Source organism: Macrobrachium rosenbergii, chromosome 9 (genome assembly GCF_040412425.1).
Source record: "Macrobrachium rosenbergii isolate ZJJX-2024 chromosome 9, ASM4041242v1, whole genome shotgun sequence".
NCBI lineage: Eukaryota > Metazoa > Arthropoda > Malacostraca > Decapoda > Palaemonidae > Macrobrachium > Macrobrachium rosenbergii.
The window spans coordinates 9,726,557-9,870,735 of record NC_089749.1 but is presented as its reverse complement, the minus strand read 5'-3'; the positions used below and the strand labels follow the sequence as shown (position 1 = coordinate 9,870,735).

Sequence of the window (144,179 nt, the reverse complement as noted above, 5' to 3'; positions counted from 1 at the left end):
ATGATGATGATGATGATCCGTTGGATATACAGACGCACGCACATACACACACACACACACACACACACAAACACACTCACGGTGAGGGTGAGGTGAGGGAAGAGTGGGAGAGAGAGAAAGAGAGAGAGAGAGAGGGTGGGGAAGGTGAAAGAGGGAAGAGTTCGGAAGGGATGCATATACGCAGACTCGGATCTCGCTTGAGAGAGAGAGAGAGAAAGAGGGGCGGTCATGGTAGTGTAAATGGAGAGGTTCAGTACCTATCTCTCTCTCTCTCTCTTCTCTCTCTCTCTTTCTCAATGTCTCACCTATGGAGGGGAGAGAACTGAATTGCAAAGATGCACGCACACACACGCATTCATGCACACACAAACACACACGCACACTCACACCTTTACAAAATCACACCCTAGACCTATCAGCACCAACCGAGAGAGGGAGAGAGAGAGAGAGAGAGAGAAAAAGGGCGGTTGGTTGGTCGGGACACGTTTCTCACAGATGATCCCGAACGCAGCAAGCAATTTAAGACCGAGAAAAGCTCGATCTTTTCCCGGGAATTACATTAATATCTGGTGCAAGTGCGATAGAAGAGAGAGAGACAGACAGAGGGAGAAAGAGAGAGAGGAGAAAAAGACTAAACGTGTAAAAAGGTAACGGGCTAGAAACGCTTGGCAAGGATGATGCCGAGTGGGCAGGAGAGAAGCAATCAATACTCGCTCACGCCCCTCGAGCCACCCAGGGGAAAGAATACTATCTCTCTCTCTCTCTCTCTCTCTCTCTCTCTCTCTCTCTCTCTCTCTCTCTCTCAATTCAGAATATTGAATTAATGGATAGTATCTCAATCTTGATTTTTTTGTGTATCTCGTTTTCGGTGTCCATAGACCTACCAAAAGTAATTTTTAGTTTATAATCTTTTTTTCTCTCTTTATAAATGATAACTTGGAGTTCATGGCATAAATCTTTGGCGGTATTGAAAGGCTTTGAAATGTTCCACTTTGGCAATAGATGATAAAGCATAAAATGACGAATATTAAAATAAATTTATGGTAAGTATTCTTTTAGATTAATTTTTCTCAATATTTTGCTGTATTTATCATTATCTTTACTAAGTCAAGGGTAATTTGTCTTGTTCCATGTTTTTATAATAAACTAATTATCCTGAATTAGGAGAAAGGCCTGGCAAGTATTTATAAATTAATAGGCCTACTGAGAGGTATATATATATATATCTCAGTAGGCCTATATATATATATATATATATATATATATATATATATATATATATATCTTCCCTCACATACATTAAACAGGTTCAGTAAAGGCAGTCTAAGACCAATTCTCTGGTAAATTCAAAAGCAAAGTTCTAGACTCATGCCTGCACCATAAATCTAAACTCCCCCCTCATTTGGTTTACATATCGAAAGATAGAGAACTTCTCTCTCTCTCCTCTCTCTCTCTCTCTCTCTCTCTCTCTCTCTCTCTCTCTCTCTCCTCAGTTTCATATTCATTATGTCTTAACACTCCTTGTTAGATTTTTTCGTTTCGTACTCGGCGGCAGAATATTGCTTTCATCCCTTTTACAAAGGTATTAGGCAGACATATGTACATTAACCGGCTTCTGAAAATGCACCATGAAGTTTGGGGATATTTGTGTACATAAGAGAGAGAGAGAGAGAGAGAGAGAGAGAGAGAGAGAGGGGAAACAGAAAGACCTGATGAGAGAGGCATTAGCACTCAAGCGACAGCGGGCATTTGCGTCATAGCCTCTCTGATGACGTAAGCAAAAGATGCCAGATTCCTCTAGACTTTTCCCCTCTCCCCGCACACGCCACCCTCCTTATTTTTCTTTGTTTCCTTCTTTTATTAAACACCAATTTGTTTCTTTTTTGTTGTTTTCTCTTTTGCCTCTTTCTTCGTTCCTTTTGTTTTTACCTCGCCCTCTTCTTTGTTTATGTACTGTGCACCTTTTACAGTCTTGTCGTGACCGATAATTGCACTACGGTAAACCAAACCCAACCGCTTTGCAGAATTGAAAGACAGGGGAAAAAAATCAGTATGAAAAAAAGCCCTCTCTCTCTCTCTCTCTCTCTCTCTCTCTCTCTCTCTCTCTCTCTCTCTCTCTCTCTCTCTCTCTCTCTCTCAAACTGTTAGTGAAAAAAAATCAATTATTCTTTGTCATTCTTCTGAGTAGTTGCCGGCTAGACAATAGCTTCCATATATGAGTCTAATACTCGAAACATGAATTCGAACCCGAGAGAGAGAGAAGAGAGAGAGAGAGAGAGAGAGAGAGAGAGTTTTATAAAAGACCTATTCAGGGGAACCCTATTGGCGCCACGGGCGAAGAAACTATTTATTAGACCTAAGAAACAAAATATGAACAAGCTTCCCTCAACTCTAATGAATATCATATAATTATTTCAACTCGGCTGTTGTTCTGCTTCAATACTGAATAACATAATGTCTCTCTCTCTCTCTCTCTCTCTCTCTCTCTCTCTCTCTCTCTCTCTCTCTCTCCATTTGGATTGACTTTAGTCTTAAGCAGTGCTTCTATCAAACCCCTTTCGATTGATTTCCCTTGTATTCAGTTTTCCTCTCTCTCTCTCTCTCTCTCTCTCTCTCTCTCTCTCTCTCTCTCTCTCTCTCTCGTCTGTTTTCTCTGAGAGAGAGAAGAATTTACTATGGGGAAAACCAACGTTCTTTGGCTTGATTAACATCAATTGAAATTGATTAGAATTATTTACTTACCGCCGTGGTTATACCTCTCCCTCTCTCTCTCTCTCTCTCTCTCTCTCTCTCTCTCTCTCTCTCTATATATATATATATATATATATATAATGACTTAACACATATTAACTCTCTCTCTCTCTATATATATACATATATATATATATATATATATATATATATATATATAGAGAGAAAGAAAGAGAGAGAAAGAAAAGAAAAATACATCTAAACAAGAGGGTTACAATATGCACGCTATGTCATTACATACCTGTGTGCTTTCACGTGCGCGCAAGCGCGTGCCTTTACACTCACCTGTCAGTCACCTGGGCATGTGCTTGCTTCAGACTTCAGTGAGTGTCACTGTACCTCATGAATCAGTAAGTAAACGCTGAACTGCCAGTGTAAACATTTGTGAATTTTTAAGTTATGTGGAATATTCAAGAGGTGAAGATTCCAGTCAAATGAATGAAGACTAAGTTTACAATGATAAATAATAGAATTTATTATTTGTTCTTATATAAGATAGGTTTGAATAACAGGAATTAAGACTAGGTTTGATATGGTAACAAAATTTATTGTTTTTTTTATATGAGATGGGTTTGAATAATTTATTGTTTTTTTCTATATAAGATAGGTTTGAATAAAATGAATTAAGACTAGGTTTCTAATGATAAATTACAGAATTTATTGTTTTTTGCATATAAGATAGGTTTGAATGAAAGGAATTAAGACTAGGTTTGATATGGTAACAGAATTAATTTTTTTTATATGAGATGGGTTTGAATAATTTATTGTTTTTTTTTCTATATAAGATAGGTTTGAATAAAATGAATTAAGACTAGGTTTCTAATGATAAACAACAATTTATTGTTTTTTGCATATAAAAATGAATTAAAATAAAATGATAAATTAAGAACTAGGTTTCTAAGGTTTGAATAAATAAATAAGTTTCTAATGATAAATAACAGAATTTATTGTTTTTTGCATATAAGATAGGTTTGAATAAACTTAATTAAGACTAGGTTAGCAATGATAAATAACAGTTTATTGCTTTGTGAATACAAGATATTTTTCGTTTTTATTTCATGTGGGCATCTTTTTTTTATATCGTATTGTATTTGGCTCCTAGGAATAGGTAATATTTGTCATAATACTTCGTCTGCAATTCTTGTAACTAGGTAGGATATTTTTTTATTTGTTCCTTTCGCAGTTTTTATAAACAGTCATTTTTATTTCGCTCCGAATTTGTTCTTATAAATCGATGGTCCTCTTTTGTTATGGCTCATTTTGGTAATTGTTTGTTTAGACTGTTTTTTTTTTTGTGGTTCTTAATTTACTGTTTTATAGATAGTTCAGCGGCAAGTCATGTGGAAAGGTTGGAATATTTGGTATTGCTTCGTCTTCAGTTCGTTTAAGTGAATTTTACAAGTGTATTCTTATAAACAAAACATAACCATCTTGAGTATCTTGTATATATATATATATATATATATATATATATATATATATATATATATATATATATATATAACAGCAATATATGTATATGTGTATACATACATTATATATATATATATATATATATATATATATATATATATATATACATTTTCTGATTCACGTCAGGATCGACCCCAGGTCTTTCAATTGAAAGACTTGGGTTCGATCTGATGTGAGTCAGAAATTTATTTCTGTTCCGCAAATGATTGTGTGTTGATTATTTATAATGTATATATATATATATTATTTATCTAAATATATATACACTTTTAGGCCTAGTTTTTCTCATATACAATTACGTTGAAAAATTGCCTTAGTAGCATCAATAAGTTTTCTTGGATATATATATATATATATATATATATATATATATATATATATATATATATATATATATTTTATATATATATATATATATATATATATATATATATATAATTATTATATATGTGTTTGTGTCACTGAGTGTTGTGTCACATAAATCATATTCTTCCATACCCACATTGAAAGACCGAAAGTCAAATAAAATAAAACCAAATTCCATACCTGAACAGCATGAAGAACAAGATTACCAAAACTTTAGGCAGAGGCAGCCCTTTCATTCTAAGCCACCGACACACCATCTGATCCGCTGCCACTAATATTTACGGTTATAAGGAAACGCCCCAAGATATTGGCTCGGGCACTTTATACCTTGCATTAGGGGTGCGATAAATCATATATGGGCTACACGGGAACAAGCCTGCCTTGGAGAATTGTAGAACACCAGGGATTACTCAAATAAATATATATATAATTTTGCCATATTTAATAATGAAAGTTTTGCCAACCACATTTTAAATTACAAAGCATTTCAAATTTTTTATGGTAAACACGCCCCGTATCGGGGTAGTATCCGCGAGAGGTGCACTGTAGGCAATACTCGAGATTCTTTCCAGCGGCGTCCCTTCGGCCTCTAGCTGCAGCCCCTTTCGTTCCGTTTACTGTACCTCCATTGATATTCTTTCTTCCATTTTACTTTCCACCGTCTTCTAACAATGTTTCATAGTGCAACTGCGAGGTTTTCCTCCTGTTACACCTTTTAAAACCTTCTTACTGTCAATTTCCCTTTCAGCGCTGAATGACCTCATAGGTCGCAGCGCTTGACTTTCGGCCTAAATTATATATTCTATCTATCTCTCTTTATGGTAAAACGTGTCGTTTAAAAAGGTCGGATACTCCGAGCTGCTTTAATTAACAAGACAAATAACATGAATTAACCAGAAACGTCACGGAATCCAGATTAGATTGGTCGTATTTTTCTATTTTTGTGAATCTTGTTTCGAAGATGCTGAATTTTCCTTATATCGGCGCTTAACCAGAACCTAATAAATTTTTTCTGAAAGGGGGTCGAGGCAGTACCAAAAGCCTAATGCTATTCTGTTTTCCTTGTCCTCCATTGTGCGAGGAAGTATTGAACAACATATACCTCTGTTATTATTCTGTAATAATAATAATAATAATAATGATATACAGTAGATGCTGAAGTAGCTCCAGCGCACGTAGTTAGAAAAGTGATGGACTCCTGAGGAGGCAGGATGCAACCAGGAACCCCACACTATAAAAACCACCCAGTCCAATAGGATGACTGTGATAAAAAAAATAATAAATAATAATAATAATAATAATAATAACAATAATAATAACAATAACGGAGAAACAAATCCACAGTTATGTATGGGTACAAATGTATATAAAGATAAATATGTACAGAGATATATTTTTAAAAATATATTTGTGCCCATACATAACTGTGGATTTTTTCTTCTCCATTTCAACTCCTGCTAATTGTTGCTGTTGTGTGATCAACTTTATTTATTTTCGTTATAAATATAAGTTTCATTTTTACTCTCAGCTAATGTTTTTTGCAGTTTTGTCAGAGAGGAAAATATAATGTTTACTGAAATAAAGCGAAGGCGATTTGGATAATTGTGTCTGAATGTTAAAAGGCATTGCCAGGTAAGCAGCTTACAAAGCTCGTCAAATTAACAAAAATTAGATGTAAAATGCAGTAGTCAGCCTCTCTCTCTCTCTCTCTCTCTCTCTCTCTCTCTCTCTCTCTCTCTCTCTCTCTCTCTCTCTCTCTCTCTCCTGCCCTTCCTACCTGGTCTTGCTTTAAAACTAGCAATTCCTCATGTAAAAGTGAAAGGATCCCCTTTAAAAGTGAAAGTGAAAATCCCTTCTTTAAGAGTGAAAGTGAAAGGCTCCCTTTAAAAGTAAAAGTGAAAACCCCTTCTTTAAGAGTAAAAGTAAAAGACCCTTCTTTAAAAGTGAAAGTGGAAGCTCCCCTTCAAAAGTGAAAGTGAAAACCCCTTCTTTAAGAGTAAAAGTAAAAGACCCTCCTTTAAAAGTGAAATTGAAAACTCCCCTTCAAAAGTGAAAGTGAAAGGGGGGCCCCCCCCTTTAAAAGTGAAAATGAAAACCCCTTCTTTAAGAGTGAAAGGAAAAGATTCGTTTACAACTGAAAGTGAAAGGCCCTTCTTTAAAAGTAAAAGTGTAAAAACTCTTCTTCAGAAAGTGAAAGATTGTTGTCAATCTCTCTCTCTCTCTCTCTCTCTCTCTCTCTCTCTCTCTCTCTCTCTCTCTCTCTCTCTCTCTCTTCCTGCCTTCCTTTAGAAGGTGAAAAATTGTTGTCGTACGCTCTCTCTCTCTCTCTCTCTCTCTCTCTCTCTCTCTCTCTCTCTAGAAGGACCAAACAATAGCATGTCCATCGCAGAGGTACTTCGAACATCCCTCCGTCAGGTCGTAGTAGTTTTGCCTCTTGCACTCTCCACCGTCCAAGGGGTGACAGTGAGTCTTCTTCCAGTACAGACGGACTAGGAGAGACGACCGTCCCATGTCGTAGACGTATCCCTTTACCTGTCAATTAAACAGTTATTAAGCTTCCTGTTAATGAAGAACAAAAGGTCTGATTGAGTTCATTTGAATCTAGAATTTAGGCCAAAGGCCAAGCACTGGGACCCATGAATTCATTCAGCGCTGAAACGGAAATTGACAGTAAAAAGGTTTGAAAGGTGTAACAGGAGAAAAACCTCTCAGTTGCACTAAGTAAGATGGAAGAAAGGGAATATGAAAGGGAGTACAGTAAAAGGAACGAAAGGGGTTGCAGCCAGGGGCCCAAGGAAGGCACCCTGCAAAGAAACATAAGTCGATGCCTACAGTGTACCGCATGAGGTGCACTGACGGCACTTCCCCCTGCTGGGCTAAAGGTCTTATTAAACAGCAAGTGGGTATACCCAGCTTTTCTCTCTTCTGCTGTACTTTAGGGTAATTTCCTGATAGAAAAACAATGATTTTATTAAACAGCAAGTGGGTATGCCCATCTCTTGTCTCCTCTACTGTACTTCAGGGTCTTTGAAATCTGTCTCAGTAACTTAGACTTGACTGAGCAACTGGTTTTATCCTGTCCTAATTGACCTCAAGTTTACACTCACCTGCGGATAGGGAATTTTCGACAGGAGTTCACGTTGGTACTGGATTAGAAGACTCTGGAATGGAGAATTTTTTTTATTTACTGATCGGAAAAATTATTAAAAAAATATTGCTTATAGTTGACCAAGAGACTCTGAAATATTACGTACCCTTTCTGGTATTATTATTATTATTATTATTGTGTGTGTGTGTATTATTATTATTATTATGTGTTATTATTATTATTAAATAGAAACCCAAGATTCCTGTATAACTTGTTTACTTGTAAATATTTACATATTACTTGAATCTCAAAACTTTCCAGGTCCTAACTGTGAAAAAGGGTCATGAGTTAGGACCTGAAAGTCTCGAGATTCAAGTAGTATGTAAATATTTACAAGAAAACAATTTATACAGAATCTTGTGGAATCTTTCCATCTTCAGAAGAAAACTGAAAGAATTTTTTGTTTTATTTTATTATTATTATTATTATTATTGTTATTATTATTATTATTATTATTATTATTATTATTATTATTATTATTATTATTCAGAAGATGAACCTATTCATGAAACAAGCCCGCAAGGGCCATTGACTTAAAATCCAAGAAACTTCGAAAGAATATTATGGAGTTCATTAGGAAGCAAGAGATTGTAAAGGAAAACACAAAAAGAAGAGATCTCGCTTATTAAAAAGAAAAATGAATGAATAAATTAATTATATGCAGGAAAGTAAAAAAAAAAAAAAACATTACAAACTGGAGTATTAAGAACCTAGAGCGACTTAGGAAAATTGCTTCGTCTGGAAAAAATATGAATTTAAAAAATATATAACTATAGAATAAAGCTCTACTGGAGTAACTAATGCGCTTCTATAGTTTTATTCCTCAAATTAAAGATCTTATAATTATTCTTAGCAAAAAATCTTAACGTATAAAACACAAGGCATGTCCATATATAGATGTAATAACAATAGATTTCATCAAAAATTACGGCTGCACCAACAGATTTGACATTGTATTTCACTTTTCTATTTGTCTTATTTAATTTTTTCTGGTCATAATTTATTCAGAAGGGAAACTACAATCGTCTCATCGAAGATATTAACAATACGTAGGTTTGGACACAGTCTTGCTTTTATCTGTTTTAGGAACCCAAGGAAAAAAATAGATACGAGTATATAAATAAATGAAAATAACTGTAGTAAGTAAAACGGGCTGCAGATATCGCGTCCCATTGCAGTAGGTCACGATTGCGGGTCACCAAGGCATTTATGTGACGTTGCAGAGTGGCTAGGTCAAGACCAAGAGAAAGAGAAGGTCTGCTCCCGTCCCCCCAAATCCCCCATGTAGGCGAAGCCTTGTCTACATTCTTATTACGTCAGCAGGTGAATTGCCGTAACGAGCAAGTACCTCTAAGATACGTCATCGCCCACGTGGTTACCCCCGGCGGGAGGCAACTCCACCCAATCGGGTAGACCTTGTCTTGGCCTTGGGCTAGGTGGTCATAGTGACGTCAGCCTGATCCTTGCTGCTGATTGGCTGGGGTGTCTCCCCCGCTCGACACTCCCTGGTTAATGCGAAGGTCAATATTTACGACCAGGATGGGTTATCATTCGTCAACATCGATCAGTCAACAGCAAGGATCTGGATGGGGTTATTGTCACCGACTTACTGTAAGTCAACGCTAAATAAATACATTTTAATATTTACTGGTTGCTCTTGGAGCAAGAGCTCGTGCTGGCATAAGGCCAGCGTAATCTCAGGCATTAAGAGCCACTGATCCATTGTATCCCAGCGTTTAGTGTAATGATTTTCTACAACGATTAGACAAAACGTCAACGGTTTGATTTTGTTACCTTATTGTTTTTCTTACTTTTATCAGTAAACAAAACAAATTACCAGAAAGATATGGTTATTATAGGTCAGTCCTGAATAATACTGGTCCCACAAAAAAATAGAACAATAAAGTAAACTGGAAAAATTTTGTTACATTATTTTTTATTTTTTATTTTTATGTGAGTAAACAAATATAAATACTCCCACAGATAGGGTATGGGGGGGGAAGGTCACTCATGAATAATACTGGTCCCAGAAAAAAGGAACAATAAATTAAAATTTTTAAAAAATACAAAAATGCAGCTATAATTTCTAATGGAATAGAATGAAATAAAGAGTTTAGGGAAAAGGCAAGAACTGGGACCTATGAGGTCATTCAGCGCTGGAAAGGAAATTGAGAGTAGGTAGGTTTGACAGGTGTAACAGGAGGAAAACCTTGCAGTTGCAATATGAAATAATTTTTAGGAGAAGGTTGATAACAAGATGGAAAGATAATGAATGGAGCACAGTAAAAAGGAATGAGGGGGTTGCAGCTAGGGGGCCGAAGGGACTCTGCAAAGAACCTTTACTAATGCCTACAGTGCACCCCGTGAGGTGCACTGACGGCGCTACCCCCTTACGGGGCATATAATGTCTAATGAAACTTTCCCAAAAGAGAGGGCCCTACCAAATAATAATCCTAAATGATTTAAAAACACTCCAACACCAACTCCCCCAGACCTTCACATCGAAGCCCCTGTGGTTCCCTATGACATCTGTGATCTTTCCCCTGTCATCCGAGGTCCCGGTGGCGATGGTCAGGAGGTCAACTCGGGTCATCTTGGCCGCCAGGAGAAGTGTCGAAAGCGGCGCGCATTTCACGTAGACTTTACTTCCGTGATTTATCTCCTGCGAACAGTAAATTCGTCAAAGATACGGGATGGCTCCTGAGGAAAAATGATGCACATGTTACTGCCTAATTTATGTTTCAATGGCTGAGTTGTGGGTCAATCCCTGGTTGACAAAACTAACATAAAACAAACATCTGGTTACTGCTACATTCAGTCTTTTAATGGCTGGAGTTGTGGGTCAATCCCTGGTTGCTAAAACTAGCATAAACAACTGGTTGCTGCTACATTCAGTCTTTCAGTGGCTGAGTTTTGTGTCAATCCTTGGCTGACAAAACTACCACAATATTAGTAGCTTCTTGTGCCCACATAGCAGTTTGTCAAACCCAATGACAAACAATGCTTCTCCAAGCTCTCTGAATGTTACAACCCTACTTTTCTAGTGTGCCATCTATCCAAAGAGTTTTTGGCATTCCCTCGCCTTCTCCTCTTGATCATTTCCGAATTGTATGCTTTTCATTAACCTATCCTCCTCCTTTCTTTCCACATGACCAAACCATCTCAGCACCTTCTGATCCATCATTTCCATAGAATTTTTCATACTTTGTATCTCTTAGTTTTGCAGCATTTAATTTTTTGCTTCAATATATATATATAATATATATATGTATATATATACATATATGTGTGTATATATACATATTAAATATGTTTGTGTGTGCGCGCGCGCGCGACAAAAAATCTTAAAACCCCAAACGCAAGAAAACCTTTCATAATCGGTGACAAACTACAAAAACCCCCATTGCAATCCTTTCTTCTTCTTCTTCTTCTTCTTCTTCTTCTTCTTCTTCTTCTTCTTTCTCTCTCTGGCAACATCGATCACTTTTGCTCTAATTGGTTCATTTTCTCCAATTTGTGATTCGTCGGATCCTATTACATACGCCACGTTTGCCGACGGCGGCGGTCCAAGGCGCCATTATTTCAGTTTGTTTATTGTTTTTTTTTCAGTGTTCTTATTACTTTTTTTTATTGTTTGTGAAATCTTTTAATTTGTGGAAAGTTACATGTTCTATTTCAGTTAATTTTTTCCGTATTTTATTATTCATATTTCTTCCTTTCTTGCTTATTAAGCTGTGGAAACCTGCTGTCTTTATTTAATTGCTGTGTCCTTAAGTTTATTATCAGTGTCGCCAGCTGTTTCAACCAATAACTCACAACCATCATCAGGGCTACAATAGTTCAACAATGAAACTACAGTTCAGCAAATAGGCCTGCAATAGTCAACACAAGATTAATACTTGGGAAACTGAGTCAAAACATTAAAATTAATTCACTGTTTTTTAAGCTCTGGGAAGAAAAGCAACTGAAAATTAATTTTGGAAGTTCATTCTTTAATTTTCAAAATTATTAGCGCAACAGTACTGTCATACATTTCCCCAACTCCTCTTATTGCTGGACGCATTCTCCGCCGTCATTTGTTAGAGACTAAGCATCCCTGAGCATTCTTTGTTTTTAGTTTTCTGAAAAGAAAACTGTTGTGCCGGCTTTGTCTGTCCGTCCGCACTTTTTTCGGTCCGCCCCTTGGTCTTAAAAACTACTGAGGCTAGAGGGCTGCAAATTGGTATGTTGATCATCCACCCTCCAATCATCAAACATACCAAATTGCAGCCCTCTAGCCGCAGTAGTTTTTATTCTATTTAAGGTTAAATTTAGCCATAATCGTGCTTCTGGCAACGCAACAGCACAGGCCACCACGGCCGGCTGAGAGTTTCATGGGCCGCGGATCATACAGCATTATACCGAGACCACCTAAAGATGGATCTGTTTTCGGTGGCCTTGATTATACGCCTTACAGAAAACTCGATTGCGCCGGAGAAACCTCGGCGCATTTTTAACTTGTTTATTTCTTTCCCCTAAAATCAAGAGCTCACGGCTTCACAGCGCGAGACAAATGATGGAATTCGAGAAGAAGATTCGTTCAAGAAAAAAAATTTTTAGAAAAAAAAATTATAAAAATTGTGCCATACAACAAATTAAAATTACACGTAAATTTTCTAATTACTTTGTTTATTAGAGTAAATTATGAAAGTTGTGTCATACAATGTATTAAAGTGATTGTGAAATTTATGAACACGGTTGTATAAGAATAAATTATGAAAGTTGTGCCATACAATAAATTAAAATTACTTGTAAATTTTCTAAGCACTTTTATATTAGAATAAATTACGATAAGATGGATTGTCATGAAATTATGTGAGTGCGGTTGCATTAGAATAAATTATGAAAGTTGTGCCATACGATAGATTGAAATTACTTATAAAATTTCTAAGCACATTTTTATCGAAATAAATTACAAAAATTGTGCCGTGTAATAGATTAAAATTACTGTGAAATTTCTCAGCACATTTTTAGGAAATTAAATTGTTAATTTAATTGATTCCAGAAATATTTAAATTGACTTTTTTTTTTTCTCTTTTTTTGTCAGGTGACAAATTACCTGTATCACGACTTCGTCAGCTAGTCGACTTCTGGCCAGCATAATGGGTTGCAGTTTTGGGGGTAGGTCCTGGTAGATGAGCCAGAATGTTTCAGTATTGAAAACATTGATATTAATAATAATAATAATAATAATAATAATAATAATGAAGTCCAGTTTAACAGACCATTAACCCTTCTAATAATGATAATAATAATAATAAGTAATAATGGTATTATTATTAATTAATATTATTATTATTATTATTATTATTATTATTATTATTATTAGAAGAAGAAGAAGAAGAAGAAAAATAAGAATATAAAGTAAAACTATTATTATATAAGACATAAGAATATGAACTTCATTAAATATAATATATATATATATATATATATATATATATATATATATATATATATATATATATATATATATATATATATATATATATATATATGCACATATATAACTAATATATATATATATATACATACACAAATCAATAACGCATGCGCACCCCGTCACTTCGTTCGCGCTTCCGAGAACGGCGAATCGTAGTGACGATCGCGTTCCTTCGGCTCTCCCGAAGGCGCGCGAAGGACCGGGGGTCGGGTTCCGTCAGCAAACCGGTCCACTGAGGTTGCGTTCGAGCAGCAGCGTCTGCCTCATGAACTCGCCGTCCACGGCGCCGACTTCCACGAAGGTCCCTGGTGGCTGATTAATAATAATAATAATAATAATCACTGAAGAGCTGAGTAGAAATTAACTTCATAGAAATGCGTATAAAGTATTTCCAGTTTGCGCAAAATTCTTTGAAGTTTGCTAGAAATTTTGTCAATTGTTTCCAGTTTGCGCAGAGTTCTTCGAAGTTTGCTAGAAATGTGTAAGGTAGTTCTGTTTCGCGCAAAAATCTTTGAAGTTTGCTACAGATGCGGAAAGTATTTTAATTTTGCTTTGAATTATTTGAAGATTAATGCAGTGTGCTTTTAAGTTCTAAGTCCGTAAAATAATCACTGAAAGACAGAGTATGAAATTAAACTCCTGGAAATGCGTAAAGTATTTCCGATTTGCGCGAAATTCCCTTGAAGTTTGCTAGAAATGCGTAAAGTATGTCTCTTTTGCTTAGAATTATCTCTAAGATTAATGCAATGTGCTTTTAAATTTTACATCCAGAAAAGCATCTTTGAAGGACAGAGTCAGACTTAATTTTCTAGAAGTTTTCTTCAAGTATTTCCAATTCGCTCAAAATTCCTTCTTCAAGTTTTGTTTCTTTACTCTTTTTTTTCATTTTTCCTCTGTGTCCCTAGGCTAGACAAGGATGTTAGTTCGCCTGTTCCATCGGCCTCCCATATTAGTAATAATGAAATATAGTGTAGTAATATTTATTATTATTATTATTATTATTATTATTATTATTATTGGCTCATCAAATATTATTATTATTCCAAAGAATAGTTATTCATTAGGAAGAAACAAGGGAACCAAAGGGGCCAGAAAAATTGATCCCTGAAATTAAAAAGAGAAAAAAAGAACAATAGATAAACAGATAAAATGTCTCAAATGCAAGAAGAATAGTATTAGGGCAGTGGTGTATTGCATTTCGCTTGAACTTGAAGTTCAACAACTGCATCGACATCATCTGGGAAGTTCTTCAGTCCAGCGTGGTATGAGGAATAAAGGACCCTGGAAATGAGAAGTTCGACAGCGAGGCATTTACTGCATATTGGTGCTTCTGCAATATGTGTGTGCATGGAATAAACCATAAAATACCTTTATACCAATAAATCATCTACATAAGTAGAACGAAAAGCTAAACCCCAGTAACGTCTACGAAAATACGGACGAATAAAAATTATCTGCCGAGAGCAACCACATTCGCTGGACAGCAACACCAGTATGCAATAAATGTTTTGCCTCGCTGTCCAACTTCTCCAGAGACCCAGAGGTCCTTTATTCCTCACACCGCTGGACTGTGGAAGTCTCCCTGGGGATGTCGTGCAGTTGGAACTTCAGAAGTTCAAGCGAAGGTGCAATGCATTACTACCCTAATACTATTCTTCTGGCATTTTGATACATTTTTACCTATTTATTAATATATTTTTATCTTTTTTAATAAGTGGTATCTGCTCTTTCTTTCATTTCGCTTTACTTCCTGTTACTTCTTCCTAATGAACACCATATTCTTTGGAAGCTTGAATTTCAAGTCAATGGCCCCCGGGTGCTTATTCCATATGAATAGGTTGCATCTACTGAATAGTAATAATAATAATACAATAATAATAATAATAATAATAATAATAATAATAATAATTAAATCCATAAACTTACAATAAATGAAGGGACAGAGGCAGTGCTTTTACAAAAGAATTTCACCTTTGCTTGGATTCCACAAGCAGGGAGAACCGTTACACTTCAAGGAAGACTGCGCCGCAGTTTGGCAGCAGAGGAGCGAGTGCCCTCTTGTGCTGAGTAATATGACTGAGGCACCTGAACAGGCTGCCAGTCCAATGGGGATGTTATGCGGAAGACGAAGCAGGCTCTAAACACGGTGGTGGAGTTTCCTTATTAAGATATAGCGAGAAATCTTCTCCCTGTTTACCATCTTTCGGAAAAGGAGACCATTTCAGTTTATCATTATTCAGACGAGCCCTATTCATATGGAACAAGCCCACCACAGGGGTCATTGACTTGGAATTCAAGCTTCCAAAGAATATTCTGGTGTTCGTTGGAAAGTAACAGAAGGTAATAGGAAATACAGGAAGAAGGGATCAGTTGTTAGAAAATAAATAATAAAGGAACAAATTAATAAATGAATAGATAAAGCTGTAGGTAAATTATTAAAATACAAGGCGAGTTGTTTTAGGGTAGTAATGCATCGCATCTTCGCTTGAACTTTTCGGGCTTCAATTGCACCGCATCCTCAGGGAGACTGTTCCACAGTCCGACGGTGTGAGGAACAAAGGACCAGTAATTTTATATATAATAAATGTCCCATTGTGCATCGAACATCCGGACAAGGGATCAACACTCCATCGATCTGATAAGTATTTGAACAAAACAGCAGAAGCATGTGGTACTTTACAAGGTCACTTTGATAGATACTGAATGTTTACGAAAGATTCCTAACTTTCTGTTGTTCATTCAAATGCTGTAAAGTAAGATTTTTGGAAGTATGAGGCAACGTTAGCTTTGGAGACGTTTATTAATTTTGTTCGTAATAATAAGCCCACTTACTGCAGCCTCACTTATCAATCCATTCCAAACATCTGGAATATCTAGATTCGGTGAGCAGCTGCACCAATATGCAATAAATGTTCTGCCTCGCTGTCGAACTTCTCAGTGCCATAGGTCCTTTATTCCTTGCACCGTTGGACTGCGGAACAACCTCCCTTCAGAGGATTAGTGCAATTGGAACTTCGGAAGTTCAGGCGAAAGTGAAATGCATTACTACCCTAATACTATTCTTTGCATTTTTATACATTTTTATTTATTTATTATTTTTTTTTCTTTTTAATAAGTGGTATCTCTTCTTTCATGTATTTACCTCTACTTCCTCCTACTTCTTCCTCCTAATGAGTACCATAATATTCTTTTGAAATGTTTTCAGTCACTGGCCCTCGTGGGCTTGCCATTGATGAATGTGTGATCTACTGAATAATAATAATAGTAATGTAAATTGAGAAATACTTAATTACAAATTTCACGAGAAGAAAGACCTCAGTGGGTTACTGTACTTCAGTTTCTCTCTTCATCTCCGTTTTAAAGGACAACTGGCTTTATTCTGTCCCTCCTAACCTGAAGATCCAACGTGAAAAACCTTCGTCTCTATGCATGTGACACCTCATAAATCAGTATGACTTCTGATATAATTTTTTTCTCAGTTGGAGCATGGAAATTGTAAGCAAATGGCATTTGCACTCTTCTGTTCTATTGGTTATTATCTCTGTTTTCCATCATTTATCAGTATTCCCTTTCGTTAGGGAATACTGATGCTTCTGTTTTCAGAATGGCTTAAAATTTAAAGTTTATAGATTTAAATTCAATTTTAATAACAAATAGAGCAGTCTCCTTACTCTCACAATAATAACAACTAGAGCAGTCTCCTTACTCTCATAATAATGCAACGTGAAATAATTAAATTGATATCAGTGAGAGAGAGAGAGAGAGAGACACCGTAACCAGATGCCCGGCCTACAGTATGCGTGGTAGCTAAATATAAATTTATGGTTGATTTTGCGGGCACAGTGTGGTTTACCCACTACCGTCTCTCTCTCTCTCTCTCTCTCTCTCTCTCTCTCTCTCTCTCTCTCTCTCTCTCTCTCTCTCTCTCTCACGTATGAGTGTCAAGTTCATAACACAGAACAAGTAAATGATAAAATCTTATAAAGAAAACGAAGGTAAAAGTATTCTTCATTGTTTCTTACGTACCTTGCTTATTGCACAATTCCTCTACGAATCTCGTTCATTTTTACGAATAAGAAACAAACGCAAATTAAAATGATAAAATTCTAGATTCCTGCGTATTGAAACATGATGCCATCACCGTGAGGATATAATATTTTTTTTCACCGGTAGATGGCAGGAACCAATAATGCATTGTTTACGTTTCGTATGCCAAGGAGTAAGGTATGCGACCAGCGCTTTCGTATATATAGTACTTCGCTGACGTCACTGAACCTAACTCAGCATAGCGTAAATATGATGGCTGATTTGTTTATAATTTTCAGATAACCTCATTCTCCTCAAAATTATTGTGGGGAAACAACATTCAGCAGCTTAAGAATAATTTATTTCTGGCTACGTAGCAGACTGTTTAGGAGAAATGTTTAGTACGCAGTGTCAAGGTATCACAGTTATATGACATTCACATTTCTTGCTCTATGCATGAGCCGTATATTTTTCCCACTGCTTATCTTGTGTATGATATAATTTTGATCGTTATAGTTAAGGTAAACTATTAATTTTTGTGTTTACCCAACCCGAAGACTGACAATTGGGTCAAAAATTTTTGGTTCCATTGACAAGTTCTTTCATTTTTTTTTCCCTTGATATGGAAATTTAACAAAGCAGAATGCATGATGCACCATGACATGCAGAGACTCTACAGACAGTTGATTAAACACCCAGTAAATTTTGTAACTGGTGACGAAGGCACGCGTACAGCCATTTACCAATAGCTCCCGTTATTCATTTTGTGCTGGTTTCCGGTGTGAGATTATTTATCACTAGTCATTTTGCGACATTCGAAATTACCCAGCCTTTCCTTTAACAAATAAATGTGAAAAAACCAAACATTTAATATATCATTACTTGTTTCAGTGAGAAATCCACTACAGATTATGTTTTTATCGTTTCTAATATATAAATCGCAATGACACGAGAGAATTCACAGTTATTTTATGTCGTGACAAAGAAAATGGCGCTTTTCCCTCTTAAGAAAACGATCCATCAAATTGAATGGGTAACTATCGTATAGATACTATTGACTATTTTGCTTCGTGTTTAATTCAAGCAGTAACTTTGATCATTTTCCTGTTTTCTCCGTAATTGTTTCTTAATTTATTTTACGGCACCTTAACAGAAAGAAGCATGTGCTAAGTGCAGTTGCTGGACGTGACCAGGTAATCCCTCCTAGGGAGGAAACGGAACATTCATGATTAGCCTATTTTAAAAAGCCTTGAGGTGAGAGGGCAGACATCGAGATAACGAGATTTAATATAGAGAATATCACAGACCCACGTATACAACAACATAGGACGTAGATGCCATCATTATAAATACTGATTTAATAAGCTAAACCTGATCAGAAAGACAGTTTCGGAAAACCAAAGGCCACGAAAATTCTGAACTGAAACTCGAAGACATTAATCTAACAGGAAACGAACAAAAGAATGGGAGGTAGCAAAGGGTGGGTCTATTCTTTGAATGCGATAAACAAAAGAGAAGCAATACGACACACAACCAGCTACAAGAACTGAACGCTCGCGGACAGGCATAGCCGAAAGCAACTTTGATAAAAGGCAACAGGAGAATTACCAGAATGACGAAAAATATTACAAAAGAAAAAGACATCACAAACAACATTACAAATAAGTAAGAAGGACTTTGTATATTTTTGTGTTTACTTATGTAGACTCACTCTGTCTTTCCAGAGCTCAAGAAGCATCTTCTGCATTCTGGTCCAGTCAGCCAGTTCCCTCCAGGCGAAGGCGCTGACGTCGACGGGAGATGTTTCGGGATTCCTCGGGGGAGGCAAGAGGAAGTTGTTCCGTATGGCCTCGATGAGGTCGGAGTCATTCCAGGTCGGGGCTCCGGAGAGGTGAGTGCTTATGCATTCTGGGAGGGAATTTTAATCCATTATTTATTATTTTGAAAAGTAATAAATAATATATTATAAATTATATATATACATATATATATGTGTGTGTATATATATATATATATATATATATATATGTATATATATATATATATATATATATATATATATATATATTCAGATAACATACAAATAAATTCAATATGAATTGAAAATGTACTCTAAGTATGACTGTCATTTATTACAGAAATGAAAGAATTAATCTTAATTGAACACTAGTACTAAAAAATACGTTCACTTGGTATTCTTGAATTGCATTAGTAATGTAACTGTCAGTCTGGAAGCTGACTTAATCAATAAGAGACATTTTATGAGTTAATTTTTAAATTTCAGACAGGTGTCCCACCAATGCTGAAGTTGCAACATACTGGTTTTCATTTTCAGTTACAAACCACTAGGCAGAATCAAACATTAGCGTCCGAAAGGACAGGGTTCCTGTCTTCTGCGGCTTCGCTCCCTACAAACACAGTTGAGGCACACTACAGTATTCGGTGTGAGTACAGAGCCTTTTTTTTTTTTTTAACTGATATAGTTTTACTTTTATAATTCTCTCTTTGGGTACTGTTTATTTGTTTTTACTTGAATTTTTTGTTTCTTTTTTCTTTTTACGATTTTTAGTTAACATTCCTCCAGAGATATTTCCTCCTTTACCTTTGTGACAGGATGAATCCTGATGCCTTAGACTTCTCCTAAAACGATGATGGCACTGTGAGTCATGTAGCCATAATAAAGCTAGTACTATCAGTCCGCTTGCATTCGGACATCTGTGACACAAGACTGAAAACATTTTAAAAGGTTTAAAAGGTGAGAGGTGATTCCCCTTTGTACGTGAGGACGGGGCACTTGGTAAGTCATAGACTGTCTTTCTTTATGTTCACGTAGAATTTAAAACTAATAACTTTCTCCAGTAAGTTTTGGTGTCGATCGTATGGTCAGTTTTCAGGACGAATTGGCCGAGCGAAACTTATGACTGTCGGTTGTATTTAGTTACTGTGGAATTTTCTTAGATAAGACATATTTCACTGTGTCTTTCATTAGACTAAAACACGCATGAAATTACATAACTATTCTTCCATTTTAGCAGTTGATGCCTGCCCTTCTCACTTAGTGTTGAAAACCACTGCACTGTAATTACAAGACCATTTCGTCCACCTGTCATTGAAAGATAGCCATTCCTAAGTAGATTTTCCTTCTCGAGGTGATATTATCCACTAATCTAAACGAAATGCTTTGTAGTAGCCTATATTCTGTAGCATTTTCATGAAAGAGTATTTTGCTTAACACCACTGCACTGTAATTTCAAGACCATTTCATCCACATGATATTAAAAGATATCCCAAGTAGATTTTCCTTCTCGAGGATGATAATATCCACTAATCTAACGAAATGCTTTGTAGTTACCGATATCCTATAACATAATAAGACTATACCGTGTCTATACAAGGGAAGATTAACTGAACCTTTGCGACGGTAGAAATGACGTTTGCGGAAAACAGCAGTTCAGGATAACTCTCGGTGTTATGTTCAGGAACGTAGCCGCGAATTTTACAAGTTTGGCTTGCTGCAGGTCGATTTCGTGCATAATTATTATTCTGTTTCAAGTGACTTATGTACAAAATTTAGTGTATTAATTTATAATGGGTGTAATTTAACTATAACGAAAGCACTGTCCAAGTTTAGGACGTCACCAAAATATGGTGGTTGTGGTACCAATAATTTTCAAGCATAAGTAGATACGTCATCAGCCCATCGGCCAATGGCATGGTTATTCTCTCTCTCTCTCTCTCTCTCTCTCTCTCTCTCTCTCTCTCTCTCTCATACTGGTGAAGCAGTTGGTGGCGATCTGAAAGTAAATCCACTTTCAGGATTCTTATAAGATTCTTAAATCAACATTGCACTTTATTCAGAGTTTAATTTTCGGCTAAAATACGGGTATTTTATCAACAGAGAATCTCAGGACAGATAAAAAAATCTGCATTGAAAACCTAGAGAAGTTTACAAATTTTATGATATATATATATATAATGTATATATATATATATATATATATATATATATATAATATATACACTATATATATATACTGTATATATATATCAAAATTATAAAACAGAATTTTTATCTTTGCCCTGTAAGTTCTCTGTAGATGAATACCTGTATCTGTATATATATACATACATACTGTACATACATACATATATACATACATTTACTGACCACGAAGAAATTGATAAACACTAAATGAAAGTGAATTCTAACCGAGAGAAATTTTCGCCCTAACCTCAAGAAACCACGAACTCACCATTATATACGTTATAACCGATTAATCATTCTTTAGATTATATGCAAATGAATATTGAAAATGAGAACGACATTCAACTTTTGACAACTTACTATCATTTGCTTTCAGAAGGGAGAAACTAACCTCAAGCAAAATTTTATCACATGACATAAAACAATATTTTCATCAGAGAAACGTGGCTGGCAGACTTGACTCCTCCCACATTTCCTGAAGCGACCAATCACGAAGTTTCTGTCGTCTTTCCGCTTTGAAAGATACACAACCAAAAAGGATTTCAGTCCGCAGTTTTCCTCTTCAGGAGCGACATGTCGTTATCTCGTGCCACCTGGCTGAGTCGGTTGAAAACGTCGGCTGGAGGCGAGTGTTTATGGGTTAGATCATTTTCCTAGTGAACTTTAGGTTCTGTTGATTCCAATCTTACAACAAGATTTGCCCACTTTACGTAGTTGGAAGATGTTCAGCCGAAGAAACATTAGTTTCAGATGAATTAAAAGCGAATATTATTATTGTGAGTTACCTGTAATATTACCGTTAGCGCTTCGCGTTTTCTCGGCGTGTTTCAGTGCATATAGAGGTGTTTGGTTTAAAGGCATTAATAGTTAATCTGTGAACTACGTCATGTCATGAAATCGTACACTTTGCAGAACTGCAAATGTGGTTTGTGGGGGAATCCGTGTGGTTACAATCATCGTGACGTGGTAGACCAGCCACTACAATAACCTCGAGGAAAAGAGTTGAAGATAAAATGTAAGGGGAATTAGGATAAGGTGGTGGGGGAAAGGCGTGGTTTCTGCAATTTATGGGAGGGTACAGGGTCCCATTTAAGTATGTGTATTTTGATACCCAGTTTGACCTATTAACATTTCTATTTACACTTTAGGGATAAACATTTCTATTTACACTAGCGATACGCTTTCCACTGAAAACCTCGTGTCTCAGTGGATAAATAAAGTACTTTTTCCTTTCCTTGGTGAGACTCGAACTCACCAAAGATAGATAGAGCGAAGTAACCATTTAAAAACTCTTAGAGAAGTTGTTTTGAACGGAATAATCTCGGCTTTAATAAATCTGATCTCAGATCTTTTATAATGTTTAAAAAATGTATTTTGGTTTCAGCCATTCTGTTGCAGCAAGATTCTGAACAGGACTTTCAAAAGTTTGAAGGTACACAATGCCAAACCAAAGCAACCTGGTGTTAAACGTCCTCATATTGGTGTTTTCCGTTCTCTTCGTCGTGCGCTACGTCATGAGCCACTATGAAGACATCACGACGTGGGAGGCTTCGAAGTGTGCTGATGGTAAGTCTAGCGTTTTTTTACTGGTTGTCCGGGCAGATGTTGCTGTTGTCTGAAACATGACCTTTTGCCTATTATTATTATTATTATTATTATTATTATTATTATTATTATTATTATTATTATTATTATTATTATTATTCAGAAGATGAACCCTATTCAGATGGAACAAGCCCACTATAGGGGCCACTGACTTGAAATTCAAACTTCCAAAGAATATGGTGTTTATTTGAAAGAAGTTTTACGCCGTTAAAATATACGTTTATGTTCCTTAAATCGAAGGACTGAGAATATTAAGTGATCCCAGCCTTTTTCTGTTTGTCTGGTCACATGTTGGGGTCATCTGACAGATGACTTTTTTGTCCCATGTTAGTTTTAGCAAATTAAAATAAACTTACGTCAAATGTAATAAGTAAGTCCAGTGTTTGTCTGGCAAAAGTTTGTTTGTCTAATAAAATGCCTACATTTGCTCCCATGTTAGTTCTACTTAATTAAAATATGTTTATGTTAGATGTTTAAACTTGAATCAAAGATTTGTAACATTAAAAGCAGATAGCTCCTTCATACACATAATTTGTAAAGTGTCATTTCATCTCGATCCGTACCTGCATGCTAGTTAACCCTGTGGTTTTATACATTGATTATGATTTCGCTGACGTGTCTCTTCTTCTGCTTTTTAAAACTTCAGAATGCTTAGAACTGTACTTTGCTGGGCCTCCGAAGAGCATAAAAGACCCAGAGATTGTAAGCCTGGTGAAGGACCAATATCTAGAGCCACCACCCTCCGATCCGGATAGGACGCCTTACGATATATACCGACCGGTCTGGAGGAAGCTGGTCGACTGGTACAAAAGTCCAAGAGAACCTGAGGGAGATTTGGAAGGACCGGGTAAGGGCGTCCCGGAAGGGAAAGGATATTTCTCAATGGTCCTCCGTTTTTGTCAGGTTATTTAAGGTTGACTCTTAAGCGTTTTATGCCTTGTAGTAAAATTGCATCGTATCTCAAAGGATGTTGTAATTCTTAGCAAATAGCCAATCATTAAAACTCATTCAGTTTATTTAGTACATAGGCTATGTTTATGTGAGTGCTGTTCATAGGATATTTATAGCATATAATGTAGAGAGCTGTTTTTCTCATTCTAGTAAATATGTGTAAACATTGCCTCAGTGCACGTACTTATATAGATACCCGTCATAATCCATGTCATAAAACTTTTTATCAGAATTTTTAGCGATCTGGCATCCTTCCTATTTACCCAAAATTTATCTTTTTCTGTTTCTTAACAGCTCAATCCTTATAGGGTCGCTGTTTTAGATGAACCTTTTCCAGTTTCAAGCTCTCACTTAACGGCGCATTTCATTCGGTTTGGCAGATTTTACAGATTGACACCTTTCCTGACGCCATCCTATACCTACCAGTGCCTGCGAAATTATAGACTAACTTTTATCTATTCCAAAATTTAGACCTAACCTCTCTTAATACATACATCCAGGCACCGGGAACCTTCGTCGAAGTCGGAGCCGCCGACGGCGAATTCATGAGCCAGACGCTGATGCTGGAACGCAACCACGGCTGGGAGGGGCTGCTCATCGAACCGGACCCGAGATCCTACAAGATTCTGAAAGAGCGAAAGCGCAACGCCTGGACTACGCCTCTCTGCGTCCATCTGGATCTGATAAGTAGTGTGAGTTATGGGGCACTGTCGAGTCTCTGCTGCTGTTGTAGTGGTAGTCTCCTGAGACGTTGTTTCTGCTGGTGTTGTTTGGAGAGAGGAAGAACAACAGCTAGATTGTTTTTGTAGATTTGTAGCCTAGTTTTTTGCATAAAGTATAAGGCCTTTGCAGGTAAATAACTTGAAGAATGGTTAATTTAATACTGCATTCGAGAGAGAGAGAGAGAGAGAGAGAGAGAGAGAGAGAGAGAGATACAAAATCTTGATTAAAAAAAAATTGGAAATTTCATTTTTTATATATCCTTTAATTTTTTTATACATGAATATGTAAAATTTGATTTTACACTAAGGTAGACGAAGATCAATAGAAAACATCTCATGCATTGCTTCAAGACGAATTTCAGTGGTTTTACTTGTCATCCTTATAAATTCTTCCAAAGGGACTTGACCTTACTCTTAAACATTCCATATTCCAGATGAAGTTTTGGCTGAGGGACCTCGAAGAGGATTTACCAGAGCATTTCTTGCAGCTTCTGATGGCCAGGAGTAAGCTTGAAACTGAGACACTGACTGGGGTAAGATATAGGCTATAAATACTGATTTGTAGCTCATGAATTTGTCTATCAGAACTGACTGAATCAGTCATACAGACATTCAGATAACCTCTTTATATGAAGCATGATTTATTTTAACATTCCTGCAATATAATACATCAAAGCTCATTATTCCTCATCATCATTTTCGCAAGGACGAGGAGAGAGGACGAACCGTCCGCGTCAAATGCATGGCCCTCTCCCCCATACTCATGGCCGCCAATATGACGTCAATAGACCTACTGGCCATCGCGACAGGCTCAGACGGCGACGAAGTCAGGATAAAAGATGTCCTCCGAAGTAAAGTTCTAGACGTCAAGGTAATATAAGACTTCCTTTAACACCGTCGAACAGAAATAAGTTGACAGCAGATGACGTTATACAGTTTATGTCTTCCTTTGAAGCCAGTTCGTAAGAGAGGAAGTGGCTTCATGTTGAAAAATATCGACCTGTTTGATTAAGCTCACAGCTAACAACATACTAAAACTGATATCCTATTGTATGACTCTTTCAGGGCCTTCTCGTCCATTTCCCGACAGGGCGCCTTTTCAAGGAGCCGTACCCGACATTACCGGGTTACATACTCGACATGGAACATTCGACTCTCATGGTCAAGCTGTACTTCAAGAGAAAACACTGCCACCTCGTAAATTCGCAGACGTGTCGGAAGATTCACTATTTCGACGTGGCCGAAGCATGCAAGGAATATCTCTGCCTCGGTTTCCTGACTGTGTGGTCACTTCAGTGAGAAATTATTATATTTTTGGCCAATATTTCTTATTTTGGGGCTAGGACGGTCTAGGGCTATAAGGCTCTGGGCTACAGGTTTTGCATTGAGTGGGCCAACCTCTAAGAATCATCTCTTTCAAGGTTTACAGTTTCGCATCTTTCATAGTTTTCTGTGTAATGTCTTCTACTCTCTCAAATGTCACAGCAATATTTTCACACATGAATGCTACTAATGTCTTCAAACATAGATATTACACTAGATTTATCTGCTTGTGAAACAGTAATGCCTCGGTTTCCTAATTGTGTAGTCACTTCAGTGAGAATTTATTGCATTTTGGCCTGTGTACAAGGTTTAGGGGATATGACGGTGTAAGGCTCCAGTCTCTGTGCCACAGTGAATTCCATTTTAGTAAATAAGTGGTTATCGTCCTCACACAACGTGAAACTAGCGAACAGTAGGCCTAACATATCGGTATATACTTTTCCTCATTATTCTCAACACGTAGAATCCTGTATTAAGTAGCTGTAGCCGTAGCAACGTTTTGTCTGCTTGGAATATCCTAGTAGCTACATGTCTGTCCTCACTTATCTCTCTCAATTGATATTTGAAGCATGGCCTTGGTTCCTTTTAACAAGGGTTTTGTTGCAAATCAGCTGAAGTTCTTTTGCCCAGAGCCTCGGAACTTTTATCATTTATAAAAGAGTTTTTTTAGCCTCGAAAATAACTATTCAATGAAAAACTTAAATAAGTGGAGATTCGAGGAAGTAAAAACAAGAGTTGGAGACCATGAATATGATGAGTAATCAATAGTGTCCTTTCATTTCATTCCCCTTCATAGTGCAACTGCGAGGTTTTCCTCCTGTTACACCTTTCAAGCCTCTCTGCTCTCAATATCCCTTTCGGATCTGAATGACCTCGTACAGTAGGTCTCAGTGTTTGGCCTTTGGCCTAAATAATAAACATCACTGGTTGTTCGAAACACCTTGCTTTTCTCCATTTACCGGTAAGTATTATCGCTGCTAAAACCAAATGTGTCACAACTGTTTATGCTGGTCAGGCTCTGACAACTTGTGACAATTTTATTCATCGGAAGTACGATGCTGAGCTTTTGAAATGATTTCAGTTTATTTCTGTATATTATGACAGCTTCGGAGTTAAGTTTAGACGTAGCCTATTTACAGCCATGAATTCTTAAATCTTACTACGCAGTATAAAAAAAAATAAAACCAGACGTTTAATGTATTTCTTTTCTAGACTGAGGAAAGCCTTGTATATCACTACATAGTATAAAAATTAACAAAAAAACTCTTGATATATATTGAATTTTTCTTCGACATACATTTATTTCTTTTCTAAATTAAGAAAAAGACATTGCTGGCTCCACCATGGTAAAATTTACTACTTAAAAAGGATTAAAGAAAAACCCATGTTATTAATCCAAGGATTTGTTAAAATTTTCATTTGAAACTTGAAAATGCATCATAATCATTCTGCTGATAGTATATATTTTTTTATTGTAAGTCATTTATACTTTTAAGTCGTATTTTCAATTCGTTTAGAACAACACTAATTCTCTACAACTGAATGAGTTTGTTTACCTTTAGTTCCGGGCAACTTCCGGTTTTTGTGTGTGATACCCATGAAGAGAAAAAATGAAGAAAATACGGTAAGCAGCGAATGGTAACTTGTTCCCAAAATGAGCAGAGAAACTTGAGGAGGTAATAAAAGACTAGGACGTAAGAGATGGCGAGCTTGTTCTTTTTTCTAGTGCCATTTCTGATAGTTAGGCCGAGGCCAATTTGACACGGTAGCTTTAATTGTAAATTAGAAATACTGTATTCGAATAACCTTGACTTACTTAGGATGTTTCTTTTTATGTTTAAAATTTTTTTATGTTTCAAAGTAAGAGCTCTGCACGGTAAATTCTTGATTAGCAACCAAAATAATATACGAAAAATCAATTTCCAAACTAATACCCCATGCTGAGCTATTGCTTAGTTCTACCAATTTTTTAATATGAGGTTAACATATTTCCACGGTTTAATATTGCAAGAGTATGGCACACGTGGTTCTGCAGTACACGATGCCTTCCGCCAGGTCAGGGTACTGTACCCTAGGTTAGGTTAGGCTTAGAATATTTAGGTTAGGATGTAGCCCAGATGAAATTTATGCAGAACCACTTTTAAAATGTCAGCAGCCCACAGAAGAAAATGTGTTATTTTAATATAATGTCAGCACTCAATAATGGCGTTTATAGACAGTGTTCATATGTGTCATTAATATGCTTCATATGATAATCATACAGAAAAAAATTACAGCAATCTTATGGTTATCTAGATGTATGTCATCTTTTTATTTTGTTTGAATATTCATCCCCATAGAGCAGGTATTAAAATATGGTGCTTGTGCAATTCTGGCTGATATAGCCCATTAAAGTAAAAACTTAACGAAAATGTGCGCAAATGTGCACACATTTCAGAGGAATGGAAGAGATGAATGAATTGGCCTCCTGGATAAAAGTAATGATAACAGAGGCATTTTAAGAAATATAGACATAAGGTTATTTAATATACCAGCGAAGTGTATGGCAAGATTTTGATTGAGAGTGTCAAAAAGCAAGCACTGACAGTCGGAGAACAGTATTGAGTTTAGTCAAGGAAGAGGGTGTGTGTGAATCAAGTCTTTGTTATGGAACAGTTGCATGAGAAGTTTGAAAATAAAGGGAAAAAGCTTGGTAATTAAACTATAGCTTAGGCAAGAGAGTGACTGTTATGAATAAATTGTATCTGAGGTAAGGGTTTGTTGCTTGTTATGCTTGGCTGTTCAGTGTTTTTATTTATGCAGTGAGTGAGTGGGTAGTCAGGAAAAAAAGATAGAAGATATAAGGGAAAGTTATGCTGTAAGAAAATGAATTGTGAATAGAGTTTGGACTGGTTGGTGTATGCAGATAATTTTGCTGATTTGGGAACTCGCCACCACCTTCTTGTTCTGCAAGTAATTAGTATGCAGATCATGCTCATGCAGACATGGCGTACTTGGTACTCTTTGAGTCATCCCATTCCTCCTGGGCAGGACTGCCCATGTCCCATTCACCAGGGTTTCTCCTAAAGCACGCATGGTAAAGTCACCACTACCCTCTCAGTTGTCTGCAGACATGGTCCTTGTACCATGAGCATGCTGGAGTTCACATGCTACAGTTTCTTTGTTGTACATTATGTATGGTTACCAGGAAGATCTTGAGTGCATGTGATTGTGCAGCACTTCAGTCTGAATGTGGGTCACCATAAGCCTTGGAGGTGTGCTTGCATGATAGAGCTCATGCTAGCTCTCCCGTAGCCTCTACTAGTTCATCTTTCACTGATCGTAGGGTCTAGAACCCCATGACCTTTCACAAGTGAGCTTCTTGTTTGGTTTCAGCCAATCATATGAAAGTCTGCTGGAGATGGACCACAGTATGGAGTTGTTACAAGTTAACTTGAAGCCATTACATATGAAAACAGTTTGAGAAGCAAAGGGTTTAATTTTGAAATGCTAGGTCTGCTTTATTTGTGTTCACGGTCTGAGATAGTTCACCAGGGCAGTCTGGTGTGTCAGTCTCATTTGTGGAAGAGAACTCATTTCTTACATTAGGGAATTTTTAAAACCTGAAGAGTTTTCTCCTTTCAGAACCCTATAACAGAGATAAAGAGGGAAATTGTTTGACTTCATGAGCTTAGTGGTCTCTAGGGTACAGTATATCCACTGCTCTTTGTCAAACCTCTCTTGTCAATAGTGTACTCTTGGATTCACTCAGGAGATGAGGCAGCAGTCTCTACTGTTATAGTTGCTGCTTGTGTTCGGTATCTTGGATTAGGTTAACAGTCTTTGCAGACAAGATGGTTCCCTGCTATCCAGCAATCAAGCAAGCTACTTTCCTGCTATTGACATGCAACAGGAACAGCCAGCTTGGCTTTGGCAGTTAATTCTTGGTCACTTGTCATCCCTAGAGAGGCTTGTCCTGCACAGGCAACTCCCCCTACACTTGCATCAGTGGCAGCTGAAAGCTCAATCTTAGTTTGTGCCCTTGAAGCGGGAGGTGAAAGAGGACTTTCTTTGGTCAGTGGCCTATAGGAACCTCCTTTTGGGAGTTCCCTTGAACTCACCACTTTCAGAGAAATGTTTTTAGACACAATGAATGAGATGTGAGGAGCACCACCTGAGCAATTGTATGACTCAGGTGACAGGGAATGGACTTCATTGGCACATCAACACTTTGGAAATGTGATTGAGCTGCTACCCCTGCAAACATTCCAAGGTCACTATACTGTATAGTGTTGAGGAGCTACAAAATGTACTGCAATGGGGGACAATTTCCTCTCACTTCTGTCAGTTGGTGAAGTCGGTGCGTGAATGGGCAGTTCACCACACCATCTAACTCCTAACCAGTTACATTCTAGAAAGTTGAATGTTTTGGCAGACCAGCTCATATACCAGGGGCAAGGAGTTAGGACAGAATGGTCCTTAATCCTTCACATGGGGAAAGGCTGCTCAAGCTTTGAGGAACATTGGTGATTGACTTGTTTGCCACAAAAAAACAGGAAGCTCCTAGTGTTGAACTTTCTGCTGCCAGATCCCTGCAGCACTCCTTTTACAATCTGGATTATTATACCTTTCTTTCATTCAGTCTTGTCTACTGAATGATTGACTGTGTTGATCACTCTGAGGCTCAGAATGACTCCTCTCAATCTCTTTGGTCTCTTTGGTGAAAGGCCATTGCTGCCTTGAGCCAAGACTTTAGACTGGAGGGCATAGCTCTCGTTGATTTACCTGAACTGTTTGTGTGGGTCTGTAAGGTGTTTCAACCAGTCTTGGCCTCCCCAGGGGCTTCATTCTCCAGAGTAGGATGTGACTTTCCTCCTTTGCAGCTCAGCTAAGGCACAGCATGAGCCCTTGAGGGAGGCCACTGACTGAGAACTCACATTCAAACTGGCCTAGTCCCAGCAAAGCCTATTGGTAACACAACTGTCTCCTCAACTGGCATGTAAAGGGTTTGAAACCCTCTCATTCATGTTCATTCCTGGAGTTTGCGGCAAAAAACCAGTCCTGTCAGTTCCTGATGAGAAATAAGAGTTTTTGTTTTCCTTTCTCTTATTTACTTCCATTCCTACTTCCTTACTTCAGTCTTGAAGTCCAACACCTATTGGACTGTTTTTCTGGAAAGAAACTATTGAGGTGGCTTTGTCTGTCAGTCCGCACTTTTTCTGTCCACCTCGAGATCTTAAAGTCCTGAGGTTAGAGGGTTGCAAATTGGTATGTTGATCATCCACCCTCCTGTCATCAAACACCAGATTGCAGCCCTCTAGCCTCAGCAGTTTTTATTTTATTTAAGGTTAAAGTTGGCCATGATTGTGTGCCTGGCAGCACTATAAGACAGGCCACCACCGAGCCGTAGCTCATACAGCATTATACGCTGTACAGAAAACTCGATTGCACCGAAGAAACTTTGGCTAATTTTTTACTTTTCTTAGTGCAACTGTGGGGTCTTCTCCCAGTTCCACCTTTAGATCCCTATACTTTATTTCCTGTATTTATCTCTGTCTTGCTGTCCAACCACATCTTTTACTGTCTTATGTGATGAATGGCTAAAGGCCCCGAGTGCTTACCAGCCAAAATTTCATGAAGGTTTAGTAAATCAATGCTATCTGTGACCCATAAAGTGGCACATAAGTAGGACCTGACCTCTCAGGCCAGAGTGTTGGTTCCTCTTTTCTAGTCCTGCCATTGAAAGAAGTAGATGTACACCCTTTCTTTCCAGCTTTTTGTGCTGTAATCAAACGAGCTTGTGATACTGCAGAAAAAGTAGACAATTTTAGTTTGCATGAAAGTTCTCGGAAGTCAGGGACATGAAACTGCCTGCTTGTATTTTGTAGTAACTTTTCAGTAGTACAGGTAAAAAGGGCAGGTGACTGAAACATCATACAACCTTTATCTCATTCTGCCTGAGGAACATCACCCACAGGTCCTTAAACACACTCTCCTTGGGACATGTGGTGGCTGCTCAACAAGTGTAGTAATCACCCAAGGTCCCTCTGGACAGAAAAGTATCTTCCCAAAGATATTGCTAAGGTATAAGGCTGGAATTGTACAGTAGAGTGACTGGCTCTTCCTATCCCTTCCTCCCGCTGTCGAACTAGATTTTCTCTTTCTCCCTCTTGATAAGGGGGTTTTGGGTGGGCAGCAGTACAGTACATGTAAACAGAACCTATTAACTAGCCAGATTTAGCTGCCCTTGATTTGTGTCACCCCCACGTAGGGTCACACTTAATTCTCGGAGGATTCTCTTTCTAAACAAGATCTCACCTGGGGGGTCTTCCTCCACTTACCCTCCCTCCTACCACCAGTTAGCTACCTTGTCAGTAGTTTCAGTGACCAGTCACAACTTGTACAGAAGAATACTTTAACTTAGAAGGCAATAGTTTGTGTATGTAGGGAAAATACAAATTACTTTAAAAACTTGTAGCAAGAACCTAAAGCATGGGAAACCAAAATGAGGATGAGGCAGTTGTAAAATCCCTTCAGCTCTAGCACAATCTTTTCAATTGTATCCTGCTGCAGCATGAAGATCACTTCGTCATTGAGGACCTGCCCTTTCGCAGGATTTGAGAATTAGGAGTCAAGATAATTGGATGAGTGAAGAAATGTCAGCTAGCTGCTGAAATTGAGAACCTGCAACACCCTAGGCCCCTCACCAGTGGACTTAGACCTCTAGTATCCATGGATGATAGGGCGACCAAGAAATGAGAAACAGAGCGATGCTGATGCGGAGAAGGAACTATACCTCAGAGGCATGAGCGAAGCCTGCTGCGGGTGGCATCGTCTGCAGCCCCAAAGTTAATTTTAGCAGCCATGTTGGCGGTTAACTTCTTTCCCAAGGCACTTACCAATCATCCTGGAAAGAGATGAGGTTCATGTTGATAAGCTGAACATACATGTACTCTTCATTCAGGACTGACGCCACATGACCAAGAGGGAGAACATCAACCCTGGCGGTGTTCACAGCAGAAGGATAAATAGAAGACAGCAAGGAACAGGTGGCAGCAAAAATCATCTCATGCTAGTTGTTGAGCATATGACTTGCCCTGCAAAAGCACCTACACGTATCCATCACCAAAGTTGACCCTCTGGCAGAACAGCGTCTAAAAGAAGTGGATGCCATGGCTAAAGCAAGAAGCCTAATGAGAGCATCTCTGGGTACTAAACTTGTACAGACATTAATCTGCAAGATGCTTAGCCAGCAGAAGACTAAAACATCTTGGAACCAGAAGCTTCCAAGTCATTGTAGAGCAACCATGAGGGCCCCTCTGATGCCTAGAAAGTAGTCATTGTTGAAGATGTCTTAATCCCAACTGAGGATTGTGATGGTTATATCATTATACAGGGCACACAGGTTTTGGGCAGTTTATTTATTCAGAGGTGGCAACAAAGCCAGGCAATAAGAACAGGCATCAGCACGAGAAGTAATTTGTATCCCAGCAGAGACAGCCTGAGATATGAGCATATCAAAAAAAGTCATCATCCATGGAACAGTCCAGAGGTGGATGAAGAAAGTGCAGTCTGAGCAGGAGCTGAGGGAGAGAAGCAGGTGGGCAGCATGAAGGCAGAAGTGGGAGAAATAGCATGAGTCAAAATGAGTAAATTAATTAGCAGGCCCTTGGGAGAGTAAGACATCCATGGAAATTAGAACTCCTTTGGCTAGATACTGGTGAAAGTCACCTGCGAGCCATGGAGTCCTGGCATCTAGAAGGAGAAAGCATTGGCCAAAGATACTTGGTCATGGCACGTTGACTCTCCCGCAGAGGAAGCAGTAAATCACTGGCTGACGCTGACATGCCATTTCCCAAACCTAGTCCATTGCAAACCAAGCAATCTCTGCTAACCTTGCAAGCAAGGTCATGGTTAGACACATGGCTTATACTAGGACATGGCAAATGGGGCCTTCTCCAAGGATAACAGAATTGTACTGCAAGACTCACCATCCCTACCCACTCAATTACGTGGAGGCATAATTACACGGATAATACATGCAAAAATAATACGCTTAGTACAAATTGCAAAACAAAAGTCATGTAATTAGAAAGAACCTAAGATCAAATAGTAAATATTAAACAAGACTGAAAATATTGAACTTTAGTAAAAACAAGGAAAGATTGCAGCATTACATCAGTGACCCATTACTTTCAGCAAGCAAAGGCAAAAAAAAAAAAAAATAATAGGATTGTGGACACAAGATACTGGAAAAAAAAAATGGTTGTGCAACAGAAGACACTCCAGTGCTAATTTTATATAAATGAGGAAATTGGAAAAAATTAACAACAGAATAGTAATATATTCACAAAAACAGTGCAGCAAAGTATCTGGTGCTGGCTGAAAGGTAACAGTGAAAAAACCCGCAAGTAATTATAATCGCTTAACACAAAAGATGAAGATTGAATGAAAATGCATCCAAACGATATCCATTTAATGGCACATTATTGAAATTGCCTCCCGGGCCCCAGCTCTGGGCCATACAGCTCAAGTTTCACAATTCACAAAATGTGGCAGAAATGCCAAGAAGGCCTGGAGAGAATAGCAGCATGTTGGTTTTTGGTGGTACACAGAATGAAAATGGCGTCATTGTAAGGATTGGGGAGTTAGCAAAGCATGCAGTCTCTGAAACACTATGCTTCATGCAGTTAAAGGCTATCTTATGGCTAATGAGTTTGTAATAAGGAATAATGTTGTCATTACAAGACTGAGGGTACCCAAGGCACTGAAGAAGCGCTAGTGATGTCACTACAGCAGACTGTAAATCTTCAAGCTAAGCAGATACGTAACTTTAAATACTGTTCAAACATCAGTACAGAATCTTTAACCAAAGCAATGGAAGAAGCCAGAGAGAATTGCAGAAGTGAATGATCTTGGGAGGTACTAAGTGGGGACATGCAGAATAGCATTAAGAGGTTTAAAAAGTATTTGGACTATAAGTTTATGCAAAACCAAGCTTAAAGCAACTGAAAAATAAGCAGAACCATGTGGGAAAATAGCCGTTTAGTTGGTATAAAGGTTTATGCAATACCCTACCTAATGTATCACTTGTATGGTGTCACTGAATTGTAAGTTTAATGTATGCATCATTTATAAATTAGGTAATTTAACAGTTTAAATTTAAATACTCCACTCGTATAGGACACTTACAGCTCTGAATACATCTGGTATACAAATGTTCTAGAAAGATGTTATGGGGAGAAAGGCCAGTGTCCAGAAAGGAAAGGTAGTGGTATGTTCAAGTTTTATATGCTCAGTGCTGTATGTAGGTACATATTTTTTTAATTGTAGTTTAAATTTATAAATGTGAATAGCCATGCTGCCTTTCACCCTCAGTGTGACATTTAATGCTGTAACAAAAAATTTGGCAGAAACAAGGCGTGGAAATACTACTACAGTTTGGAGGGCACAAGGTAACTAAGCAATACAGTACTTATTCATGAAGGAGCATTTTTTCTGCTCATTCATGCAGCAAGCCTTCATGAGATTGTGGATCTTTTCAACTTTACAAGGTAACCAAAAAGTTTGAGGTAGAAAAGTGTGCTTTTTAAGAGCCACAGCCTCTGATTTTCGTTATTAAACCATTTAATGTGTTGATAGTCCTTGATAATCCAGCAGTGAAAAGTTCACGAGGTGGAAAGCTGCAGCAAACCACATTCAAAATGATGCTTGTCAAATTCTTTACTGTTGTACTCTTATGAAAGTTTAGGGCAATAACACAATATTCCTGTTTTTTTCTTACAAAATATTTTATTAAAAGATTTTACCATTGTGACAGATTAAAGTCATAAAACTACCTGTGGGTTCTTGCATCGCAAACTCAAAATAAAGTGGAAACAAAATGAAGCATGACCCTACTTAGATCCAAGTTCCACACAACCACAGCCTAAAACTGAAGTGTGTTTCTACAACTTGGGTTATGATAATATGCTTTCAGAGCAAAAGGAACAAAAATACAAAAAAATTCTTTCATGCAAGCCACAGAAACAAATTTCCTATTAATATCTTATATTATACATGTTTTCATCGTCCAAAAACAAATGTATAATGATTTATGACAAACTTCAATAATGAGAGATGAAATTTGCTACAGGTTAAACTTCTCCACCGGACTGAACACATCAGACTATTAAGGGGAATGAAATGCTGCTTCCCTCCGGCAGATTAGGGGGTTGAAAACAAAACTACACATTAATAGTTTCTATTTCTCCCAGCATAAGACAAAGACAAGGGAAAAAAATAGCACAAAAAAAAAAAAAAAAAATATATATACTTCACTTCAAGATTTTACACAGAACGAAAAGAGCACACCAAACAATGCTGTTATCTGAAACAATTCCCTACCACTAAATTTTAACTGAGATTACAATAAATAATTTCAAAATGGATGCAAATTTATTGTTCCCAACAATTATTGAGGCTAATTCAACTGTTTCAATCAAGTACTGTATAGTCCAATAAAAGCTGCAGATGGCCTTAAGTCATACAATCACCACTAACACTAGGCCATCAAGGTGACAGCAGCTACAAAAGATGACGAGGGAGGTCACTGCCTGGATGTGCTACTCAAATGGAGTTTGACAGCTCGCTACCTAACCTCAGTAGCTTTTATGCAGCTTCCAAGAAGTGGTTCTTCAGATGTTTCATCATACCAAAGGTACGGAAGCGCTTGACACCTGTAACAGAAAAATAATAATGCAACACATTTTCAACCATTAACATATTTTCCAGTTCTTCTATATATATATATATATATATGTACACAAATTAGGATACATACTTGATGCAGGTAGTCTCTCAGTCAATGCTAGAACAACCCAATATTAAGTGGCCATGTTGTTACCGTGGGTATGAACTCTTGGGTACCAAATGAAACCAACGGTGACATGAAGTGCTCAAGATTACAGAATGAACATGAGAAAGATTTTCCAACTCTGCAATGTATTGCATGAGCAAATAGAACTGAGGACTTTTAAGATGGCAGGTCCTAGAAAAATATCTCTACCTTGAGACGAGTTGAGAGCAGTAGGAAAGCGTATCAGTGTGGAAAAAGTGGAGAAATAGCTGCATAGATACTGTTCCACTGGTAGAAAGAGCAAAGATTTGCACTGGGTACATAAAGCCCATACCCCCATGCAGTATAAACAAGAGCACTAACGTGAAAATTTAACATTTTGAAAAGGTGCATCACAGAATATCACAATTCACAGCCAGAGCATGGTGGCAGGAATGTATTACAAATGAGGAATTGGCATAAAATGTTTTCTAGAAGCTGAAGAGAGATCCTCAGACTTATGGTGGTTTGAAAAAGTGATGAGAATTAGTATGAAAATCTGAGAACAGTAAGGGTGCTCAGAAAATCATAGAAAAAAGGATAGACGAACATCCAGTTATAATATGCAGAAAAGTGGAGATAACTCACTTCACTCTTAACCCCCATGGAGGGAAAAGTAAAAACTACATTTTTGTGATATCTATGAAACAGGATATAGCTGCAAATCACATTTTTTGTTATAATTTTCTGGAGTGCACGTTGGTTAGTGAAAAAATGGACCAGGAACCGAGGGACAAAATCCGGCCAAGGGTTGTTGTTTACGTTTACTCGTGCACTAACCTCAGCATTGGTGCGAAATTGGAACTGTGTATAAGACAACCTTTAGATAAGACGAGGTCGAAAATTCTGTTGAATTTTCATGAATTTATCTCATATCTGTGGTATAAGACAACAGTAAGATGACGGTTTTGTTAATCATCTGTGTATAGGCTAGCTTTTGCAACAACAGGTATCTTATGAAATACTGGTTGTGTAAAGATGACATCATTACAAATGCTGTTTTCCTTACTGTACCCCTACAAATTCAAAATAAACAAAATAACAAGGTTGATTCTATATTACATTTTTCCTATGCAAGTTGCCTAAAAGGGAAGCCATTATTTTGTTAAGTTTCATCGCCAATCACAAACCCTAACAATATGATAATGTACAATAATTATCGTTCATATGACTGAATTGTTCCAAAGTTATTGACCACCAAAATGATAGTGAATTTTTAATGAAAAATTAATATAACATTCTATCTTAAATGTTACTACTACCATAGTTACAATGCCATTAAAATTTCTGAAAAGTTACCGAAAGATAAAGATTGCTGTGAGCACAACCAAAATTCGAAGTTTACATTTAGTCAGCCGGCCTGACATTGATAAAAGTGGATTTCATTGATATGGAATCATTCCTCAAATAGGCTCATTATTATGAAGATATGCCAATAAATATGCAAGGTAAAAACAGTTTCATTACGTTTACGTTTCACTGCCAATCACGAACAACATGATATGTAGGATAATTTTCGTTCGTATGACTGAATTGTTCTAGTTATTTACCAACAAATTGATAAAGAATTTTTAGCGAAAAATGTTATCTTAAATGTTGTTACTACTTCCGTAATTACACTGCATTAAAAATTCGAAAGGTTACCAAAAGATAAAGGTTGCTGTGAGCACAACCATAACTTGATGTTTGCATTTTGTCGGTTAATTCTTGGATATGGAATTATTCCTCAAATAGGCTATTTATTATGAAAAAATGCCAATAATAAGAAGATATGCCAATATTATATAAAGTAAAAGGGCTTTATTAGCTTTATCACCAGTTTCTTTCATAATGTGATTTTTCTTATGTATGCAGGTGGTTATCGCACCTCTGCTAAGGCTAGTCTACCGATAAACATCACTCAAGACACGAAAATAAAAATGCTTCACTTCCACATATAATCACCTTTAACCCCCAACCCCCCCTCTCAGTCTGTTAAAGCGAGGTTTCACTGTGCATCCTTCTATGTGAAAATATTTTTTCACATTAAATCCTGTGAGGCGGGTTCCTATGTGCATGATGAATTTTAATGTCACATTGAATTGTAATATGTGCACTGCAATAATAAACAGAGTTTTGTTTCATACCAATCAAAATTACAAGAAAATTTTGCATATGATTCAGTCCCAACAAAATTAAAACAGCCAGTAGTCATATGCATTTGAGGGCCCTTATGATTTATAAATAGATCAACCAGGCCACTGAGTTATATGATTAGGCGCTCAATGACAAAAGGTCGGTCTTGAGAAGTTTACAGTTTTCAATTTGTCCCAATCCAGGTACATAACCCCCTTATTCGCATTCTCACACATTCACGGTATTTTTCACAGAGAAACATCACTAATTACTGTATTTTCATGAATAAATGCACTTTTTGTGATAAAACTACTAAAATACTCGGGTGTAAGTATTTTAACTGGGTTTATCTTGTGTTTAAACTATCAAATGGGGCAGTTCCAAGTGTTTTTAGAGGGGTTCTAAGTATTTGCGGATTTTAACTATGTACCGCACCCCCGCGAATATGGGGGTTTCAATGTAGTTACAAATGGAACACACTATGTACAGTAATGGGTTTGTTCACAGAATATGATAATGATAAACAAGATTACAGTGACGCACATGAAGAATGCGTCGGGTCTCTCCCCTGAAACAGATACCATTATGCAGTAACCTACATGTTCACTACTATTAAACTATAATCCACTGTACGAAGATTCCTTATGTTTCATCAATGACAAAACATTACACAATCTTACTTTATTATGCCCACTACCATACCAGAGACAGCATAAATTACTTGCTCTATTAGCCTTAGTGGGGTCTGAACATTTAAAATTTTATTAGCAACCCCCCCCCACAAAAAAAACAAGGAAAATGAAAGATGTACATGATCTGCTGGACAAGAGAATTTTTTGGACAAATCTTTGTTTTAGGTCTATTCTTGAATGAAAGCCACAAGACTTAAAAAGTGGGGATTTAATTTTCATGACATTAAATGCATCAAGGATTGCAGACTTACAACAGAAAAAAAGGAGTTATGTTGTGTAATAAAATCTGAGATCTGTTAATGTTACAGCAATTCACACGTGTGGGAAGGATCTGAACCTACCGTGATATTTATTTTCTAACATGCCAGGATGCTTTGGATGTTCTGACATGCAAGTTTTTCTATGTACATATTTGTGGGTATATATTTAAATTTTATGCCTTAACCTCAGAGGAGAAATGGTTACAATTAGACTTGCAGTCTGGAAGAATTAAACTCAATTAGACTTGTAGTCTGGAAGAATTTAACTCTAAATGTAAGGGCAGTTAGTTAGTTATAAATGATTTGTTTAACCAGACCTCTGAACTCTTGATGCAAATTTTGATAAAATTTTCTCAAGGGTTGCCAGCACTTTTTTTATGTACTCCAAACTATGGGGGGGGGGTTTCACTGTGTAAAACAAGTGTGTATCATAACCCTCAATCTGGCAATTCCCTTAGGGAAGAGTATCCTCCTTCCAGTAAGATTCAGCCATCATTTCAAACATATTTAAATAAAATTTTAAAAACGCGCTAGAATTTTACTTCGGATAAGAGCTGCAAGATATGTGTATACTACATTCAGTGCATGAAAGTGGTTTTTTTTTTTTTAGTGAACATTTAAAAATTCAAAAGAAAAAAATTGAGCAAGAACAAGACATACGACAAGTTTCTTACCAATCACTTTGAAGAGCTGGTCATCACAAATGGCAAACTGCTTATTGCCTGGATCTTGGAGGTTGCGTTCTTTGATGACAGCCCACAGCTTTTTAACCACTTCATGGCGGGGCATCACATCTGCGCCCACAACAGCTGCCAGCTCATCAGAAAGCTTGAAAGACTTTGTGAAAGCTGAAGCTTTCCCACGTCCTCCGCCGCCTCCACCTCCAGCCTTCTTTGGCGACTACAGCACAAATTAGACGTTAATCATCTTTTGAAGGAAACATCTCTTTCCCCTAGTCTTGACTGAATTTGACTTTCAATTTTTTTTAAACATTATAAAATGCTAAAAAATTCCATGGTATATAATCAGTATATCATAAATTCACCTGATATAAAATATACATGCTTTGTTATATTTTCAACATGCATATATAATCATATGTGTTCATATTTCAACTAACTACATATTTCACAATACGACACATAGCGCCTCCCTTAACTGCTCATTATGATCAGCAAACCACTACATATTTTACAAACCCACTCAATTGTCAAATGGATCCTTCCTAAAAAAAAAAAAGTATATTAATTTATTATTATATTTATTTTTGAAAACGAAGATTCCATAACCCCATTTCCCTTGCAAAATATGAGCAAACGATCAAATAAGCAGAATAAGATCAAAGGCAATACATAAATAAGCTCCTGCGCACTTCAGCTGCAAGTACCTTCTTCTTCTTTCCCCACTCTTCATCGGAATCGTCTTCGTCATCAGAGGCTTTCCTTTTCTTAGCCTTGGGCTTCTTCACTTTCTTTGCCCCAGGCTCATAGTCATCATCATCATCATCACCAACCTTCTGCTAAAATAACATCGTGCATTAGCAACTAACAATGAAAATTACAAAATGCAACTGTATAAGGCACATCCCATCAATCAAAACTTTCCCATCCTAGTTAAGAAGAAGAGAAAAAAAAAAAGTGCAATGTCAAATCACAAATGCACCCTAATTTGCACTCTTAAAAAATAAAAGTCTTTCAAACTCAAATAACTTTGCAATTACAAGTTTTCTACTAAGATTTTGTAATTTCCTGCATCCCAGCTTCAGTACTATTAATAATAATTCAAAGACTGTACAGCACCAAACTATGAAACACTGGATATAGGAACTACTGTAAACTTTATAAGTGAAAATCACATGGCAGCACAACCAATACAAAAGAAATCCTTTGATATGTACCAACTCAAGTAGAGCTGTTGGCATACGTGGAGACATATAGTGGGGTCCCAGAGCATCTAATTGGCAATCCTGAGTTAAGGGTATGGGCCAAGTTCAAATGCACAAAGCTTTAAAACCAGACTAAATCCAAGAAAAAATGAAATTTTTGCTGATAAAATAACGTTATACTTAACACCGGTAGTTTTAAAACGTCAAGACGACAGCTAAATACGAGCAAGTTGTAAGAAAAATTACATATTTGAGCACTGTGCTGAAGGGTGTTTTGAAGAAATTATTCTTTAAATTAAGAGGATAAGGCAAAAAAGAAGTCCCACACATCCTTAAGGCTGTGGATACAGAAAAACTTAGGCAAATGTCAAGAAATTTTCATCACAGTATAAAATATTTCAAATGAAGTTAGTGTAAAATATCTATTACAGATTAAAATTAATATGTTATTGCTACAAGGTTATAAAAAAATGTATTTATATTTAGTGACAAACGTTTACATGGCGATTCTGACAATTTTCCAGTAAGCAGAGTAAGCAAACAGGTTGTATTTTTTTCTACTGCAGTTACAAGCAGTTCAAAAATGCCTTTAATGTGCTTTACATGTGATTTCACTGACCCATTTATATGAGGATACAAAAATTTTCCAGGTTTTTTTTTCCCACTTCAAGCAGTTAAAAAATGCTTTTAATACCATTAAACATTGAAGTGCGATTCTGACGGGTATGAATACAGATAATTCACAAAATGATCCAGTGTCACAGTGCTCATTACGAATGAAATTTTCCATATTTTACCTCATTTTCTATGAGGTGATTAACCATTTGCAAGGAAATTTACTATATTTTGGTCTTGCACTTAAAAAGTGAACTAAACATTAAAACCATCAAAATTATGGATATACCAATGGTTGTGAAAAAATTGAAATTAATATTTAGAGAATTGCCTACTTCACTAGAGAACTGTTATAAAAAAAAAAGTGTTAAGATATTGTTTCCCCTACCGCTTTTGAAAAATTTTGATGGATGAAATGTTAAAATACCATTGTAGTTCTTAACATAAAACACCATTATAGTTTCTGACAAAGTAGAAACCAACATAAAACACCATTATAGTTTTTGTAGAAACCAACATAAAACACCATTATAGTTTTTGACAAAGTAGAAACCATCTACAAATTAATCCCAAAAAGATGCAATTGTGAAACACAAATGCCCATAATGGCAGTGAATCAGAAGCCTGTCAATGAAAAGCTCACGACTTTGGAAACGACTTCATGCTTTAGCAAAAGTCCTTACTTCAACCTTTTAAAAATTGTGATAACAGTATCATTAAACACCCCAACAGAAATGCACAAAGAAGAAAGTCTGACAAAACTCCCTTCAGGCATACATTCGAAATGTTTCACCATACTGACAAGTTTGAATTTCCTTAAAGTGGGTAGGAGTTGCAATGAATAGGTGATCTCCCTCAATGCCCATCTACAAATTCTTATCACCTCTGTTCATCAATTGAAATCCCTTTCACCATGACAACATGGTGAAGACTGACAAAAACTGACAGATTAAATTCCTAAATGCCAAGTCTATGCTTGGTGATACCTTTGAACCACGTTTGATTGAAATCATTGAAATCATTTCAGTTGTGGAAGAGATGTGGTTGAACCGTTTTGATTGAAATCATTGAAATCATTTCAGTTGTGGAAGAGTTGTGATGTCAAGTGACAGACACACTAAAAAGACAGAAATAGACGGTAACCCTTTAGTCACACTGGCATTGATGTAAAAGTAGACCATCATGCACAAATGTGTATGAAATCCTTAATAGGTAATTACAATAACAAGATAAGAGGACCACACAAGCAATAGAGGGATGGTCTCCTTTATTCAACAACTCCGCATGTCTACCTCTGTACTGTGCAGTAGGGGGTTAGAATGACAGTAAAAATGACAGGCATCAACAATTTTCTTTCTTGTACACTGATAAACAATTCTCTACCCTTGTAACATTAACCAGGAACCTTACCATTGTAGGAGGTGCAATGCATATTCGGCTTACCAGCTGAATATTCAACCCCAAATTTTCAAGTAGTGCTCGACTGCTGGCACTCCTCAAGAAAAACTAAAATCCGCAACAACATTAATTATTGGTTATGCTATATTTATTAAAAAAATTTACACCAAACCACACTCAGAGGCTAACAAAATGAATTAGTAATGTGGCAACCAAAATAAAGCTTAATAGTGCAAACCACAGCTAAACATTTCGCTCTCAAGTGGGTCCACCATTTAGTTTTTACCATTCTTTCAACAACAACCTAGTCAATGAAGAGTTTGCAGCATACTGTAAACTTTTGTTAAAAGCCAGTCCTGTATAAGCTGTTACCTTGATTTGATTTAACAAGCAGAAGATAACTATAATTAAAATTATAGTCTCCATTACAAAATAACGGCCTTGAAAAGATTGGGTCCTACACCAGTCATCTTGGAAAGAAAGAAGTTTCATGGACAGGGATCTCAGAATCACGTACGCTAGTTTTTATACAGAGTATCACGTGTTCGATAATTAAGAACTTGTTTTTGTGTTAGGATGCATCACATTAGTAAATACCCTCAAATAACTTGCATTACCAACAAACATTGAAATGGTAATAGATACTGATGACAGACTTCCTAGCAAGCTTGTTCCGTTCTACCACTGGTATGTTTACCAACCAGTCTGGCTATGTATTCACATACCTTAACAAAGTTAATTAGGAACTGCCTGCCTTTGTGAGAACATCCATAGTTTTCATTTCCTACTTAAGAGTATCAATACTTAACACACAAGATTCTGAAATTTAAAAAATATATATACAGACCTGTGATGTCCCACGCTGCAAAAACATGGACTCTGACATGAAAAATGATCCTGAACAGGTGTCACAATAGAATGTTCAGCTCATGGCTGGAGGTGGACAGATTGTATCATATGAGGAATCAGTCAAAATATGACCTCTAAAGGCTGGAGAATAAAGATAGATAACAAGATCAAGCTTTGGACATGAGATGACAAGGGTAAGGAACAGTCACAAAAGCAGCTGGGACTACTAAATGGTGGCTTACCTTTAAGTAACAGACTGAAGTGTATCCAATTCTTGGGGTAATTATTAAATCTCATTGCAGATTGATTCAGCAATGTCTAGATTATTAATGTAATGGATTTCCATTAATACAAACATTTACACAAATCTTGTCCTATAGTCATGAACATTACCATTTTCAAACACCATGGAATACTGATTAGACCAAACCTCTCCATGCCTTGCAGATAAAACTTTCTTTCTGGGGTTGAACATTACATAACAATAACCCAGACTGACTGAATTAATGTTTTAAAGAATTAACATGCATACACATGGATTAAAATTTTTCATCTATACAATCTCCTACAAGACATGATAACAAGCACCTGTTACTACAATACTGAAAACAACTCAAATAAAAAGCTCAATAATATAGTATAACTGCAAAATCAGATCAGATTGCACCTGTTCAAAATTAGTGACTTGCAAATAAAAAAATATTTTAACGCACATCAACCTTCAATACTACGATCTATACTTTTAGCTGTTCTACCACTAAAATAAAATGCATGCAATTTCACTGGCCCAAAAATCTATCACAACTAATGCACAAATGCTACATGTTAAATTTTAGTTCGAAATTACACAGTTACTCCGCAATTCCTGAGCCCATTATCATGACCATGCTGGTTTTCTCTTTCTTCTGCTACCCAAAAATGCCAGATAGTATGGTTATCAAGCCATATCAAATCATTGTTAATTCTGATAAACTTTAACTGCACATGAAATCACCCATATTTGTCATTCAGGAGCTTCAACTATTGATTGCTGTTACCCTAAAGCCTGGATGGTCACAAAAATCAAGCAGCTGGCAAGTTTCCTATCATATACTGAGGCAGTTACAAAAAATGCAGAATGACAAAGACTGTTCAACTTTTAAGAATGCCTATTAAAAAGTTTCTTCCAATAAATTACTACCCTCCCTTTACTAGCTGTCTGGAGACCTTTGGCAAAACTACTACTACACATTCAGTTACAATATACAAGAAAATCTACAATCTTCCAATAATTGCCATATGTGATTTAACATTGCTTTAATTATGGTAATATACTCTAATACTGTACAGTATTGCACAGTCAAACACAAAAGATACAAGTTAAACTTTGTCATTTCTTCATTCCATTTGTAAAGAACTACTGCAAACCAACCTACCAATATCCACTCAAAGTACATGTTAATTTCGTCTCAAAAAGAAAGCTTGAAATGACAAAAAATGACAAAAAATAAAAATAAAAATCCTCTGCCTGTGCAAATTATACTAAGCTTTACAGAACTTAAAATTAATAATTAAAACGCATGCTTTTTACTAAAATATAAAAAAGGCTTGAAACACAAAAGCTTTCACAAACCAAATGAAAAAATAAAAATAAAACACGATGCATGAAGTTCGTGGTGACGGACAATATTAGTGACATGAAAGATGAACCTCAGGTCACTGAAACAAGACCTTTAGTATTTCAAACCTTTCTTCACTCCAACTCATCCCATGCAGGATTAATCCATCCAACCGATTACAGACCCACGAGGACCTGAGCGGCGACCAGAAGTATGGGCAGTTGGGACAGCGTTCAAGTTGGCATATGTGGGTGTCTCTCTTTCAACAAGACCTAAAATCTCTGTCCATTCCAAATACTATCCTGAATATTCCTCCGCAAAACTTGTTTCTTTATGGAAGTTAAACATCCATTTTGGTTAATTACAACCTATCCTTGTAGTACTGTCTAGCTCACTATTTACCAAAACAGAAACTGATTTTGCTGTTCTTCTTTAAACCAATTTGTCATACATTTACTAACGTCACAACTAAACCTCCCATTACATTACCATATTAATTCCCCCAAAAAAATTTCTACCTGACAAGTCAATATTTTAAAACCAGATTCAGGCTAAAAAAAAAAAAATACCAGTTACCTGACCCAATCAATCGAATTTTGAATAGATGACTAGATCTATAGTGTTTCAAGCTTTAAATCTCCCACCACAAGGAAAGCCTAAAAATAGGAACAGAGATAGCACACACCACAAAATAAACAAGAGAGACGTCAACCCTTTCCCAACTCTCGATCGTGGAAACTCTCAGATACACCAGGCCCAAAAGAGAATTATGTACACGTAGAAAAAAAATTGCCTTTTACATTACTTCGCCAAAATTGGGACCTTTTTACCCTTTACATCCCTTGCCCTTGTAAAAATTAAAAAGGGAGTTGAAGTAACCAATATCCCATACTAAAAAAAGTATGCCATGACATAATTATGATTTTGGAAAAAAAAAATGAAGGATTACAACTCTCAACATATCAAACTACAACCCTTCATGATAATTACACACAAAAATAGATAAAAAGCCATTTAATACTGTACAAGATTTCTCTGAGGTCCATTGCCTTCCGAGAGTTTCCAAGATCACCCAACTTCCCATATCTTACCTCAGGCTCAGCCTCTGAGTCTGAGTCATTCTTGCCCTTGGTTACCTCGGTCTCTGAGACTTCTTCTTCAGAGTGGGAGTTAGCTTGCTCAACATCAGCCATTATTATTTCGTCGATATCCTTCTTCCTACTGGAGAGATCAACACCTAGTTTTTGTTCCAACTGCTGTCGAACTTTCTTTGCTGAAAGCGTGTCGAGATCGGCACCTTTTAAGATTTCTGAAAACGTATGTCAAGAAAATACTTTTAATTAGCAACAAGTCTAATACATACAACTTCAAAATTAAACAGAATCAACTTACCACAATTTTTTTTTTAGAATTTCAATTCCCAAATTTTTAGTAGTGATTTTATTTACAAAATTTAGCTATAAAGACAAGCGCTGGACATTTTCAGCCATCCAGTTCCTACGACAGACGGCACTATGGAAGAAAGTGGGAACAGAGAAAGTGAAAGGCTAAAAAGTGGGTGCAGCTTGGGGGTGAAGGGACGCTGCAAACCACCTTAAGTAATGCCTACAGTACACCTTATGCAGTGCACTATAGGGGAAAATTTTGACAGTACTGTACCAACAATTCATGATATTTCGCTGCAAATCAAATACGTTAAATCATTCCAGACAACTCTTTACTTATGCTACGTTTTAAGCAAACAATATCATAGTACAGAACTGTCTCGAGTATTATAAGAATCTATCCTACAAAAGGCAAACACTGTCTATACCCTTAAAACTGTGCTCTAGATACAGTTCAGCAGATGAAGAAATTATATTTCAACGGTAATATCAGCTTCAGCACAGGTATAGTACACTTCTGCTGGCAAAATACTTCACTCATAAAAGTTTTAACACAAAGTTCACAGTTTCAAGCACAACTTTATATCGCAATATCCTGTTCGGCACCAAATGTTTCAAAACCCTGTACCAACCCAGATTTGGTCTCCCCCTCTGGGCGAATAGCAACCATTTTTTCTTAAACTTCACTTGATATTCTCTTCAAAGAGAAAACAAGTTAACAAAAGAAAAAGCACATATTCTTTATAACAAGTACAATACAATATACTGTATGTACTTTTTGCTTTATTTCACTTCTTATTCTTTCATATCCCTCCACTATCTAATAGTGTGTGTAAAATTATCATGTATATCTGGTCTACACCAACCCTCCCAGGTATAAATGATACAAGCTACATTAAAATGTGAAAAAACCAAAATTTTTTTATCATCAGTAAGCAACAAAAAGAGCAAAATTTTTCCAAAACTGTAATTTGTATTTTTTCCTATATACTCAAGCCTAACTCTCATATAAAACACCTTCGGTGATCAACTAGTCTGGTTGTTGAGGGTTGATAGTGAGGAAGTTAACAGCAGACAAAAGATAGGACAGGAAGCGCCCAGCAAGCCGGATCAATTTTTTCCCTACGACACCAAGTACAAGCACGAGGTTGTTTCAGAGCAGATATTCTACGGCCAGATTTACATCTCTATGAAAGTGCAATTTACCCTAGAAAATTTGAGATGGCACGGGGAAGGTTGACAAGTCCCTCTGCCAGAGTCAAGGCCTGCTTGCAAGCCCACTCCAGGAAACAAAAAATTTATATTTCTTCACACGTGAGAAGGAAAGCCCTGCTTGTTACGAAGCATATCATACAGTACAAATATATGTACTCTCCATCCTGCCTTCCTTGTTGACGAGAAGACGAAGTAGCATCTATTGACTAAGAGAGGCCCGAGGATTGGAAGCTCTTATGTACACTATCTTCATGCATCAAACCTGACCAGCAAAAACACGACCGCTGGCTGCAACATTAAAAAGGGAAGAACACCAGCCATCTTTCTTACATTCAACCTTTCACCACCATAAACCTCAGGTGATATATTCTATCCTACCAGAGCCACAGATTTTCAGAACATACACATGTACTTGTGGGCAACACCTATCTGGTAGAGGTAAAATGGTAACCAAAACACTGACGCCCCCTACATATGAACATGTTCCCCCCAAAACCCCTAGATATAAATGGTTGCCCTGACTGTGAGCCCTCATCCAAACTCAAACACCCTGTTTGATGATTCCAAAAGCCAGGGAGCAAGTGTTTTGGATGCCTTTTCCTTGTGCCTACACTGGGACTAATGAAAAACCATTAACATTTTGGCTTGGGACGTAATGTCCTGCTCACAAACAGTCAAGTAAAACTTACACTGGCTATTCATCACCTCATCTTAATCACATCTACAAGTCTCAAGGGGAAGAGACTGAAAAAAGACTATCCCTTACCAGGAACTGATGGGTTCTGTGTTATTGCCATAAACTCCAGAACAAGTGAGAATGAAAGGAATTGCCCCAACCCTTTGAGTTCTGTACTGTCGAGAGACCATGCAACTCACATAGTCTCTTGGCTAATACAAAGCCAGCATAAAAAAAATTTCTTAAGTGTAAAATCTGCCTGTAGCTGCCTCTGGGCTTCACAGTACCTAGGTGATACTATGATGGGCAAGTTACAACCCAATCCAGAGGTCTGAGTTCACAGGACAGTAAGACAATTCAAAACTTCAACAGCATCAGCCACAATGAAAGCACTCCAGTCTATTCACTTAGCAAGACATCTGCATAGTGATGCTGCTTGCTGAGTAAGTGGGTGGGATCGCCATCCACAATTGTCAGCTGCTAATTAACTACTTCACTATCAAATTTTAACAACCATACCAGCCTATCACCAAAGGTATTCTATAGGCTATAACAGACAAGAGTTAGTGATCTCATAAGAGGCTACCTTTCTGCAATGTCATCACTATTGAGTACAAACTGTAAGGATGTTCCAATATGACATTTCTTGTTTTAATGTTGCATAGCTGATACCAGAAATATTGCCTCAGCACAAGGCTTGCTATTTGCTCTTATAATTGGTTTCATACACTTGTGATTACAAGCATATACTGTAAAGCATATTACAGCAACGCAGTCACAAGACTGCCAGGAAATGGAGTATCACACTGGATATATCATCAATGTTGTTACGCAACATTTCCTGTACCAAGGTTTACATTAAACACTAGATTTTGGCACCAGTTTGTATCTTCTACACCTTTGGCCAATTTCCCACCTATCCTACACCTTCATCCAAAAGATTCTCCCATGAATTTCTGAGTGTTCTTACCAGTCTTCTATATTAACTTTAGTAAGAAATTGCTTTTTCATGCCTTCACGTGGACAAACCAGCTCAAGTTTTCTAGCAGCCAGACCACACATCTCTGCATACAACTTTTATAATTGTGACCGATTTTAGCTACATTTCGATATCTCCCACACATTTCTGCTTTACAAAATCACAGCCTTTTGCTCTCTTCATTAATGGGATACAGTAATCCTGTTTAGTAGTGATCTCACTTCATCAAAGCCACTGCTAACTTACATGCTTGTGACTCACAGTAACTGTTTCAACAAAGTCTGACACAAAGAATACAAGAGAAAAATCACAGTAATTAGACCACCTTCAATCACAATCTAACAGCATTTAGAAAATTTAAGTATTCTGCCACACCTACGTATGCAGATAACTGGATCTTGAGTCACTAAGTGAGGTCTAAAATGTACGTAACCACTGCCTTTCTGCTCTACAAAACCTAAATTCTTTTTCCATGTCAGGAACATACAGATAGTTTGGCCTACATAAGACACTATACCTAACCCAAATCAATCAGAGTCCTCTGTGAATGAATGTGTTCAGAAGCTCAAAGTCATTTCTAATGTGGCCAATTTCCTTCATAGGAGGGTGGGATTTAATGGAGTTCTTGATTTAAAGGCTTCCAACGCTAGTTTTTCAAGTCCACACTCAAAGTCTTAAGACATGGAAAAGCTCTACACTTTCTCAAGATTTGGGTGGCAGATACATTTCCAAACTGAAATCTAAAAAAGCAATGACGACTATTATTTTACAGATCAACCCCCAGTACTAACAGCTGTGCAGACAGATCAGGAAAGTTTCCTGGTTGAAAGCCCTGTGTGGTAATTTGACTTGACTTTACCAACTGCTCAGTTTTCATAAACATCCCGGATTTGGCATTAGTCATTTCTTAAATGACTTTTTAGTTTTACTTGATGCTACATACATAATACAGTAGTGGTTTCCTAACTCACAGTGAATTAAGATGGCCAAAGCTGGACAATAACACCTGAGCATTTGCATTTTGTAACAAGGACCGTATCAATGCAGAGCCTTGATACTGACAGCGTTTTTACCTGATGTTTTTACTCTCTTGCCCAAGGATCCCCAATGGGCTGGGACCCAACAAATTGGCCTAACAATTGTGAGAGAAAAAAAAAAAAAAAAACAAATTCAAAGGTGGCTGAAAGGTTTTGCAAATGGGTAGGATCAAGACCCTTTAGGCATGCAAGTGACAAATTACAGGTGGTCCCTTTTACAAGTGGCTATTCATCAGGGCATTCCATAGTTACAGCACTTTTCAAATACGAATTGCCAAAAATCTGTAACGGAGTGCTTAGGCTTTCGAATAGTCTTATGTTTCTAAGTTACAGCGTTTTCCTACTTTCGGCACACTGCTAAGGATCTGTTATAATTTTTTCCAGTATTCAACAGTTATACTTCTTTCCCACCATTATCCCTACATTAAGGGGTCTGTTGCCTGATGCGCCTTCTCCACTGCCTTGTATCAAAGGCATCGTCCTCCATCAAAGCTCTTCTCTCCATATCTTACTTCGCTTTATCTCGCCACCTAATTCTCTGCCTCCCTCTCGATCTTCTTCCCAAGACCTCTTCACTCCCTCCTCGTCATCCATCCTTAACACATGCCCATACCATCTCAATCGTGACTCTCTCTTATCACCTCTGTTATCTTTACTAAGCCCGCTCTTCTTCTCATTTCATCACTTTCCAATCTCTCAAGCAGCAATATTCCCAAATTCCACCTCAGCATTCTCATCTCTGTTCCTCTCAAGCTTCGACAATCATTAGCGCACAGCAAATGAACATCATTTACCTGGATTCTTGTGATCTATGTCACTGAAATAGATTATAGAAAATTTCTGCCAAAGGCGAAGTGCTGGGACCTAAGGTCATTCAGCACTGACAAAGAAATTGACAGTAACGTCTGAAAGGTGTAACAGGAGTGAACTCCCGCAGTTACAAGACAGTGAAAAGCAAGATGGAAGAGAGAATATTAAAACTAGAGGCCGAAGGGACAATGCAAAGAACTTAAATGCCTACAATGCACCGTACGAGGTGCACTGGCGGCACTACCCAACCTTCGGGGTACGTCACTTTAGACTTGACCTAGTGTTTATACTTTAGTGATATCACTACCCAAACAAGTCTTCACAGTTTTGTAGTGCATATGTACTTTATTTTTTTTGCTTTTCAGTATTTACAAGCTTGTTGCATGTGAATAGGTTTCAGCTACTGAAATGATAACTATGGTTTCCCAAAATACGTTAATTGACATGCAAAGGAATTTCCTGTTAACAAACTAACCAATGTTTTTATAAGCATGTCAGTCAAGAAATAGATATTTTAAGTACATACCCAAAGAATCAGTGAACACTGAAAAAATAGAGTACAGTACAAATGCATTACAAAAACATAGGGTAAGTGAATACTTGCCAGGTTTGTGATAAAGAATAAACACTAAGTCAAGTCTTCAGTGACGTAAATCATAAGATTTTGAGGTAAATGATGTTCAGCAAAAAGTGCCAAAGCCCCTGCTTGTTTTATCACAGTAATGGAGAAAGCTATCAAGAAGCACAGAAGAGGACCCGAAGCCCCTATACACAACCTATTACGAGCAGAGGAAGTTGTGGAAATATTTATGATTGGAAGTGTAATATAGAAAGGACTGATTGTCAATATAAGCAAAGCAAAAGCAAAGCAAACTTCAGAGAGAGAGAGAGAGAGAGAGAGAGAGATTGTCTCTGTATGATGCTGTACGAAGCCACAGCCCATGAAACATTAATCACGGCCCGGTGGTGGCTGTCCTACATCACTGCCAGATGCACAATTGTGGCTAACTTTAACCTTATATAAAATAAAAACTTCTGAGGCTAGAAGGCTGCAATTTGGTACGTTTGATGTTTTGCAGCTCTCTAGCCTCAGCAGTTTCTAAGATCTGATGGCAGACAGAAAAAGTGCACGGACAGACAAACAAAGCCACCTCATAGTTTCCTTGTAAAGAAAACTAAAAGCCACAGCATTTATAAAATTCTGTGATGGCCAGACAATTGGTGACTGGAAACATCCCATCAGTAGACGGGGCAACAACTCGCAACTGTTAATTACAGTCTGTGCTACTTTATGCGGCAAAAACATGGGCACTGATAAGGAAAATGATTTTGATAAAAATGAAAAGAAAAGTCATGACTCATGGCCAGAAATACAGTGAAAAGTTCACACCATGAAAAAAGTGGCAAACACGATGCTCAAAAACTTGAAAATAAAGAGTATTTTATTCAAGTCATGCATCCTTACCAAGAGAACTACCCATGATATACGTAACGAACTGTGACCAAAATTTGTGGTAAATCTGTTTCCCTAACCTATCAAGAAGTTTCCAATTTCAACAAATTTCCCTTACACGAACGCCTGTGAACGATACTACAGATGCTCCCAGGAGTTATCTCTCTCCTGCTATTGGTGTGAAGAGGAAGCAATCACTTTAGAAACTCAGGATAATCGCCAAGCATGAAGGCGGTATGCCCATGGTAGCCCTCGCTCGGAACCTATAACTTCTGCAATCAACGACCTTGGTCATTTTGAAGGATAAGTGAATAGACGAAGCTGTGAAATCTACGGAAACGATAAAATCCCGTCTTCACAAAGAAAAGAGCTGGGGTAATCAATGTCATGGAGAAATTTGTCACATGGACCAGGCATAGAATAGTATGCTGCTTAGCCTATAGCCTACTGCCAATCCAGACTAACGCAAGAAGTCTTTGAAACCCTTTAAGAGCGTGCCAACAATCCTGCATAAACGCAGCAGTTACAGCAAGTCTCATAGGTGGTTCCCAAGCTTCAAGGCATCGTAATTTTTATCCAGCAATTAATTTTAACACTTATTCTTCAGGCCCAGTAAGCAATTATGCTGGGTAACCATACAACCAGTTTTAAGTTTTACATTATTTGCTAAATTACACTGAGATATTCAACACTATCATAAAAAACCCAAATGTATGCTTAAAAATTTAAGTGTTCTAAGCAAATTCTGAGTAAGCTAGGTAAGCAAGGATAAGAGGGTCATCAGAATAGGTAATGGCACCACAACTTAACGGACCTCAACTTAGCAGATTTTGCCCTTTTGATAAAATTAATGAAAATATTGTGCCTACCAGAAAAATCTTATAAGTACATAAGGTTAGCCTATCAGATGGCTGACTGTGCACCCAAACAAATGATCTCTCACCATTGGCAGATAACCCACTGAATAGCTTAAAATGTTGAATGGTGAATGAATGAACGCTCGAACATAACCTAAGCTTAAATGCTTGTAACTGAGGGTGGATGGTGGTCGAAAAAACAAACTTCCTACCACTGACTGAAACTTTCCTATCTGTGCCTGAGGGTGGATAGTTAAACACGGACAGATGACAAACGCTTTCCTTTTCGTGCATACATGAGGAATAATATACTTGCGTATAATAATACACTTACATATCTTGTATCTTGTAGGCATAAGTAGGTAGATATATGTACACGCTTTTAAAACAATTCATTTTACCAATATATCTGTTATGTCAGTCTTCATTATTTTGCAAATTTTATTACTTACCAGAGGGGGCAGACCCCTGAGCTGTTGGTCAAGTTGAGATGACACTATAAAGCATTAGAAATCGTTTTCGACTTAAAAAATATTTACACATCATAAACTGGGAAACTTTTGCCCGTCATATATTTTTTTTTACTTTCAAATTAGAATTACAGTATTCAGCTAATCAAAAAATGGAGGGGGGGGGAGACTTCTATACTCTAAGCTGGCCCAAAGGCCAGAGGTTTATACCCAGTTCCTCATTCACTATAACACCTCACAACTGTTGGGCAAGAGAGTTTTGACGTGTTCCAAAGCAAGAGTACCGTAGAATAAAAATTATGAGACTGTGACCAAACACATCGTTGATCAAGTTTCGAGAACAAAGGCATGAAAACTTTACAAAGGAGCAAGTTCTGAGAATGCAAGCAAAAAACCTCTTGACACAGCAATCATATACTGCAGTTATTTTTTAGTGATGATGTATCATAAAAATCTTGCTGGGAAACTCCAAAGTCTCCTTACCTACATCCTACTAGCCCAAAGGCATCAGGGAATTCTACCAACAAAGATGCTGGCACATGGTGGATTAAATATTTCAATTCTATTGCCGCAAAAATTTCTTCCAGAGCAAGGAATTTTTTTTTTTTTTTTTTTTTTTTAAGCAAACTTCCAGCTAATCTGGCCCCATTTCATTTCCTCATTTCAGCATATATTTACAAATTATAATTACACATTAAACACCAAATTAGTACGGTATACTGCCATAAAACCTAACTTCTTAAAAAGACCACTTCAAAAGAAATACTGGTAACTTTAACAGAATAAGTGCACCATAACAGCAGTCACATAAAAATTCCAATTTCATGAACATACAATATTGGTATGCAAAATGTAGTGCTTTCAATTATATACCCACCTAACTGATCTAACCCTTAACGTGCCTTAATATCAACAAGTAAAACCAACGGCCTTAATTGTAAAAATCCAACTCGGTAAAAATTGAACTTCAAAACTCCTTGGGATACAAATAATAATTACAGTGCATTTCATGGACATTATGCATATCACTTCTTTCATGCTAAGACCAACATCCCAATGCTGATTGGTTTCAATCTTTGGTTGGAGAAATCTCTGGCGCTCTGAGCCAATATGGATGTGGAATTTACATTTTTTTTTTTTAAAACACCTTTTATGCTTACCACAGCCCATACGCTTTCCCCAAACGTGGGGGTGATTTTGCCTTAAAAGCAAGTCAGCAAACAATTACAATCATGATACAGTATTACAGTGAGTGAAAAATGACAAAAGGCAATTGATCCATGGAGAGGAGCACACGCAACTTGCGTTGCATCAAGTGAAAGGGATTTTTCAGTTTCAAGTTCAAGAGCTGGTTTAAAGAAATGTACTAAGGAATGACAATGCTGTATACAGTGGCACCTACACTTAACGGACACTTTGGGGTCTGGCCTTTCTGGTAAGGATAAAAGACCTACACTGTATAGCCTGCACCTGAATATTTTCCACATAGCTTATAGCTAGGCTTAACACTCAACATGAAAGATATATCTAAAATTGCATCGTCTAGAACAGGAGCAAGAGGAAGACATAATCTTATCAGGTTGCTGGTATACTCGCAAGAGGAAGACATAATCTTATCAGGTTGCTGGTATACTCTAAGTCCAAAAAGTTGACCAAGTCCAAAAAAGTTGAAGTGTTACGGTAACTACTTACAGTACTGTTTAATCTTCAAATGGGGATACGACAATTATAGCCAAAATTTAAAAACGTTGGAGGGAGCAGTAACTCCTTTACTTCTCATATATAAAAAAAAATTCAAAGTAACTGTACTTGTTTTTTTCCTCCCCCAAAAAACTTTTTTTCAAAACTTCACGAAATTTCTTTGCGCACACGCACAAACGGACATACACTTTAGATGCCAATGTTATCTCAGTAATACTAGTCAAATTACTTACGATTTTTTCTACAGCTGACGTCATTTGACATCAGACTCTACAGGAGATGAAATCTGCATGACATTTCATGTCATCGGAATCTAAATGGGTCACTAATACCATGACACCTCATGCTTTTGCCAATACTGTAGTTTGGAATATACAAGTTCAATATTTGAAAAACACACTAATTACAAGAATTATTTGACTACATGAAATAGCTCATAATTTGTACTTTATTGAGAGACAAGGTTTATTTTGACAAATTTACATCACTGTTGCTTGGTTGAGGGGTCACTCCAGGAGAGAAATCCGATTAAACAAAGGAAACAGTTAGCCAAAAATATAAGAAGGACATATGTACTCTCAAGATGACATGAGCATCCTGGAATGAGCATCAGGCACATTGCAACTTGGAAAGCACCAATGTGAAATTCAAAATTGAAGACTGGCTCCACATCAAAATCAATAGCCTATAGCAAAAGCTTACTTTGTCTTACAGAATATTCAAACGTTACAATTTAACAAACTTGCACAAAATCAAATATATTGCTGTTACACTTGCACTACTTTAACTTCAGTATACTAGGTAGTACCCATAATCACCTAACACACAGTACATTCCCTCTAGAGTCACCACAAAAAACAAACTTTGAATGTATCCCCATTTAATGATTAAACATGCGTTCCAAAGTTTTTTGCGATTTCTAGCACGAGCGAAATGTTTCCTCATTCAATTGCACATCTGGCATCACCATGTCAGAAAATTGCACTAGTCTTCTCATCCAGGTAGACACCATGCATTCACTCCTGCCCTTTCCTTGCAATTTTCATATGCTATGTTTTTACTCCTGCGCACTTAATGATTCAACATGCTAAAGAAATCCCTATAAAATTCATGAAGACGACAGAGATTGTTACTTAATGGAGAAGGGGGGAAGTCTACGACAACCATCGCTTCCGAGAGAGGCTCCTTTGCAGCAACGTGCGACGGCAATGGAGGTGCCCTAAATCATTCTTCCGAGATAATTCCAAGTGAAATGGAATTTTCTGCCTTCAAAATCTTAGCTGGAATTGATTTTGTTTCAGGACAATCCTTTTTGATAAGGCTAGGCTGTCTTTTTTGTCTTCCAGTTTTTTTTTTTTAAACTGCAGTGTTGTTTCCATATTCTGTTCACATGCTGGCACCACTTGGAAACCATTCTTTTCGAGACGCCTAGCCCTTTGGGTATGGCTGTCATAAACCTCATGCTTATCCATAACTTAACAATCTCTTGTCTTCTTCACAACTCTTGCAGATTTCTTAGGCATGTTTTGATCATTGGGCATGCAGGAGCGCAAGACAGATACGCAAATTACAAGCAAGGGGCAAAGAGCGAACATGCAACCATCAAGACTCCTCCAACTGCTTGTCCAGCATTATGTCTAGATGAGAAGACCCCTCCAACCCCTAGACCACGGTGATGCGAGACATATGATAGAATAAGGAAACTTGCAGGCTCCTGATAGAAGTCACAAATGTCAGAACACACTTTTCATCATTAACTGGGGCTGTGTTCAAAGTTTTATTTTTTGCAGTGACTGTACTGTGGTATGTTCTATTGCCTTTCAAATGTGCTTGAAGCATTCCAGATACTAGCCTATTCTACTAGACAACCCAACTGCTATGCAATAACACAAGTTGATGTACCTATAAAACTGCGAAGAGGAAATAATCTAGGCTAAGCCTAATACGATGGCGAGCCCGTTCAAAATTTTTGGGACTTGGACGTTTTAAAGTATTTTCAATGGAAAAACCCAGTGAAAACAATTGTTCTGCAAAAAATAATGATGATTTCTTTGTTCTATGTCCTGAAATTAACTATCTTGATTAGATACAAGTGAAAGAAAATAAGAAGCACATGTCAAATTTTATCATAGAAGCTTTATACACATTTTTACTAGCTCACACAATTAAGACTGGCTGGGGGACTTCAAAAAATTAAAACTTGCTACTCTAGCCTTTCTTCTCCCCCCATAAGAAAACAGGCCTGTACTTTGATCAGCATGGGCCACTGGACTATGCCCACATAGGGTAAGCTTGGGTTAGGCTACTTACGTGATCTTCACACATTTATCTTGGTCAAGATGCAACTAACCAACAACTCTGAACTCTGTCAAAATTTAGCTTGGAGTGACAAGTACATCAATTTGGCTCGCCTATCTTACAATCCTGTTTTATGAACAACCATTTTACCTTCCTAAAGCATTTAATACAGCAAAAGACTCGGTATGACCTCGCATAAAAGGTCAAATAATTATTTTAAGACCATGGCTGCTGCCTACGTGATAGAAAAGAAATCTGACCACAAGTACCCTAATACCGCACCCAACCCTAAGGTAATCTTCTCTAGGGACGGAAAATCAACTAAATTATCTTCCACAAGACGCAATCTTACTCAAATCGACCCCAAAATACGAAATGCAAAGGGGATGCTCCACGAATTTAGAAAAACAGAATTATTCAGAGGCGCTTGGGGGAAGCCAGAAGAAGTGAGCATCAAGCCAGAACAATAGAACCGTTGGAGTTTCCAGAGTCTATCGTTCACCTGGATTTTTACGAAGTACCCCCAAAAATTCGGCATTTAACGTTTACGGTTTTAATTTCTTCGATTTAACTTCAAATTAATGCACAGGGCGTGAAAACTGTCAAAATGACGGCATTTTAGAGGGCGAAAGACAAAGGCTTCTATCGGAGTTTCCCAGAGTCCATCGTTCACCTGAATTTTTACAAAGTACCCCCCAAAACACAGGCATTTTGAGCTTAATTCACTAAAATCTTCAATTTACGAGCAATTTATGGGGCAGGGTATCAAAATGGTCAAAATAAAGGGCACTTACACGGCGAAAGACAAAGGCTTCTACGCACGTTTGTGAGAATGTTTCGCTTCGTTCCGAAATTCTTCGTCACGGGTCGCTGGGGTTGCTGCTTGCACAGGCGGCATAAGGTCGCATCCCCAAGCGCCACGCAAAAATTTCTTATTTAACGCCGTATATCCCACAAAAATCGCATTCCCCTTTATTTCTTCGTCCCCCGGTGCTCGCGGATGATTGATCCACCGGTTTCCACAAGAAAATTCGAATGCACGAGAGGCAAAAGACGCGAAAATTTTTAATTGTGGAAAATGATCGTGCCGTGAACAAGAGGACGCTACGGAGACGGCCATCTCGAATGGCCTCGCTTGTCTTCCATTTTTTGAAATTTTCTTCCCAGTAAATCCCACGAAAATTTGCCGTCAACGGGTTCTCAAAGGATGTTTTGAGACACGTAGGACCACGAATTTCGACAAAATAGATCAAAACGGCGGAAAAACAAAGGACAAAATGAACTAGTCACCGGAGCTGGGGAGGGCTGCTGTGGAAGAGACCAAAATGCCGGTCTAGACTCTCAGGCGGGACGCTGCAAGGTCCAACTGACAAGGGAATATATGAGACCCGTTTTACCACTAGATATTTCGGAGAAAGTAAACGGAAATGCGAGCAAATAACGCAGCAAATCAACGCACGGTAATTAAAACTGTCCATCTGGACAAAAATGCCGTTTAAACACCTTTTCTGAAGCAAAATAAAGGCAGTTGAAAAGAGCGTTACTTACAGCGTCGTGTACGGAGGAACAGGGGAGAAGGGCGGCCACAGTGACGCTCTCTTGTCTCTCTCCCTCTTTTGCTCTCCCCCTCCCTCACCCACCGCGTCCCTCCCTCCACCCCGTCTCTCTCTCTCCCCTACATCCCCCCCTCTTCGTTCAAAATCCCGGTCCCCCCCTTAAAACAATTTCGCTCCTCCAACGAAACAAGCAATAGCTGCTATGTGGCAACGTAGCAACATGTGGCACCACTGTCTTTGTAAACATTCAACCCTACACATGCAGGTACGGCAACACCGCAAATGCATGGGACAGAATACTCGATTCTTCTGGGCATTTCTGCCCGAAAATCGGGTATTTCCACATACATGACCGGAAATCAAGATTGTCGAAGTATCAAGCGATTACACTACGCACGAACTTGAATTGTTAAACCACCTGGGGTAAAGATTCGATAGTTTTTCCCTGGCTTGAACTACCTTAAAATTTTGGACATACGCATGCTTTATACCCTCCCCTGATGCCCTGCCCTTTAGAAATCTTACACTACGAAGCACATAATCTGCTCTTTTCTAGATATTTTGCTCTCCCCTTCAGCTCCATCCCCCTCCATGGACTGCCCATTCCATCCCTGTTCCCTCCCCATCATCTCACTCCCTACATCTGCCGCCTTCGAAATTCGAGTCTCACATTTACAAATTATTTTCCTCCGTCAGGAGAAGGAAGGACGTTTACACCTAAGGCCTTACACACGCCGGTAACGGCAACACCGCAATGCACGAGACATAACAACACTCCCATCTCCTCGGGAGCCCTTTTCTATCTAAAGTCTCCTAATAATTACCCAAAACCAACAATGTCCATGGCTGTCGGGGCACCAACGTATATAAGTCTGGTGCAAAATCAAAGTCTAAAAGATCGTCGGGTAAATACTCACGGGCGATTTCGCTCTTGAGGGTTTCTCGGCTGATCGAAACCATGGTTTCAAGTGAAGTAAGTATAGTGAGTGTCTTCGCTCTCTCCAGCCATCTAAACAGGTGGAGTCTTCAAGTTTTCGCTTGTTGCAGCTTCGCTTATTTTTGAGCCCTATTCTCCCACGTTGTCCTTTATATTATCCTGCTCTATTTTATAATATTTCTTTCGTATAACTTACTGCGTATTTTGTCCCAGTTCCCATTAAAATAACAAATTGTATCATAGCGAAAATAAGGACGTTACGCGTGTCGAGTTGTTAATTTACATCATAAATCTGATTTATTTCGTCCATGGTTTCGAAATAGCGTCGATTCGACTTCATTAATACCCTAAACAGCCTAAAATAGTGCATATTGTAAGTGTGGGCGATGTACCAACTTATAAATTTGGTGGGGTCTTCCCGCTTTCCATGGAGGATTTACAACGTTGCCACGTGAACCGCTCACTCGTCCTGATGTGGGGATGACCGGTATGAGGGAGAAGAGTAAGAAGACTTTGGTGGAGGCGAGGTTCATGGTCGCCTCTCTGTCCCCCTCACGCACGATCCAAAATGGCGTACTAACCCTTCTCCCTCTGTAGCTAGGTAAATACTTTGAAATTAAAAGAAAAATAGAAAACTCGCGATTTGCACACGCCGAGTGCGTGTAATGAATGGGAATCATGTCCGCCGATACAACCGTCAGGCTGTACTTTCGTAGAGTTGAGATCATGTCCCGAAAATAGCCGAGGAATTGATGTGCGAGTCACCAATCCCACACCTATGACGCCATTCTATAAAGATGGTTTCCTTGTGGCATGTACATTTTGACCCTTCAGCCCTACGCAATGAGAACGAACGCAAAGCCATGTCTTTGTACCTGCTAATTCTGGAACCTGGGCCTGGTACTTACCTCAAAAATCAGGAAAACAGCATCAACAAAGAAATATTAAAACGGAGAGTTCCTTGCCCGGTTTAATCAATAGAAACCGACGCAGACAAGAGAGCTCAAACCCCCCACAAAATAATAGGATACAAAAAAAAGGATCTAAAATTACCGATTACCGCCACAGATACAGGGTACGCTGTGATTTGCCTGTTATGAGTTATCTTCCGAATATCGTGAAAATACGACAGATGAAGGTTAACCTGTAATACTTACGGTTATCCCGATGCTACAAGGGCGAATTAAAGCTCAAATTCTTCTCGTTTCAAACATGCGCCCTAAACCATATTCTGGAAACCCCTGTATGACGATGTGGACGTGATTTTTCTAGTCGATGAAATGAGTATTTGCCATTTTTAATACTAGTTTTACATAAATAGTAAGATTAGAAGCTTCATGACGGTTCTTGATGTAAATAAGGGACCCATCAGTGATTCATAATATTTACAGTTATAGCAAATGCTGATTCATGTGTCAGACATTATTTATTTAATGTATGTAATATCTTATGGGATTCTCCATTTTCCTCTTCATCCTAGATGTCTAGAAACATTGCCCTTGATGTGATTTTTTCCCTTTAGCTGGTGTGAATTTGAGCCATGAATAAAACTGTATACATATTGCCATTTAGAGGATAACACCATACAACCTAATATTTATAAGAGCTGTAAAGCATTTTATTATCATTTTCGTATCTTCCAGCACTTTATATATATAATGCAGATTCTCTCTCTCTCGCACACACACACACACACACACACATATATATATATATATATATATATATATATATAAGACGTGAGACAACCGAGTATGCCTGCAACATAACACACGGGTTTCAATGCAGAAACTCGTATGCTTGGTGCCCTTGAAGAGAGAGAAGCACCGTGCAGAATAAAGATTAATGTAGAAGAAAGATTAGTGTAGTGACATTCATTCCGTCCCTTTCTTTTGGGTGTCCTGAGTCGAATGAAGTATCGAGATTGGCGAAAGGAGAAAATCACTAGTATTTTTTTATCAGTTTACTAGGGCCTGGACGAGAATCGTGGCGGGACCGTAGCTTAGTACTAACCACAGCCGGAACTAGCTTGGCGTAAATTTTGCTGTTCAAATCCTGAACTACGAACCCAGCAACTGAGAAATTCAGTTTAACATTTGTCTTAAATGCTCATTTTCCCAATAAAACCCACAGCAAACTAAATCACGACACAATATCTCATTTCTGGCAGAATACATCGTTGTTTGGTATTCCAATGTGGTCCTCACTCGACCGTCTAGTTGATGATGTCATTGACAGAGGCCCAGGAACGTTGAAACCAGGACCCAAGGACGTGTGTCGTCCCTTCGGCCGCAAGAACCTGACCGTGAACATTTTAGTACCAAGTGTGATTTCTTGCAAGAAATGTCATGGCTTTTTGGAGACAGGAGTTTTTGATATGTGAATGCCCGTCTTTCATTTGGAATATAAGTCGTTCTGCTTACTGACTTAACAAATAAATGTGACTATGTTCGGTTTGTGCAATGTGTGGGCAGATAATATATATATTCCTATCTATATATTCAGCTTGTGCAAGATAAAATGGACCCGGCAATAAATGGATATTCAGAATATCTATATATTCAACATTTTGTTTTACTAATTATCTCATAAAATAGTCTGACGGCAATAAAAATGGATATTTCTATATTTGGCAGTTTTATCAGAATGCTACAACGAGAAATTAACCCAAATCTTGCAGAAAATTTGGAAAACCAGTTAACAGATGACGAAAGGGAACTAACTCGTATAGCCGTTAAGTTCACCGCCATCAGCGTGGGGTGCGTGCGTTTACAACTGTCATAATCAGAGTAGAACATCTGTGCTTACCAAAAGGACTGTCATGATTACAAATATAATCGTTTAAGATTCTGGAATTCGGCTTCTTCTTTGGCTCCTCAATCTTTGATGATGTTCCTTCACTGGGTCGGGTTTGTCAGTTTCGAGTCCATTTAAATAAAAAATAAAATACTTATATCAAGCCAGAATTTTTAATGTAAAAATTTAAGTCTGAAGTTATGCACACATTGATATTTTCATTTTTAATGACGCCATGTTGTTAGTATATTGGAAAAAATCTGATCAGTTGATTAACTTGTTCAGTTAATGTTGAAGTTAGTTATAAATGATTTATTTAACCAGACCTCTGAACCCTTTTAGGGTTCTTCTCGGGCTGGGAGGTTAATGTTAAAAAAATGTACATACCTCGTAAAAGAATGACCGTCCATTCACCAACACATTTTTTTTCCTCGTCGATACTAAATTCCTGATATTTTCACAAATAGATTTTGATTTATTCCTGTTAAATAACCAACCATTATTATTATTTTTTGCTGACATTAGTCAGCCATATAGCTTCGGTGTAAACCTCCTTTGGTTAAGCCTGTCGTAATTTGTGAATCATTCGTCACAGGTCTAGGAAATTAACTGGCTAGGAGATTGAAAACAATGATAAAGAAATTTCTAACTGACATGTTTTGAGTTTTACCGTAATTCCCAATAAATAATTACTTAAATATTTCCATTTAATCAAACGACAACTTACTGCCTCTGTCTAGACCTTTGTCTAGACATGGCCTAGTTGCAGTAAGTAGAAGCAGGGAGGATGCACTGGGGTCCCCTAAACTGTGCCTCAGAGCAGTTTCGTCTTTTATTTTGATTCTGTTTCTCGCCTTTCATGGAACTAGATCTGGTAGGATTGTAACAATTAACTAACCAAAACTGCGAGTACAAACACACGTGGTTTTATAAGCCTAAACCAATCTCTCTCTCTCTCTCTCTCTGTGTGTGTGCGTGTGTAGCTATTAAAAATGACATTGAAGTCATAAACTAATTAACTATCATTATTGCATGAAACAATAAGGAAATGACATTAAAATCCTTACTGAAACTTCCTCAGAAAAGAATACAGACACTGTATGTTAAAAAAAGAAAAAACAGGAATCCAGGAAATCAACAAAAGATTTAACTCCTCACCTATACTTGCCATATTCTTATTTTTACTTTACACACACACACACACACACACACACACACACACACATATATATATATATATATATATATATATATATATATATATATGAGAGAGAGAGAGAGAGAAAGAGAGAGAGAGATAGATGGGTCGCCACCAGGTAGGAAGTTATGGGCTAGCAAAATTATCCTTCAATTGCTAAAAACGGTAGATGACACCTTCTAGAGCCAGACCCACCAAGAGAAAGAAGGAGCACGTTATCGAAACGTACGCTAATATATCAAGCCTAAATGGCTATCAACCAAAAGGACAACTGAATAATAGGCCTATAAAATGTAAGGAAACGAGAAGCGAGTCAGCGAGACCATAGCAATGGCGTTTAGGAGCAACTGACCATTGGTCTAGACCGACCTTCGTCTCTATAGGCTCTCTCTATCAATTTTACCTCCCAGTGCATTTCCGGTCACCTTAAAGCAATATGTTACATGACTCGGCTGATTCCTCTCGTTCCATGGGTGCCAGAGGATGGCACGATGGGTAGAGTGGGGGGGCGGGGGGTGCCGGAGACATCTGCATTGGTGAGTGGGTAGGAATGAGACGAGTGAGAGAGATGCAGCAAGTTGTAACTCGGCCTTCAATGGAGTCACCCTTCAAATGTGCGAGGGAGAGTAACTCGCGAGGGGGATGCAGTGGAGAGGGTTGCTCTTGAAAAAAAAATCTCCCTGAAAACGTTTTCATGACGCAGTACGTTTTTTTTCTCTCTATCTTCTTTCCTCTGCCTCCCATTTTCTTTCTTTCTTTTGCTGTCAGTGTCAGTCTTAATCATTTCCCAGTGGTCGTCTTCATGCGTCAATGTCAGTATTATTTACTTCTCGACATTGCGTAACAATGTTTAATTGCCGTAGTTCATTTTGTTTGTCTTCCTCTGTAATGTCTAGTGAGGAGGGGACCATGCGCCTATGTTACCAAGTACGGTTGCTTTTTACTCCTGCAGCTACACTGAAGAATTTATTCATTTCAGAATTAGTGTTTCAGATTTCAGCAGCATAGCTGTAGTCCATCAGGTATTAATTTGCATAAGGGAGTGTACAAATGCCTAATGGCCAATGTGAATTCTTACCATCGAAGAATCATAACAGTAAAATATCGAGTCGGTAAAATACCTTTACATTTTATTACAGAAAAAAATAACATAACTTAGCCGATTTGAAACAAAAACCCGGTAAAACGGAACGAAATTAGTGACTTGCTCGCTGATACTTACCAAAAGAAACGAGACAGGTATTCGTCGATAAGATAGCGAGATCTGGCACAATCTGATAAAGAATTCCCCAAAACAAGGAGAGGAATTTCAATAGCCACTCGTAGATGACCGAGCTGGCATAAGGCCATCTTAATAAACAGCTGAATTGGATTTTTTTTCGCCAGTTCCGCTCCATTTGTAAACAAAGATTCTTCTTCAAAACGAGCCTAAGAAATTGCGGTTTGACAAATCACGTGAGAGCTTTGAAAACCGAACTACAAAAATGGTTTAAAACCGTTACTTAGCCGCTATCTTACTCTGAATAGCTTTCCTATCGACCGCTCCGTAAGCAAGATCATAATTTGCTTGTTCACATGACCACTGATATCAATGAGGACCCGTGGATTAGTGATAAAGGCTGCAAGTCTCACATTCCCTGCGATAATGGGATCGGATGATTTTGAATTCTGTCGCATGTGATCGATTAAATAAGAAAAAAAATTAGAGCAATGGATGATTATGCCTTGTTTAGTACCTCGTTTTCAATAATTAAAAAAAAAAATAGTTCACCTATTTATGTAAAGAGTGTATGACAGACATAAGGAATGCCCAAAATATAGACTTTCGTTTGAGCAATCAGTCTAGCAGTGGCTGAACTCGACTCAATTATACGGCCATGAAAACTGAGTAAATCAAATATCATCACTAACACTCATAAAGTTCCAAATGACTTGCATGATTAGCCTTAAAGTCTAGAGGCCAGGAACCCAAGAGCCATAAAATGAATGCCTCCCCTTTCTCTCTTTATAGCCAAGTTGACAGCCCACCTAAGCAGTTTGTTGCCGACTATGGGGGGAGGGGGTGAGTTAGCAGCTTGCAATCACCAACTTGCATTTGCGTGTTGATATAGTGAAATGGTCTCCGTATTTTTCAACATATAGTGCACAGCTCAATTTGGGACAAAGCTAGTCTAAATCAATCAATCGTTTCCATTGGTCTTTTTTTTCCCTCAGATAAGCTTGATCAACATAATTCTTCTGTTTATAGATCACAGTAGCTACTTTCATAGTTAATGAAACTTTTGCAACATACCAAAGGAGTGTGTTGCAAGCAGCAGGGCGTTGCAACGAGACGAGGGAATCACCGGACTGTGACTATAACAAGTAGGTGGTGAATTGTAATTAAAAAAATCTAAAACAGCAGAAGTTGGACATGAAAACACTTTTACAATGAAATGAACAAATTCGGTCACATTACAGAAAACTGTGGCAGAGTCAAGATACGAGTTAAAAGCGATTAATAAGTTTTTTTTTTTTACTTTGAAAAAGAAGAAAAACAAAAAGGTTTCGTTGTGGTCAACTGCTGCTAGGCTGAAGTCCCGGGAATGCAGAATGTCCCGTTTCTCCGGGGCAAGTTTCAGGAATTCTTTCCCGCTGTGTTCATCACTCGAGTGACGGGATGAGTGAATTTATTTGTACGTTGCCATCGACTTGTACAAATGGCTTTTTTTTTAAGGTATCAGAAATAAAGCTGAAATTTCCTTTGGAAAAACGCTGATTGATGATTATTTGCATTATGGAAACGGTAATTGGACGACTACAATTTCTTTTGGGTCACATTTGCTAGACCAGTCACCACAGGTCGTTTGTTTTGTTTGTAATACATTAGCAACGTCATGCATTCCGATCACTCTACGAACGTTTCAGATCTGCGGGTTCTTGAACGTTTGTGTCCTATCAATTGAAAATTGCTTCTCGTAATAACCTGAGCAACGTAAGTATTTGTCACGAAGATATTGTCAATGGGAGGATGCTTACTTACGATTCCATGACTTATATGAGCCGGTTTGCTTAAGAAATCCAGACCCCAAAAGACGCAAGGTTTAAAACGAGCCGTGACGTCACTGACGTGCCACTCGCCAAGGCACTCCCACATACTGTGACGGCGCTATGTGACTGTCATTCTTAACCAGACATTTAACCGTTAGGCAAGACGCGTTAAAAAGTTGCTAGGCTGTGTTGGCGAATTGTTGTCGACTACTCCGATGTATGGGTACAGCCATGATTGCTAAAATACGCACAGGGGGTTCCTAATGTTAACAGATATGGTCTCTCTCTCTCTCTCTCCCGTCGCCCACACTACTCGGGAGGAATGAAAGGGCAAAGGATTACATAGCCCCGGCTGACGAAGTCCGGCTTCCTCGCTGTAGGAGGAGGAGGAAGATGACTTCCGCGACGATGCCACGTCGCCGAATTTTTGAAGTGACTTGAACAATTTACAAGATCTATGTAATTCAGAAGATGAACCCTATTCATGTGGAACAAGACCTCAGGAGCCATTGACTTGAAATTCAAGTTTCTTTAGAATTATGGGACAATGTGTTAAATGTTAATATCGAATTAACTTATGAATGTACATTGGTGAATGCATTTACATTTGTTGAATATGCATGTCAATGACTATAGCTGTTCTACGCCAGTTAATATGCATCAATCAATCAATCAATTATACGGGTGAATTGGGTCATAATTCATGGACGAATACACAAACACTAAAGAGAACCTAAAACGCCTAGATTTAGTTAAGTTTGTTCATGAAGAAACATAAGAATAAAGTACGAATAATTTCAATAAATAACCATACAGAAGGGTGCTTGAGCCGAGTTATTTAAATGCAAAGGTAGTTGACTGACAGATGGCAATCAAGACAGATATGGAGTTCGTGGAGCAAATGAGAATCAAGATTGTGGAAATGCATTTGAAAAGGGACTTTGTTGTAGAAAACAAATAGTTTCCAGATACATATATTCATAGGTATTCTTGGGAAAGAGATGGAGGAAAGTTAGTTAATGTGTAGATCTACGAGCAAGTTGCTGGATTGATGGTATGGAGAGGAGTGGCTGGAGGTGTGTTTGATCATTGTTTCTTTGAAGTGGAAGGTGATGGAAGTCCAAGTTGTAGAGGCGGCCGTGACAATGTGGCTGTAAGGGTAATCAAATGAGCTTAATAAGGAGGATTTAAGGATAGCATATGAAGTGAATTCAGATGGAATATGGGCTACTAATATGAAGCGAAATCAGATGAAATATGGGCTACCATTAGTAGAGTGAGATGTGTACAAACCTATGCACCAACTTCCAACTTTCTCCCCTTGGTACGATTTTCAAACTCCTGCCAGTTACTGCAGCTTCTTTTCGTTATCATCAGCCAACACAATGTTATCAACAAACATCCGCTGTTCAACGGTCCATTCACACCCCCTTATTTACCTCACAATTCTGTAACTAAAACTTTTGCCATTTCTCCAGGCTGCAATTTCTTCATATTTGCATTTCTTTATACCCATGCACAGTTGTTTTTCATTACTCTTTCTTTTTAATGCACACTATCTATTCACACTCTTCCAAGGATAAACTCACCTACAATGCTCCTCTTATTAGTCCATGCATTATCTGTCTTGCTCTCGTAGTCCAAATGCAATCATAAACTTTATGAGGTTTGCTTAATTACTCTCATGCTCCGTAAATTTTTACACTCTCCTCTGATCACCTTCCTCCTCATATAACAGAATAGTCACTTCTCTCATCCATTACTTTGGAAGCTTTCTCTTATCCAGATACTACAACATTTCACCAGTAATCACTTCAATTTCTGGTGCCTTTGCATTCAACCTGGAAAAACTGAGAAAAAATGCTAAGATCTTAGACTTTTCCTGCACTGGATATTCAGTCCAGTCCACTTCTGTTCAAGTACTCAAGCTAACGACTATTAACTGTCAAGATACATGAAATATACATGGCATTTCACGTCAAAAAACTTTGCTATCATTAACCACAATGTGACTAGAATCTTTTCATTTCCCCAGATAAGCTAATCCACAGTATTACATATGAAAATTCTACAAGACTGAATAAACTGGAAATTTTATGAGTAATATACAATCCTGAACATCACTAACCCTATGGCCCATTTCGTTCCCTCTATGCACTATAGGTTACCCAAGCTCTCGTCTGAATGAGTTGAATTTCCAACCCCATAACACTTAATACAATGAATTACATATAACAGTTAGGGATTATCCTAAGTTCAATCTTCTATTATTATTCGTTTTTCATAAACTAGTACTTTGGTAAAGTGCTTGTTTGCATCTTGTTTTGTACAAGGGCCACACACCATCTTGCTACTTCCTTTTCAAACGGCAGAGCATACATACTACTTCTGAATAGTCACTAGCTATTTTAGTTCATATAACTATGCTTGCAATTTTGTCATCCAACGTCTCTTCAGTAAGGTTTCTACCTATACAATTTCACTGCACTAAGTAATGAAAAAGTTTTGCAGCAAGGTGCAACACCTATTTCCATGCACATATTAACAGTTCATAATTGCAATTCTCAGCTTTGTTCCAAACTCAAACAATGGTTTCTTGTCAGTTGATGTCTTTCCCCTCACTCTAAAGCCCTGAAATGTATACATCTTTTACAAGAATCTGAATTTTTCACAAATCTCACACAACAAACTCCTCAATATAAAGCATGTATATTTGCACATCATTACCGTAGAAAATCTTGTAAATAAATGATGCACATTTCTGGTACACTTTTTGACACGTCCTAGTTGCAATAAAAAGATAATCAATCTTACACTTTATTAACAATCACTGATTATTGAATGATTTACAGGTACAATTTCAAACAACCCTGAAATTTCATGAAACAATAACAAGGGAATAACATTAGGATGGATGGATGGACACTTCACACCAAAATGACGCCATTCATATCATATCATATTATTTACAATAAATCATACTCCATAAATATATGAAACTTGCACACATCTTCAATCAACACTGAGAATCAATATCTTAGGTCATTTGTATCTTTTTCACCTTCACAAATTTAGAATACTGGTTAATTTTGTAACGGTTGTTCCTCCAATTGTAAAGCCCGAAACTGGTGTGGTATCAAGACAGCTACAGACTGCCCTCACCATCTAATATGGTCTTGTTAAATTACTTGAATTTTACTTTTCACTTATATAATTTTAATATCCATATATTATTTTACTAGAAAAGAATACAAACTCAATAGTAAAGACTTGAACTTACAAAACTTCATAAAGTTTAAAAATTTAGTCCAAACATAAAATTTCAATAAAAAAAACTGTAACATACAAATAAGTACAGTATTTTTACACAGGCAAAACACTTAAATATTAAATGCTTTACATGACAAATAAAACTCTGAGCTACAGCTAAAAACTAATGGATTGGGATCAACGTTCAACCCTTTACAGGATAAAATGGACTAGACTTCAGATCACCTCCACGATGTAACACATAAAAAGAATGAGCAGATGTGAACAGATAGAAAGCATTTGATAAAAGTTGAAATGTCACATTGAAATTGCAATCTGACATTATGACATTAACATAGGTAAAGTGGGTACCTGTTAAATTTAGCATAATCTTTTTTTTTTAAATATACATTCTTGCTAAACAACTGAAAAATATAAGGGGTAATAATCAAATAGTTTGGACTGAAATTACATAAAGTATTTTTCCAAAGGTTAGGCCATCAGTCTGCAGGCTATTTTTAGAAACCTGTGACATGGAAATACAGAAATGAGAGACAAAACGTTAAACTTGACGAAACACAGAGAAGAGAGAACTATATTTTGATTAGTTATGACAAACTTACTGAGCTCTAAACTACAATACATATACTGTACCAATACAGACGAGAGACTACAGTATTCAAAACACCCTGCAACGGGAGTTACAAAGAATACAAACTGTGAGAATCAAGATGGAGTTCTGACTTTCATAAGGTTGTCTTCATGCTTACACAGTAACTACCGTTTGAATGTAAACCTCAAGTTCCCCATATCTTATTTTATTTCTTGTCAACTCTTGTAGTACTGCAAAACAATCTGCCAATCTACCAAGAATAAATCCCTGTAGAGGGGATGCCACTTGTGGTGTGTCTTCCCTAACATACTGAGAATGGTTTTAAAGGTATTTGCTAAACCTCTTCAGCAATTCCTACATTGCTTCAATGCCTTTTACTTCCATCTATTCCCTTTTGGCCTCTTCCTACTTCACTATTTATTTCTCATTTACAGAAGAATCCTTCAGGTGACCCTTATGAGAATTCTAGAAATACGACTTGACAGTCTCACACTAACGTGCAATGATGATGATCACGAAAATAAACATGGTACATTGCTGCACAAATCATATACATATCTACTTAACTGGAGACCTTATAAATTTAACAATCTTGATTAGACTTTTCTAAATAACTGGTAACTTTTCTTTGAATGATGTGATTAACTTTACATTATTAACATGTTTGCTAAAAACAAAACATAAACAATAAGTGGATTCTACATGGAAAAAATACAACCCAAAAATAATATAAAAAAGGAAGACAAAGAAAACTAATTATACCCCTACTTCTATAGTTTGGAGACAGTCACTAACCTAAATAATCTTGTTCTCCAATTGTTCTGCTCTATATAAAAGACTATGAACCTGGTAACTGTACATCTTGTATGACTTTAGAATATCAACTATCACGCTATCCTTGAAAACTACACAACTGGGTATTTGTGAAAACTACACAACTGGGTATTTGTGTCTCGGTTCTCTGCTAATGCCCCTAGGAATACCTATCCCTGCAATGTTATGTGCTGCAAAGAAAATGCCCTTTACTGCAAGATCTGTCAATTACCCAGTGATTTAATCCTTTTGTATCTATTAAATCATCAGGATGACACAAATGTGAATCATGAAAAAACTTTCATTATAATGAATAAACTTGGATACAATTACAATAAAAAATATCTAATCTTATCAATCTTCAAGGTAAAGGTGATTAATACCACTGTATATTAATTTAACATAACCACAGCCTCACATTTCTAAGACTCTCATAGGGATCACCTGAAGAAGCCTTCGACAATACTCGTATAATAAATGAGACATAGATAGGTAAAGTTAGAAAGAAATTAGATACACTGTTAGGTAGGTGGAAATCTAAAAAGCAAATATCAATGCAATTGGGGTTGAAGGGACAAAGGACAGTACCTTCTAGTGTACCACACACACACATATATCAAGTAGCAACTCTCTACCAAATTAAAATACAGGTAAAGTGAATCTTACTGAAAATAAAATAACTTCTATAAAAGATTTTGCAAATTAGTGTAAGCAATTCATTCAATACTGGTAGTGCAGTAATTTTTTTTTACTAAATAGACTGTGACGTTGTCATTCCACTTCCTACAGGGGTCAAGATAATATATATACATTTCAAATAAATACACAAAACTTAAGACTAAAACAAAAACATCCACAAGAACAGACAATGCACAAGATTAATTAAAACCTGAATAGCCAAAAAGGGATAAGACATACTGTGAGCTAAGAGAAACTTTGATATGATCAACAACTTCCCTAAAAAAAAAATAGTTCTCTAAAAAATGCTACATTACCAATAGTTTAAAACAATTTACTTATGACAGCTCTTAGAACTAATTAAAAACTATCTTTCATAAGACTCTTTACTTAACAACTAAATAATTTTCTGCACACAGCCATAGCGATAATACTCGTGTTAAGTACAACTGCAAAACATACAACATAAAATTGTCTAATTTTAAATTATATAATTATGAATTCTAAAAAATCTGATTTTAATCTGAAAAATCCAAACAATACCTCACACTGAACCAACAACCTATCTCCTTTCAACTATTCTACATAGCAAACAAAATTTTTCCCTTCCGTTTATGGGATTCCATAAGACATTGAATACAATAAAAAATCTCAAGAAAATTAATGTGCGCACAGTCATAAATAATCTACTTCAATGGGCAGTCCCAAAGCAAATATACTGCAACGCTCAAAGCAACTTCACAGGACATTAATTATTACTTTCATTATAGACCAACACCAGAAATGAAAAGCCCTAAAGGATAAATAGTATTTTTTCACCAATGCGTAGTTTCCTATTTACGTTTCTCTGTGAAGAAATGGGACACTAATCACACCACTTGCACACAGCACTAAATAAACCACTACAGTATTACATACAAGTCTACCGACAGACACTGAAACAAAACATTTCTTAACACAGCGTAATTAGCACCACTGGTATAATATGACGAGGAAATTTGAGAAACTACAGTATCTAAGTGAAGATAGAACTAACTGCTTATGCTGCTCTGTCCATAAGCATTAGACACATGAAATACAACTAAACGCTTAAAAAAAAAAAAGACTGATAATACAATGAACCAACTACCTACAGATTTCACTGGCAAGAACATACAAAAGCTGTCAGCTTTTCTTGGAGAACAGTATAGCATTCACCTCTCACCCGTAAATATGAGTATTGTATGATTCTAGCAACAACAATTATAAAATTTTAAACATTCTGATACCTGTATCAAAGCAGCCTTCTTTAACATGTAGTTCCTTTAGAAACGTTATGCTTTATATACTTCAAAAGTCCATGCGTCTCAAAAGATTTTAAAATGAAGAAGGAAAAGTGATTTCTCTTTAAATATCTTGTGGGGATAAGACAAGCACTTCTTGGTTCATGTGTTACTGATCACATTCAAGTAATTTTACTCTTACTAGAACTTTCCCATGGATAAATATATTGCACAGTTATGAGCGCTATCAGTTCTACATTGTATTTCAAGTATTTTATCTCTATCATTCTTTAAACCAAAATTTACTCTACTCTTAAACAATCTACCAGCATCATAAAAAATAATAAACAAGTGGATCAAAAACTCTTAAATCCTCATATCTGCAAGTTTGACAACACAATTCCTACGTATGTTAGGTGTTAAACTATCAATACCTTTGTTAGATATCCATCTAATTTCTACAGTACAGTATTTTGTTACCTACTTTTAAGATATATATTTTTTTCATGATAATCTGAGTAGCAATAGTAATAACGGCATCAAAATGGGAACCTACAATTTCTTTTCTTGTACAAGTAAGATCTAGTACAGTAAAGGCTTCTGAATCCACACTATGACTTTGCTGTGAGATACAGTCGACCCCCTACGATTTGCAGTTTCTGGATTCACCTATTCGTGGATTTTTCTGTGGAACTTATATCCACATTGTTCACAGACAGTTTGCCTATTCATGGAATTTTTCACAGAGAAATATTCACTAATGACTGTATTTTCATATTTTTGCGACTAACATTTTTCGTGATAAAACTATTAAAATACGCAGGTATAAGCATTTTAGAGGGGGTTTTTGGTGTTTGAACTATCAAAATAGGCAGTTATAAGCATTTTTACAAGGGTTTTAAGTATTCGAGGATTTTAGCTATTCCTTACCCCCCGCGAATCCCAGGGGTCGACTGTACTAATTACAGTTTTAGAGGGCACCATCATCTCTACCAAATTATCTAAGCACTATACTGTATTATATATTAAAGACAGCACTTTCTCTAGTATACATATTTTTCTGCATGTTGTATATTCATATGAAATTATTACTGATAAATACTATCAAACACATTAGTACCGTTCATATAGGAAAACCCCACAAAACCTCGTTTACTATCTTTGCGGATGCCTCCAATAATACTGGATACAGATGGGTCTCTTCTATTGTAATGAAACATTGTGCACATGTCCATTTAGTAAGACATGTACGTTCTCCAAATCTTCAACTTTTAACAGAACAATTACATGTATGTTCTATAAGTTCATGAAGCTCTTTGAGCTGTGAGCTTCTTTCATACATGAATTAGTTTTCATATCACCACTTCTGTGTTAACACCTGTACTTAAAATATCTGAGGCATGGACTTCGTTTACAATTTTTCTCAGGCACCATCCAATACTACCTTTACTCATATCACTAAATCACTTAAACTGAAATGTCATATGACCAACCAATAAAAATTATTTTAAAATTTCTTATTGAAAGCTCTAAAACACTGGCCATTTGACGACACATACAAATTTTTTACTTTATATAATGGCTATGGCAATTACTTGAAAAGCCATTTCAAAAGATCTAATTATTAAAAATATTTTAAGGTGAATTAACATTACTAATAAAAGGCAAGGGTGAGCATCATTTGAATAATTTCAATGCAACTAGTAATTGCTAAAGAAATAATGCCAAGGGCAAAAATAAATAAATTGAAATAAAAAAGGGAAAAGGTAAGACATTTAGACACAATCTAAAATTACTAACATATTCAAAAGACTACTAAAATTTTATGTTTTTCCTTCAAGTCAATAAATTAAGTACAATAACTACACTCCAAAATTTTCCATGTATCACTCATCACACACTGCCTTGACAAACAGCTTCATCTTCTGAAAACTATATTAGTCACAACGACTTCGCAGTCCTTAAAGACTGCCAATCAATACCACAGACTTGAAACACGGGATCACGCACACAACAGGACACCAGAGTGGAATTTGACACAAAATCAAAACATTCATTACCTATGCTTAAGATGAGGACGCCTTTAGCTCGCGGAATCCAAACGGAATTACTCCTCCTGATCTTTAGCTTCACTGCCGTTTTCGTCGCTTTCGTGCTGGTGCTTGCTATTGCCTCGGCAATTGCACCCCTTGCAGTGATTCTCCCACTTGGCTTCCTTCACCTTGGCATCCCGTGTGCGAACCTTTCCTCATATGTCCAGTAGCACCGGCTTTGTCTCCTTGGCGCACTTGAACATGGACGCAATGAGCTTGACGAACCCTGTGTCCTTGGGCTTCTCCAGACCTCGCTGGAGCCTGTTCTTCATGACTGCTACAAACTCTCGGTTGCTGAGTTGGCCATCATCTGTTTTGATCAGGGAGACATTATCCAGTTAATTTTTAGCGTGCGATAAAATATATCACAGGTGTTGTGAGCAGCTGAGGAAGCTACTCGCAAATCCTCTGTAAGGATTCAAAGTGAACAATACCATGGACAGTACACTAGATGTATATACATACATGTACCTTTAGCACATTTTATATTATCCACCAAATACGATGGGTCTGTGCTGAAAAAACTCATTATTCCAAGTTAACTTGCACTTAAAATTCCTACAGTGAAAACTTTTAACATTCCAATGTACTTACTATTGTCATCGAACAGGGTGAAGACTACGTTGACCACATGGTCCGACAGTTGCACATGGGCTACAGTTCTGGCAACGTGCTTCAAGGTGGCTGCAAGGATGGAACAAATATCAGATCATAAGTCAAAATGTTCATATTATTAGCGACATGTATTGTGTTGTAGTCAATGCCGTTTCCTCAATTTTTAGTGCTGTAGTTAGCAATGCATACTACCATATATTCCTACTATTTAAAAGTTGGAAAAGCTTCAGTAGACAACAATGGTTAAGTAACGTTAACATGCAATAACTGGCAAGCAAACTTGGTTTTACTATCAACCTACTCTGAATATAAAAAACCTAAAAGCAATCATGTACAGATTACCATATAAATCAAATTTCCACATACTCGCATAAAAGATTATATGCTATTAGGCAAATTACAATATCCAGTATATACACTCCATATCACGACTCCTAAGCTGAAATACCGTAGTTTGAAAATGGTCAACTGTTATCATTACTGTACTTCTAGCTTTAGTTTCAAAATGAAATTTAAAAGATCCCAAACCACTTGACTACTGTACCTGTTGATAAAGCTAACACTGTAATCATTTTGGTTTTATTTGTTTAAAAAAGTGTACAATGCTCAGATTTTAATCACTCAAACTGAATCTAATAATACATTTGAAATTCCTTACAATTATAGATTTTAGAAAAATTCTTGTTAACTTTAGTAATGCAAATTGTACTTCTGTAGTAAAGTATGCATTTTATGTTTTTTACCCCTATATTCCATAAAGATCCGACAGGAAGTAATCTCTTTGGGCTTTACAAATGGTTCTAATGTTGCCAGGTGTATCTGCCCTTTTAATGTTCATAAATTTTTTACATTAACCTCATGGATGGGAGATTAAGATACAGAAGTAGTCTCAAAATCTTACCTCATGGATGGGAGATTAAGATACAGAGGTAGTCTCAAAATCTTACCTCATGGATGGGAGATTAAGATACAGAGGTAGTCTCAAAATCTTACCTCATGGATGGGAAATTAAGATACAGAGGTATTCTCAAATTAAGAGTTTTGATCTAATAGCATTAAACAATAGGGATATCGATATGAAAACAGTTCTTAAGGTATCTTATGCTAATGTGGGCCCTTTTAAAGAAACCCATTCTTGCACTAATATTAAAATCTTAAATTTCAAAACTATATTTTTAAGGTAAATGAAAGTTTTTTGGTTTTGATGTAGTACTAAGGCTTCTGGTTACATAAAAACAAAATGCTGTATGGCATTGGCATGGCTAATAAGACACTTTATGGCATTATAAACGTCAATAAAATTTCATATCAACACGATTATTGCTATTAAATTATGCAATATGCTATGATATGCATAATGAGATACATGTTAATACAACTGCTAAACCTGTACTCTGCTCCATCCTAGAAATTCACAACTACAGGCAGTCCTCGGTTATCAGCGGGGGTTCCATTCTGGGGGTGTGATGATAACCGAAAATCGGCGATTTCCGGCGCTTTTTCAGCGATTTTCAGGCTTATCGGCGCCGAAAAGTGCCAATTTTTGGTTATCAGCGCCTCTGTTAGGTATGTACTGGCGCCAATACCCAATTATCGGTGCCGATAAGCGGAAATCAGCGATTTTCGTCGCTACACATGCCCCATAAAACCGGATCACCGTTAACCAAGCCCGCTGTTAACCGGGGACTGCCTGTGTTAACACTTCCACTCCACCGACTCCTCACCTGGGTCAATTGAAGCTCCAGCAATGTGATAGAACGTCAGTGCCGTGTCCACATCATTGATGTTGTTCAGGAAATGGAAGAACTTGAGGTAATCATCTCGACTGATGCCAATGGAAGCATCTCCCTAATTATGTAAAGATACAAGATACAATATTGGCATAATTTTCCACCAAGGACACATCAAAACTCAACAATTTACCAACAAAATAAATGCATCAAGCTGAGAAAAATCCCACATCCTTAAAGATTATATTGTTTCTCATTAGGCAAATTGCCCTAAAAACCCAGGAGTAAACCCCATTGAAGATTATACATTCTTCTGTTTTAAGTTTTTCTAGAAAAGTTACCTTTCCTAGCTCTAACTCGCAAATTATTCCTGCACAGAGGGAATTCTGGTTGTAAAAAGGGAATGCCAGCTAACTCTAGTCTTAATTAACTAGCCAGTTAAGTAGGCCTTACCAATTTTGAGACAACTTTATTTCTTGTGTAGTGTTGAATTAATATGTATCTCTTATCCTTTACAGACTTCATGGGACTGATACTATTTACTGTGAGGTTTCAACAAACTGATCATTTACAAATTGTACTGAAGTGGTTCTTGAGCACACAGATGTTGCACTCTGCCTAAATAAGTACAGTATTTACCACATAATTATTTCTTAAAGCCAAAACTAAATGATATTCCAATAAAAGAAAAAATCAGAACAGAATTCATGAGCAGGACAAAAAAACCTTCATAAATATAAAGCAAGTTCAGTAATCATCAGTGATGAGACATTATTTCACAGACTATTGTTGGAGCTAAAATGACTGGGACAATTTGCTGTAATATCTACTTTACGCCCTTGATAATACAATTACTTAAGCCTACTTCATAATTAACAGGTTGTTTCAAGCCTTCAAACCTATAGTAAAAGCTAGAAGTAGATTAAAGCATACACAAAACAACCACACCTTCATCCCTTGACTTACCTTAAAGGCCTTTTTCACTCTCTTCAACATTTTTGCTTTCTTGTTGGTTGGATAACCTCCATAAGCTAAAAGCAGTTCGGCAAACTCGGATTCGTGAATCAAGCCGTTTTCGTCAGGGCCCTTGCGACGGAACTGAAAGTAGATGAGAAGTCAGGCACCGTTTACGACCCAGTACCAGAAAGATTAACATTCTACAATATTCTACACACATTTCGGCATATAATCAATGCTAGACAGACCAACACTGTGACTGTGTAGGCTTACAAGGTTCAAATGCTTACATGTAATCTTATAAATACAGGAATAAAATAACGACGCAAACATTTAAGTCTATATAAAAAAAAGTTTCCAACTGTACTTTTAAGTGGTCTCCTATCAAGTTATATTTACAACTCAGTAAGAAAATGCTTTTACAGCTATCGTATACCAGTACTTAACCTTCAATGAACACAAAAAGTTAATCAGAACAAGTACAGTCACAAAGGAACTTAAAACTGCTTATTATTACAATATGCAATAAAGAATCCCCAACATAAATTCAGTAAACTTTCATTAATATTATTTTAATTATTTCAAAAATAGTTTTAGCTATACCTCTGACAACACTGAAGATACTAACTAGTTTTCCTTATCAAATTTCACAGCATGTGAGATTTCTAACCCCACAAAGAGAAAAGAGGATATAAAATGCTTAAGATGATAAACAATAGCTTATATATTTATTATTTAGCTAAACTATATAACTGAAAAATAGAGCTTGACTGGATAGTACTTTACAATTTTGTTTTGAAAGCTACTGAGCAAGAGTTATCTCTTACAGAGCTAGTTCACTGGCATGGATGGTAACTAAATATTATATAGTATCATGAAGACAAGTGAGTACAAAGGGAACTATCCCATTCTCCTTGAGATTATTGTCACTACATAATTATAAACAGTTTTACCAGGCCACTGTGCTAACAAGGATTTTGATAACTGTCAATCAATTCTCACCTGATAAAAATAAATTAAAAAATACCAATTCCCAACATGATTTTACCACTTGGAAAAGGAAATTTAATTCCTACTTCAACTAAGATTTTGATATCTCTGATAGTATATTCTACTGTTTACCAGTAAGAGTATTTTTCTTACCTCCAGGCTGAGAATTTCTTGCTGAAGTTGCTGCTGGAAGTCCAAAAACTTTTCGATTGTAAGCTTCTCTTTCAAATTAAAACCAAAGAAATACGTACTAAGAGCAGAATTTACACCCTGTTCAGAAAAAATAATTATTAGAAAACTTTACAACACAACACCGATTTTTAACGAAACAGATCAGAAGTCTGACAAACATAAAAAACTGTTACCTGATTTGACTTAGTCAAATTTATGTATAAATCTAAGCTGATCCTTGTATTGTAAAATATTTTCAAAATTATTTTATGACAAAGAATGAAAAATTAATTTGGTAAATGTGATCACTATTATGACTAAGAACTTGAACTAGACAATCAAGTTAAAGTAACTGGTACTGTATTTATATATTTATTATTCAAATAAATACTGTATAAGATATATAGCTATATATTTTATATATCTTGAGCTTTCCAAAACTTACATAGATTTCAACTGCCCTTGTGAAGGTTGTGAGGAAAAAGCTGTCTAATCGTAACAAATATATGAAAAATAGATAACATGTTATGAAAGAACTAAAAAATCTATATACGGTTCTAAGAAAGAGGTGTGGCTAGCACCTAGTATTTTCTATAATTTAAAGATAAAATGCAGATATGAAACTATGTCTGACAATACTTAGTGCATGAGAGAGAATGGGCAAATAGGCAAAAAACTGAAAATGCCAAATTTTTAGGGAAAACCAAAAATTATCATCGTTGTCAATCTCATCCTGTTGAAAACACTTCAGCTTACTTTGAAAGTGTTACCAGTATTGGCGTGGTCTCTGTGACGTGCGCCAATGCTGGTCTGGTTACGAATCAAAGTTGCGACTTTATCAAACTCTTCGTAGTCGACATCCCCGTCACCGTTGAGATCGAACATTCGGAAGGCGATTTCAAAGTGTCTCCGAGACGCTGAAATAGAGACGGTTTTCAGTCCTTATCTCTCATAACAAATGTACAATTCACACTCAAAATGAGTAGCAGATAGGACTTATATTATGCTTAAAAGACACAGCTGAACTGAAAATAACCTAATACAGTATATGCAAATGACCAAAAGGTATGACGAATAAACAGACAGGGAGCAAGATGGCCTGTACTCTCTGCTATTTCAAAAACTCCTAAATTTATAATGTAAAACTTCAGACTAACATATCTGTTTTCTCAAAACACTTATTCATTATATGGACCTGTCTTACTGAAGCTAAGAAATTTAACCTGTTGTCTATAGCATGAATTAATGCATGAAATTTGGGTCATATGATATGACACTGGGGCCAGGGGAGGCCATACACTCCATAAAAAAAAAATGGAATTAACCTCATCTGCTGAACCCAGCCCATGCTATTGCAATGCAAGACTCATACTCCATAATACAGTCGCATACCCATCTCTGCCAAAGACCATTTTAGTGACGAACAACGTACACCTCCAGCACTTACTTGAAAGCACAGTGAGCAGGAAAATGAAGTCCGAAAACGATATGAGTCCTGAACTTCCTAGTTTGTAAAAGATGGAATCCTCATCCAGAGCAAGTTCTAGTTTGCTGGAAGTATTCTGAAAGGAAAATGACTCAGAGCATCACACGCAGAATCTTCACGTTCTGTCGCAAGTGTTTTTATGAAGTGAATGCAATTTCTTTGCAATCAAATAGCTAAACTGCAAAAAATCAGGGACTATTCTACAAAGGTCTTAACTGTACAAGAAGGGAATTTGTCTTCAAATTATCATTTGAAGTTGTCAAAAAATCATAAGAGATGAAATCCAATCGAAAAATGACTTTTTCTTAAGGCTACAAAACTATGAAAATTGATTTGTCATGAATGTCAACATTTAACAAATGCCTGAGCCATGGTAAGCTTAAGTAAAACACAAACTATGCCAAAAAAACAACAAATATCTAAAAAGAAGTTACAGTTTCCAATCATATAACAAATGTGAACGATTTAAAGGAATAAATAATTTAAGAAAATACTAAAGTTAGGAAAAGTTATATTTATTAAAGAATTGTGCAAAAGGTCCCATACGTAACAAGAAGTCAACTGCTGAAGTTCAAAAGAAAATAAATGAAATCCCAAAATAAAACCACCTCCTTGGAGAAACAAAATGCAATGGGAATGTTCAAAATTAATTTTTTAAAGCACCTTATACCTTTAAGTATCTTAGAAAAGCAAGTTACAAACAAGGGCATTCATTCCCTGTTTTGAACAAATTTTCATCACTACTTATTTCATGAAGAGATTAACTTATGATATTTGATTTAGACAAAGATTTTTGTGTTCTCCCCGTCATAGATTTCTTGATTAATGTGACTGTTGCGAAACTGACCTGTACCTTACTTATTACTGTATGCGTGTTGTGCATTAATTATTGTTTGATAAAATTTTAAGACTGATAAAATGACTAAATGAATTCAAAGTACATTGTCATAATTTTGAACTGCTTTTACTTCATCTTCAAGAATCTTACACAGTACTTTATTTCACAACTTGTTACCTTACTTGAGCCTTCAACAGCTATATACAGCTGTCACACACCAATTCATATATATCTGAGAAGTTTAGGAATGATTTTTGAAGATGTTTTCTAATCAGAAAATTCAAGAATAATCAATACATACTCATGACTAATTTCTAGGCATAAAATTTAACATGACAAAGCAGATTAGATAACTGAAATGAATAAAAAATTTTAAACTATAGCTGAGCAAAATATGTTAATGTCAATTCATATCAGAAAAAAATTACTACCCCACGGAAAAATGATTTACTCATTCTCATTGCATTTTGTCTCAAGGAGAATACACACAACAAAATGCTGCAATGAATCAATCAAGAGAAAGCATGCCTACACTTGTTAAAATCATCATATATTCAAAATATATGACAAATAATGCTTAGCGTGATGATCTTGCTTAAATTTCTTTCTTACTCATGACAGAGACTATAAGGGAACTAGAAGACCTTCGTGTCAACAGGTTAGCAAAAGATAGTACCAACCAAATCTAACATTACTGTCTAAGGCTAATGCAACATGGTTTCAAAACTTTACTTCAATTCAATCCCTAATCCTTCAGGTTACCATAGGTGATCACTAGGATTTGTTTCAACTGCTCAAAAGTTAGTTTCAGTCTCTATAGAACATGCATATAAATCTCGCATCCAGTGGGAATGTCTCATTCACTACAAGAGTTCTTTAATTGTCTCTATCGCTCGGCATCTCCAACTCAAAGCGTCCGACTAGAACGACAACACACAAACATCAGCACACAAGGCAGCACTAAGTAAAATTCACAAGTGGTCGCAATGCAAAAATGAAAATACACTACCGTGACGTGTGTGTGTGTGAACCACATATCATACGCACGTACTAACACCCTGATTCATCGCTAGTGTTGGCCTAAACTAAAGGTGCAGAGGACATATTGAAGCTTGGACAAAGCTAGTGCAGTTCGAGCTACTCTCATGCTTGACTTCTTGACTGCACTTTTATTAAGGGAAAAAAAAAAAAAAAGCCCAGTTCAATGGCAAAGGATGTGTTTTCGAAACATGCGGCTGTGGCTAACTGAACAGAGTGAGATAATTCATCAGAAAGGCTACGTTACTGCAAAAATCATCAAATCTAAGCATTGGAATTGATATTCCCAATCCTCGCCTAAGATAGAGAGAGAAAAAAAAAAAAAAAAAAAAAAAATCAAGTGAAACAGAACACATTCCTATTTATATAAAGAAACATCACTGTGTAATATAATCAAAAGAAGCATAAAAGACCGAAGAATCCTCATGCTTAATATCAGTAAATCTCCAGTGGCAGGAAAAGGATGGGATGGACAAATAAAAACGATACACGGCAGAGAAAAAGACTTCGAGACATTGTTTTAAAAAGGGAAACATTGCTTGTGCTTTAATCTAGGAAAAGTGTTAGTATGAGAATATCATCCGTCCTCAGAACTCTCATGTAGTACACTAAAGGCACCAAATCCAAGATTCACTGACTTTATTACATTTACACAAAGGCACATCAAAGTTTCACTTCACAATTCTTATTTAGTAAAAAGATAGCACAAATGCCCTCTGATAAAGCACTTTCTCACTACACTTGGGTAAATCATAGAGAGAGATTCTATTATTACTGCCTTCAAAAGATTAAGAAACCATTTTCTACTGATGATTACTCATAAGATATACATCAATGATTTCATGTAACATTTTTGACTCTTGGGCTTCACACATCTATCACAGCCAAGTCTCGGGAATGGCATGGAAAAGAAATTCAGTATTACTTTGAAATTTAAGTAATGAATTATTGAATATCGTTTATGAAACATGCTTTCGCTAGTTCTAGTGAGTGTTCTACAGTTTAGTGATATATACTTTTGATTTAGCGTCCTAACTCGGTGAACCTGTTAATTATTTATATCAACACTTACAAAAACTAAGCGCACATCACACACCACAACATGACTGTGATAGTAATACACTTTAATGATTTTCATGTTGATCAGGTGTTATGCCAATGTGGAATCTTGCCAAACCAATGCTACTTATTTCAAAGGGTTCCTTATTTACTTACTAGTGACCTTTGACAATTATAATAAGCTCCCTTAAAATTCAACCTATTTGCCAATTCAAGAGAGATCTGTTATGACACAAACTGCTCAATAACTGAAAGGATTCTAACAGTTTTACAAGCCACAGTTTTGCAGTTACACAAAGAAGTGCAACACAGTTATTTGCCAATACTGTTACTCAGCATTTGCACTACTTGAGGTTTCTAAAAGCAACAAAACACTGTTAACAAGATGCTAAATGAAATGATCATCATTAATTAACAAGAGGAATATTACCTATTCCAAATTTTATTGGTACAAAAATTAGAAATTTACATCACTGAACACTAAAGACCTCAAAATCAGCAAAAAAACTAACTCTTAATACTTGGCAGTAAAGTGGTTCCTCCAACCTGGGGTAGTAAATGTTTTTAAATTAACAAATAAACTACCTATAACACTTCCAATTTTACTACTCTAAACAATGCACTTAGTAACCAGTGCTTAAACTATAATATTTTTAATTTTTTCAACTCATTATTAACATGTGAAATTTCCACTCCAAGCCACTGAGGCATGACTTTAAATGTGTGAACACACTTTAAATTAATAGAATTTTACCTAAAAGACACAAGGTGAAAATAAATAATTATCAGAGGGTTACAGATGCAAAATTCTCATTGTTGTCCTCCAGACTCTATTCCCAAAAAAACAAACAACAATGCCCGAGTCTTTGTAAACATGGCAATGAAAATTCTGCACAGAAGTCTCGACAGAAAAAATATTAGCACGTTGCAGGGGAAAGGTACGACATGCAATAATGAAGGTACCTCTTCTGCTGACTGGAAAAGAGAAAAGTGTGATTGGAAGATTAAAGACTGTTTCAATTCACCAATCAGGTAACTGGTCTAAGTACATGACCAGATTTGAATTAAAATCTTCTGCATACCATTCAAAGTCCAAGTCAAGTGAAACGTACGAACATACGGTAAATGGAAGACGCCTTTAGCATTCAAAACAGTTACAGCTTGCCGATATCAAGAAGTAATGTTTTATAAATCATACTGTCCACAAGCTTAATACTCTTTACAACAATGTTCTAAGAATGGCAAGCAAAGAACAAGCTCTGTCCACTGGCCATGTTCTCAGAGGCAGTTCTATTGTACCAATCGGGTAACTAAAACAGGACTGAAACAGCACTAAGACATGGGACATCAGTCAGCTGTTGAAAGTTAGAAATATCAAGAAAGCACCAAAATAATTTTTAAGAGAAAAAAAAAAAATCACAGAAGAATCAATGGCTTATGTATATATATATATACATAGGAGCCCTTCTTATTGGCATGAAAGGATATTCACATTGGCAAAAGTCTGCAACTTGCAAAAAAATACTGCACTATAAATGTATAACATTATTCATCATCATGAAACACAGTGCCAAGAAAAAAAACACTGACAATATTTACTTTCATACACCACTATTCGTAAAAAGTTTCTTTTGAGCTAAATCACTGAACAAAAATTACCGTACATATGCCAATACACTGGGCCCTTTGAATTATATTGTAATGCAAGAATTTCAAGACAAAATGTAATCCAATAGTTATACATCTTCAGCAAAACAAAACTGTTCTTTTCACTGCAATTCATAAACACATTTTCAAACTTACATGAAAGTTTAGCAATACCATTTAGTATTCTGATAATGATATTAAACCCTACAAGAGATCTAGTTAAGAGTCAACTGAATAAACCAGTAAACCTTCCAACTCCATGACAATTATTGAGGTTATTTTCCAATCTCTGCAGTTTGTATGGCACATACTGTACTTCCTAAAAAGCTAACACCTTTCATGGTAAGTATGAATTAATGTCTTCCCTTCACGACCGAATATCAAAAATGAATCCACTTATACATTATCCCAGATTGTATACAAAAATGTCAAAAGCTTTTATCAAGTCAGTACTGTATAACCACAAAGATATGGCTGGCTGAATCACACTTCATTTACAGCACCCTAGAAATGGTGCAGCCAAAAACTAACAAAATATCAACCTACCAGTAAATCATTAAACCCAAAGAAAAAAGTTGTTAATGCACAAAAAATGATCAACATGACTACTATACATCTTTAATGCCATACAACCTCTATAAAAATCTATGGAGTCAGCAGGCACAAATTAAAATGTTTTACGATCAAAGCTTTGACTCTGGCTAACAAAATCTGAATATTCAATACCACCTGATTCATTATGTGTGATCATAAAAAGGCCAAAGGTATCCCTAGGAATAAGACACTGAAGTACTGTACTACCAAGAGCTGAATATTTTACTGACTGTTCAGTTTCTAAAAAAAAAAATAAAAGCTTAATGGCCTTTTCATAAAATAAAGTATGAGAAATATATCTGAAAATGTCAAAAGAGTTAGAAATACCAGACTGAGACAGACAAAGAAATCTGGTTACAAAAACAGGATTAACAAAACGGGAAGTAACCTGACAAAGAGCACACAGTTGATTGTATTTCCGACAAGCAAATAAGCAGTAATGACAATAGGTTAACAGAGAAGGGCAGACTGCAACACGGACGAGCGAGCAGCATCTCAAGTAGGCAGCAGAGAGGGGAAGATCCTATAGTCAGAATAACTAAGGCCCATTTTCTTCGGGGCTCTTGGGGAAAACTACGACACAACACTGATATACCACAGCCGATCTACAAGCCTCACCCTAACCTTTCGTATCTCCGTATTCCTCTTTCCACAGAAAACGTGTTTAAGTAATAACCCTAACTCTTAACACCTTCAGAGACTGCATGCATAAATTACAATAAAGAAATCAAAAATTTTCCTGCTTTGAATACGGAGTTAAACAAATTACAACTCCCCCCCAACGTCAAACCTTCAGCTTATCACAGACCAAACTGGATTGAAATTTGTAAATTAGTGAGCAAACTAGCACAGTATTTATTGCAAAGCTTTTATGAAATTGACACTGCCACAAGGTATACCAAGCAGCAGTAAAAAGTGGCACATTTGAAGGATGTGTCCTCCTTGCTATCCACTTAATACACACAACATTGTTTCCTTTGCCCAGAAAAGTGCCACTAAATTTTTCATATAAATGGATGTGTCTGCCATGGGAAAGATGCCATAAAGATAGATTTTGGATGTTAGAAAAAAATATCAAAACATTACAGAAAATTGCAAATCTCAAGGACCAACAACCTAGGAGTGTAAAGAGCTCTCTTCTAATAACTGACTGGAATTGTAAAACTAACCACACTTGAATAGCAAACACGGCGCAACCATACCGACAAGCTATCAATGAACAAGTACATATGGAAAGAGCCGCAAAACTGCACATCAATAAATCATCTGGTGTGCGGACGAAAAATGGCAAGAACTCTGTTGAAGTGATAATCTCATGAACTGAGTTAATTTCAAAGTAATGTAAAATGAAAATAAATAACATGGATTATTGTATAACTATATATAAATAATCTTATTTGATTTTACCAGTACTTTCTTTTCAAAAACATCAAGACAGTATCACTAATGCAACAACAGCTGTCACACCCTGATCAAAGTTACCTGTATTTTCCATCTGTTACCTGTAAATGTCAATAATCCGGATGTTTTTTATGTTTATCCAATCAGATAAACCATACTCTAAACTGTCTAAGACATGCTAAGCTAAGGTTCCTTTTTATAAAACTTTGATCTAGAATGAATTTGCACTTAAAAGTTCATTTCAAAATGCTGGATATAAAAATGTGATTCAACTTATCAATATGGCAGTGACTAGGACGGAAAAAATTTAAATCCTCATGAAAAAATTTTAGAACATGCAAAAGCTCAATCACATGCCAAAGTTCGGTTACTTCTAAGTTTGTAATCTGCCACCTAGCTCAGCAAATTTGGGTCAGACCATAGCTGTCAATTCTCAACATTCCAGAGTAGAAAGCTAATCCAGTGATCTAGAGTACCATATTCCTCTAACACTGATATTGTACTGCATCCAAAAAAAATTATACGAGCACTCCTGCCTTGTTTATTTTATGTGACAAAAAAATAATCCTACTTTCTTACATTTGGTCATGGAAAGTATCCATCACACCCAGAAAGTACACTGGCCAAGAAAAAACATTCCAAGTTATATAATTACCACATTTCAAATAAATTTATGGCATGTACCAAATTCTTAGCATCAGCTGCCACTCTTTCATTGATTAAAGTTAGCAGTAAATTATTAATTTGGTTGCAATATACCTGAGAAAAACCATAGCCTACAAATCCACTCACACAAATTAAGACTGGACACCTACAATAATCATCCTGTGTTTTCTCTCTATATTTTCTCAAATTTATGCCCGTTATATTTTGTCTAATTCAAGTAACGGTTATAAGTAGAACACTTAGTATAACCTTAAGCACCTAGTTTGACATTTAATATCTAATGGTAATGTTAAGCTTAATTTCAAAATAATTTACAGTGGATGCTAATTCTGACAGTCACTGTATTTCAAGTGTATATTGGAAAATGGTTCAAAATGCACTAAAAAATATTATTTCTGGGATCTGCATATAAAAGTTGGACACAAAACTGGGCAATCTAAAATACTGCATATCCCTCTTGTCATTTCCAACAGGAGTAGTCTACGATCCTATGACTGTGCATTACACTTTAATTGCAACAAATGTAATGGGTAGTCTAACCCACTACAGCATAGCCTTGTCATAAAGCTCTTAAAATCTCAGCAACTTTAAATGGTACATTCCATTATTAAATTACCTAAGAAACTTCTAATTTAAATTTTCAATTAAATCATAATAGGACAGCCCCTCTGGACAACGGTATATGACATTAACGTACAAAAGCTAAAGATTAATTCCTAGCTGACATCATGTTTAAGTGTCCTAGAAACCTAACTTCCCAAACAAAATTATTAAAACGTATCCAGTGCTCAATATCTTTCAATAAAATCATTTAAAACATGCTGTTTCATGCTAGAAATGTTATTAGCAAGAGAAAAGAATCAAAATGCATTCTTTTAAATTTCCCCACTCAAATAAATAAAATGTACCCCTTCCAAAATAATGTTTCATTTTATATAAGATAAAGTAGTTTAGGTTACTTTTTTATTTTATCTTTCAGAAGCCCAAAGCCAACAAAAAAATAAAAACCTTAAATTCTGACTAATCTTCTATCGATAACAAAATATTTCTTGCATAAAATACAACTAGCTATAAAACGGAACATAATCAAGGTAAATAGCACCTGTCTGCAACTTAATGTAATGGTCATCAGAAATCAGAAATTAAATTACTGTAATCTCCAGTGCTACAAAAAAATGTTTAAAAGCAGCATCCTGCCAACTTGATCACAGCAGTCCAATTTCAATTTTGACCAATTTCGAGAAGCAATGGTGTTACTAATGAGTATAAACCTGTTGAAAAATGGAATTTTACTGAATGGCTTCAAGCTGAACTGCGTGTGACATAAGCAATCAGATGTAGGCATTCTGAGTAGACAAAATCTTAAAAATACAGTCATTTTTGACAGAGAGGACCTTGTGGTTACTGTCAGTCTGACTGTTGGGAAAAAAAAAAAAAAAGGAAATGTAAACGCAGTCTAGTCTGAACGATGCCTAGAAGCTGTGGGGAGGCAGTTTCCGTTTTCAGACTTACCTCTTCATAATAGGCTGACAAAGGAGCTGTAGGTCCTTTTTCAAATTCATTCCCTATCTGATGTTCCTGAAATGACATGCCATTAACACAAAAAAAGGGGGGAGGGGAAACAAACAAAATGTTACAACTCAAGAGAACAACAAAGGAAATAAATATGGATACAAACAACGATATACTTTGAAAGAGGATAGATTATAAATAAAAGGTGAGAAACTAAAAAATCTTAAAAGAATATTAGTACTGTACACTGCACAAATCAAAAACACAAAAAAACACACAAGTCGTTTAGAGACAAAATGGGAAAAAACTGCATACAAGCATTCCTCTTGCAATAAGCTAATTATCTGCTAGAAGGGGCTACGCGTAGGCTCTCAATCTCATGGACTGTAGTACTCTGTTCCCAAGTACCAGAACATACCAATGACAAATAGTCTTGCCAGAGAGTCTTCAAATTCTGTCAAATGAAAGTTATTTTTATTACATCAAACTTTTTCATACAAACCCATCAATCATACTGAACCCAAAATTGCAGCTGCTGTAACCCCAGACACAACCTAACTAAAGTCTTGATGACAAGGAAGTACCAGAGTTACAAGCTACCATCCATGCACGTACATGTGCTTCTGTGAACCATCTCCAGACGGATCTAAACAGCTCCTTCTATTTTGTAGATCAGATCTAGATCTACATGGGTATATCAAGGAAGGGCAAAAGGATGGCATGTACACAGGAGAAGTCATCCCAGAGTAAAAGTTGGTGCATTAAAGCTACCTGTATTGAAAAAGTAGACACTCACGCCCTGCAATCTCACAATCACTTGGCTACCAAAGAGGACAAGCACAAAAAGGTAATTCTATGCAACGGAAATCATAGGAATACGCTGCAAACGTGGCACATGAAAAGAAAAAGGGAGACACTCAAAGACAACCAGGTATTTTGATGGCTGAGAGAATAGCGGAAGAGGTAGGCCACATGAGGTCGTGACGGCCACAGGCTTAGGCGATAGGATTTTGTGTTTGAGTCAAGACAACTCGAAACATGCCTGGTGCGGGTAACTATTTATGAGAGTGTAGGTTTGTACTCCCGTCAGAAAAAATAACCACCACACAACTTGCGCGTTACCGTAGTTCCTCATTGGACGGGTGGGTACCGTTCTCAGCTAGCACTCTGCTGGCCCTACGTTCGATTCTCCAACCGGCCAATGAAGAATTAGGGGAATTTATTACTATAGACAGAAATTCATTTCTCGCTATAATGTGGTTTGGATTCCACAACAAGGTGTAGGTCCTGTTGCTAGGTAACCAACTGGTTCTTAGCCACGTAAAATAAATCTAATCCTTCGGGCCAGCCCTCTGTTAATCAGCTCAGTGAGTCTGGTTAAACTAAGGTATACTTATCTATAATAACCTGTATAAGGAAAAATTGGGAAAACACGGAATAAAACTGCTGAAAGGAAAAAAAAAAATAAATGGCTCAATATGTATAATACAGTTCTGAACTGCCAAAGAGAAGCTGGGAGACTGTTGAGGTGGTTTATAATTGTAAAAAACAACAGAATGAGTGTGGCCCACAAGGGCACAAGTGCAAAGAGTCACTCATAGCTCTTCTACTTTCATTTTCAAGACTTCAGAAATGACGTGTTTGGGAACACTGAGCCTGCAAGTTAGGCTCAATATGACTAAAGGGTTTTCCGTGAACAAGGAATTTTTACATTTGCCTTTCCCACACTAACTGGGTGCTTGAAGAACCATGAATATAAGTCAAGACCAACATCCATATCATTTAAATTTTCACTCATTAATTGGCGAGCCCAATGAGACCATTAGACTGCTATATTTTTTAATAAAATTGCTTGTATTACTTTGTCTTTGGCATTATTACAGCAAGTAGGAGCACAGTCGTCACTAGCAACCAAGAGCACAAAATTAAACGGAACAGTTAATGAAAAACTAGGAAAAGGATTAATCATATAGACAATGTCTCTTCAGGAAATAATACAATTAGTATCATGGTACTTAGCTTACATACTAACCAAAACATTAGAAAAAATACTGAATAAAACTACCATGTCAGAAAAGAGAAATTCTCATGAATACACCTCAATAAAACATTTCCCAAGTAAAAATCAAGCCTACAGCAACATCAACTCTTTGTTTTTCAAAACTTGAGTACATTTCTGAGAGAATGCTATAAAAATACTATAGTAATCAGTTGCTACAATACAATTTACAATACTACATATTGGCGTAAATTAAAAATTAAAAAAGCAATTTTCAAAAATTATGTGTACAAGTAGTATCACAAGGTTTTGTGATCTGAATAAAACCTTTCACTTTTAAGCTCAAGAAGAGTCCCTCTCTTGAATAAAATAATCAACTGATGCTGTAAATTATGTTCTGTCACAAAGTTTGGGAGCCTCGATTTGCCAGTGCCTCTAGGTGCCAATACAGGACTTCAATAACACCATTAATGATATAAAGCTGTCTAAGTGTTGACTAAATGTGCAATTCTCTGGTACACTGCCTACGGCAATCTAGTAATATGTGATAGTAGGCACCACATTCAAATGGCTATCATATCTTAAACACGTAATCTACAGAATATATTAATTTGGATATCTTTTTGTTATCATATCTTAAACACGTAATCTGCAGAATATATTAATTTGGATATCTTTTTGTAAGTGATAATACAACCACCTTATCGCAGTGAAGGAAAGGATGCTTCAAACATTTCTTCACACAAACCCATTACTCATAACTAGTTCATTTCGTCACCAAAATCTCACACTTCATCCCTGTTCAAAAGAAATAGACAGGGCCAGCCTGTTAGCTAGTGGCTCTGCACTTGCATGTACAGATTCCTTTGCATCAAGCAGTTGACTGCCTCACTCAACAAGTTGCCTGGCAAATTAGCTGGGTGAAATTTGCAAAGTTTGGAGGTGGGAGCTTAATATGTCAAGGTACTATGGGCTTATAAGAAAAAAATTTATTTGAATTATTACTATTTCACAACATATCCATCATTTATACTTTGCCCAATATATCAACAAAAGTAAGGACAAAGCAATTGCAAGCACACAATATACTTACCACCAAAAAAAAAATTTGATAATTTACATCATAAGTATGAGAACAAGAAATCTAAAAAGAAAGGTGCAGGAATGAAAGGCCGCCTCCTCAACCACCACTTAAGTAAATAATCTAATCAAAATGCAAAACATTACTGAACACTGTTCACTTCTGAAAACAAACCAACTGAAGTGTTTGCTACTGGTTGGCAATCAACAGTAATATACATCATCAAAATCCCAAAACATTCTTTGGCCTAAAAATGGAAGTTCTAATATCTGCTGAAGCTGAATAGTGTTCTTCCTCTCAAACATAAAATAAATCGGTGTTTACCATAGCCTGCATCACTAACTCCCATCCACTATAGAGGGAAATTCTTCCAACTAATAAAGTTTCACTATCACCTTACTGTAGAAACCACCATTGAAAAATTACAAGAGTGAAATGTTAAAAGATGAAATGTTAAATTTAGGAAATCTTGAAATGTCAATCAACAAAAAAGCACCGGATTTCACGTGAGCAGCAAACTGTCCCAGTGGAAGAGTGAGGCAATGAACTACTGAACAGATGGGGATCAATACGCACATCAGAAAGCCTTTAAGCTGCCTGTCATATTCTCTCTTTTTGTCTTTCTTTTGAAAATGAACTCAAAGAGTCCGGGATTTTGTTATCCACGAAATGGGCTACTTATAAGTAATGGGTGTGATGTAAAGCAAATATTAATTATCTACTTCCTAATGTTTAACAACTGAACCAACACTGTGTATTTGCCCCGTTTACCTTCTATTCGGATTACAGTTCAAATGCAGGTACTTGAGTACTGAACCATTTCAGCAACGTTAAATGAAGACTTCCGTTTTACTTATCTTTTTTTATTTCACAACAAAAATGCATCGTCATTCAATGAGGGCAACACGTTGGAAAAAGCTTGGCATATGTTCCAATGAAAGCAGCAAGATGGTCTTATGAGCCAAGAGTCCGAGCCACATAAATATTAGCTTACAGAAATGAAATTAGTACCACGCAAAACTCAAAAGAGGTTACGGTTATATTAGATCTTATAACATCTTCAGTGAAGCTTTGGATTCATACTGGCATCTTGTGGCATATTGAAAATGCATAGTTTCTGAGCTGCAGATGAGAACAACTTTCATTAAGTGTAGGTGATATGAATCCACTTCAGTAACAACTGGATACTGATGGGGATATCTGACTCGCCCTAGACACACTGCATAAGTTCTTCAAAACAGCCTAAGGATGTTGCTATCTCCTATATCTACAATATACTCTGCGTCTTGACAAACCTCCAAACAAATACCTAATTCAGTTCACTCAAATTGAATCAGCCATCTAACCTACCAACTGCTCACCTTATGAAACTTCGGATAAACTATGTAGCAACACATATCAATGAAGCTGTAGAAACCAAAAAATCCAACTTTTGAGTATTGTACCTGTCAATACATAAGATGTGCCTGGATTTTTGGGAGCATATTCTGGAAAAAATGAATAACAGCTCTCATTTCCCTGTTCCTCATAGTCCTAGTTCCTCGTTGGAAGAGTCGGTAGAGTTCTCAGCTAGCACCCTGCTATACCTGAGTTTGAGTCTCTGGCCGGCCTATGAAGAATTAGAGGAATTTATTTCTGATGATAGAAATTCATTTCTCGCTATAATGTGGTTCGGATTCCACAATAAGCTGTAGATCCCATGTTGCTAGGTAACCAATTGGTTCTTAGCCACGTAAAATAAGTCTAATTCTTCAGGCCAGCCCTAGGAGAGCTATTAATCAGCTCAGTGGTCGGTTAAGCTATGGTATACTTAAATTTTTCCTCACAGTCCTTCCCAATACAGGTTACTTTGAAGCTTCTTACCCTTATCTGAACTCAAATGACTGAATATACGAAGTAATGATAAAACCTGTATTTTAGGTCTGCAAGAGTGTCTCCCTTCAAAAAATGTGCATTTAAAACTGTTATCTCAGGCCTGCAAGGAGGTCTGTCCACTCACAAAATATGTATTTCTTCAATTACTGTAATGGCCTTTGGCTAAAACAGTGACTAGGATAAGCTTAGCCTGCCATCTCTTTTTAAATCTCACTGTTATTTCCACATCCGACACTGTAATCTCATGCCTGTTAAAGCAGTGAGATTAATATTATTGTTTGTGTGTTATGACGAAAATCTATCACTACAGCGTAAATGTATATCACAGATACTATTGGTCATACTAATGCAACTGTACATTTGGAATTAACTAAATAAACAATTTATTCCCTTGTCAGCAAAATGTCCTAATATTTTGGACTTTTGTCTTCACTTTAACCTTGTATCCTTTTCCTCTTTCTGAAAAACAGCCCTTTACCTCAAATCAAATAATCATCAGAGTCTGCTAAGATTACTACCATATCTTTGTTTTGCTTCTTATACACATACATATTACTCAACAAACAGTGAAGATTATGGTATGCATGACTTGGAAAAAAGATAATATTGCTTCCTGCCATATACAAATTAACTCGACTCTAACAAATACAGTACTGATTTAAGCTATGTAACATCCACCTTACATATATTCAATGTACAGGCTATACAATGAATATGACTCGCGAAAGACACCAAACCATGACCTGACCAACACTTACATTTTTATTTATTTATTAATTTGTTAATCTACCTGTTTTCTAATAACTGATCTCCTTTTTATGTATTTCCCGTTACCTTCTATTACTTCTTACGAATGAGCACCATATTCTTTGGAAGCTTGAATTTCAAGTCAGTGGCCCCTGTGGGCTTGTTCCTTGTGAATAATGTAGGATTCATGTTCTGAATAATAATAATAAAACGATTAAAGTTAAAGTTAAAAGATCTCCTGGGCTTCTGTAGGCTCATAAGGCAGGCGCCGATCTCCTGTTTCTTAGGCCGACAGCCGGTGGGGGACAGGTCCCAATGCCTATGACACGTGGCCAGTGCGTCGCTAGGCCCACTGTTTAACTCCCCAGCCCGAGGGCTAATAATAACAATGCAGCCAGGTACTCCTTCAGAGATATGACTGAAGTTTTCTAATAATATAATAAAAAAGAATAATAATACAGGCAGTCCTCGGTTATCGGCGGGGGTTCCGTTCTGGGGGTGTGATGATAACCGAAAATCGCCACTAACCGAAATTTGGCGATTTCTGGAGCCTTTTTGGCGATTTTCGGGGCTTATCGCCGCCGAAAAGTGCTGATTTTCGGTTATCGGTGCCTCTGTTAGGTATGTATCGGCGCCAATACCCAATTATCAGTGCCGATAAGCACAAATCGGCGATTTTAAGTGCCAAAAATTGCTGATTTTCATCGCTAGACAAGCGCCATAAAACCGGATCGCCATTAACTGAGTCTGCCATTAACCGGGGACTGTCTATAACTACAATGCAGCCAGCTACTCCTTCAGAGAGATGACTGAAGTTTTCTACCCTTTCCTAGGAAGCAGTCAAATTCAAGCTTTAGTACGGATGCCAGTACAAAACCGCAGCTTGTGAAGATGTTCAGAAAAAAAAAAAAAATTACTTAAAATGTAAAATAAAACCATGATATAACTCGGCCCAGCAGATTACTCAAAATTACATCCATACTGAATTAAGCCATACATTAGATTAATCAACACAATTTCAACAATTTCTACAGGTTCAATCTTCATTCTCTAGATTAGCAAAGCCAATAGGGTTATTTAACAATCATGATTTATGTCATAACTAAAGTTACCTTCGCGAATTAAAACCAATACAAAACAAAAAAGCTGTGCTATGAATCCCATAATTTCTAAAGCACTGGGTGGCAGAAAGCAAAGTAAAAATGTTTCAAATCAACATTTTACATTTTTACTTGGTCAACTAAAAACAAAATCTTTTGTCTTATGCTTACAAATCTGACTAACTTGCATTTTTCCATGAACTTTAAAGCAAACCTCTTGAGTGAAAAACCTCCCAATGCGGCAGTTCCACTGAAATCTTAAAGATAACTCCCATTCATTATCACCTTTATTTCAAGGGTACTGTACTTATATAAAATATAAACATTTTCAAGACCATAGTGCACCAAACTCACTGCTGGAAGATTAGCACCTAAACCTTACTAAAGAAACCAACAACTGAGAAAGACAAATACTAAACTAAGACTACAATTGGATTTGTCTCGATAACAGCGACGACTTACGAATTCAAGTATCTTACAAACACCATTGATGAGATTTAGATTTAAAAAAAAAATAAGGGAAATCATATCATAAACTTGTTTTAAATTATGGAAGTACGGTTAGCCTAAAATTCAACATATGGTTCATTCCCTTAAATCTCCTGAACCCCGTAATTAAAATCCATGACCAATTGTCTCCTAAATTTGGTTTCAAATTAATTAATAAACATAATTACTGCACCAATGCTCTTTCCTTGAATTTAGTTCTTATTTCTTGTTCTTGCAAGTTCTATTCTGCGCAGTCTCTTAAATAACAAAATTTGCTAACACTTTTTTTCCTTGGCCGCTCATTACTAATGTATGTGTTTTTACACCATTTTTCCCTGGACCTACTTTGTTTGATACTACAATACCACAACTTAGACGTCAAGGTTTTCCTTCTCATTCCCCAATATTTTCCCTCCAATTCGTTTTCTTTAAATTACCATTACCTAAGAGAATCATCACATCAAAACTACTTCTGATTCAGCTCCAACCAACACTGGTGAATGGGAACTTCTCTAGATATGCTAACAATGCTTTATCAAAGTACAGAGCCCATAAAAAGCAAACCTACTTCATAGCTATCGTTAACTCAACAAAACCAAAACAAACAATTTTCTGGTGAACAAAACCCAGATTCCAGTAAATTGAACTTAATCACCAACCTTAATCATTTTCAATTATAGCTTTATTCCAGTAGCAATTCACTGGCAAGTTCTTGAGTACAGTACTGTACCTAATCTCTGTATCTTTTAGGAAAAAACTGAAAATTCCTGTTTTTCATGTGGTAAACAAGTTAGCCGAGATGGAACTGACAATGTATTTTACGCTACATCTAGATCAGACTGTGCACATCGTTTCCGATATTCAAACTAGTGAAGTCACCACTTTCAAAAAGGAAAACCCTCCTTTCTTTACCACACATCAACAACTGTGGCCTTGTCCATGTTGAACACCGTATCATTTCAACTAAAGTCAAGTAAAAACTATCACATGAGGTATGAATACCTATTGTTAAATCACCAAGGAATTTATGCCTTTTTCGTTGTTCCTTACTCTCCCTACAATCAGCATTTCACCACAAATTTAAAGTTGCTATTGTAAGATTTTCAAGTTTCAAGTATCCATGTAGTCTTGAAATAATGATCGTCACATAATTCATATTTTTTCAAATGGATTTAAAGCTCTATAATAAAAAAAATAATTAATAAAACATGGCAAAATCAACTGAAAATAATTTACGACCTTCCAAACTTTATTTTCATCCCCATTCATCAAAAAATCACTGTAGCCTAACTCATTTCCATCATCACCACATAACCAATATTAAGACACACTCACACTCCAGTCGAATCTAAAGCTAAAGGCACATTAAATTCAGACTATAACAAAATCTTACCTTGGTCAACCATTTCAAGAATGAAAATTACAAAAAGCATCGTAACAGATCCATCATACAAAACTTCAATATATTCACTTGAAGGGTAAACAAAATCCTACAGCATTAGAGGTTGTTAAAAACCTATTACAGTACTGTATTCAATTAAATCAACAAAATCTTAGGGAACCAAAATGATATGTAACAGAACTGCAACTTGTTAATGTATTATCACAGCTGAAAATGTAAGGATCATCATTTTTGAACTCTACATATTATAAATAATTTGTATATCAATAAGCAATCAGAACACAAAAACTAAATTCATATTATAAGCTGTTAAATACTGTTAGTAACCCAGCCTATAGTTTTACCAATTTCAAAACAAACATTTAATTATCCATCTCAGTTTCAAAGAACTAAAATGAAAACTGAATATAATTACAGTGCAAGTAACTTCAAAACTAAACTCTATATTACTTTTCAAACCTACTTTTCTATGTTAAGTTTCCTTCGGTTACATCATACTAGGCCTAATCTCTAAGATGTAAAAAAAACAAAATCTTAACGTACCTTTGGGTCATACTTTTTAAACTGGTCAAGGCCAAGACCTGAAAAATAAAAAGAAGTCTGAAACAAGAAACAATAAATAGCTTCTGTTTTATTAACCTCAAGAGCAAAAATAGCAAATAATTATCAACTTATCTTGATTTCCATTACAATTTTCAGACAGTACTATGTTAAAATTCCACTGAATCATGTAAGTTTAAAATTACAATACAGGTACATAAAAAGAAAAACACCTCTATAAAAACAGGTTAAAGCAGAAAATTAAAAACAAACAAAAGGAAAGAAACATGCAGACTGTAATTCAATGCTCCACAAAAGCAGGTGTCGAATGCATGCAAATAAAGAAAAAAACTGCGGCAGTACTACAAGCGTGTTTTTGTTTCAGAACAATACAGTATTCATAGAGAATCTGGCACAATGGTACTCTCAGTTACAAAGGCACGGAACCTTAAAAAAAAAAGAAAAATACTCTTATCTAAGCCCGACGTACACAGGAAGGCAATATCTCAGAGAACCTGAAGTTAGTCGCTCTCCTATGACCTTGTTTTTGTTGCTTTAATTCAATCAGACTCTAAAACTGGTTACTGTTATTACACTACCGTACTACAGAGAAGCACACGCAAATGAAATATTACTACAGGCTGAAAATCATTTATCTGAAGTGTTTCAGATTTTGTATGCACTCAAGTCCTGTTGATACAGCATCTGTGGGGAAATGTATTTACAATAAAAGGACAATTACTCTTGAACAAAGAGTAATACAGTTTCTTGTAACACTGAGCATCAAGAACGAAATAAATCTTCACTTCTAAAGAAAAAAAAAATCTCATCAAAATGTTTCCCTTACCATCCACCCTGTAATTTTAAGCGTAATAATGATTTATCACAATGATACTGCTACCTATTTGATATGGCTTTGGAAAATTTTAAAAACTCCTTAACATGTCCAAAACTCACTTGTCAGTTGAATACGCTAGGCAATTATATATTCATTATGACTGAAAGACTGTGTACAATAAGTATTGTTCTTTATTCACTGATTAATATAGTGATGCCAATCACATTTTATTTTGGGACAGCTTTATCAAAACTGGAATAAACTAACACTATACAATTCAAGGGAAAATGATTTATATTGGCTGCACACTGTGGTGTTTTGTGTGTAAATTCTCCATTTGTGGCCATGTCATGTCACCACTACAAAATTTTCAGATTTTGGAAGTTTTGTTGTTTGATAAAGGATTCTCAACCTGTAGCGGAATACTGAAGTTTGTAAATACAGCATTTTGTCATGAAATTATGTATTACTTAAGCGCATAGGTATAGTTTACATGATGATTAAGAAAAATCAAGTATCTCAATTTCTCTCTTCACCAAACCACATGGAAGAGACCAGAAGTGGCTTGGTGGGGGGTTAAATATATAATATACTGTACATAAGTTTTTCATTTTCTCTGCTCTTGTGAAATACTGTACATCAAAGTCTCTTTTACTTTTGTTAAGACTGCAACTTACTTGTACAGTAATACAACTAATATATATTGTTGCACTACCCAAAAATGATTTTATGACTTTGACAAAATCAAATTTTGTCACAAATTTATCCATCTACATAGGTGTTAACTGCATCAAAAGGTATCACAACTTAACCAGACAAAGAAAATAATGTGAGGTTTTACAAAGAATACGTTGGAAAAAAAAAAGATTTTTAAGATGTTATTAAAATAATTAATGACTGGTAAAACCCAATGCAGAAAACCCAAAACAAAAGACTTACTACTAAATAAATAGCGTAAAACAGCACATTCAAAAGAAAAAGACAGCGCGTACTTTCTTCAGACAACAGTTAACAACAGCGCAGAGAAGGAAAGCTCTCTCCTCACATATGCACACTAAATCTTAGGTTTCATACGCATCGCACATACGAAACAATTAGACAGCCCTTCCAAACAGACGCTGAAGTTGAAGCTGCAAGGTCAGAAGCCCTTTCGGTTCGTGAAACTCAAGCAAAAAGTAGCTCCAACACTTCCAGAGCCGTGTGAAAGCAGGTCAGCCGTATTTGGCCACCACTATGGGCACTTAGGTGTGCTCTTAATGATGCAACAACAGGAATTCAGAATGAAAAATCTTGTTATTAGTAACAGAAGTCCTAATTCATATGAGAGAATTGTTAACCTGAAGTACAACATGAGTTCTCTTGTAAGTAAAGCAATAAGGTGATGTTTATTAAGACAAACAGTCAGCCCACTTCAAAACAAATTAGTTTGCACAATATATACAGAATATATACATGATAATTCACCTAAATTCTTCCTACCCCAGTTATTTTAAATCAAATGGTCAACTAAGGTACTTTTAACTTTACGTGTCTTGCCACTCAATTTATTCACAGTGAACTGAATACAGTTATATTCAGCAACCCCTCTAAGCTTGCCTTATCTACAAGACAAGCATTTTAATCAGCAAGTACTTGTAAATCTTTGCATGTACCAAGACAGCATACTGAAAGTGAATTGAAAAAAAAATGAATACTTCTAACTAACAACATTGAAATCTATTTATGAAAGCTATAACCTTATCTCCAGGAACCGTCCTAGGCCACTATACACATGCCATATGATATTAATTACAGTTTTTACACCAAATCTTTAGGATCCAAGAAGATTATTTCAATATCCTAATACTGTATCAACTAATTCATGACAGACTTTATAAAGGGCAAAGTTGGCATACACAACATACCTCTGGGAGCAACCCTGTTCACACTCTTTTGAGAATGTATATTCTTCCTTAAAATTGGCTAACATATCTTTTACTGAAAATTTACCAAGATCCAACCATATATATTACCTATTTCTGTTTGGTTCATGATAAATGAGCTGGTTGTAATCACTTTTTTCCATGTTCCCAGTTCATAAGTGTTACTAATATCTATTAATACCAACCATTAAATTAAAAAAAGTAAATTTCAAACGTCTTTCTAAATCTCTAAGTGTATGGCTTCCAAGTCACTCACGATAATGATGAAAAAAAATAGGCATATACTTAAAATTAGTGTACAAAGAACTTACTCATATTAATGACCTACCACATCTTTGCTACAAATAATACTGTAATTCAATCCTACTTCTGCAGAGATCCTAATCAACACTACACTTCTTACACGATTCTGCAATCCATTAGGGATAGCTTCTGCAATGCATTGGGTTATGCTAATGTAACTACAGCAGTGTACTTGACTTAAACTTCAGTTCTTCCTTAAGTTAAAAAGCAAAGCACAAAAATTACACCTAAAATTCAACCTAGTGACGAATTTCTCGAGTTTAAAACTTTCGAAATATTATAACCCAATTCTAAACTACAGAGTACATGGTCTCAAAACTACTGTAGTGCAGTTTTTCAAAGCTTTCAACTGCTCGGCCTGTGAATCTAAGTAAAGTATTAAATTAACAACCATTCCTGCTGTCACTAATACATGTCATTTTTCTCATTATGCTATTGGTAGCTTCCCCTAACCCTGCTACCTATTCCTTCCAACCATTTTCTGCAATGCTTAAATCATTTAATTTTCCCCCCACATCAAAGGAGACTGAATAAGGACTCAAACATTTGGTTTTCTGCAATACCATCGCCACATCAGACATTTTAGAAGCCAGTAAAAATCCAAAACAAACCTCAACAGAAACACTGAGGGACATGAAAAAGCAGAAAAACAAATACTATACCTTCCAATTCAACGTCTCCCACGAAATGAAGTACGTACTGCACACAATCAACTGTTAACTACTGAAACCCTTCAAGTACACCACAGGATTCATTAGAGAACTCTTATACCCTTTACTCGGAAACTCCTACCATTTGGCTGTTGCATTCCTGGGGTCAATGATCGCAGCAAATCATCAGGAGTCATGTACACCACGGTCTTTTCCGCCCCATTGGCGGTCTTTTGGACGAGCTTGACGGTAGCAAAGTAGCGGAAAATTTTATCTGGCGTTGAAAAAGCCCGGATTCTGTTTTCATACTCTATGATCTACGGCAGAAAAGAAAAAAGAAACACCTTCTAATACTGACACACGCAAAAGAAAGTAAAAAAAAAAAAAAAGAACCCCCTCCTTAAGAGGATCAAGAGGTTTGCATGCAACATTTCACAGAGCATGCAAAATGCCAAAAATGGTCTAGGAAAAATGTAATCTATAAAACAAGAAAATACAGATCCACAGTGACCAACAAGAAGAATCAAACAAAAGGTGTTCTTCATAGCAATCAAAGGAGAAAAACAATCCAAACTATTCAATTTATCACTGCGTCACACGAACATTCTACAATGCAGAAACTGAAAGGAAATGGAACAAAATTAAGTATCATTAAACAGGACCCCTCTGACATCAGAAAAGCTACTGTGCTACAAATGAGAAATTGCAGGGCTGTAAGAGAAGAAATGCTTCAAATCATAAAAAGTAATAAACAAGATACACAAAATACTAAATCATACTTGTACTATTGTACCACAGAGAAAGCAATGCAAGTTGTAAATACACTATGTCTAATTCATACAAGTTATGTCGTTTTTCCACAAAAACATGTGCCTGTGCCTAAAATAAAAAAAAACAAGCAGATACTCTCTAGCACACTAAAAGTCATCCTATTGTCTGCTAAAATCTTGGTGTAGATGACAAGTATTCTTTTTTTTTGATGGTTGAAAATTTTTAAAGTTTTGAGTTTTGAGCCTTACTCAAGGGTCTTTCCTGTGAAGACTGAACACCCTTAAAAATTCTAATTTACTGTACACAATTATCGTTATTACACAGCATTTTAACCAGACCAATGAGTTAAGTTCTTAGGCTCTCACAGGGTTGATACTACCTATAATGTGCCATGCACAGCCCAATTTTGGCAGTATGAAAGGTTCTTTGCATCACCCCCCTAGGATCCCATCAGCATTAGTATACTTTCTACTTCGTTGGTCTCTCACTAAGCTGTCCAGCTCCTTTGACTTTATAATCCTCCATTTTTCACCTCCCATTAAAAATATCAGGTGAGACCCATGAAAGTATCGTGATATTAACAGAGCAAAGCAAAGTTACAAACATACGCAGGTGGACTGGAGACCGAAATAAAAGGAATGTAAGACAAAGTTATATGGCTGAAACGGCAATGCAATGAACCTTATGCGCTGCTTCAGGTGTTCAGCAGCTTGAGTCACATTATAGGGAGTAACCCACCTACAAGGTCTATTTACCTTACACAAACTACAGTTCCAACAATATTCATATGGGAAACAATATTCTTACACTAACAAAGCTATATACAATAACTAAGTGAACTAGAAATTTAAATGTTGAGCCTTTTGGGATTTCAACAATCTAAAAACTGAGATTACAGTATGATGTCAACTGATACCATGCAAATTCCATCCACTGAGATTACAATGATGTCACATGACATCATATATAGAAAAAATAACCAACCATAAATATCTGGACGTCATGTGACACTGGGGTGGCACCTTGCGTGTACTTTTATATAGACATGTTGTGGACCTCCCAAACAAATTTCAAGAGTTAAGAAATCATTAAAATTCAACAAAATTTATGAGCTTATTATTACTTTGACTCCTAAGCACTGAGAGGGTAAAGCAGCAAACTCTCCATTAGTCTGGGAACTAACATGTACACAGTTATGACTGTCCTCAGAACTGGAAGCGATTTAGTGGCGAGTGATTGTATGTACAAGAGTTGACATGAACACACACACAGCTGACTGGCCAGTTATTTCAGCACTAATCTGTCGAACATAAAGTATTTACAAAATGTACAGTGCTTACCATATGATCGAAAGAGTTAAGAAAATCATGACTATACCACAAAGAACCAGAGATCGAGACTGTTCATTTCAACAACCTGTGGCCTTCAGACTAGTAGGCAAAATAGAGAGACTTCTGAATTAGCCTTGCCCTATGACCATCATCACCTGAGACTTTGCCAGATTCACTTTTTATTGACAATGTGTTCGGAAGTGCCTTTTGCTCTGCTGGTAGACTTGGATCCTGCTTTATCTGGTTTGTGGGAACTCCGCCTACATTTACTCCTGGATCAATTTTTAGCTACTCACAATAGGCTAGTTAGTGAAATGATTTCTTTCAATTTTGGTTAGTACTGTGGCTTCTAAATATCACCCTCACAAAACTTAGCCTATCAGCCCACACAACTGATTCGCTAAGTTTTGTTTTAAATCAAAGTCCAAAATTCTATACAGTGATGAATAAATTAACTTGATGTCCAAACACATAGTAGTTGGAACAAACTCCCCAAATGCAAATGATACGAAAATATCTGTGAACCTGTGTCCCTTTGGTTACATCGCACACCCCATGACCGAGAAATGTTTTTTAGAGGCTCTGAAGTTCTCCCTTGGTAACAAAATATTTTTTCATATTTAAATTATTTGGAGGACTGGCCAACAATAAATGAAAAAATAAACACGTACACATGTAAATGTATTAAGTACAGCTGCTTATTACTCTAGGTTCTGTAAAAAATACAAAACTCATTCAGTGTACAGTACCATTTACAAAATGACAACCAGTTGCAAATATAACCATAGTGTAACATCATATTCTGTACCTAATGATCCCACAATATCCTTAAGACAATGAAAAAAGCCAAGAAAAATGAAAAATTATATTTTAACATCATATAGTTAAACCTGAAATAAATGTACCAGTATACAGAGCATGAATTATGCATCTCAACAGCCTGACATAGGTAAAACTATTTAAATACAATCACATCAATGAGAGTAAAGTGCCAATTGTTGGAAATAACTTTCTGAATACTGTATAGTGCCCAACAAAGAAAACCACTTGCTGTTAATAAGCTGTACAGTGACTTATTGTTTCTAATTCCTAAGATGCAACATTACCTTATGCAGACATCAAGTTACACCCCTTCACTTTGACATCCACGTAGTTCAACCTAATTCCAGATTAATAAAGCAATTATTACCATTCTGTGACCGTTCATTCCGATTTCTTACATGAGGAACTTCCCTTTAATAAGGCTCAATACTCTCAACCTGAACTCAGCTGAGAAAATAACTAGACGTAGAAAACTACATTTGGGATTTTTCCAGAAAATATCTGATACCTACTACAAACTAAAGGGAAGCTAAAACGTTTAGCAAATACAGTAATCAAAATTCTACAATGCTTCTTGATTGGAAAAAAAATCCCAATATTAACCCAACTGAGTTCACTTCATGAATATATCTTATGTGAAATGGAGATATGTGATCAATTAGTCTTTCTGTGGCATAAACCTTTACATATGTACAAGTCATCCTGTTTACTAGTGTGATGCAAGTCGACCTAAATCTAGGGGCCTGTGTTCCATTCCAGGGTCAAGATGCATACCTGCAGGAGTTCTACAATGCCAAATGTGAGAGAGAGAAATCCTTCTTTAAAATGTCTGAATTTGCTTGTAGTACAAGAAGGTAAGACAATGGGATTCACAAACTTTAGTACACAAAAATTTCAGGAATTTAACCTTCAAATACTACATGGAACAAAAAATATTTTCAAGTGTCTATATATTTTATCATAGGTATTCCAATGCAGTCAACTGAAACAAGGGTTTTTGTTCTGACACTCCAACAAATATGCATCTGACAGAATACCAACAGCTTGAAAAATAAATCTGACTCTACAATCAAAAGACTTTGCATTACAAAACTACACTTGAGAATCCTTACCCAACTTGAAAAAAATATCGAATTAATTTACATTGATCTTAAGGCACAAGATGTCTTAGATTGCAGAATCAGATCTACAAAAAAAAAAAAAAAAGGAAACTGGGGTGACTGACGTCAGATGGGTATACTGCATGAAATAAGCACTATAGAGCCAGTCAAGGAAGAACTGTTGGCTTACAATGCAATGTCCATCGAACAACAGATGGACATCCATCATTCTAAAAACATCAACCCAAATATACTGAGGGGTACACATTTTCGTAACCGAATGCTCCGTAGTCAAGCAAGGAGGCTGAGTGGAGCGTCTTACCCTCCGGCTGCTTGATGCCCGGAGTTATGCAGCGGAGGAAATCATCAGGGGTCATAAAAATCTCATGATCCCCATGATCGCCATAAACCTTCAGGGTTGCAAAGTAACGAAAAATCTTGTCTGGGGTGGAATACTGACGAATGCGATTCTCATACTCAATTATCTGCAATTCACGATTAGGGTTTTGCTTGCCAGGTCATCAATTCTTTGACTACATCTAAAGTGTGAAGAGAAATGGCTAAATATGGCAAAGACACACTGACTAATGAACAATATAATCTTCAGAGAAAGAATTCACTAAAATTCATTAGCACATTATATATCGTTGTATGGCTCTTAAGGAATGAACAAAAAATATTCTGTAGACAATACATAATGAAAAATACAAAATTAGGTTTCTTGCACCTTAACTAACCTTTAAAAATTGGAACAAACCACTTAAGAAAAGAAATTGCCAATTAGTTGCTTTACTCAATACATAAGGGCACCTTTGACTGAACTTCTAGAAGTTCAGTTTCAAAGAATGGAGATTGTACTGGCATAAACACAAAAGAATGGTTATCAAGCCCTTGAATAATACTTCAAACATTGTAGATACATTTGTCATTACACACATTAACATTCTTATGTCGAGACTTTCCCCATGCTTTTCTCCCTAGTGCACTGTCAGCACGAATTTCATTATATTTAAGTAACTTTTCTGAATCTACTGCATAATGATGGTTGGTGGATTACGTGTGTAGTTCAAAAACTTAAACCAACCAAACTTATTTGTCCATTCTAAGTACACCTGCAACCTACCTAAAACATACCTTCTTTCAGTAACAATGTATTTATGTTTTTGCATGTGGTATGAATGATTTATGATCTTATGCGTTCCAGTCAGTCAATAAGAATTTGGTATACTGTAAAACAGTTTGTTTCATCACAACCCAGTTATTCATAGGTTGGCTTATTTTTTAGGAGGAAAAAATCCAGTCACTTGCAATGCTCAAGACTGGGTGGAATTTACAGTGCATGCTCCTTCCTGCATATGATGCCCTTTTTTATGTGCATGTATGATTAAGATAATGTGAACTATTTAAGATAATGTGAACTATTTGAAATGAGAGCAAAACTTAAGTATCATTACGGCAATTTTTGGGATGTTTACTTTTTAAAAATACTAAGAAACAGTTTCAAATAAGCATTCACCAACAACCTTTACATAAGATGAAGTGAAAAATAAACACAAATAAATGACTCAGAAAACTTGGTTTACACCACATGCAGTGTAAGTATAACTTTTAACTGTAGGCTGGCAATTTTACTTCTTATGTGGTTTATTCCAATATTAGGTAGGAGTTAAGGCATATGATAAGTAACACAAGGGTTCTATGTATAAATATTAACTGTGACGACTTGTTACAGGTCACGTTGCCCTAGTTTTCAAATAGAGAAGTAGAGTGCATGTAATTCTTCAGGAATAAATCTTATTGCTTCCAAGTCATTTTTACACAATATACACAAAACTGGCTACATAAATTAATATCAATTGTTTCACGAACAAAGTATATTCCTTCAAGATAAATGAATCAAACAAATATCGAACTGGCCAACGTTCAACACCCTTACCTTTCTGTCTCTGAATCCGACACGCTTCTTCTTCCTGGGTTCCTCGGCTCCGGCATCTTCTCCTTCCGAGTCCTCAGAGGTTGACTCCAAAGAGTCTTCTGAATGTTCTGCCTCCTCTTTGGTGAAACTCTCCTGCTGATGCTCGGCCGCATCTGTTTCAGAGACTTCTGCTGCCTCGACAGTTAAAAACTTCCAAATCCTAAACAGAGAACAAAATGTTAGAGAAATTATTTCTAAGTTATGGATAATGTAACTCATACCACAAGTCAAATAAACATGTAACTAAAATAAATTTTTTCTTGAAAATCTAGCAACAGATCAATTGGTGTTAAAGAAAGAAATATTGTTTTAAAACATAGTTATGCTACAACCTCTTCTTTACTCTGCATAAATTTACATCATCTCATGTACAATTAACAAGAAGTACAGAATATTAAACTATTACCGGTACTCAAACAATAAATACAGCATGTTGGATTTTCAACACAATCACGACACATAAAAGAAAATACTACACACATAATAAAGACAGCTAGCATAACCTGGAAAAATGTAATACAGGCAGTCCCCGGTTATTGAAAGCGGGGGTTCTGTTTTCAGGGTGTGATGATAACCGAAAATCGCGCTAACGAAAATTGCGATTTGTTTTTGGGGTTATCAGCACGGCAGCTGGTTTCGGTTGTGCGCCAATACCAAGTATCGGCGCCAATGGAAATCAGCGATTTTGAGCAAGTGCCCGATTTTCGTCGCTACCAAAGCGCCATAAAACTGGATCGCTGTTAACCGAGTCGGCCGTTAACCGGGGACTGCCTGTAAAGGTACCATAATTACCGTTTCCAGCTGAAGGAAAAGTAAATTATTCCTGCCCCTATAATAAAGTAATATATCTTGGTAAATCTCTTCGCAGGCGGCTCTCCAGCGTGTCCAAAGTTTTTGTAGCCCCTCTCTTGCTCTGTCTCTGCAGTTGAGGTGAGATACCTGAAAAAATAAGTATATTTGGAATAATAAATCTCTTAATACAATAAACAATATACCTACAGCAAAGCCTATCCAGTCTCTTTGAAGTCTCACAAAATATAAAACACACATTGCCCTACACTTCCTGCATTTGTTTCAGCACAAAACACATCCCAATTTCATGGACCATGAAATCTCTAACTACCATCATCTGTTCACTAAACAAAGACAAAAGCAGTAAGCAGAAGGAGATGCTCTAAGATCCCACAGTCTCCAGTAATTACCTGTCTCATGGAAGTCAAAATAGACCAAATTAAAAATCCTTACATGAAAGCGTAGGTTCATACATGTGTTGGAACAAATAGCGGAACTAATTCTAGGACAAAATTTTACTGCAGAAGGCACAGTTACCAGACTAGGAATTAAACTTTTGAAAACTGCTGTGACCCGATTACTATAACATCTACTGGTAATAAAAGCAGCTACATAACTTGTTAAACACAACTGCTGATTGAAAATTAATGGACAAACAAAACTTATTAAACTCAAGTTTCAAAAACATTTGACCTGAACTAAAACTTTCAGAGAACGCTTGCATTTAAAACTGTACACACGTTTCACTTGGAAATGCAATGGCCAATTAGTCCATGTCAACTTACCTATTGCCGTCTCTTCTCCGAGCGCTCGTCAGCGCTGAATACCCCCTAACACTACATGGCCTAGGCACCAGGGTACTGTCAAGACTGGTAAAACGACCGGCAGGAAGTGACCCTCGTTCTCGAGTGAGGGTTGGCAGTACTCTAAGGAGCGTTCCCCTCATCAGGCTCTTTTTCAGGTAATCAAACTCTGTAAAATAAAATAACAGTCAATAATTGTCATATTACCCTAAAACACTTTGCTGAACATTTGGTAACCTCCAGTGATACACTGCTTCATTAAGTGCATTTCAACATAAGGTCTGAGGATAAACTGGGTGCAATATACCGTAGTATTCATTTCCTTATACTAAAGGTAGGACTAGGCTATTTCATCAAATACATCAACTCAAGTCAAATAAACGTATGTTTCCCATTCAGTTTCATCTATACTATACTTCTCAATACTATATGTGATTAAAAAACTGAGGGCAGTACTTTAGTTGAAATCAAATTTTGTAACAATGTAGTATCAAACGCTTATTGTATTTTGTACTTCTACATTTCGGAAACTGTTTCGTACAGATGTGAAAAATTAAAAGTGTGAAATATGGGGCATATGGACCAGCACTGGACTAAGGAGGCTATTCAGCGCACCACAGTTATGCAAATGAATTCATAATTAAAAAAATATCCACTACTAAAACATCAGCCTATGCTCATACTAATACACAAAAATTATTCATTTCATTTGCAGATTCATATAAAAAAAATTATCATATAAATAAAAATACCAATTCTTTTGAAAGACCCAAGCAAAACTTCTTCACCCAAAACCTGAAGTGCGCAAGGCAGGTATGCCCGAACCTCAATCTAGTAAATACTATGTCCTTTTGGACAACATTACAACTTATGGGCAAGGGCTAGGCTAATATTATCACTAATGCTTTTGTATTTTTATTCATGTCAATGTGGATGGACAACCATCTTTCAAGCAACTTCCTTGAACGTATGGGAGACATTTTTTGATATATGATCACTACTTAATTTTAATAGCCCCAATGCCCTCTCAACTTCACAAATTCTTTGCACTTTTTGGACACACTTGTCCTAAAAAGCCTTAGATCCAAGTGCAAGAAATATGAACGGATTGTGATGTCTGGTAACTACTTTTAATTAACCTCTCTCCACCTTTCGTTTCCCGAAATCAGCTGCTCATAGGCCTATGTATCCATGATGTCATACTCATACCCACAGAATGTTTATGGCTTCCTAGACTACTTACCAGATTTTAAATAAAAACTAAAGGCAGTAGAACATATTCAAGTCGAAAACAGGCAAGAATCTGGCAGCGGTTGTAGTCTGCAGTTTTACTGGCAGTTCTAACCGGCGCTTCAAACAATTATCAAACATTTGCCTTAGATTTGTTCCCATTTACAGTCCCTGACCCTTTTTCAACTTGTCTGTGGTATGTATGTATAAGGGTATTATTTTATAAGTTGCCAATACAAGATATGAAATTGTAATCTACCTTTTTGAAAAGAGCTCTTCATCCTCGTTATTTAGAACCCCATAAACACTATGCGCAAATGATAAATAAAAAATTATTTTGAACCCCATAAACACTTGCACAAATGATATAAATAAAATTATTTTAAACCGAATAAACACTTGAACAAATGATGAAAATATATTTTGAACCCCATAAACACTTGCGCAAATGATAAATAAAAAAATTACTTTGAACGCCATAATCACTTGCGCAAATGATAAATAAAATTATATTGAACCCTATAAACGCTTGCGTAAATGATAATAAAAAATTAATCAAATTACGACTTATAAGGTAAGACAATACCGGCCACCCCCATTGCAAATACAATAAAATAGCAACCAGTAAACACCCCAGGGTTACATTAGGTTGGCATTTGAAGGTTCTTTTAGCGCCCTATCATTTCCTAGCCATTTCTGCATGAAAAACCCAAAATGGTTTTTATCTGCAATAATGGCTGGCTGGAGTCATATTGGCAACTTATAAAATTTTACACAATTATCAAACATTTGCCTAAGATTTGTTCCCCTTTACAGTCCCTGACGTTTTAACTTGTCTGTGATATGTATAAGATTAGTTGATGACATGTTTATTGGAAGATACTTTCAACTCGTTCCAAAGCTTTAACTTGGAAGATACTTTTAACTCTGCAGACAAAACGTACGCCTGCATACGTAGGCCTGCGCTTTGATTCGTCCTTATGGATTACACAACATCCAACACCATTTCCCGGTAATCATACAATTTAGGGGTCCAAATTCACTGCATCACGTAAAGTCAAGATCAGCACAATATTTATAAAAAAATATTGATTGAATCATGGAAAAAGATGAAAAATATAAATAAACAAAAACATGTCTTAGGGGATATGGACCCATGGAATTTTGAGAAAATCGAAAATCTCTATTTGCAGATCTGTCGAAAGACGACACTGAAAATAGGAAAGACGACAAACACACGCACACAAGAGGACAGTGAATTTGGACCCCTAAACTGTAGGGTAATTCTAACCAGATCTGCGGCTGGTATTTAGTATTTTGGTTTGCTTATTTACAATTCAACGTTTTTTTTTGGCGGTCGGCTGTAATTAACCTGTAATGGTCCCCTGAAGTCCATCCAACAAGGGGTTTCCTTACGTGATCCTCACAAGACAGGGCTCCGTCTATGGTCGCGTATGGGAGTATCGGGGTCCCCCTTACCGTGAGGGTAGAGAGTTCAAAAAGGTAAACTACCAAATTCATTGCCGACCGCCAAAAATTAACGTTTAATTGTTAATAAGCATCAGAATACCACCAAGCTACCATTTCTGCGCTAAATACCATGGTATTGCTACTAACTCAGTTCTGCCAAATGGGCAATCTATCTGCTTACAGAAGCAGACTGTAAGAGACAAGAGGAATAAAGGGGAATAAAGGGAGGAACGTAAATAAACAAAAACATGTCTGAGGATCTGGACCATGGAATTTTGAAAATCAGCTCTCTGCTTTTGCAAGCAGATAAACTGATCATATTTTAGAAAATATACATCTGTTTGCAGATCTGTCGAAAGACGACACTGAAAATAGGAAAGACGACAAAAATACACACAAGGGAACAGTGAATTTGGACACCTAAACTGTAATATTACCCATTTCCCTACTGCTTAGTATAGGTCTGTAGCCGATTGCTGGTTAATGCATTTGGCTTTTAAAACATTCTTGCTGGTATTTAAAACTCCCGTTTGAGTCGCATCCCGATTCCCCACCATTGTTATACACAGACCTGCGATACGAAGCTGTCAAAAAACACCAACCCAGTATTATATTCCTATAGTCGTTCGCACCAACAATAACGGTAAACACGCAAAAAAAAGAAGATAAAAAGTGGATAAAACATAAAATACTTATAATTAACAAGACATTAAACTACCACAGCGTTATTTCAAATGGTAAGATATGCCGACGAAGCTCTGACCCAAGAGTTTAATAACCTTAAACCTAAGCCTGTAGACTACGTTAACCTATCATTAATGCACAAAAAAATGTTGTTTTTCAACAACAAACCGAACAAAAATGAAGTAGAACACTGAAGCCATCTCGGCTTTTAAAATGCACCACGTACACTTACAGAGAACAACAACACATTCACACAAGTTCGTGGGAGTGACGGAACTGCTGTTCTTCCTCTGATCTCTCGGGCCAACAACAAGAAGCAATGGCGATCAATGTTTTGATTCGATTACGCTCATCAACTCGTAATTTACATTTGTGAATCGCTATTGCAAGTAAATTGCATCGATTTTAGACTCAATACTTTTCAATAAGTATATGTTGTGTTATTTATCGTAATTAGTGAGTGTTAAGATATTATCTTTGAATATTACAAAGGAAGGTTTTCGAAGCCAAAGCCAGAGTCGCAACTTTTGACACATGTAGGGTTAATGGGTATTTTAAGTGGATGGGAGTTATTTATAGTGATTATTTAGTGACTCATTTAAACAAGTTTGTGATGGATTCTTAAGGAGATTGAATAAAATTCATCTGACATGAAATGTTTTTTATGACTGACTTGTAACCTCTGTCCATCTACCGTTTCCTGAAATCAGGCGTTAATAGGCATGACGTCATTCTCGTACCCGCTGAATGTATCGTATATGACTTTTCCTATTTACCAAATGGCGAGTTTTTTTTATAAACAATTTCGAAAAAGATAAATTACAACTTATGCTTTCAACAGATTCTATAAGTATAACTTCCGAACAGCAGAGACGGAAGTTGTTTTTACCCCTAAATATGATCACAAGGTTATCCTTGACCCTGGTAAATAGTATGGGGGAGGGATGAGCGAGTCTCATTACAACATGCAGGGTACACTATCCTCTAGAAATGGGAAATGATACTTAAATATTGAATTAGGCAAAAGAACAAGACATATTACTGCATATATGAACGATGTTTTATCAAAAATTGCACTTAAATTCACATAGATTAACCCAGTACTCGAAAAAAACATAATTGAAAAGCATTGCTATAGTAAATGTATAGGATATGCTGGGTATCCTTCACGAATGACCTCCATTGTGTGAAAGTATTTCCTGGAAGGATTTTCGTCCCATATAGTAGCGTACTTGGGCGATATATACCTACTTCCGCTGCTATGCGAGTAAACATTCCCTTTTTTTTGAGACTATTTATAATCTGGTATAATCATTCCTTCGGCTCTTCACTAGCGAGTTAGTTAATAAACGAACCTCATATCCATGAAGAAATTAAAAATAATAAGTAAGTTTAATAATGGTATGTCACAGAACATGGTTGGGCAGCGCACTAGGTCCACACCAGGCTTCTCACTTCCTTTAACATCTTAGCACTTAAGCTTAGACCAAGGGCCAGTGCTTGCATGGGGTAGGCTTAATCTAAACCAATTCCGGATTGTTCTCGCATGAAGCATTCTTTGGAATAGTTATAATAATTTTACGATAGTGATGAGCTTTTTGTTTAATTTGCATGGTCGTATGTTAACTGTATATCTACAACTTCTTGAATTATAATATACATAATTTTTGGAGCAATTAGTTTACTATTTTTAATTTCTCCGTCTAAACACAGAGAACAGGGATTTTCAAATGGCTTTTAGCATTTGATTGTACACAAAAACATCTCGTTTTGATATTTCTAGCTTTGAAAAAATTACTTACACAATTTATCTACGCAGTCCTCAATTTTTAAATGCTTTTGCTTCTCGGGAGAATTCATTGATTGCATAGATGTTATATATGAAAAACTATCCTCTGAATATAATGGAACAGAATGAAATATAGATTTTAGGCCAAAGGCCAGCACTGGGACCTATGAGGTCATTCAGCACTGGAAGACAAATTGAGAGTAGGTAGGCTAGAAAGGTGTAACAGGAGGAAACCCTCGCAGTTGCACTATGAAATAATTGTTCGGAGAGGGTGGACAGTAAGATGGAAGAAAGATAATATGAATGGAGGTACATTAAAATTAATGAAAGGGGTTGCAGCTGGGGGGGGTGAGGGCAATGTGAAGCTGCTTACAAAGGTTAACCTTTTCAAATATATTTATATAGATTTGCAACATGTTCACAAGACTTGCCTTAGAAACACATTATTGCATTTTTTTAAACCTTTACAAAACTGGATTTTCTTACGGCCTCGACAATTTTTCCTTTTTAAGACTGACCCCTTTGTAAACCAATTTCTTTATTTTTCCACTGATGGCTGCCACAACCCTACTGTGGCTGCAAATCATGTGTAAGTTGTCATTATCCATTACTTCATTCCAGAAATCAAGCAATTTATTTCATATAGGTCTCCAGTAATGCCACAAGTTTATGGGAATCATCTCCACTTTTATTTAATATCCAGACGTGATCACAGATCCAGCAGTGATCAACATTCAGAACACCTTCATGTTTTTAAGGAAGGATTATTTCACCAGCTGATAGTGTTGACCTGCATTCCGTTAATGCACAGATTGGGCCATGTGAGATGGTCTGTAATTATCCATTTGTCAGTGTAGATTGGCCAAATTGAAGACAATATTCAATTTAGTGTGGCATTCTCTAGGTTCAGAGGGTGTTACCATCCAAAGACAGGTCTGATGTACTTTACTCTGTTACCATATTCATTATTCCACCCTCTGCCATTTACCAAAGATGAAGGGTTTTGGAAACATGTCAAATAAAACGAGTATGGTCCCAATTACTTTATATAGAGGGGTTACACTTTGAAAACAATGTGTGACAAAATAAACACCAAAATAACCTGCTATAAATGGATTGAAACATTATCACATATAGCCAGGGATTCACAGTTTTAGATATTTGGAAAAAAAAAAAATCTCTACAGAAATATTACTTAACACTAAAACACCGGCCTACCATATTCACCAAACTTTGACAGTCACTGTGTACCATGACAAATGCCAGCATGAAAGTATATAGACCTGTTTACTCTAAGGGCAGTGTCACATGAGCAGAATTTGTTTTCCTTTAGCCTCTTCCCACCAAACTTTGTGTCAAATTGCAAGTATTTTTGTTTGCATTTGTGGAACAGAATAGAATACAGAACTTAGGCCAAAGGCTAAGTGCTGGGGCCTATGAGGTCATTTGGCACTGAAGCAGAGATTGACAGTTAAAAAGGTCTGAAATGACAGGAGGAAACCTCGCAGTTGCACTGTGAAACAACTGTTGAGGAAAGGTGGAAAGTAAGGTGGAAAAAGAGACTTTGAATGGAGGTACAGTAAAAGGAATGACTGGTGTTGCAGCTGGGAGCCGGAGGGACGCTGCAAAGAACCTTAAAAAATGCCTACAGTGCACCAAATGAGGTGCACTGACGGCACTACTCCCCCTGTGGGGTCATTGGTGGAAAACAAAGTCGAAACAGCATAAACACGCACATCTATTCTGCTGGCAACATAGGCAACTTGGGACAAAATCTGATGAAAAGATGATGTCAGGAAACATGCTCATGATCAACACCTATGGAGGGTAATATTACCCCTAACTGAGAATCCCTGAACTAAACCATTTACTTTGCACTAACCCATTTGAATAGCCAAAAATAATGTTCAGGAATGACAGCATTTACACCTTGTTAAATAAAAGTACAGTACCTTGTTTCGCTAAATAAAAATACTCAACTCACTGTTACATTTTGTCTGGGTTAAAGTTTTCCCGGAATGATTTAAAAATTCCAAGTGTTAACATGGGACTGTTAAAATGGTATCCACAAGGTGTTCTCAACTGTGCACTGCACAGAAAAGACACCACAGGACTAAAGGATAATGTCTTATCATCGATGTTAGTCTATGAAGAGAGTTAAGAAATATACAAAATGCATTATAAAGAGTCACTACTACGGTCACCACTCCCACCAAGACTAAGATTTTGACTGAATCATTACCTTAAGTCCTCGCAAAGTGGCCAACACACTACAAGTATGACTGGATAAGTTACAGTTTCTCTCTGTCACTAGGGTACTGTAAAACACCAGAAGACCAATCTCTCAGTAATATGTATAGCAATGAAAATACAAAACATGGCAAGAAAATTCACTGGTAATGTTTGGGAACTCAATTATTCAGTAAGTAAGTTGGAACCAGTTTTCTTGTGGGAATGCAAAATTCTTTAGTGTATAAAAAACGTTTTGTACTGTACTATCAATGATGCCATAATACTGCTAAGAGATTGATGCAATGTCTTGAACACATCAAATACTGTGGAAAGTACAAAACTGGCTTCTATACAACGTCTGTTGCACACTACAAGACCACGAGACTCCTCTTTATGGACGTAGCAATAAGCTGTACTGGCCATATTTCAGGGAGAAAAGAAACTGCAGTACTTATTTTAAAATGACACAAAAATACATCATTCTTCCAACTCAAAATACATCATTCTTTAAACTCTGACGTAAAAACACAGCTCTTAAGTGAAGAAGCTTCTTTGGTGCTCGCTATCCTGACAAAACAGCTACACTAAAGCTTTTAAATGCTCAATCAGGGCTTGCCCCTTATTCTTCTCTCCACTTTCTCCATAATCTATTGCAGACTACTGATAGGGAAATAACAGTGTGGAATGTTCTCACATAAATTAAATAAGATGGGCTTTATATCCATGTCAATGCACTTTAAACAAACCCTCATTTCCTTTGACCTTCATTAAATATAACTGAAGCAACCCTTTGAGAATTTTGCTTTAAATTTATCAGACATAGTACAGTCATGCAGGAAACATCTCCCTAGTTTCATCAGAGACAATATGATAATTTTGAAGACTTGAATTTTAAGTTTCAAAGTTAATCCATACTTACAATGCTGTAAACTTCTGAACTGTGAATGGATAAATATATTTTGTGCTTAACTAGCAATGTAAAGTTCATCTGCGTGCAGTTTACTTAAACAGAATACAAATATCTATAGTATATTACAAATTTTCTAATATCAATAAAACTGTGGCTTTTAACTAAATTAGCTTTTTACCCAAATTTAAGCAAATTATTACCATAACATAGTTTGTCAACACAATAAACCATAATTCTATGTTCTCATAAGAATGGCACGCAAAACCCTTAAATGATTAAAAATTCATTAACTAAACAAGATACAATGTAGCTCATTCTCATGCTTTAAAACCTCCTATCATTCGTGTGGACTGAAACTGGGGCAGTCACACAAAACATGTTTAACAATTATTTCTTACATCTTCCTCTGGATCACGTCAGGTGGTCATCACATAATTTGCACCCATTTCTCAAAGGCATGTGGTCTTTCTAGACAAGCCCTGTACCTCTAAAACCCACACCTCTATTTTCTTTGTCTTTATAAATGTAAGAGGGCTTACAAATAACTTGTAAGAGGGCTCACAAATAACCAAGTGATCTGGTAATACCACTTCATACGTTAAGCATTATCAAGCATGGGAACCACACTTTTCAAGTTAAGATGTAGGTTACATTCTGTTGAGGGTCTACAGAAAATGACTTACAGTTTTTCTTATAATATAACCATAACATCTGAGAAGTTAAATACATTGGCCTATAATGATTTATCCTTCATGTAAAAAAAATTACTAATTCTGTTACTTAATTCACCAGTCCAGTAAATTCAGTACTATTTCACTTTGCATTTAACATACTTCAAAAAAAAAAGGGGGTTACCCATGCACTGGTTCAAACCCCTAATTCAACTATTTTATCCTCCACTAATACTTCTCAAAGGACATACCAGAGTATTCTACAGCAGTTTGATAAAAAGTTAAGTAAAAAGGCATTGGAGAAAGCCTTATGTATACTGAAGAATGTGGTTTGAGGCTTACCGAAACCATCTTGACGATTTTTTTAAGTTATTCACTACAATTCATACTTTCAAATTATCTTCACGGGTTATACATCATCCTACATTCAATTAATCCTGTGTTACATAAAGTACTCACTTGCATAACAAATTATACATGGGTAATGTCATTCTCAGTTCATCAACATTACATAGTTTTACAAGACATCAGAAATCAGTGGTAAATATAGTACTATGATACATAAAAGCAATTAAAAAATTCTATCCATTTTTTCCTCATCGTTTCTTCAAGTTCAATTCAACATCTTTTTACGCACTTTGTACTCCAGTGAACTGCTTATGAAACATCCCAAACAAGTCCAATATAAAATGGAATTTTTCCGTCTCCTTGCCAAAACGGGAGAGCAGAATACCTGCATCTGCTCTACCAAATAGTATACAGCCATATAAACCTACCCAAGTTTAAAAAACACTACCAGTTACACAGTCCTTATCTACTAAATAAATCTCCAATGATTCAGACAAAAATCAACCATATCTGTACAAAAACTCTCTTACTAATTCTGATTTTCCAAAGCTACTAAAAAAAAACCTGAGTACAGTAAAGGAATTTAAATCCTACAAGCATTTGAGAAAATATACGCTTAATAAAGCACCACAATAACTTTTTCAAACACATGCATAGTAATAAAATATGTGCCGATGACAGTTTACAGCATCCTAGACTATCGTGCTGAGCTGGTTCCCTTAAAACTAATTCAGTCTGTTGGTTGTTGTGGCCAATAACAAACATTCATTCCTGCTGCGACAACCAAGTTGTGAACACACCAATATCAGTCAAGCCATGAATATGTACAGCGGCTTAAATCATCACAGTAATTCGACTTGAGCTTAATCTCTATCATTTTGATTTACTTAATACTTCAAAATCATTGCGTTAATTCTCTCCCTGCCTTGTGCCCCTTACACTGTACTACACTCCTTGTTTCTTACAGTTGGAATAAAAAAAATGTGTAAGTAAAATTTTTGCCTGTTGGTACTCTTGTTTAATTCCACTCAACAGCAGCTAGTAATCATTACTGACAGTTTGCTGTGACCAGTAATGTCCTGTGACCCTCACTGAGTTTGCCCAGTGAATTTTTTGTTAGTGAAGGTTAGGAAGTGCTGCACCTGTTGGCACTCTTGTTTAATTCCACTCAACAGCAGCTGGTAATCATTACTGACAGTTTGCTGTGACCAGTAATGTCCTGTGATAGCCCTCAACAATTTTTGTTAGTGAAGGTTAGGAAGTGCTGCACAAAACCTCCAGTACTATTAACCTAACAATATGACGAGAATGGCACAGTGTAAAATTCCTCAATAAGATTCTGCTGTTGGGAAGAGAGGCAATAAAAATTCTGATCTTTCCATAAAAGTAACCTTAACTATAATCTATTGACAGACAATTATCACTCTTGCATATCTGTAGCTTATAATCAGTTTTCATTTTTGAATCTTTCTTAGGTTCAATATCTTGAACTTGCAACCTAGCATTTGACTCTTGTATAAAGTTGTACTGCAAACTTTCATAACAATACTGTATTGTTTTCATTTTCCTTTTATTTTCCCACATAATCTTCTTTGCATGTACTCTATATCTGACCTGTGCTAATATCAGTCCTGCTTTCCAATCTGCCAAAATTTTTAGCAGAGGTTTTAGCCAATTATAGAGCAGCTATGCCTTCCATTTGACATCCAATAAAATTCCGTAAATGGTGTATGTGAACATTACAGTTTTACTCCAACTATGGTTCTCAAAACAGAATATGCAACTAGGTATCTAAAATCTTTTAGAAACAAAATCTACAACTTTAAAGTGTAAAAAGGAAAATGCCACAAATAGCTTTGCATTCTCTGAAATCTAAAATGCTCATAAATTTAGTTGCAATACTGAAATACAATAAAATTTTGTGACAACAGATCACCATTCCAGATTTTGGATAGATAAAAAGGTAATGCAGGGCATGGCAAGATACTTGGGTGAGATGTCTAGAATGGGTACTCTACTTTGCAGAGCTTGAAGCCAAGCAAGATGTGGATGTCACTGAGTACTGTATGTGAGTAAGCAAGAAGTGGATGTCACTGAGTACTGTATGTGAGTAAGCAAGAAGTGGATGTCACTGAGTACTGTATGTGAGTAAGCAAGAAGTGGATGTCACCGAGTACTGTATGTGAGTAAGGAAGATATGAGGGGTACTTAGCAAAGTGTATGTCTAAATTTTTTTTTGCTAGTTTTGTCTCAACTCTTCATGACATCTATTCATTTTGTGCATCCAGTGTATTGCTTTGTGCTCTGATATAAGATTCATTTTCTTGCTGTATACAACCATCTGTTCGAAACCTACTAAATCCGTCTGAGCATTCTCAATGAACATTACATGCTACAGTATATTCCACTTATTACTTTATGCAAATGGCAATTATGTAAAAAAGAAATTACTCTCCCTGTTTACTTTGTGCAAGATTTAATCAAGGAAACAAATAAAAAGTAAGAAAAATAATAAGGAATACACAAACAGTTTTATGGTTCTCTTTCAAGAACTGGTATAACCATAATTCTCATGAAACTGTCTTTACTTTTGGGGGAAATGGAATTACCTACCCTCATCACCCTCCGTATGTAATTCCAAAACTACCTGCTGTCAAAATATTTATGATCAACTTTTTTATAAACTATCTAAAGAAAACAATCATTTAAATCTTTACGGATGAAATGCATGACATCGCTGGAATCTCGAAAGGGTTAAGACTATAATCACCATCATTATTTAATCTATATTGCATTGGATGTGAAATAAGTTCTCCTTTCTTTCGTGTTTTGTGCATTCTGCTAAATTCCCATCTGGTCTGGATCCTATCCTAAGTTCTGGCCTCATAATCTTTTGGCTTTCCTAGTCATGAGGCAATATGGAGTGCTACAACACTAGCCATCTCATAAATCCTTCACCTGCCAAGGTGCAAGGTGCTTGCTCTACAAATCTAATGGAAAGAATCACAATAAATCATAGCATTCCTTGTTCTTCCCTAAACTTCCTTATTTTTAGAATCTGTGTATAACTACACTTCATTACATCTTAATATGCATCTTTCCTATTTTTTTTTTTTCAGACAAGAAAAGCATATATAAAGATTTTTCCTCTTTAGGTAAATAAGTGAGTGGACGTAATACAACATCCAATTCTTTACTTATCTAAATACTGTGTTTTTGAAGTACAATTAAATCCTTATGGGCTGTGTTTTCCAACAGTAACACACCAAATGAACTATGAAACCCAATGGATTGAAAACTAAAGTGATAAACAAAACTGCCATCATAAATCTCACTGAAACTTGCCATCATAAATCTCACTGAAACTAAAAATCAGCAGTCTACCTACAATATTTCTATACACTGGAATGAACACTGTAAATATGAGGCAATACTGAAAACATACGCAAAACTATACAGCGTCACAAAACCTCGTAATATGAACGGGAAATGATCGAGACCTGAATCCATCAGTTTAACTTGAAATAACTATAGTACAATTACAGTAACATTACTTGTGTAAAAAATGCTATACATCTATTACAATACAAATTTTCACACAAGCACAAATTTGAGAGGAGGTCAGTTATTCGTGTAATGTAATGCCATTAGCAAATGTGTGGCATTTGACTGTGCAACAAGGACTTTTCAATTAATTTTCCATTTGGTAAATTAAAAACAGAGCCAGTGCAAAGCAATGGCTGCACGAGAACCTAAAGTACAATAGGCAGTCCCCAGGTTACGTTGTTTCAAGTTTACGTTGCTTTTCAAATATATTCATATATAGTTTCTGGGTCACGGCAGATGTCTCGAGTTTACGTCGTCGTCTTACGCCACGATGGAACAGTAAAAGTACATACAGCTGCAATATAAAGTCAAAATTTGGAGATTTTTGGATGCACACCACATCAGAATGCAAGTAAAATAATGTACAGTGCACCAAGAGGATTTAAAGGTATGGTTTTCATCATTTTATTTCTCATTTTTATACATTTTTCTTGCGACGTTCTGGGTTACAGCACAGCGTTGGAACGGAACACCCAGCGTAACCTGGGAATTGCCTGTACAGTACAGGCAGTCCCCGGTTAACGGCGGGGTTCCGTTTCTGAGGGTGTGATGATAACCGAAAATCGCCGCTAACTGAAAAGCGGTGATTTCGGCGCTTTTTCTGCAATTTTCGGGTTATTAGCATCGATTTTCAGTTATCGGTGCCTCTGTTAGGTATGTATCGGCGCCAATACCCAATTATCGGGCGCCGTTGGCGGAAATCAGCGATTTTCGGGCGCCAAATACCCATTTTCGTACTGAGACAAGCCCCATAAAACCGGATCGCTGTTAACTGAGCCCGCCATTAACCGGGGACTGCCTGTATACATTTTTCTTGCGACGTTCTGGGTTACAGCAGAGCTTTGGAGCGGAGCACCCAACGTAACCTAGGAATTGCCTGTACAGTACTGTTATCGTTTTACTAGACAGTGCTCATTGGATTTATACAACTACAACAATGAAATCCCATGCAAATTTATGCTCATGTGGCACTACCTTAAGGTACAAATCTCCGACTACAATGAATCACTGATTGTGACAGCCCTTATAAAGTAATACTATATATAATGAATTCACAGTTTCACAGGATTATATCTAACCAGAAGCTTTTGGAGTTGAGAAAATACACACAACTGCTGCACTAATAATATCAGACTACAGTAGTTCCAAGCTTGTTGTTTTTATTGACCTTAAATGTTCTACTGCTAATTCACTCGTATCATATTATATACGACAAGGATATGAATAATTAACATGCTGAAAGGTTGTGAATAACAGCTTGTTCCTTTGCCTATCTGCAATATAATGAAACTGTCAAATTCATAAGTGTTCCATGAAATTCAAATGCAAGAAAATTAAGTAGAAGCAAACTCACTATGTACCTTAGAAAAAATCTGACAAAAATGAATGAATTTAATCTACACGACACTAAATAAGACAAATATGACTTGGCATCACCTTGACCTTAGATACAAAATCACAGACGTATTAATAAACTAACCTCTTCAATCATACATGTATGTCTAAGTATGAGTTCTGCATTCTCTGCAAGACATCATATGCAAGAACGTTCCCCTTGTGTGTGTGCAATCGAAAGGCAAATATTGGTAACTAAACAGGTAATCAATGGCCAAATAATACTTCAGATCCAAAATCACTCATAAACAAGTAAAGGCCAAGAAATATTTCAGATCCAAAATCATTCAATTCCCTATGTTAAAACAATTAAACAACGCCATACAAGACAACTTGTACCTCTTTGTAGCCAACATGGATTACTGATATTCTTTGATATAGCAGACCTTTATGTAAACATTGGAATAATTGGTTTTTATAAAACAAGATTCTAGGTTTTCCACAGACACCTCTCAGTTATAAATACGCCCACATTTCATGGCCTCAATTGTCCTCAAAACTGACAGAGTTTTGGCTAAAAGGGAAAGAATGGTAGTCAAATGGTGCATGCACCACCTAGACCCTTCGATACATGTCAGTCACCCTCCACACTTTTCATGTAGTCTATTTGGGGACATTTGATACCACACCAAAGGCATATAAATGACTGATGGGCTTGTGATGAAGCTATATATAAATTTTAAGTTATAGGAATAGCAACACTAAACATGCATATGCAACACAATTCTGTCACAATATGAAGTTCATACAATAGATTAAAGCCATCTGAAGTAAGGAGGTACCACCGAATTCCCCTCAGAGATTAAAAAATGCACCATTCTAGTCAGATGAAACCCATCAAACCTGCAATCTGGCAGATGCTTCAATATACAGTTCAGACAATGTAAAACAATTCTGATTACAAATCATCTTTAGGTCTTTTCATGAAATAGTCTTTCTCAAGGTATTCAAGACCCTAATACTAAAAAATTGGTGTGAAAACGTAGTAGATATAACCATTCATCAATTTCTAGTCAAAACATAGCAGATTAATGTGAAAAATGGAAGGGTATCAACACCTCCCTTAGCACCTACAAACATCACAGAGGAGGAAATGTACAATATGTGGATAAAAATATCACCAAATTCACCACAAAATCCTTTGGCAGAAATACAAGAAATGGAAGAAAAACGCTGGAATAAAGATGTGGTACTGTACCCCTAATCAGTTTTTTTAAAAGATTTTGACACTGTAGTCAAGATGCAGTACCTTTAAAAAGTTTTTTAAAAGATTTTCAAACTGACAGACTTGGAAGTTACAGAGGCAAAGTCTGAACTAGATGATTGACTTCCTCATTTTTAGACAACAAAATTGTAGGTAAAGGGTCTTTTTTTTCCCTGTAAGTAAGTTTAGTATATATATGTTAATGTGTTGTTAGCTTTCAAAAGGTTACTAGTTTTTACAAGGAAAGTTTGACAAGAATTACACTACTGTATGTACAGTTCTGTAACCTGACGACAACCAAACTCACAGTGGAAACTGATCCAACTGAAATGAAAGGACCTAAAAGTGGTGGGAAGTTCCTGCAACCCCCTTCCAGGTGACTTTCTAAAATTTAGACACAATACAGTACAGACATGATCGGTAGAGTGTATTATGTCGCCATACATCGGAAGAAACCCTTCACTGTATCATGCTGTAAATGATATCCTTTCCTCACAAAAAAAAAAAAACCATGAAATACAAAACGTTAAAATTAAACCATACATAATCTCACACTGTCTAGCAATCTCAGTCCACTTCCGTGAACTGGGAATGTAGAGCCGCTGACTTTGCTTTCTTCAGCATGAAACTGTATCACTCGGTATAGAATATTATCGATATCTAAATGCACTATAGTGGTTAACATTTCACTTTTACTCCATTTCTCCACTGTAATACAACATAACAGGTAGATGGATAATAATATGATGCCACTTAACACGGCAAAAATTGTTGAGTTCTGAACGGTCTTTGAAAGCAAAGATGCACATTTCAGTATTATTCACTAGTAACTGAGTGACACTATGAGGAAAAATGTCTCCCTCTTTCTTTACATATAGGAAACATTTGAAAAAAAGATAAGGACAAAACTGACCTTCCCTATATAAAAACTTCCATTTTCGTAAAAACCTCAACCGAACCATTAAAATCTTAAAACTACAGAAATCTACAATGCCTTTGCATAAAAACATCCTGATCGAATTTTACAGAAATCTACAATATATCTTTGTATAAAAACATCCAGATCCAGTTTTAAAGGTAGATGTCACATCAGATTTTAAAAATAAAATTCCTTGGTAATTTCTGTGCAAAAGGCTTTACATAAATACGCAGGGGAAAATATCACCTGCCTTGTTGATTAAAAATTTTACGTATAAATTCCACAATTCTCCGCACTTCATACCTCTTTCTCTCTCATGAGTACTTCAAATAGATTAAAAAACAACAACGCTACTTTCCTAGATGAAAATCAATGAATAAATTTCCTACTTTCTTTTCCTCATTAAAAAACGATGAGCTTTTAGGGAGTATATCCACAGTGGCTGCACTTGGGCTTACGGCAACAGTAGAAGAAAGCGATGAGGCCTGGAAGAAAACCGAAGAGACACAGGAACAAACAGCAGATGTAAGTGCAGCACGTTCTCGTGTTCCTTATCTTCCCTTTCTGTAAGAGATAATAAAAAGACACTTCAATCCATAATATCAAAAGCTTTTGCATAAACTCTGAAAATTACCTATATGTACTGTACATTTACAAAGTACAAAACATCACGACTCTTCATTATAATTGTTAGTTTGGTTTACCACAGTTCTACCACTCATAAATGCCCACACTTGTGATCCTCAAATGTCCCAGACACTACAGGTAGTCCTTGCTTATCAGTGGCGTCTGTTAACGGCGTTCCGGTTTTACGGCGCGGGGCTAACAACATCGCCAACCAGAGATTCGGCGACGGTAAGTGATTTCCAGTGTCAGTAAGTGGTTTAACAGTGCTGGCAAGTGGTTTATCAGCGCAGGTGAGCGGTTAACAGCGCCGATAAGCAGTTTATTGGCGCTTACGACATTGTAAATGCTCAGACAGGAACGGAACCCCTGTCGTTAACCAGGATTGCCCACGTACTCTTTTCTCTTACAGACAGATCAATATCAGTTCATCACTATCTCAGAACTGGTAGACCGTGCCCTTTACAGGTTGGTCCAAGGTACAAGTCTCAAAGATCACTGTCTCCTGCTGGGTTAGGTAAGTCATCCTTAGAGATTACAGCAATGTGACATACGAGGGACAGCACAGTAAGTTTTTCAATCAGTGAGATCAGGGCATTCACTACTTCTCTGGTTTAAAAAATATTGGATATACAGTAATATTTAAATGCAGGTACATAGATATGCCCATCTACCTTTACGAAATTCTATCCTAAGGATGTGACTCATTAACAGACGGATATATATTTCTTTGGACTAGTGGTGGCTTCAAGTTTCGGGGCTTAAAGAAACCAACCCTCTTGTCTTAATTTTCTCACCTCTTATTTACGTATTCATGTACAGTACTGTATTCTGGTATTCTAAAGACAGAGTTTGATATTACAAGCTTCTTTGCCTCTCACACACACACATACACACACACATGCGGTAAGTGTTCTTATTTCTTGCTTCAACCTTCATCTATGCAAACACAAGTCCTGCATTTTCAAATCTAAAAGGGTTTTTCCATATTTTTAACAACCCCCCAGAGTTACCATACTTGTTTCTAAAATGTATTCTCAGCAGCTTCGTCCTCCCACCGGAACGGCATTTTGGGCAAGTACAAGTGGTGGAGCTGTGATGACAAAAGCAGTTTCTTCTTTAAATTTGGTGAAGGGAGAAAGACAATACTGTGTGTAGTTTGATCCCTTCCCCATACACGCATTTCAATTAAGACAAATTAATATGAAAAAGTGCAGGTTAAGGAAAAGATATAGAAAAATTTGCCACAAGGTAAATCTGGCACTAAAATAGAATCACACAGAGATGATCTGAGTGAGCACTACTGCTGTGTGAACACTACTGATTTGCGCAACGGAATGCGAGCAGATGTGGCGCCGTGGGACGGGTCTGGTTAGATGAGCCAGTAGGTTTTTTCCAGGATTAAATTAGTAATATTGGGATGAATTCTATATGGAATATGGCATTTTATGATTAATGGGTTGCACAGTAAAACCCCTGTATTCGGGGTCTCACTATTTGCGGGCTGACGTATTCGCAGATTTCTCTGTGGGACGTGTCTAACCATTATTCATGGAAAATCCACCCATTCGCGGTATTTTTCACTGAGAAATATTCACTAATTATTTTTCAATCATTTCATGACTAAATGCACTTCTTTGTGATAAACTATTGTTACTCAGGTATAAGCATTTTAGTTTTTTTTGTGTTTAAACTATCAAAATAGACAGTTCTAAGTGTTTTTAGAGGGGTTTTAAGTATTCGCAGATTTTAGCTATTCGTGGGGGAGGTGCGGTACGCATCCCCCCGCGAATATGGGGGTTTACTGTAAACAAATGAAGCTTAATAACAAAAGCTTACAGGGATTGTGTGAAAGAATAATATCAACTTATTTGAACCCAAAGTTTCATGTACACTACTGCAACCTGATAATCATCTAAGCACTGGATGCTAAAACACATAAAACAAAAATGAAAATTTCAAAACAAATTTTATGTTCTGAACATACAAACGCAAACTATTTTTGGATAATATCACCAGTATTTACAATAAAAGATGCAAACCTCATTCAGAAATCAGAATCGCAAATGCCCACAGAACCACAGTGTGGAGAGAAAAGTAATAAATACGTACACCATAACAGAGAAATAGCATAAAACACACGGATAAATGGCACAAAACATCAACAAGGCAAAAGCACAACTGTGAAAGAGATCATGTTTGCAAGTTAAAGCAAAGTACAGCAGTAGCATTTCGTCTACATCTTCCGACTATCACTTAGTACTGTGCAACAATTCAAGGCCAAGTAAAGAAATGGTTTGGTTCAGATAACCATACTGTATATCTATACCACATATGGAGTGTAGGAATATTCACTACAAACTCTGGTTATTCTTCTACAGTGTGTCACATTTAAAAAATGGATGAATAATATCAATCTTAAGTATCAATGAGTGATGCCAGTCTATCCAGCGGTTATGTAATAAGAACCAATATTACCCAGTATATCTACACCATCAATTTGTGACTTATTATATTCCACACGACCACCACGAAAATACTCACCCTACAAACAGAACAAACACCCGGAGCAAGAGTCTGAGCCACAACTACAGGTGCGACTGCAGCTGGCTGTCCTTGAGTAATAATAATCTGCGCAGGTGGTGGCTGCTGCACATAGGGAACAGGAGCTCCAGGCTGACTGTACCCTGCTGGAGGAGGACCAGCTGGAGGCCCACTCACAGCAGGCTGGTACCCCTGGGGAGGAACGAATTTCCATAGCCCATGGGAGAGGAGGGTCAGACATATGAGGGTGGAAAGGAACTGTGCATCCAACTACATCGACAGGAGGGGCTGATGGGGCAATGCTTGGATCTTGCAGAGGCACCTGCTAAAAAAATTTGGTTTGACACTCCTGTTTACTCTCGTGATCATGCCGAAACACAACGCACAATGTAACTTAATCTTAAAGCTACAGTTAATTTTCTATAGGAAGGAAATCTACATCTGTAAAAATTAAATCAACTTGGTTTTCTTTTTAACTTGAAAGTAACCTGAAGCTTGGTACACTTCAAAGTTTATTAACCTCACCTTTGAATATGCAGGATCAGCCATCGCTTTCTCTTGGTGAATTCTTGGCCACAATTACAGTGATATCCGGTTTGATGTTACTGAGTTACCTGTGTAAATATTCACAGATTTAGTTCTTTTATTCAATAACATTATAATTCATTACAATTATCTGCTATTACTGACATTCAAAATCAGCAAACATTCATATGGAGAGCTAGCCTAAATTGTCATTAGCTTGTAAAGATCACCTCCAAACAGAATACCTATGTACAAGAGGGAAATAGGGGTGAAAATGATAAGAAATAAATAAAGAGAGAGCAACAAAAAAAATACAGGGAGTCCCCGGTTATTGGCAGGGGTTCCGTTCTGTAAGTGTGACGATAAGCGAAAATCGCTGATAACCAAACATCGCCGCGCTTATAACCAGAGATCGGCACCTCTGTTAGGTATGTATAGGCAGCAATACCTGATTATCGGTGGTGATAAGCGGAAATCAGCAATTTTAGTGCCAAAAATCACAGATTTTCATCACTAGACAATTAAACGAAACTGATTCACGATAATGAGCCCACCAATAACTGGGGACTGCTTGTACATGTATAATACGAAAAAGAACTCTTAATATACCATATATGCTTACTTATCTGGTCTCCGTTAAACCTACAAAGAACTATTGCTAAGAAGACCATTTCTCAGCTCCACAAGTAGTTAAACATATGACTTGTGGTACTAGTTAGTGTAGTTACGTGCATTAAATTTTGACAATTTCAGTATTTTCAATATACAGTACAATTGATTTTCATGATCAAAATCTGCTGTATGATCCAAGGAAACAGATGACTCTCAACAAATCCTGATGCTGTTCCCTTTGGTTAGGTATCAATAATGCAGATTCATATCCTGGACTCTAAGCAACTAACAGAGACTGAAAGGAGAATCTGAGTTATCACCTAAATCGAAGATAGTTTCTACACTATGAAACGAATGAAGTTTTTAAATAATTTCAATACCGCACTTCATACACATTTACACTTCATTTTGAAACATTCCTTGCATGTCCTGCTGCCATAGTGTAATAAGACAAGTAATTTGCTTTTGAGTACTCTCTTCACTGCCTTGTTTGTAAGAGGTGTTGATGGACATCCTAGGTGATATATTTCAAGTTGCAAGTAATATAAAAAGATTCTTTACCCATTTGGGATATCGTAATTCTTTCCTCTTATTGATGACTTTCCTCCACAAAAAAAACTTGGCAGAAAGTCAACTATACCATGATTAGGAAGAGGGCGAGAGGAAATGTGTGTTTCCTAGTTGTGTTACCTCCAACCTTAAGGTAAGGAATATGATCTGTAAAATGTTGAGGGGAGCTAGGCTGTGTCCTTGTCAGGTAAGTGTCAGTGTACAAGGTTTGGTTGACAAGAAGGAATATTTGTTGACTATTATGACTTACAGTATTGCAGGCATTATCAAGATGGAGGTTCACAACTCTATGCCAGGTAAGAACAAGGCCCAATAATTTCAGTTCAAATGCATCCCCGTAGTTTGACCCTATGACTTACGGAGCACTGGGTCTTGTCAGATCAGGAGGCGGGTAGCTAGGTTAGAAAGCATCCCTGTATTTTCCTCTAAGACTTTTATGGTGCTCAGAACCCGACCCATCCCCACCTAAGTAAGGACCTGGCACACTAGGTCTGGTTAGGTTAGGGAAGGTTCCGTTAGGATTCATCTCTGTAACAGTCCTTACTAAATTTTTATGCCTTACAAAATTATCTGGTAATTGCTACAGTTGAACATATGAACTAAGTATTTGTCTGAATGAATGGGCTACATTGTGAAATATATAATGAATAACTCTCTGACCAGCGCATAGCATTCATTTCTGGTTTTTCCCATCCCAAAAATCAAGGTTTTATAATTAAAACACAGTAAAAGCTACTAAAAAAACTAGTTTCAATGTTACAATCTAACATTTATACTGTCACGAAAATCATTATGCTACAGTAGACTACAGCAACCCTAGCTTAGGACTTCCCAGCCTCGACTACAGAATAAGACCTGATACTCAAGACCTGATACAGTTGAGGAACAAGTGAACCTACGATTACCGTACACTTTATATCTGCTGGGTCAGGGCAACTGGGACGACTTCATCTAGCCTGGGGTGCCAGCAGGCCGATGAATAACCTGGCCTAAATTCATTTATCCAAGCCGAGTCATAAGTTTGCATTGGCAACTCCCAAAACCCTACCGTAAGCGCCGCCAAGCAAAAAATCTGCTATCAATCAAGATATTCTCGAGACACTCAAAGTAAAAGTGACTCACACCTCAATATGGCCTCGCTTTTGCTAAACTGGACCACACCAAATTTTTCCCAGTCTCCCTTCAAGGTGAGACTGGTAACATATAGACAGGAGTTTCCCCTACATACACCAGAACATTATTCGCCCAGCTTAAATTGGAATGCTCCGCATTTCTCCTTCATAAGAACGAATATTTTCCGAATATAATTACCTGAGATTATGGAATGTGCGTCAAAAAAGAGACACCGGGACCAATTCCTAAAATTAACTGAATGACATCATATTGTTGAGCACGTCCGGAGATATAGCTGGAATCCTCAATGACCAACAATGAATGTAAACATGCGTTCGAATTGCTGGCAGATAGTTCTCGACTATGACTCACATATTTGACAAAATACGGTTTAAAAGTAATATGTAACGTTTAAAAGTTTTTTTAATGGATTGAGTAAATATTATGTATTAATATCGTCATAAAATGCACCGTATTTATTATATTCTTCTCTAAGTTAAACAGATTAATGAAAACACAGGAATCGGATGCGCCCCTTCTGGACGTGAGCTGTCACGTTCATTACCAAGGATAAACAGAAGAAAGGAAACCTTACTGGATTATTCAAGTATACGACAAACGGCGAATTTCATCTTAGGATGGATGCTGAAATGTCATCTTCCCTCTCACACCGCCTTAGTAGTTTTTTATTAGTTTTTAAGGTGATCTCACTATCCATTACAAAAGTGGATTCGAGGTCCGAGAGATTATTATTTCACTAAAAATTGCAGCTGGATTAACAGGCTGCTAAAACCTGGTAGGCTACTGCTCCATTTTCGTTTGTTCTAAGAACTTCCATACCACTTACGTATGAGGTTTTTAAAAAGGAAAGGATTATTTATCATGATTCTACGCATTAAAAATCAAATATATGAAACTATATATATAAATATATATATATATATATATATATATATATATATATATATATATATATATATATATACACACACACACACATACATATGTGTTTGATTTTAAGAGAAAAACACATCTATCACTTACACAATCATATTTAAGCTGCTGAATCGTAGATGAAGACCTGGGCAGTCGAACTTCCACAGAAATGGCCCCTTCGTACACTTACATAGGAGGCTCGTCGTCAGAGCGTCGAACATCCCTTCACAAAAACCGGATCACCCAAACATTATGCAATGTACAATTCATATTAAAACATCACTACATTCACTTAACATCGCCTACTGGGGCCCGCTGGCACAAGCTGCTTAGCTGCCTCAGCTGAGAATCATTTGAGATTCTCGTAACAGCGCGGAAGAAGAGAAGAGAGAGAGAAGAGTGGAAGAAGAAGAAGAAGAAGAAGAAGAAGAAGAGGTAACAATGTCAACGTGATCATCTGGGCTAAAATAGGACATGAATTAAACGTGACAGATAACTGATATTTTATTTTTTTGTTTTTACAGCATAGTTTGATAAGGTAATTAGAGCAGGAATAGTATATAAATTACAAAAACCAGGCAGTTGGATTGATATGTTTTTGCCCAGTTACATTGGGGCTGAGGTCTGCTGATGTGCTAGTACAGTATGAATAAACTTTAATAATATGTAAACACTTCATCTCAATAATCTCTTTCCTTTCATTTGCATTCAACATCCACATTTCACTTCTGCAAAGGAGTGTTGGCTCTAACAATCCCTTCATACATTCACACGTTATAATCTTTCAATAAGGATTCTTAACTTGAGAGGCAGCAGAAACTGAGAACCCAGTATTAAAAGACACTTCTTCTTTTCGTTTTCGATTTAAATAAGCAATTATGCTCCGTGGGGATCACCTTAGAACAGAAATGGCTTAAGTGGTAATTGCTGTCTGCTACTGCAGCAATGATTCCCGTTATCAACACCATATTTCTTTGGAAGCCTGAGTTTCAAGTCAGTGACCCCTGTGGGCTTGTTTCATCTACTAAATAATAATAATAATAACAACAACAACAACAACAACACATGTATATGTAATAATAATAATAATAATAATAATAATAAAGGGAAAGGAATATGTAGCAAACAGTTGCACTCTCGCCCTTTGGAGCTGGCCAATGAGAAATCAGAAAAATGAGAATGTATCTTCACTGTTGTGACCAAACTATGTATGAATACATCACTTAATTTACAATTTATGCAGATACTATACACCAGAGGACGCAAAAAAAAAAAAAAATACAACAGAGACGAAGAAAGACTGTATTTAATGGCGACAAACTTCAAAGTGTCTTTTTATAAACAGGCTACCTTTCCGTAGTTAATACATTATTTTCTTAAGGGCGGTTTAAATTCGGATTATAATTATAATCAATACAATAATATTCATATATCTTAATATTTTAAGCAAATACACACTACAACTGAAGCACGTTAAGAAAAGCCTCGCATGAAATGATTGATCTCTTGAGGCAGCCATGAAACGAATTCTGAAGAAAACGCGGTTCAGCTAAGCTATTGAAAACGGTGATTACATTCAATAGAAGACTTAGGTAAATTACTCTACCATCAAGAGTTGTTTCAAATTCTCGCTTTTTTTTTTTTGTAATTTTAGAGGAAAGTACCCTTCTCTCTCTCTCTCTCCCATAACAGGGATAATTAAAAAGCCAGAACCGGATTTAAAATAAATGTGAATACATATTTGAGGAACAGAATATGCAATAAACCTGAAAGTAAAATCTTCAGGTTGCGTTCCAGAATTTCATCTAACTGCCGTTTTGATGTTAAGCTTTTCTCGCTAATTAAGAAGATCAGGTTAAATAATTGCTTTTCCATGGATAATCTTCAAGTCTAGATACTGTATATCACTGAAGATTGCAGAGGAACTAGAGAGAGAGAGAGAGAGAGAGAGAGAGAGAGAGAGAGAGAGAGAGAGAGAGAGAGAGAGAGAGAGAGAGAGAGAGAGAATCACTTCTGCTTTGTTTTCGAGCATCTGATGATATTTTGTTTAAAAAGAATATCTATTTGTATCTATTTAGTACTAAAATTTTCCACTGATTCACTATCTTTTACAATCTGTCCCTTTCAATTACCTACTTAAGGGTGGAGAGATAATTAAAGAATTGCTAATATCCTCCATGGATGGTAATCGTATCAAGGATGGCCCCTGACCTCTCCACCTCGTTACTTAAATCTCGGGTAACAGAATCCTACTGTGTTATGTATGTATGTATATACAGTATGTATGTATGTATATGTATGTATATATATATACATATATCTAAAATGCGATTTATAAAAGAAAAAGCGTAAAATTTTCCAGTCATGATAAAGTAACATCTAAGCTGACTCAAAAACTCAAATAATCAGCCTTGCTGTTTTCTAAAACTTCGTATATTAAAATACAAGGGAAAATATGTTGAATTTACTTAACAACATATAAATTATATATATATACACACACCTGAGAATATTAAGTTTACATGTTTTAATGAGGGAAAATTCAATATTAAACGTTTCTCTTGTGCATCAATGATAACATAAACTGAATATTTACATAGTTTTAATGGCGAGGAAATACAAAAGAGTAATAGAAACGAAAAGGTTTTAAAAGTACAAATAAAGACTAGAGATGAATCCTTTCGGCTTGGCGCGTGTACAATAGATGTTTTTTAGGCCTACCTCCAGGCGTTTATATACTGTAAACAACCATATGAATTGCTGCTATCTCAATACACTGTTTTACTCGAGCATAATGGAACGTTCTTCCATACATGCAGGCTGCTGCTGCTACAAACTGTGCATTGTTCTAGCATCAGGTTTAATGGTACTTAATTTCCCTGGTGTTTTGTCTTGGGTACAGCTAAAACGCGGGAGAGTCAGCCTAATGCAGAATTGGAATCTTCTGATCTCTAGATATACAAACTATAGGAGCAAACTCATTCATACTCTCTTTGCTGCTGACGTCTGCTGAATTTCAGGTGTATCAGTTTTGTTTAATTTATACTCCCTCGTGTTTAATTATCTACCACCTTTCTCTATGACTTTCTCTTTGTTAAGACTGGAAGAAAGAAGAGAAAGAGACAAAGACCTGATGTCTACTGATAAGAAGAAGCGGGCTGGGTCCAGCTCGAGAGGAGGTCATGTCCCCTAAGCAGCAGCCCAATTATCCTCGTTTACCCCCCCCCCCAACCTAGAACAATCCATTTTGTACCCTTCAGCAGGAGAGTGACCTTATCTCTGTCTGGTCATATGACCCAAAGTTCGTCGCTTAGTTCTCTCTCTCTCTCTCTCTCTCTCTCTCTCTCTCTCTCTCTCTCTCTGATTTACTCCTTCGCACGGTTGTCTCATCCAGTCACTCTGGACAATAACAATGATCTTAGACCCATGTTTGCTCGTCCCCTTGGGGACAGGTTAAGCTCAGGTCAGATTACCTGACCTGATAAGGAAAAGGGAACTGGAAGGGGGCGGGGGAACCGTCGACAGAAGCCGGGTGATAATAATAATAATAATAATAATACACTAGGCTTATCTTTGATGTCCTAACGTATCGACCATACTCCTGTTTTCAGCAGAAGAGCCATATTTCGTCTTCTTACCAAGTTTTGTCATTCTCTTTTGCAGCTTATGTTTTCAATACTTTATATACAGTCTTTATTTCAGTCTTTATTTCCTATATATATATTATATATATATATATATATATATATATATATATATATATATATAATATATATATATATATATTCCTATTAGGCCTATGCACATTTGGAGCATAGAGGGTTTAAGGTAGTCTCATTAGCGGCTTCACCATGTGTGAGATACTTATATACTTGCAAAATTTCTTCTCTGAATCGAGAGAGAGAGAGAGAGAGAGAGAGAGAGAGAGAGAGAGAGAGAGAGAGAGAGAGAGAGAGAGAGAGAGAGAGAGAGAGAGAGTTATTTTTAGCAACTGCTCCCTTTTTTTCCCCCTCCATACAAACTCGAACCAGATTCGCTCTCGGTATCCCCTTCCCACCTTTACTCTCTCTCTCTCTCTCTGCCACTTTTCTTCCTTACCTTTCCACCAATCTTTTGTAGGACTTTCAGGAGAGGGAGGAGGAGGTGAAGGAGGAAGGGGAGGAGGAGGAGGAGGAGGAGGGTGATGGCGAGGAAGGGCGGAGGCCCCGAGAGGGGTGAAAAACGCGGGAAACCTTTTTGTTTACTACCGGGCTCAGGAGGGATGGAAGGTATGCTCATTCCTCCCCTTCCCAATAAAGAATACGGATTTCGTCCCCAGACCGAAGGATCTTCTTAACGATCTTTTCTCTCTATGTTTCAATATGTTATTCCTCAGAAAATGATCTTTATATCATAATAAAGCTGTTTTTGTTTAGACGTATCGTACTATAGACACAGACTGCACGGAGAAATTAGACCAATGCGACTCAGAGAAGGCTTCATGGATGGAAGGGAAAGAGGGAATAGAACAGGTAGAGAGAGAGAGAGAGAGAGAGAGAGAGAGAGAGAGAGAGAGAGAGAGAGAGAGAGTGCAGTGGTGGGGGATAAAGGTATCTCGTCATGGGATCCAAATTCTTTGAGAGAGAAGGTGGTTATCGAAAGCTGAGTTTTCATCGAGGAATCAGGTTTCAGTCTGAAGAAGGGCGGAAACGATAGACTGAGAGAGAGAGAGAGAGAGAGAGAGAGAGAGAGAGAGAGAGAGAGAGAGAGTGGCATTTTGGGTGCATGAACCGTATTAGCAATTGGTTAGTCTCACACAAGATTAAGGACTCTACTGCCATTGTAAGTCTACTATGCCTCGTTAGAAAATGGTAAAAATTTTTTACAGATATCGAAGTATAACAAAACTTGCTCTGTACACGAGTTACATACATATACACATGTTATCATCATACATCCTTACACCTTATAAAGAGTCGATCCAGAAGATGCTACTATATAGCCTTCCCTAGACCAACCACAGTCGAGTAACGGGTTAGGCCTACGAAGACACAGTAGGATATATAGCGGAAAGCGCGCAATGCATTCAAGAAGGTTACAGATATCTGGTTTTCCGTTTTTCAGCAAGCCTCTAAGAGGAATGAGGTTGCTAGGCCCATGGCCTTTCTCTTGACCAATGCAGTCGCTGGTATCCAGGTGGGCTATATGCTGGGAGCGGCCATAGACCTACCAAACGTAAATTGAGCGCTGCACCACTCAGCCACGGAGGCGTAGGATATATGTTCACAATTGCATTCGCCGGGAAATCTCCAAAAACAACGTGAGGTTCAATTTCCTTTTCGATTGCTGGTGAATAATGAAAACTGCTTTCACACAGATTTAGTGGAACTTAAATTATGGGTGAAAGTACGAGACAAATTAAAAACTAGAGAAAAACGAGTTTAACAACATTTCAGACGCCTTCTGAGTACGCCCTTCTAATGCAATATTCTTTGAAGTTACTATTTTTACTTTAGTACTGCCATGGCTCTACTATCATCGAGCAGAATGGCAGACATGAAGGACCCAATAAATTACGATAGTGGAACGAAATGGAATATAAAGCTTAGGCCAGAGGCCATAGACGGCACTACCCGAGGTCTAGAGACCTTGGCACTACCCACCTACGGGAGAAGCTCGAAAATAAGAAAAGAAAATATCCAAAATGGAAAATCGAGGAAGCGGAGAGAAAGCTTATAGAAGGGTTCACAGAGATATGAGGAAGACAGGTCAGTCTATAATCGCTGTCAAATCATCGGGCAGATTAACATCTCGAAATTGTCGTCAGTATGATCAAAGATGGCGTCCACCAAGGCATCTATTTATCTGTCACTGTTTATGCTCTTCCTTCAGAATTCATATATTGGGAGAGTGGTCAAGACACTTGCCCTCACCAATGGGAGGATCTGGGTTCTGTTCCCAGTAAAGGCAGAATAATTCATTGTCTCACCTGGTAGATTATAAATATATATATATATATATATATATATATATATATATATATATATATATATATATATATATATACTTACATACATATATACATGTAATGACGTATTCTGCGCAATCATCACTTCATCACTTTCATTTACTCATTCATTCATTCATAAATAAAAAAAAATAGCATGACTGGCTAACAGGAAAATGTCTACAACAACAATCTTACAGAACATCAAAAAACAAAAGGGCGTGACGTAACCTGGGCAATCGTGGTCATCACTGTTCATTTACTTCTTCTGAAATTCATTCATAAACCTGACAACGAATCCTGTGATCACTGCTTCAGGCTTGGAAAATTTCCACAGTGAATCCCATTCAGAACACATCAAATTGACACAAGGGGCAGGTGACGACTCCTTACAGGTTTCTCAAGAGAGAGAGAGAGAGTTCGAGAGAGAGGAGAGAGAGAGAGAGAGAGAGGAGAGAGAGAACAGAATCCTGTGATCATTTTGCATATTTCAAATTGTTTAGAAAATTATAATTAAAGAGAGAGAGAGATGGAGAGAGAGAGAGAGAGAGGAGAGAGAGAGAGAGAGAGAGAGAGAGAGAGAGAGGTGAAATGACTGCAATCTATTAAAAGGTTTCTGAGAGAGAGAGAGAGAGAGAGAGAGAGAGAGAGAGAGAGAGAGAGAGAGAGAGAGAGAGCAGTGGTATGATATTTTTGCAAATTAGAAAATGATACATCTAGAAATGAAACATTAAACAAGTGGGAAGAAAATCAATATATATATTAAATGAAATTCTGATAAGCAAAAGCTGTGTAAAAGAGAGAGAGAGAGAGAGCGAGAGAGAGAGAGAGAGAGAGAGAGAGAGAGAGAGAGAGAGAGAGCCAACGAACCTTGTGACATGGTATACCCCAAGGTGATCATCCCTTTGCCTAACATCCTGTCTATGGTTACTGATTTGGCAAAAGTCCGCTGGGCCATAGGAGGGTGTCTGTTGACAGGTGAGGATGGGGCCTAATTGCGTTCGCGCGCGTGCACGCACGTTTACGTGCAGGTGAGAGTGGGTGGGCGTGCAATCATATGGAGAATAGTAAGGAATTGCACTCATCAGTCAGTCTTAAAGATCAACAGTAATTTTGCTTGGATGTGACCAAAGCAAGTTCAGTTTTAACAGCTCTGTCCTTATTATTATTATTATTATTAACTAGAAAACTCTAAGATTTTGTGGAAAGTATAATAAAATTGGTGATATCTAATGTATAAGTAACCAAGACCCTATATTAAAACCGGCACTTCAATATTTTTTTAGATATCTTCCATTTAACTGCAATTTCACATAGTTCCTAACCTAAAATAACTCTTGATTTATACTTAATATCTTTCTTAAGAGACTCATCTGAAAATGTATCGCAACTAAAATAATAGCATAGGGAAAAATATAATCGAAATAATCGCAATATTGTAGCTGATAAGTAGCGCAGAAGTCCGTTAATTTGGCGGGTCAGTTCTGCCCTACAATGGAAGACTACGATATCTGCAAACATACAATACTGACAAAAAATGGTAGACACTCCCTTGCCTCACTACTGATTTTGCAGATACTGCAAATGGGACCCCCTAAATAAAGCACTGAATAATCATTCTGAAATTGCAGTAACTTGTGTATTTTGTGTTTCACGAGCCCAATTGGTGGAATATCTCAATTTCGAAAATTTTGCTGATACTGCAGTTTTCCATTTTAGGGCAGCGTTAAGTTGAGGCGTCACTGATGTGAGTCTTGGGTCTCTGAGCGCCTTGACTGACAGTATCCCAAATAATAATGCCATGATTATTATGATTATTCAGAAGATGAAGAGCCCTACTCATATGGAACAAGCCCACCAAAGGGGCCACTGACTTGAAATTCAGGCTCCCAAAGAATATTATGGTGTTCATCCGAAAGAAGTAAAAAAAAGTTAATGGGAAATACAGAAAGAGGAGATCAGTTATTAGAAAAACAGATAAATTAACAAATTAATAAATAAAAAATATCATTATTATTATTATTATTATTATTATTATTATTATTATTATTATTATTATTATTATTATTATTATTATTATTCAGAACTACGAACCCCGATGATAGCCACCAGAAGGAACTTGAAGAAGAGATGAAATGGCATCACAAAATACAGAGAGCTACAAGGAGTTTATTACTAATCAGTTTACTAGAGTTTCAAGTTGTCTACAACTAAAACATGAAAGTGTTTTGCCAGTGCGTGCAATTTTTAGTTTTCTGTAAAAGAAAACTATTGTGCCGGCTTTGTCCGTCCGTCCGCACTTTTTATTCTGTCCGCCCTCAGATCTTAAACCTACTGAGGCTAGAGGGCTGCAAATTGGTAC

The 144,179-nt window shown here is 36.7% G+C and overlaps 2 protein-coding genes, 2 long non-coding RNA genes and 2 pseudogenes across 24 annotated transcripts; 1 reads left to right on the top strand and 5 right to left on the bottom strand.

Annotated features, from left to right (window-relative positions):
• Window positions 1-6,945: 6,945 nt before the first annotated feature.
• LOC136842166 (uncharacterized) lies at window positions 6,946-18,993 on the bottom strand (annotated as a pseudogene).
• A 928-nt stretch (window positions 18,994-19,921) lies between these two features.
• Window positions 19,922-25,944, top strand: LOC136841442 (uncharacterized; annotated as a pseudogene).
• A 9,639-nt stretch (window positions 25,945-35,583) lies between these two features.
• Window positions 35,584-67,114, bottom strand: Non2 (upstream activation factor subunit spp27 homolog Non2). Of its 18 annotated transcripts, none has more exons than XM_067108371.1 (5): window positions 66,690-67,114; window positions 47,191-47,408; window positions 41,127-41,270; window positions 40,429-40,654; window positions 35,584-36,529 (listed from the first exon to the last, which is right to left on the bottom strand). In XM_067108371.1, the coding sequence occupies exons 1-5, from the start codon at window positions 66,862-66,864 to the stop codon at window positions 36,462-36,464; spliced, it is 831 nt and encodes a 276-aa protein (XP_066964472.1). In that variant the 5' UTR covers window positions 66,865-67,114; the 3' UTR covers window positions 35,584-36,461. The 18 variants fall into 18 exon arrangements, with proteins under 18 accessions (XP_066964472.1, XP_066964471.1, XP_066964476.1 ...); XM_067108370.1 differs by having other exon boundaries at window positions 41,127-41,273; window positions 66,690-67,019; XM_067108375.1 differs by having other exon boundaries at window positions 41,127-41,273; window positions 47,236-47,408; window positions 66,690-66,886.
• A 4,187-nt stretch (window positions 67,115-71,301) lies between these two features.
• Window positions 71,302-116,178, bottom strand: MICU1 (Mitochondrial calcium uptake 1). Of its 4 annotated transcripts, none has more exons than XM_067108366.1 (14): window positions 116,066-116,178; window positions 112,432-112,618; window positions 111,647-111,793; window positions 110,816-111,014; window positions 109,202-109,364; window positions 101,146-101,183; window positions 91,910-91,975; window positions 83,116-83,230; window positions 82,425-82,585; window positions 81,651-81,767; window positions 80,517-80,648; window positions 79,545-79,668; window positions 77,800-77,889; window positions 71,302-77,515 (listed from the first exon to the last, which is right to left on the bottom strand). In XM_067108366.1, the coding sequence occupies exons 2-14, from the start codon at window positions 112,590-112,592 to the stop codon at window positions 77,361-77,363; spliced, it is 1,668 nt and encodes a 555-aa protein (XP_066964467.1). In that variant the 5' UTR covers window positions 112,593-112,618; window positions 116,066-116,178; the 3' UTR covers window positions 71,302-77,360. The 4 variants fall into 4 exon arrangements, with proteins under 4 accessions (XP_066964467.1, XP_066964466.1, XP_066964469.1 ...); XM_067108365.1 differs by lacking the exon at window positions 109,202-109,364 and adding an exon at window positions 104,998-105,172; XM_067108368.1 differs by lacking the exon at window positions 91,910-91,975.
• A 2,474-nt stretch (window positions 116,179-118,652) lies between these two features.
• LOC136841438 (uncharacterized) lies at window positions 118,653-129,329 on the bottom strand. Its single transcript, XR_010853950.1, has 2 exons — window positions 123,054-129,329; window positions 118,653-122,925 (listed from the first exon to the last, which is right to left on the bottom strand). It is a non-coding gene; the product is annotated as an uncharacterized lncRNA (long non-coding RNA).
• Window positions 129,330-132,333: 3,004 nt separating this feature from the next.
• LOC136841437 (uncharacterized) lies at window positions 132,334-135,251 on the bottom strand. The gene is made up of 3 exons (XR_010853948.1): window positions 135,094-135,251; window positions 132,601-132,689; window positions 132,334-132,397 (listed from the first exon to the last, which is right to left on the bottom strand). It is a non-coding gene; the product is annotated as an uncharacterized lncRNA (long non-coding RNA).
• Between the last annotated feature and the right edge of the window lie 8,928 nt (window positions 135,252-144,179).

Bases quoted from the DNA above. Each gene is read 5' to 3' on its own strand.
- Non2 (XM_067108370.1), bottom strand. From the start codon at position 66,864: ATGGAGCGGAACTGGCGAAAAAAAATCCAATTCAGCTGTTTATTAAGA. The intron at 41,274-47,190 runs GTAAGATATGGG...ATGTTATTTTAG, and splicing joins ACTCAGAGGCTGAGCCTGAG to CAGAAGGTTGGTGATGATGA. The intron at 36,530-40,428 runs GTAAGAAACTTG...TTTCTGTTACAG, and splicing joins CCAGCTCTTCAAAGTGATTG to GTGTCAAGCGCTTCCGTACC.
- MICU1 (XM_067108365.1), bottom strand. From the start codon at position 112,592: ATGAGGGGAACGCTCCTTAGAGTACTGCCAACCCTCACTCGAGAACGA. The intron at 79,669-80,516 runs GTAAGTCAAGGG...TTACATAATTAG, and splicing joins GAGTGAAAAAGGCCTTTAAG to GGAGATGCTTCCATTGGCAT. The intron at 77,890-79,544 runs GTGAGGAGTCGG...CCATCCTTGCAG, and splicing joins TGGAGCTTCAATTGACCCAG to CCACCTTGAAGCACGTTGCC.